Below are 144,179 nucleotides of genomic sequence, written 5' to 3' on the forward strand. Positions count from 1 at the left end.
CCATCAACTATTTTGCAATTTTTATATATCTATGGGCCATGACAAACGAAATTGCTGAAGTTACGAGTTGCTGATGGATCAGACATCTGCTTACAGGATGCAGACTGAGGCGTGAGGTCAGGATCCAGCTGCAACATTAGCGCGCGGTGGATTCCAGGGATGCGGACGGGGACGCGGACGAATGGGACCTGGACGAGGGCGTGGACAATTAATTTGCTAAAATTGTGGAGGACCTGGACACTACGCGTGTGATTGCACGAACCCGACCAGAACATGTTGCCTGTACTGTTACCAATTTGATCATGAAGCAGTAGATTGTCCCACACTAATTGCAAAGATGCATGAAAAGGGGGTGCTTCAGGCTACTCCCACTCAGAATGTCCAAATGATGAAGGCTGAACTGTGTGAAGAGGACCCTAACGTGAACATGGTACTCAGAAGTGGTGCAATTACAGGAGAAGATAAGGGGAAGCGACCTGAGGAGGATACATGGGTTCGTAAGGCCCCTACAAAGCAACCTGAGTTTGATTTGGAATGCGCGAAGGAAACATTTATGGAAGCTAAGAAGAGCTTCGCAGAGGTCTCTACTTCAGGTAGCAAGGATCAAACTGAGCCGGAAATGGATCCTTCTATGCTAACTACCTTTTTAGAGACATGCATGAAGCTACTACGAGACAATAAAGTAGTTAAGGGATTGCAAGAGTTGATAACTAGGTGTGCAGGGTTGGGTGAACCGCGCATGGTCCAGAAACTAGGCAAGCATGCTTTGCGCACCGGGCGGGTGTTACACAGTAATTTTTCACTGTCCTCACCTTAGTCCCTCTGCTGTGTCATGTATCAAATAAACATGTCTGTATCTTCCCACTTATGCAAAAAGATTAAACAGTGCTCTCTGATGCTGAACACTGACCCTTTTTCCCTAAGTTTCTACATCGTCGCTAGTAAGCCATTAAAATGTGTGACGATCCCTTGTCATGAACAGTCTCGTCGCGACACCATCGCAGGTGTACACGTGTTTCCCGTGACAGTTAGATTTTAGGGCTCGGTGCGAGGCTCCCAACGATTTATTATGACGATTGGTTTGAATGCATTGCCTCCTTGCGATGTTGTCACTGAGCCTTAGTTCATGACCTGCGACAATCCAGATTTGGTGAATTTGTTCAAGCAGTCGGACTTGTAGGTGTTTCTAGAGCTAGTTTTTGGGTCGGTTTGGGTCGCATTTCCTCCTTTGAGATGGTGGTTCCACCTCTTCTGCAACCTCCCTTGAGGATAAGCTCCCTCTCCCTCATTTCATGGAGACTCCTTCTCCTATAAAATCACTCACCACGGCTATGATCTGCTAGTTCTTTAGTTCTGGAATTACCGCTTGCTGGCTCTTTTGAGTTTGGTTTGAAGCTAAGTAGATAGCTTTGGTGTGAGTGTGGCAAGTGTGGGATTGCTAATAGTTTGATAAGAGGTTGTTGGGTATCTTAAGCTTTGTATGAGGGCTTGATAGAGAGAGAGCTATTATCCTATTGGGAGACCCATTCTTAAGAGTGAATGCTTGAAGGAACATACTGACTGGACCTTCCGAGAAGACTTGCGATGTCAAGGCATGGTTGTAATTTTCCTCTTGTTTCATTTTTAATACAAGAAGTGACAATTTCCTATATCTTGTGTATAATCTACTTGATAGCTTGTGACTCCTTGAAATTACAAGTAAATAGATCATTATTGTTCTTGGTTATGTGCTTGGTTGTTTTCCTGTGGTGTTTCAGGTTGATCGCTCATTGAGGAGAAAGAAACAGAAGCTGGAACAGCGCAATGGAAACTTCATCAACCACCAATTTGAGGTAGGCCTCCAACGATGTTTATTTAAGGGAATCGATTGTTGTTTTGTCTTTGCTATGACTAGACCCAATCTAGGGCTAAAGGGGTTGCCTCTGTCCACAGAGGGAACACTTTCCTACTTCACAAGTTGGCGACTCCGCTGGGGAGTCCTTTGTATGTTTTCTTCTTGTTTACCTTTGATTTATCTTGTGTTTTAGTGTCTCTTGGATTTTGGGTATTTGCACCTTCAATTTTTGGATTGCCTCGGTTTATCTGGGAATTCCTCTTACTGTCTGGAAGAGTAGCCTGGTGTTTGTTTGGGAGTTTTCACTTGTTTTTCCTTATTTTTAAACTTGTCGTTGGAAAAAGCTTGATAGCTGCGACGACGTCGCCCTGTCCTCTTTTTTTAAAGTTGTGCATCGCTAATCCCCTATCGTATAGTTGCGACTATTCCTGAAATTGGCCCATCACAGAAGATAGGTGTACTCCTGCAATGACGTCGCTCTGTTGCTGCCTTTACCCTTGCAACAATTGGCTTATCATCACAAGTTGCTGGTTATAGACCCGCGACGATGCCTGTGCAAGTTGTTTTTACAACTTTGCCTCCTGAAACCATCAGTCTTGTTTATCCCCTGTTGTTTTCTCTCTCCCATCAGCTTGTCTTAGTTGCTTTGGCTGAGGCTTATTGCTTGTTGGCTTCATTTGAGTGAATCTTGTCTCTTTAGCCCTGTGACCTAGCTCTTTCAAATCTTTTGAACCATTTGTTTGGGTTGCTTGTCTATCCAAGGTTCATCCACAACCGTCTTATTGATTTGCTTGAAGCTTTTGCTACTTGTTTTGCTGGTCGGTTTTTGGTGTCGATTATTGAAACAATCTCTTATGATTGATTCGGTTTCTTCACTACCAAGCATAGATTATAATTGTTTGGATTGATCAGTTTACACTTGCTTGTTTGTCTCTTTAAATTCAAACACAAGAAAAATATCAAGAGATTGCATTCATTTAGTATAGAAAGTGAAAGTACATGTGCATTTCAAATTTTCATGTTTGAGAAATTGGAAAGCGAACATTAAATCTTTCATTAGTAGTATCGATGCACTGTAGAATTGGTGTGTTGATGCATTGTGTTTCTTAACGCTTGCATTAGCTTGTCTTGGTTTTGTGTTTTCTTGGGAATGAACTCTCTACCTTTCTTTAAGTAGGTGTTCATCGAAATGAATCATGCTTTACTCATTCTAGTTGTATCCTAGGGTTTTTGATATACATGCGGTAGGGCCTGAAAACAGAAACCTAATTCAAAGTTCAACTCTAAAATTAATTGAATGAACTTAATAACGCATTGGAACTTAACGCACATTATTTAGAGGTCTAGGCTAGAGATGTGCTCCGGCGTCGTTAAGCCTAGTCACTATTGTTTTCACTTAAGGTTGGGTGATTCCTCCTTCTGTGACTCAATAGCTGCTAGTACGGACTCGTGCTCCCTATACCGTCGAGTATATATCGAGGAGACCCCACTAGGTTATCATCCTACATCCATAGGAAGCCAAGTCTGCCACCTTACGAACCGTAACGCACCGAACATAGCACTCAGGAAGACTAACTGTCGTACGAAAAGTCCTTGGTCATTTTTTCTTTCATTTGATCACCAAGTTGTATATGCAGTTTTACGATTAATTTGGTAAACCTCTTTTCTAGTTCTCTAGAGTAGTCATTCTTTTTCGACTCCTTAAAAGAAAAGGATCATCTGAGCACTTGTCCTTTCAGGCTCATTAAACCTCGAAAGAGATAGAGTCACATTTTCATCCTTTTCTCGACTCTTAAAACATGAAAAGGTCAAGTTTTGTTCCTGCGTCATAAAATTTACTGGCCACGAAATATTCCTGGTTACAATTAAGATTCTTCGTTTCTATTCGGGTGTTTTTTTCAGGCTTGTTCCCGATGGCAACATTCCCCGAGTCTACTGGCCAAGGTCTTCCCCCATATGGGAACCCTGGTTTGTTTCCTTCTTTTGGAAATTTCGATGCTCCATACACAGCAACATTGTCTTTGTCTGGGTTAACCATCGGTTTGCCCGTTTGGTTGTTTTCAACCTCGGTGCTCCCAAGTGTCATGACTCCTATTCCACTGTCTCCTTCGTCTGAATCACAACACAATGATTCCAAAGTTGACCCTGCGCCTTCTTCCCCTGTTTCCTCATCTTCCTCTCCTACTTCGCCTGGTGAAAGTTCCACATCTAGTAACCAGGAGACTAAGAAGAAGAAGAAGAAGATAAAGAAGAAGAAGAAGTACGATAAGCAAGAAGCCACCCATGCAACTATTGCTCCTAGTACATCTCAGGTCGAAACATTTTATGCTCCTCCCCGGAAGGTTAATTTTCCTTGTAAATTGTGCAAGGGTGACCATCTTCTTCGTGATTGTCCTGGCATTACTAGGATCTTATAAGTATGGTCTCATGATCTGGCTCATCCCTCATTGTCCTCTGAAGCTCATATCGATGTTCAATCCTCAATTGGAAGTGGTAAGAAGAAAGGGAAGATTCGATTCCCCTGTAGGCTATGTGAAGGTAACCATCCCCTTCACCTTTGTCCGCTCATGGATAAAGTTTCCACTGTTTTGGGAAGTCTTACAGCTTCTTCACCTCCACTTCCAGTTGGTTATCAGTTGCTCTCTTCAAACCCTCTCCTCGTTGACAAAGAGGTCGATATCGATTCTTCACTTTTCCGTCCTATTCTTCCCAAGCCTGGCTGTGTTCAGCCTATTGCTGACCAACCATTGGTCGAAAAGAGTGTCGACTTGGGTTCCCCACCCATTGTTCACTCTGCTCCGGATGAGCATCGTGATCACACTACTCATGTTCTTCTCATCTCATCAGATCCTACTGAGTCTGAGAACAACCCTCTTATCCCCGCTGATCAAGGGAGTCTCTCTTTGGTTCCTGTAGAGAAGGGGGCAATCATACGATACCCCCACCAAGTAGTTTGGTCGTTTCCTTAGACTGGAGTCATTCGACTGCATTCCGCTTGCCATCCTATGTGACTTTCTAGATTATCGTGCTCACCTATGACAGGGCTTTACCGAGAACTCTCTTGGACGAAGGTGTGTCTGTTAGTCTCATCCCTTCCACTACTTGGCAAGCTTTGGGTTCCCCACAGCTTGTGCCTATTACTCAGAATCTGTTAGCATTTGACGGAGGAACTCGTCAACCTTTCGGGATCCTTCGCAACTTCCCTGTGACTTTGGGAGGCAAAACTGTCTATATAGACACTCTGGTTGTCCAAGGTTCTTCAGATTTCAGTCTTATCCTTGGCCGTGATTACATTTATGCCATGGGGGCTCTTATCTCTTCACTTTTCCATGTGGCTTGTTTTCCGCACGATGGAAGAATGGTGACCATAGATCAACTGTCGTTCTTCAGTCACCCGGTGCCTTCTATGCCGCCACCATCCCCTATTGGTTCTTGCTCGCAAGACATCCCTTCCCCGCCACAAGTCAATTATGTGGCTACCCATTCCATCTCTGCATCTGCTGATGATCATGCAGATGGTCTCATACATCATGTATTGGGGGCATTGGAACCCGATCTGTCATTTGCACCTCATAATGTGTATTCCTCCAAAAGTGTGTTTCTTCCATTCGGTGAACACCTCTTGGTAGCCATGTTCTCATTTGGCCCATGAATAGATGTCCAAGGATAGTTCTTTTCTTGTGTCGACCTCTTTAATAAATGAAACAAGATGTCCAAGGTTAGTTCTTTTCTTGTGTCAACCTCATTAAAAAATGAAACAAGATGTCCAAGGATAGTTCTTTTCTTGTGTTAGCCTCGTTAAAAAATGAAACAAGATGTCCGAGGATGGTTTGTTCTTGTCTCCACATCGTTAAACTATGAAACAAGCTTTTTGAGGGTAGTTCTTCCCTTGTGTCAACCTCGTTAAAACAATGAAACAATTTTCCCTCTTGCTAGTCGAGCTTTTTTGGATCTCGTCTTTTCAAGCTTTATTCCATCCATCTTCTTGAATGCAATAAATCTTGGGGGGCATGTACCTCAATCGGATTTCTGTCGAGGGCATGTTAATTTCAATTCAAGCATAGTTCTCCATGGTTCAAGCTTGCGTAAAAATGAACCCTTGCGCTATTGTACCTCTTTTGGTTTGGTGCGTTAGATGATTTCTCGTTTATTGTGGTCTTTGTCTTTGATGCAAGTTTTATGAATATTAACTGATATATTGAAATTATATATTGGTGGAAATTTTCACAATCATAAATCATAGACAAGCTTTTATACATAACAAACAGAAACCATAAACCATAGATAGTATATATATATCGTGTGGTGCACCAAAGCACTAAAAAAATAAGTGTGTATGTAAAAACTAGATTTTTTGTTCATGATACATCTGAGACACATGTCTCTCAAAATAGTAGGAAAGAGAGCCTAGGTGTATACTGTGATGGGTTTTGCTCCCTATAGCAGACCACCAGCCACACTACTCGTCTCACGACTCTGTGCATCCTAGGTGTCACACCAACAGTATGTCTCTGGTATGCCCGCGGGATGTCCTCGACTCCCCTGTAATCCGGGATCCCATCGGTCAAGCCCTCGAGGTTCTGGGCGATCTCCTCCTCCGCATCACAGCCTGGGTGAGGCAGAGCCAGCTCTCTATTTTCCTCCCTCCGTGCTGTAGGAGCCAACCCATGGGTCTCTCAGGTCCCACGTCTGCCAATGACATGGACATCATGATTAAGACATATACATGTAAAAATCCAAAAACATTATAAAAAACAAAACACATAAATAGTGTGGTGTTTGACCAAGTGTGTTACCTCCCTCGTCCCACTGCTCGCTAGGTGGGAGCAGCATGTCAGGATCTCCTTGGAAGTCTGTGCCCGCATAGGGCCAATCCTCAATGATAACCTTCTATCGATCAAGCCACTCCCAGAATAATACTCCCCATGACACTAGCCGACTGCCACCTCCTCGTGGCATCACGTGTGCCCATCTAGTAATGCGAGTCTCTCGCGGTCTTGGCACATATAGGTCCATGTCTTACAGCTGAAGTGATGGTACCTACTCTAGTATGAGTGGTATGAGGATGGATCCATATCCAAACTGTTTGGTCTCTCCCCGTCAGCATTTAGTTAGTTGTCTCTTCATGTTAAGAGACAATGTGTCAGCCTAGTTGTACATGGTCGGAGTAAGACAGTCTAGAGCCAATCGCAGTTGGGTCTTCATTGCCCCATACTATGCTTGAGAGCCTACTGCTCTAGTAATCATAAACATTACTATGCGAAGGGTCATGTCCTCCATTGTCGGGATCTGAAGTTTCTCGCTAGTGGTCGATTTGTGTGCCCTTGGGCACACCCGTTGCAACATGTCAAGAGTCTCGCCGGCAGCCCGTACACCCTCCATGAGTGGTCTCTCACCGTGACGAGACAAACCTATCAAGAAATATATGTCGGTTGCTTCAAACTCAATATCCTGACCCTGAATGATGAACTTGCCCTCCGTCGGGTTCCAAGAACGGATCAGGAAGTCGAGCAAGTCTGGCTATGCTCGAAGGTGTGGTGTAAGGAAGAATTTCAGTAACCACAGTCGCGCAAGGCTCTTCGGCACTAAGGATCATTCATTGCTCATTGTTCATCAACGTCGTGGGTTCTCTCTTGCCATACAAATTCCATTGTTGCTCTCTGCATTAAGGAAAAATATAATTAGAATTGTTTTCATGGGCTAAGAACATGCAATATATGAAATTTGAAATTTTACGGCGTTGTTACGGCTGTTTTTCAAACAGCAGCGACAACTCAATTATCATAGTTCATTTTTCCCCCGATCTTCGAGACAGTACACCTGTCTCTAGCGACGACCCCGATGGTGGTGTGTGTAAAAATCCTCAATCGTCGCTAACCCATGAGGGATTTCTGCGATGACCGAGGAGCGAATTCAAAACAAAAAATTCACCAAAATCTACCTACAGAACATGAAATTGAACTTGAAAACAATCAAAATGCAGCACAAGGAGCAGTGTACTTACTTGGTGGAAGTTTTGGGCGAAGTGGTCAACCACAAGTACCAAGATCGAGCTCCAAAGATCGCACAGGTATGGACTTAAAAAATTACCAAGGGTAAAAAACTCAAAATGAAAATTGAAAATGAATTACCATGAGCCCTTATATAACTATTTTTTCCAAATTTTAGGGTTTTAAACTATAGGGCTTGGGGTTTTGCCTATGGTTTTAGGGTTTTTTAACCTAATTTTCAAATATATAGTGCATTTTTTTTGAATGGATCTTATGTTGTGATTTTTCTGGGCAGTAACAGGGATGACGGATACATTTAATGATTAATATATGCTTGGTCCATATTGTGAAATTTTCTACAACTCTTCTTTAAGCCCTCTTTCGACTTACAAAAGGTGAAAAGATTGCCAAGTTTTCCATTTTAACTCATTAAACAGAATAAAAGGCGGTCCACTTTCAACTCTTTTCTGACCGTATAAACATGAAAAGATCACTGGAATTTTGTCGTTTTGAGTTTGATATTGGTTATGAAACGACATGTATTCAATCGCTTTTTTAATTTTTCGGATCAGGACCACTAATTACGAAAAGTACTCCTTGGTCGTAATGGTCAAGCGATTCTCTCTGATATTGTTTTCTACTTTTTCGGGCTAGAGGGACACAAATTTACGAAAAGGGACCCCCCTAAAGTTTTCTTTTCTGTGTCTTTTTGAAACTCTCTAAACATGAAAAAGACTCCGAGTTTTACCTGTGTCGGACTCGTTAAACCCTGACGACACTGGACTCATCACCATGACGAGATTCGAGCTTCTTCTCCCTAGGGCTTGTTAACCTAATACTAGATTGGATTTGTCTGAAGGTCAAACTTATATCACAAGCATATGCTATCCCCTTCAAGCTTGTCCTTCAAAAAATAATTGGGGTACTCGCCAACAATGGTGGGGGAAAATTTGGAAGTCGTCACTCTTGAACATCGACACTTTTGCTTCTCGTTGGGTTGGGATATCCACTTCATCATTTGGCCTTCTGGGGTTTTGGGTTGCCATTTTTCCTCATTCCATCTGATCCATGTTGTCTCCGTCAGACCTCCGATCCCTTAGTACCAAAATTCTACTACATTCAAGAGTTGTGTCACCGATATGTTCAAGAGTATAATCCTTCTACAGTTTACGCCCTTACCTCCTCCTCTGATTCTCTGTTTCGGCATCTACCACTTGTTCCTTGTCTCGTGTTGTTGGTGGGGGAAACATTATGGCCCTCCTGCGACGGATCATCTCCTGTAGACATCATATCGTTATCAAGGAGGTTGATCTAGAGATCCCTTTCGGTACCTTGGAGCTTGCATGCCTCAATGGCAATTTCTTCGCACCTGACGACAGGTTTTCATCATTGGTCTTCGGTTGGGTGATTCCATGAGTGTTCGAATTCAACACATTTTTCATGCTTAGTGGATTGTATTAGCAGTTCCTTGAGAACCATTGACATTACTGGTGATTTCTCTCACACTTGTTAATGGTTTCCATCATTGACCGTTAATCAAGCGATTTTCTATCATGCTCGACTTGAGCACATCTATTCGCATGCTAGAATTTGTACTATGTTCGATTAGGGTTTCAAGACCCCGGACTAGGATTATATATGTTCGGGTTGTGTGGATTGGTTCATGATTACATACAGGACTCTTTGATTGGATGGCTGCGAACATACCTTTATCATTATATATGGTCTTATCAACTGGGTGGCTGCATCCATACCACATACCAAGTTTCATATGTCTTTTGGATGGCTGCGCCCATGCCTAGACTACATGTATTTCACTATCAGAGATATCAGTTGTACTTGTGCTTGCAGGTCCTTCAAGGTGGTGTTCCAGTTTGGACATGGTTTCATAAAGCATTTCACCCCTCCCACTCTCTCGGGCTTCATGCTTTAGGGGGCATCTTTTACATTGTAATTTGTCACTGTCCTCACTTCATTCCCCCTGCTGTGTCATCTATCAAATAAACATTTCCATATCTTCCCACTTATGCAAAAATATTAAACAGTGCTCTCTGATTCTGAAGACTGGCCCTTTTTCCCTAAGTTTTCGCATCGTTGCTAGTAAGCCATTAAAATGTGCGACGATCCCTTGTCATGAACAATCTTGTTGCGACACAATCGCAGGTGTAGACGTGTTTCCCGTGATGGTTGGATTTTAGGGCTCGACATGAGGCTCCCAGCTATTTATTGTGACGATTGGTCTGAATGCATTGCCTCCTTGCGATGTTGTCGTGCCTTAGTTCATGACCTACGACGATCCAAATTTGGCAAATTTGTTCAAGTAGTCAGACTTCTGGGTGTTTCTAGAGCTGGTTGTTGGGTTGGTTTGGGTCGTCTTTCCTCCTCTTGTGCAACCTCCCTTGAGGATAAGCTCCCTCTCCCTCATTTCATGGAGACTCCTTCTCCTATAAAATCACTCACCACTACTATGATCTACTAGTTCTTTAGTTCTGGAATTAGTGCTTGCTGGCTCTTTTGAGTTTGGTTTGAAGCTAAGTAGATAGCTTTGGTGTGAGTGTGGCAAGTGTGGGATTGCTAATAGTTTGATAAGAGGTTTTTGGGTATCTTAAGCTTTGCATGAGGGCTTGATATCGAGAGAGATCTATTATCCTATTGGGAGACCCATTCTTAAGAGTGAATGCTTGAAGGAACATACTGACTGGATCTTCCGAGAAGACTTGCGACGTCAAGGCATGGTTGTTTTTCCTCTTGTTTCATTTTTAATACAAGTAGTGACGATTTCCTATATCTTGTGTATAATCTACTTGATAGCTTATGACTCCTTAACTTTACAAGTAAATAGATCATTATTGTTCTCAGTTATGTGCTCGGTTGTTTTCCTGTGGTGTTTCAGGTTGATCTCTCATTGAGGAGAAAGAAACGGAAGCTGGAGGAGCGCAACAGAAACTTCATCAACCACTGGTTTGAGGTAGGCCTCCCACGATGACTATTTAACAGAATCGATTGTTGTTTTGTCTTCATTGTGACTAGACCCACTCTAGGGCTAGAGGGTTTCCTACTTCACAGCGGGAAATGCGGCTGACTGCCCAAATTGTTGACTATGAGATGGATCAGGTTGTTCTAGATTTGGGGTCAGATGCGAATGTGCTACCTAAACAAACCTGGGAGCACATGGGCAGGCCCACACTACAATGGTCTCCTATTCAATTACAGATGGAAAACCAACAGAAGATCTTGCCTATGGGGAGACTGTAAGGAGTCACAGTAGACATTGAAGGTGTGAGCACACAAATAGATTTTGAGGTAATAGAAATCGTGGATGACAACAACCCCTATCCTGCATTGTTAGGGATAGACTAGGCCACGGATATGAGTGGAATCATCAACCTAAAGAGACAAAAAATGGTATTCGACAAAAAGTCTCTTCGCGTAGTGGTTCCACTGGACCCAGCCGAAGGGGCCTGATACACTAAGCCTGTACGCGATGAGGATAGTGACGATGAATTGGATTGTATCTACTAGATCACAGCACACGATCAGGATCGGGTGAATTCGATAGTGGACGAGAGAATCTCATGGGAACCTGATAGTTCTTTCATGTCAGACTCAGATGAAGAGATTGAGCAATGGCAGAACCGATTGCATGAGGTAACAATGCTAAATTGTAATATGATGGTTAGATCACTACGCTGTGTAACGATAGAAGAAAGGGAGCTGCCCACCGATGAGGGTGCAATGAAAGAAGAGTAACCTGTAGAGCGTTGCAAAATGCCAAGTCTGGAACAAAAGCAGCATGGTGCACAAACGGTGATGTTGTGCGCAACAACTGCACAAGGGTGGAGTACATGCCAAAATACTAGGAGAAAGTGGCGTGAATGTAGAAGGCAGGCGTGCATATGGTTTGGAGGACAAAATGGGGTGAGCATCCATCAGCGGCGTAGGATGCTAGTGTATGTTGTCCAAACACCTAACTGACTAATAATCAAAAATCTAAATTAACCGTAGCGATGCATTCCGTTAGCCATTCACGACAAAGCCAACAGGAAAACAAGGGGCAGCATGAAAAGCATCCATCTGAGAAGACGACCTAATGGCAATCTGTGGATACCAGGGATTCGAAGGGCTTATAAGACCCTCAGCAAAAGGAGGGCGGCGAAGGTGATCTTATCAATGGTGAGACAAGAGGGAACCAAGAATGGGCGTGGCAGCAGCAGGCTTCACGAAATCAATGAAGAATGGGTGCGGATGAGAAGGAAAAGCGCAATGGTGGGGGAAGGAATCAACAAAATGAAAAGTTGCATCGCACAAGCGGGCCATGCTAATATGCAAATAAGGGAACCAGGCCTGGCAAGCTCTGCCTTAGTACTAGAATGAGCTACGACCTTGCTATCATGGTTGTGACCGCACCAAAGGAGGAGTGTACCATACACAACAGTGCACGAGGAGATAACAGATACAAAGGCACTTGAAAGGTGCTCGCAGCTCGGGCTAGTAGAGAAGTTGAGACCTCACACTTGGGGTGCAACCACCTGACTAGCTGTGGAAAGCACAATCTCAACACCCCAAGCAATTGAAAGAAGGCGCGGGATTATAAACAAGTCTGTGGGAGGCCGTCACAGAAAGAAGGTTCCGTGCAAGGTCATTCGGTCAACAAGATCATGACTATGTCGAAGGGGCTGCGTTGTTGTGTGGGAAGGTTGGGAGGTGACCATTAATGCCACTATTCCTGACAAGAAGTTCAAGTTACGGCAGAGAGGAGCGGGCGACGGGTCATTAAGACAGGAGTTCCAAGCTACATACGAAAAAATCTGTCGTTAAGAAGATATTAATGAACTAAAAGTGGAGGGAAGGGTTACATTCAAATTCACACGTTCCTATAAAAACCCGTGGACGACACTGGGATATTTGATATTTGAGCCAGTAAAGACCAGCAAACACCCAGCTACCAGGCATCCCATGAGTACCATGGCTAGAACCCGAGCATGGTTTGCGGAAGAGCTGTATCCGACCTAGGAAGAGGCAGATGAAGCAGCTGTGGGTCCCAAGGTTCCAAAGTCCCCACACACACTACGGCCCCGGAAGGACAAGCAGACTATGGGGCCAGTTCGGGTATCACCAAGATTCAGTAAATTATCAGTAGCTGAAAAGGGAAAAGCAGTCACCACTGAACTCGAGGAGGACGAGGAATATTTGCAAGCCCTAATCGAAGCATAGGATGAGGAAGAAGAGGATGCTTTCCAAATACCTTCACTACCACCATATATCTCTCCATGGAATGGGACGACCAAGATACCGAAGGACCTGGACACTGCGAAGAGTACGCTCCAGACCCCGCTTCTTCCAGATGAGATAAGGTTTGATGGTCTGCTGTTGGGCCAAGTACCAAGTATCAAGTTCGAAGATTGGGATCTTGTGGATAGAAAGAAGTTCCCCCAATTGGCCGAAGACAAATTACTGCCGTGGAAGTGGTTATGGGGTGTGGAGAAGGCGAGATTACTTAGTCTAAGGTGGATACCCCACTATCACCACATGACCATCACCATTTTTGTTATCCAACAGCTACTATGTTTGGTACATGATGGGTATCTCTGGTTATAGGAGCTGATTCCCATCACGACCTATTTAGTAAACTGAATTACCCACCTGCCTATTAAAGGGAATGACCCCACATGCATAGCTGGAACAAGTACTGATGTGGGTCTCGTAGAAGCAATGAAGGCTAAATATGAGTTGGAAAAGTGAAAGCACGGGTATGTAATAGAAAGCATCAAAGACCAAGGGGTACGTGTCGCCACCCAGCTACTGGCCAGTAAACTCATGAGGAAATGCTGCGGAGATGAGGTGCCAGCCCCTGTCATTGCGCTTGCGAAGCAGTGTATATAAGGGGTTCAGTTCAACTGGGCATAGTTCTATGCGACAAATTTTTGACAAATTGTAAGGAATGACAGGAGAAAGGTAAGACTTTCCATTATGCATGGTTGCTACTATCAATCCTTCTGGTTGTAGGAGAATTGCCGCAGGGTAGCCATTTTCCCAGCATTGAGAAGAACCTACCTGAAGTAGTGTGGTATAAATCACTCTGGGCTACAAAGGACACCACGAGGGTTCATGAGATCAAGATATTTTGGATATTCATGGAGGCGAGTATCTGGACATGGATCACTCACAGACCATGGTTATCCCCGACAGTATACAATATTTTGCAAAGCACTGCCGAGTTCAAAGCAGACATGCATAACCTATATATCTAGGTGTGGAAGGATCCAAAACAAACATGGGTAAAGCTTTTGTTTATGATGCAGGAGCATCTGACCCTTTTCTAATTTAAAGAGGAATCCAAGAGGAGCGATGAAGATGTGGACAGTCAAGCTAGAAAACAGGAGGAAAATCTGCTCTAAAACAAATTTAAAGAGGATTTGATGGATTTTTATCTGCGTGCATGTATTTTGAGAGATTTTTGTAACAGATTCACGCTGTTGTAAATGCTTTATAAGCATGTTTGTATGCAAGAGATGGGGCGTGCTAGTGAGAATACAATGTAGCCTGTGTGGATTTATTAGCTAAGGCTGTAACGCCTTAGATTAGTAGTCTTTTGTATATAATCAAACCTATCGTTTATGTCAATTTTCTGTCTATTGCGTTATGAGTTTTTACAGTTTAAGTTTACGGTTAAAATCCATGTGAGGGCTTATTTCTGTTGAATGAATGTGTAGTTTGAAGCGTTAAATTGAACGCTGTTTAAGTTAATCTATGATGGCTCGAGTGTGAATTGTTGGCATAATTTACATAGGACAGTATTAAAATTGATCTGCTGAGGTATGGAACCAGTAATTAATGAATGCGTTAACCCTGAACTGATCTCGTTGCTCGGATGTTAATTAACGCAGAATTCATCTGCTTGCGGAAGGATGGTTGTCACTTCAGAGTTGTTTGCTGAATAGCCAGCGTTATTAATTCCTAGACTGCGTTTATATGTGTTCAAATGTTTCATAGTTGCAGGGGAGAATAGATTGGACAGCACCGGAGTGAAGTCGACTGAATGTTTTAATAAAGGGTGTCGGCACCAAAGCATTGTCGTGGCGTGGTAATACTGCAGGCGAGTATTATGAGTACCATCGTATGGAGTGGCAGAGATTGTTGAACAGCGTTAAGAAGTGCGCTGCGTAACAGTTAGTCAAAGGCGGAGGAGCTGTGGCAAGTGGATCGGAACTGTGGTGAATGTAACCGAATCAGAAACAGTTGGAAAGTGTATGCAATCGCCAACGTATACAGAGGCACCCATATATTTTTTTTAAATCCATCTATTGTTATGTATTACCATGTGGCCGTAAGATCTTGATACTTAGCATGCATGTATGGATGGAACGAATTTAAGGAAGATCCACGTCGATAAGTAAAAGGGTTTTAAGTTTAAAATGCTTCCGTTTAGGCTTGTGGGCCATAACCCACAGGCCCAGGTTCGAGTTTTTAATGGAATTGGGATTTTGGGCTTACCCCAAGATCTCATTTTCATCAGTTCATCACAACGGACGATGAAATTTACGAGGTACTGGCAGCATGGCCTATGGAGTGGCGCGCCCTAGATGTGGCTGCATTAGAAAGGATGGTAGCACAGTAGCGAAAGATGGAAATCTAGCTATGACTCACTAAACTGGCAAAAAGGACACGTCAGGGACAAAAGGCAGCTTCGTAGCAGGAGGTGACCAAGGAAGTAATTGCCGAGGAGATCAGGGAAGATCAGGAAATGTCCTCGGAACAGGACATGCAAAGGGAAACAGAGACACAGGAATGCACAAACCTTCCCACAAAATCAACCCAATCTAAGAGGTCGCGCATCAAGGAGTCGCCACATATAGGCAAAAAGTCAAAGAAAACAAGGACTTTGGAGAAAGAGTTTCTTGACAACAGCGAACCGGCATACAATGTCACTACAGGTGCATTGGAGGAGCTGATGACAGAGTAGACAACTGTGTTGGGGGAGCTCACAGCGCAGTTGCAGGCATTACAGGTGTGACCCCCAGGAGGGATGATACCAAACCTAGTAGATGACACAGCTGCAACCGAGCAGATGGTGCACACCCACACAATGAACACTTTAATGTTGCTAGCAGGCACTTTCCTAGTAGAAACTGAAGGTGACATGTGAAGTTGGGGGTTGAATTTGGTCGCTCTTCCTAGAGAAACCCTATATCAACTACAGGATGGGGTAACCGCTGAGCTTCGTGCCAGGGAAGGCCGCACCCTCCAAATCTTAATGGAGCACAAGGCAAATCTGGAGTAGGTCAGTGTATAGCATGATGACTTGGTCGCACACAACCAAGAAATGGTAGAAGTTGTGGTAGAGCGTGAACTGTAATGAGTCAAGTCAAAGGGTTGTCTTCCCAAAAATAATGTAAGAAAATAGAAAGTGAGTCGGCCTGCACATGGTCCACAGACCATGGGAATGTATAAATAGATCAAAGATCTAAGGTTAGAGGTCAGCTTTTGTTTGGGATCTGATGTGTTATGGGTTTGTGAAAGTAATATTCGCTCTGAGTTTGTAAGTGCGGGTTGTGAAGGTTAGGAGTTAGATAGTGGCTTTGCAGTTGTGTGCGTGGAGGCCTGATAGAGTCCGCAGCTGTGTGCGTAGGGAAGCAAGAGGATTGTACTGAAACAAAGACATTAATAAAGATAAGTTGGCTCTGAAATATTGTGTTGGTTTTGGAATATTGTGGATCTATTTATATTCTCGTTTATGCATCGGTTTTATGAATTTTATGACCATCTTTGAGAATTATGATGGTGCGCATGGGTTATTACTGTTAAATGTTTGCTTAAGGACTGTAAGAAATAGATCTGAGCGATAATAAACATATATAATAATAAGAGTCTAGGAAGCACCCATTGTGTTTCTATGCAAAGCTACACAGAATAGTGTGAGTACACAGATCTAATCGCAACCTTTCCAGACCACATCAAGACATTCCAAGGGTATGAAAACCTGGTTCCAGCACGCTCCCCTACTACCTCGGATGAGACTTCAATCTGCGCTCCATGGACTGTTGCCGAAAGGGCTGGTTGTGCGGGATTTGTTTTCCTAAATCACTTCTGAACCTGGGTCAGGCCCCAACAAGCCAATAGTAAGTGGACAGTAGTGACAAATGACAATAATGAAAAGTGGCAAGACTAGGTTGGCTTGCAAAGTTTGTTCAATGAACTCACCGAGGGACCCGAGGACTGAAGCAAGTGGCAAGACAAGAGTGTTTAATGATGAGTTAATCGTGGCCACTTAGTTAAGGCATAAGAAAAACTAAGTAAGGATTATCCTTAATCCTTGACAACATAGCCTTGAGTATATGTGAAGTTCAAATACCATGAATGGCTCGGGGACTCGAGGTCGTGAGGACGTGGAACATAAGTGATCGATATGACATGGCACAAATGGCATGGATGAGTAGATGATGTGGTGTATTATTAGCTTAACACATGGTAGATGGAATCAACCCTTTTGGGTGGAAAATTGACCTCTTTTTGGGTGACATCTGGTAGCGTCATGGCATGACACATGGCAGCAAGCTACATGGCAAGTGAGGTGGTAGAACCTTAGTATTTCTGCCAGGGGACCATTTTTGTAATCTGTTTGAGTGTTAAACAAGATTAGGTTTAATTTAAACCTAATCAAGGATTAGTATTAATCCCTTATTATGCAACCCTAGCTAGTTTCCAAGGTTGGTTAAATGAATAACCTGGGGAGTAGGGGTCTGGGATGGGGAAGTTGGCAGTAGTTGACAGAAAAATACATAAGAACATAATAAAAAGGATTGCACTGCAATAAATATTTTGGTTTTGATTACCATGAAATAAGGACTATGACATGGAAACATATAGAGGGCCAAGTGGATAGAATCGGACATGGTGGTTAACTGCACAATTTTGAAGGTGTTCCCATAAGATAATGTGATAAGCTCTGAAAAGAATTTTATTTTTCAAACAAGATGTATTGCTTTGCCAATGGTAAATACCCATGTTAAATATCCATGGTTTTGGTCGGCCCCAATTTGAATTATGAATAGAACTACACACACACACATACTTAGATATGAGCTCCACTTTTAATCATGGAGGAGAATGGAGTGGCACAATGATATCTAATGCAAGGAACGTTATGGTGTGAATTGGTGAGAAGGGTGAGAAATCTAATTTGTGTATAGTTGATTTTGGATTAGCACATAGATGTAACCAGTTGAGAAATTGTAGAGCTAAGAATAAAAGATTATATTTATATTTTTTTTATGTGTTTTGAGGATTGCAGGGACTAAATTTATTTGTTGTTGATTGGGACGAGATTATTTTTTTGAACGATTTACCTTTTAGACAAATTGAAATGAAGAGTGAAGAGGATGAGTGATAAGTATTTGGACTTGTTTATAACAGATAATTATGTCTAATGTTTGTGTCCATGATTCTCTTCAATGAAGTCTTCTATCTAGATGTAATGTTGATTTTAAGATTACTACAAATCCTGGATACCTAATCTATAATATTGAGTGGATGTCAATAAAGTATGTTGTTATATTGAAGTAAGAGTAACAAAGTTTAGCTGATAAAGTTCCAAGTATGAATACAGTGTTGTTTAGGAGAGAAGAAATATTGATTTGAAGACTAAATTGAAGCTTTTGGATCTAGTGTGAAAATTTTATGAAAGGGAGGTCCACTCAAATTAGGTTGGTGCCTCTAGTAAGTTGGTTCTTCCAAAGTGATTGAGGAGGTGGGTGCCTCCATTAGGTTGTTTCCTTAGCAAGTGAGTTCTTGCATATTTCTAAGGTTGTTTCCTCAATCAGGTTGTAGCCTAAAGTAGGTTGGTGCCTACAAATTGATTAAAGGGGATTAGTGTCTCCTTTTGGTTGCTACTAGTAAACTATTGTAATAAAATAATGAAGAAGAAGTTAAGAACATTTGTGGTTTTCTCTCCCAAGGGTTTCCATGTATATGTTGTTTCATTTTGTATTGATGTGATGATTGATTATGTTAATGTATTGGTATGTTTCAGTTATGGTGAATTATTTAATCTGATTAAATTTTCCATTACACTAATTCACTTTGCCCCCGAGTGCAATCATAATTCGAACACTAATGATGGTAGACATCCATGTTACTCATACTTCACTTTTCATCATTCCTCAATCTTCATTATCCCATATTTTGATTTATTGTTCTTAGTTTCACATACTAGTTCCCTATTGGCCTTACCCCATGAGAAGATTGGGTTGGAAATAACTAAGGTTGACACAGTTATGAAAAAGGAAGAAGCATAATCCAAATGTTAAAATGCAAAAGAATGGAAATGGATGTAAATTAATCAAAAGCCAATTATAGCTTGAGATCTACCTACATTTATATAGCCACTCTTCCCTGAAAATATCCATGCATATCACACCTATCATAGGAAAATAAATTCGCAATGAAAATGAAAACCTCGATGAAGTTCTAAACTACCCATCATTAAAAGGGAATTATATCATTATTCATATATAATAAATTAATCAAGCTAGTTAAAAAATCCATATTAAAAGAAGAAAAAGACAAACATGGGGGCTTAGAAAAAATAATGTGAGGGAAGGTAACTTAAGAAGCTAAGTGATGCCTCTATAGAGGCACTCATGGACAATGATTTTACATGACCTAGTACGAGACTATGACACCTTTCATGAAGTAAACCCCAAGCCATAACACCTATCATTTGAAAGGGTTTTCCTATAAACTAATCCTCTCCTTATGATTGGAAGTAGATAATAGGGTCATGTTGTAACCATCCCATACCTAAGTATCATAACCTATAGACAATCATAAGCTAGTAAGACATTTGAAGATGATACTTATGTGAAATACTTTGATGGATTTGACATTGAATATGGTCCACCTCAATTTTCTTATGGTAATTATTATACGCTCACTTAATTATTTCATTATGTATTAGATAATTCTTCTAGGATCATCTAAGGTCTCTTGAGGGATAATGATGATGCTTCTCCATATCTTCATATATGATGTCCAACCACTTTGATGATGATACAAATTACATTGACAACAAATGTTGGACACCTTTCGAGGGACATTGAACTTGAGGGTGATTTGGAATAACTAATGCGGTCATCCTCCAACCTGAGACCTTAGGCATTAGTGCTATAGGCTAAGACGTTGCTTAGAGATTAGGTATTCTCAATAGATGACAAGATTCTCTCAAGATGGCATTGTACCTTTGATGGATGTTATTCTTCTCTTAGTGATGATTAAAGATGATGATGACTTGGTATCCCTTCAAATGGGATTACAAACCTTCCACTATACTAAGTCCATGCAAAACATGATAACATCACCTTATGATGCATTTGATGATGACATGGGATTTATAGAGATGGAATTGGGCTTGAGAGGTTTTTATTTAGTGATGAGGAGACTTGAATTTTTGGATGAGACAAACCTATTTGGTCATCCCTTGAACCTATTTATGGAGATACATGCTCTTTGGTACATTAAAGGAATTTTGAGGTCTAAAATGGGCCTCCTAAGAAAAATGTACAACCAAAATAAACTTTATAAGAACCAATAGGATTCAAGATGATGATGTCAACCATGGGGGATGATTCACCATTTTTGGAGTAAAAAAGTAAAAATAATAAAATAATAAAACTGCTTTTTCAACTCTTAGTTTAAACTTATCTCCCTAAGGTTTTACTCAAATTTCGAGTGGGAGTACTCTTTGGATGAAAAATTTAATTCTTTATCAGAGGAGTACCCATGTTGAATACTTTCGATGGACCTTGCTGAACAAAAAATAAGAAATACATGAAAAACGTGATTGCAATCATGTTTTTCATATATTTCTCGTTTTTCATGTAGCAGGGTCCGTCGAAAGTATGCAACATGGGTACTCCTTGGATGAGGAATCAAATTTTGCATCCAATGAGTGTTGCCACTGGAAACTTGAGTAAACCCATAAGGAGATAAGTTGAAAAAATAGCTTTTTCTTTTTTTCCCTCTAAAATTTGATAATGTAATCTAATCTTATTTTATTGTTTCCTCTATTATTTTATAATTTCCTTAGGAGTCCCATTTTAGACCTCAAAACTCCCCTAATTCGGATGGAATCACCTTTGGAATGCTTTATAGTCACATTTTTTTCATGTTATTGAATTATCTTAGCTATTGTTTTGGGTCCACTTGGTGACCTATCCTCCTTGTATCAAGGACTTGATACATTTCATGGACTTTTGTCTAATTTAAAGATAATTTGAGCTAGTTTCTCTCATATAAGTAAAATTTCAATTTACCTCTTGGATTCATTGTCACACCTTAAACATAACTTCTATTCATTAGTGATTTTCTCTATCTCTTTTCCATAATGGAGGACTAGTCAAGTGGCTTTCTTTGATGGATCTTGTGATGTGATATGATATCTTTTCATGAATGCTTGATGTGGTTGTTGTATGTTGCATGGTACAGTAAGTTAGTTTATTTGTCCTATCTTGGTATTAGGTTAACAAGATAAGTTTTCTTATGCTAGGTTAGTTTATTTAGAATTTGCTTCATAGTCCCTTGTTGAGATAAACCCTTCCTCCAAGTATTTGAAATCATCTGTGGCATTCATTAAATGTAAAAATCATTTGATTTTTTATATATGGTAAATTAGGGTTAAATTTTATAAAAATGTTGTATTCTATTATTTAATTACTTATTGATGGATTTCATAGGGTTAGGTCTTGTTTACAAGTGCATTAGAGATGCTAGTTAATTCTTTTATGCACTTTTCATTCATTTTCTAAGGCTAACATTGATCATTATTTCGTGTTAAATTCCTTATTAATTGATCAAATTCATTGCAATTTTGTCCTTTTTTTACTCTCTCATAATTTTTCTCTATTTCATATAATTTTTACACAATATTAATGGCCATATTCATGCTTTTTATAGGTCATCATTTTGCTACAATTTGTTGGCCTAAAACCCTAGTTTATAGCAGTTTTTGGTTTTTCTTGATTTGTTGTGTTTGGGTAACCTATTTGAGAAACTTGAGACTAACCCTAACCTTTATATTGATTCACAGGTCCTTTGAACCAAAATCTTTAACTTACTCATTCATCTACTATAAATCTAGTTTGTCTTAGCTTTATCTTGTGTATTTTTTTTGTAGGATCCTTAGGGGGGATTTAGCTTAAGATCCTTGGGATATTTGATCCCTAGACCCTACCAAGGAAGCCTCCATTGTGTTTGATTGTTTCCTTTTCTAAATAGAGGGAAATAGTCACGAGGATTACAGTGGAAACACTCACATGTGTTGCACGTTGTTTAGGTAACCTAGTGAGGCTTTGCAATTGGTGCTAGATTTTGTTGTAAAAATTACCATTAAAAATTTGATGCACATGGATAGGGGTTGCTAAAATAGTTTTCTAGACTATTACAACCTTTCTCTCTCCAATAATTCCATCCAAATTCACTCTCATATGCTATTATATGTTGTTGGGAATAAGATTCCATCCCTAGGTGACTTCTCAATTTGTTGAAATTCCAAACACATCCCCAAACATTTTTCTAATGAGAGTCCAAACATGTTCCAAGAAATTTTCACAATTTGTTGAGATTCTAAATCCATCCCTATGAGTCTTCTAAAGTTTTTGTGCATCTAAATCCATCCCAAATATTTTCCTTTGTTGTTGTGAGTATAAATCCATCTCGATGAGTATTTTGGAGTTGTTGGGAATCTTAATCCATCCCAATATGTTTTCCTTTGTTGTTATGAATATAATTCTATCCCTAAGAGTTTTGTGGAGTTGTTTGGCATATAGATTTTTTCTAGAACATATTCCATTCTTATTTTGAATATTTCTCCATTATAGGCAATTTTTGGAGTTTTTGGGTTCCTAAAATCATCGCAGATGTTTTTTTAGAATTGTTATACATCTAAATCCACCCTTGGATGTCTTTATTTTTCATTGAATGCTCAACCCATCTAATAAATGTTTTCTCTACAGTTTTCCATCTCATACGACATAGGGTGACGTTTTTTATTTCTCAAATAGTTGATTATACCCATTGATTGATGTATTTACTTATTGAGGTTTTTCCTTATGGTTAGGCATTACTACTTATCTAATTGGAAGTAAGGACTCTATTAGAGATATTTTTATTAAAATGACTATTAGTATAGGAGTTTCTACTATAGAAGATATTGGTATGGAAGATTCTAAAAAGAAAGCTATTGCTATGAAAGTTTCTACCATAGAAGATATTGCTACAAAATCTTATGCATAGAGGTTGTTGATACATATGTTACTATTATGATAATTTTATCATTAAATAAGTAGGTGAATGGGTAATAAATTCAATATTGTTACTATAATTTTTCACCAAAGAATCAACCTTACAACCATTAAAAGAATAAGAAGATACAAATCCTTGCATGGGGCAAGGAACAAAGGTTATTTCCCTTTCTACAAACACATTTCTTAATAGAAGGTTGAGAGAAATACCAAACACATGTTTTGCAAAGGATCTTTGTTGTTGAGAGTAAAAATCCATAGCTTGACAATTGATTGATCGTGACTCAACTCTCTTCTTCCTCCTTATGGTAGCATGAATCCATTCACACAATATTGTTTGATGATTCCACTAGGGTGTTCCCATCAACCCATACCTCTCTTGAGTGAAGTTTATTTCTCCATCCTTATACCTCCATTATTCCTTGGGTTATGGATTCTTCTTCCACTTCCAATAGTGTGTTTTCCTTATTTTTATGAATCCTAGAATAGACCAACTCTAGCTTAAAAGTTATCTTACCTACCTTATATTACTCAAGTGATTCTTATGAATATTATTTTTGGTAACTCTATCTAGGTATTACTCATACAAAAATGATGGCCAAACCTTAGAACCGGGGGAAGATAATCCTCCTTAGTACTATACAAACCAAGTTAACCATGGAGGATATTCACCACTTCCTCCCAAAGAGACACCTAGTCCTCCTCCTACTAGCCAAGTTAACCATACAATTTATCTCGTATTCCAACCAAGTCAATATATAACCCATTTACCCATGTATGACATGTCACAAACTCAACAATTAGATGAGGCGAATTGAGAAGATAATCCTTATAGAATTTATGGAACTTAAATACTCTCTTAGGGATCCCTTCCCTCCTTAATAGGTTTCCAAAGTTGAACATATAACCTCTTATTCTCTTCATCCCTATGTTTCTACATCAAAATGGTACGAGGAACAAGATGCTCCACTTCCTTATACAATCACTCATACAATTATTTACAAATACTTAAATGTTGGATTCTATCCTAGTTCATAAAAGTGATATAAGTGTCATAAGCACAATCATCATGCTATAGCTAAATGTCATGTCCTTCAATAATAAAATTTGTGTTCTACTTGTTCAAGTCCATGATACATGACCCCAAACCAATTTTATATCTACATGTCACTTCCCCAATTCAAGATATTTCATCTTAATGAGACACTTCTATGAAACAATGCTCCTTTTTAGCATGACACTTTTACTTCTGAATTGAAACCCAAGTATATATCTAAGATGTTTGGAGTACTTCCCCTAACCCAATACTTTGGTGATGTACTTATTTTTCACATCAATACTTCATCCTATTTCATGGGTTCTACTAACATGACCTCCTAAAACATAGATACTAGGTCCTCTCAAGGACACATTGAATATAATGGTTATTAACCATTTGGATATGTAGTGAAGTATCTTCTTCCCTTTGTGGTCCCTCAATGGCCAAGTGACCCTCTTCCTTTGAAATTTTTCCTTTATAGAAGATCCTCCCTCATCCTTTATAATAGACATAAATATATAAACTTATTAGAGGAAATTATAGCTTTAAAGGGCCCATGAAAATTTCATGGAATTTTCATGTCATAATATGTAAATCAATCAAAATACTTTAAATTTAAAAAGAGGTGCATGTAAATATTTGGGAGGGAAAAGAATAAAACTATTTTTTTAATTGTATTTTTGGCTTATTTCCTTATTGGTTTACTCAAATTAAAGTGTAGACACTCATTGGATGCGGAATTAAATTCAACACCCAAGTAGTACCCATCATGCATACTTCTGAGAGGACCCACATTGATAAAAAATGAAGATACATAAAAAGTGTGTCGAATGTATTTTTTTAATGTATCTTCCTTTTTTATCAATGTGGGTCCTCTTAGAAATATGAATGATGGGTACTCGTTGGGTGTGGAATTTAATTTTGCATTCAACAAGTGTCTACATTTAAAATTTGAGTAAACCTAGAAGGAAATAAGCCAAAAATACAATTAAAAATAGTAGTTTTAATCTCTTCCCTCCAAAATTATAGCTCTTATTTTATTATTTTAGCTATTATTTTGTTGTTTTTCATTAGGAGGCCACTTTTAGAATGAAACTTTGTCTAATTAGTATATATATAATAATAATAAAGATAATTAGTGAAGAGACACTTAAAATGAAAAGACATGTTTCTTAGTGGAACAACACTTTCATATATATATATATATATATATATATATATATATATATATATATATATATATATATATATATATATATATATATATATATATATATATATATATATATATATCTGTATATGTATATATATATACATAAATTTCTTAACATTGTTCAAGCTATTCTAGATGTTTATGATTTGAAGTAGCTCGGTTCATCACATTTTTTTTTAATTTCACACCGGATTTCTACTAAAACCAAAACTTTAAGTTTTTACAAAATTTCCATCTTTGATTTTTTCTCCTTAGTAGCCATGGTGCTTCTGTGGATTTACATGCCTGAAACTATGGATGAACTAGAAAGTTTAAGGATCCAAAAAATTGGCTTCAACATTTGGCCAGTCATGGTACAAAAACACGTAGACTAGTACAAGACAAACAATAGAAAATAATTGTAGGCTAGAAGCCTTAGACACATAGATTTGACCGATAGATTCATAATATCAAAACAAAAAACAAGATTTCCTTCAGATTATAACACTTAACAAAATATGACTAGACTCCTTAGTCCAAAATGATGACTGGAGATGAAGTAGTTGAATTGGCTTGAGGGGAGACTTGTGCTGGTGTATTGATTACCCAGGTACTTCCCGGTTCTCGTGAGATTCAATGTCTGAGTTTGAGACTATATTGTGCTCAATGTTAGACAACCGAGAAACCATGTTGTCCAAATTATATCTAATGTCTCTAAGAATGTGCTTCATGTCTTCCTGGCTAGAAAAACGTTTGTAGTTGTCAACCTGCTTGTCTCTAATGACCATACTAAGAAGGGTATCCATTTGGCGGTGATGAGTGATGGAATGTAGGAAATGTATCGTTCTCCGATGAAACTTTCCCAAGTCTAGAATACATTTTAGGATATGGCCTCCAATGTCAGAGTCTGACAAATAAGCTTTATCTCCAAATTCGTTGGCCTCGAGTTGAATATTTTCTTTGTGTATCTCCAATGGTGTCGCATCAAAGAAGTTGGTGAAAAATTCCAAACTGAATAACCACCCATGCCATTAAGAGGAGGGCTCCGAGGAACCCCATCTGCGACTTGATGCATGAAGCCTTCGAACCATGAAGAGAATGTACCTGCAAAATAGATTGGAAGAACTTCCTACAAAGAACCCACTGACTAATCTCGACTAGTAGAAACACAGTTCGTGTATGACACACGAAGACTGCCACAAGACGACGTAATGGACATTTATAACCTTGACTATGATCCAAAATTAAACAATAACACAAAAAATTACAGATATAATCATAAATATAGAGATGCAATAGAAATAACACTTAATTCCATTAATATCAAAACACTAAAATATGCTTACAAACAGAATGGAAACAAACTAGCTCAGGCAGTGGTAGCTTATCTCTGAGAAGAGATGTGGTGGCTACATGCCTCTGAACTGTGTTAAAATGAGGCTCAAGGGCCCATTTATTATTGAACAATAATGGAGAACCCTAAACAACCAAAACCCTAAACCTAGGAGATGTAATGCCAAGCATTTGTGGGCCCGTTTGGGTTAGTTGGGAAGCCAACTTCTTGAGGTCGTAACTTGGTCATATTATCTCCATTTGGCACGTGTGGTGCCTTGTTGGAAAGGTATCTCTGAGTACTACATGATTTTTCATAGGCCCTTTCCTACAACCACATGACGAGGCTCATCAATAGATATATTATATGGGTCACAATTCCATCCTCCAGCTTATTAAATTATCTTTTTCCCACATTTATCTACAAATTTCGTTATATTATGCTTAGTGTAGGAGTAAAAGATGTGTTACTATTTCTTGTGGCCTAATGTGTGTTAAATGTAGAATTGGAGAAATTTTGAGTTGATTTGAGTGCAGGAACTTGGAGTAGACAAGAAAGAGAGATTCTAGGAGATCGTCCACCTCCTTAACTCCTCCAATCAGTCGAAGATCCCCCACTCTATCTCATCAACTCAGCATCATTGACAGTCGAGCCAGTGCAAGTTAAAGAAGAGTTATATTAACCTATTATTGAGTTAGGGAGTCAAATATCCCTATTTTCTAGGGAGATGTTGGTAGCTACAAATTTGTGTAGAAAATCCTATAGATTCACAAGCTCATGCAATTTACTAAAGAACACGACAAGAATCTACTTCTACTTTCAACCAGTGAAAGCCAATAGATTGATGAAAACAATAATAGCAAGAAGAAGATAAATTAATGGCACATAACACAAGATGTATCTAGGAAAATCCACTGCTCAAAACCCCACTATCTGTATTTCATATATCAGAAATATGACTGAAGATACAAATCTTGTTCTCACTAGAACAATTCCGCACAAGTATTCTCAACTGTCTCAGCTCAAAATCAAGCTCAAGCCTATTTTTATGCTCTCCAAGCCCCTATTTCCTTGCACAATTCCTATGGTTGAATAGCCCATATTAATGGCAATCTAGTGCATCCAAAATTGTGCAATCCAAACTAGGTCTAGTTCCTCATTGCATGCATGATCTATACAACTCAGTAAATCATACAACTGATAGCACATTGTCCCTACACTCTAGTCTCAACTGGGTCTTTCTCAGAATCAACATGCATGAGTTTTTTATGAGGGAATCTTTAGTTAACTAGAGTAGCACTAGTGGATCCATTAGTGCACCAAATGATTGTTAACTCTCTATTAGTTCCACAAACAATTTGGAACTAATTTAACTTAACTTAACTCAGTAAACTGAGTTATCTAATGACAACTCACAATTAAACTCATACTGGACCCCTAAAACTTAGGGAGCACATATACATGACTTCAGAAAGACTTCCAACTCAAAATTCCTAAGATAATTAAGTTAACTTAATTAACTATTTACAAGTTGCTATGAGAATAGAATTCAATTTTAATTCTCAGTTTAATTCAAGAATAAATAAACTAGAATTTCTTCTCTCCATTTCTCAACACTCCCTCTCAACAAGAAAGGGATTATCAGCTACCTCAAACTTGTCTCTATGAAACTCGAATTTACATCTTGACAATGCCTTTTTCAAAATGTTAGTACCTTTCTCCTCTATGGGAATGTACTCTAACAACATAATCTGCCTCAATACACAATCTCTAAGATGATGATATCAGATATCAATATTCTTGGACTGATCATGAAAAACTTGATTTTTAGAGAGTTTGATACAGCTATGATTATTGCAATAAATAACAGTTGGATCCATCTCCTGAACAAGCAAACCAACCAGTATCATCCTCATCCAGATGGCCTCACGTGCTGCCTAACTCGCAGCCATGTACTTTGCCTCTGTCGAACTAAGTGCAACTGATCTATGTTTCCTGTTCTACCAAGAAATTATCGTTGACCCAATACTGAATATCCCTCGTGTGTGCTATTCCTATCGGATGGACTCCATATCAAATCTACATCTGTGAAACATTGAATATTCACTCCCTTTGTCCATATGTACCATAATCCATATTGAGAAGTGCCCTTGAGGTATCTCAACACATGCTTTTCTGCCTTCCGATACAACTTGGTAGGCCTAACCATCACTTTATTAAGTTGGTTAACCACATAGCACATATTTGGTCATGTGCTCACCAAGTACATGAGTGAACCCACAAGTTGTCTGTAAACAATAGCTTCCACTACTTCCCCTGAAGTAGCATCCTCCTTCCTTCAGTTACCTGCTAGAGGAGTCTCCATGGGTTTGCTACTCTCCATTGGAATATCATGAGTATCTCTTTGGCATACATTCCCTGAGACACAAACAACTCCCCATATCCCTTCCATACCTCCATGCCAAGAAAGTAATCCATAAGCCCCATGTCCTTCATATCAAACTCTCTTGCAAGGTCCTCCTTGCAAGGTTTGACCAGTTGATCATCACCTGTCAGTATGAGATCAACAACATAAAATACAATGATAAAAAACTTACCTTCCACCACTATGTGGTACAAGTTTTCATCTGCTTCACTCTTCATGAAGCCCAACCCGGTGAAGTAGCTATCTATCCTGGTGTACCAAGCATGGGGTGCTTCCTTCAGCCCATTCAATGCTCTCTTGAGCCGACACACATGTGACTCATGGTAAAAGGTTTCAAAACCTATAGGCTGCTCTATGTACACCTCTTCCTCAATCATTCCATTAAGGAAGATTGTCTTCATATCCATCTAATGTATCTTCCAACCCATCTGTGTTGATAGTGCCAATATAGCTCTGATTGACAAGTACCTTGCAAAAGGATCTAAGGTCTCATCATAGTTTATCCCCTCTAGCTGTGAAAAGCCACAGGCCACAAATCTATCCTTATGCTTCTCCACACTACCATCTACAACCTTCTTTACCTTGTAAAGCCAATGGGAGCTCACCACTAAATTGTCCTCTGGTGTTGGGACCACATCCCAAAAACCGTTATGAAGTATGTAGTCATACTCCTCCACCATGGCATCAACCAAAATCAGTTGCCTCACTGCTTCCTTAAAGGAAGATGGCTCTGTCACAACATAATCTCCCATAATAGCCATGTATCCAGTGTACCTCTTAGGTGACCTCCTCTGCCTGCACTGAGAAGTGGGTTCTCTGACATTCTCCTTTGAATCATCGAATAATCTGTTAGCCTCTCTGGTGCGCTTTCTTCCTCTTTGGAAGACTCTGCCTAAGTGGATGTCTTCACTCTTGGATCCTCTACGTGGTTGGTCCAGATCAATTTGAGGCTCCTCAACCTTAGGAGCTAAAATCTCCTCATCCATATGTAGCTCAATCTCCCTCTCAAGGGAAACTCGCATGGCCTTCTCCTCATTGATTCTAACATCCCTACGAACCATTGTCATCCTGCTAGTTGGAAAGTGCACCTTATAGTTGTGAGGTGTATCAATGTACCCCACAAATATCCCAAACTCTGTTGTCAGCTCAAGCTTCTTTCGTGCATCTTTGGTCACATGGAAATATACTAATGAACCAAAAATCTTGAAGTGACCAACATCTGGCCTCTTACCGGAATAAGCCTCCTCTAGTGTCTTCATCTCAAGTATCTGATGTGGGTTACGGTTCTTAACATAAACCATTGTGTTGCATTCCCTAGCCGACAAGTGTAGTGGTAGGCCGTGATCATGCAACATTTTCCTCACTACCCCTACTATGCTTTTATTCTTCCTCTCGACCACCCCATTCTACTGAGGTTTATGGGGTGTCGTCAACTCCTGTTTAATCCATTCCACTGCACAGAATTTATTAAACTCATTTGAGACATACTCACCACCGTTATCAATCCATAGAGATATAACCTTATTTCCTGACTCTTTCTCCACCAATTATTTAAACTCACAAAACTTTGTGAAAGTTTGATCCTTTTTCTGCATGAAAAATATCCAACATTTACGAGAATAGTCATCAACAAAGATAAAAAAATACCTATGTTTGGTTGTGGATGCTGTCAAGAATGGTCCACACACATCTGAATAGACTCTCTCTAGAATAGCCTCTACTCGACTTTCTCTGTCATGAAAGGAATAATTGGTGTATTTTCCCAAAGTACAACCCTTGCATGTATCAACTTACTCAAGTGTACCTTTGGGAAGACTGGTAGAGATCTGCTGCAATATCTTCAAAGCTCCATGATGCAAGTGGCCCAATTGCATGTGCCACAAATCGCCAACGTCTCGACTCTGCACCCTTTCTGCTTTTGTGCTCAAATAAACACACTTCTCTACCTCCAAGTTATAGATATTCTTCACCTGACCCGTGGTTATGTGTCGAAGTAATTCCTTTCCTTTCGAGAAGATCACCTCATAGGCTCTATCCTCAAGCATGGCAATGGATACCAAGTTCTTATTCAACCCGTGAACATGCATAGCATTCTTCAAGGTGAGTGGAGCCCCATGCTCCCTCTGAAATGTAATCGCGCCCAATCCAATAAAACTATACTTCCTGTCATCACCCATCTCGATATACATATGGAGATCTTTCTCCTCCAGGTCACTGAATACCTCTTTGTCTCCAGTCATGTGGAATGAAGCTCCACTGCCTAAGTACCATACCCTTACCATCATTGATGACACCATTCATGCAATTAGGGAAAATTCCAATTCGAATTGAGTGGCCAAAACCTCACTCGCCGCTCCTCCTGCGGACTTCTTCTTGGACTTCTTGAGTGGACAATTTGTAGAAAAATGGCCCAGGTCATGACAATGAAAGCACTTAACTTTCATCACTTCTTTATTCCTACCTCCATGATAATAATCCTATTTGGAATGGGAAGCTTTCCTTTTCCCCTTCTTCGCCTTAATCACTAAGGCACAATTCTCATCATCATCAATCTTTGATGAAGAGCCATCGCTGGTGTTCCTCCTTATCTCCTCCTGCATCAAATCCGACCACAGTCATTCCCAATCTGGTAGCTTCTCCTGACCCACAGGGGCTTCACTCAATGAACCTTTGTCCTATCATGTTTGTTCGTGACATATTAAACAATACCCTTAATTTGACTACATATTGGAAAATACCCCTAAAATTCACTTTATTTAACCCCCTACCAATATGAACCCAATACACCTTTCTAATTTAAAAAACCCCTACTTCCACTAGATATTGTACGTATCCATTTTTCTTTAACATTTTTTATACCCCTTTATATTTTTTCATTAACTTTGAACTCCATTTTTTATACCTTCCAATATAAAAACCCTTTACCCCCTGTATATCCCCCAATATATTATGTCATTTTTTCCTCAATATATATCCCCCAATATGAACCCACGTGGTATGGTATTGCTCCCCCAGTGGATCCCCCATGTCCCGACCATTGATAGAGTCCTAATAACTATGCCAACTCTTTGGGAGTCCTAGAAGAGAAAGACTCACCATATCATCCTCAGCAAACATGATTCCAGCCCTTCCCAATTTATCACCACATTGAGTTAACTTGGTCAAGTATTTTGGAATAGTCTCGCCTTTCTCCATTTTGATTTTTCGAAGTTTTTCCTTCAGTACCAATTTCCTTTGGTCATTGTTGTTCTGATACAAGTCCGTTGATGCTTTCCACATATCATACGGAGTTTCCTTTCCATGGAGACTCGAGACAATGTGGTCTCGAACTCCCTCAAGGATTCTCCGCCTTGCCTTCACCACACGCTTCTTCCATTCAGCCAAATTTTGTGCATCTCGTATTGTTGGCTTAGAAATTTCTTGATCAAAGAATTCCTTCAAGCCATTATCCTCTAGCACAACCTCCATTCTGTCCCTCTAGGCTATAAAATTTGAGTTGCCTTCCAAGGCATAGTCGAGCCACAAACCGTACAATGCCATCCACCGATCCTGAAGTATGTATTACAAATTTGAATTTCACCTATAACCCAAAACTCAAAACATCGAAATCTCCTCTAGTATATTGTTCTCAGCTCTGATACCTTGTAGAAACTCCTGTAGATTCACAATCTCATGCAATTTACTAAAGCACGGGACAAGAATCTACTTCTACTTTCAACCATCATAAGCCAAAAGATCGATGGAAACAATGATAGAAAGAAGAAGATAAATCAATGGCACATAAAACAAGATGTATCTAGGGAAATCCACTACTCAAAACCCCACTATCTGTATTGCATATATTAGAAATATGAGTGAATATAAAAAGCTTGTTCTAACCAGGGAAAATTTTAAGGATGGAAATTTATTGTGAAGTTTAGAAACCTTGGAAAATATTGTAGTGCATCATATGCAATCCATAAAATATTTGACAATATTTATGTAAAAATATTGCAATTTCTAATAATTTTATATATATATATATATATATATATATATATATATATATATATATATATATATATATATATATATATATATATATATATATATATATATATATATATATATATATATATACTATATATGTACTTTTGGAAATTTTTAAGGTGAAATAATTTTATACTATAAAATTTGTGCGAATCATTTTTAAAAAAATTGAAATGAACGAATCTTTTTTTTGGAAAAATCAAGGAAAATTAGCCCACCTGCGAATATTAGCCCCTAAAATTTTCCTTGGTTCTCACTAGAACAATTCCGCACAAGTATGCTCAACTCTCTCAGCTCACAAGCAAGCACAAGCCAAATCCCTTAGCCTCTTCTGCTTCTCTCCAAACCCCTATTTCCTTGCACAATTCCTATGGCTAAATAGCCCATATTAATGGGAATCTCATGCATCCAAAAATACACAATCCAAACAAGGTACAGTTCTTGATTGCATGCATGATCTATAGTCTTAGTAAATCATACAACTGATAGTACACTGTCCCTGCACTCTAGTCTCAACTGGGTCTTTCTCAGAATCGACATGCATGAGTTTCTGATGAGGGAATCTTGTTGGCTTGTTGGGGCCTGACCCAGGTTCAGAAGTGTTTTAGCCAAACAAATCTCGAAACTACCAGCCCTTTCAGCAACAGTCCACAGAGCGCAGACTGAGGTCTCACCCAAAGTAGTATGGGAGGGTGCTGGAACCAAGTTTCTGCACCCTAGGGAGAGTTCGTGAACCGATCTTTCGCACTTGTACTGTTTTGCGCAGCTATCCAACCTTCGCGTAGCCCTTGTACTGAGCACGAGTAGGCGCTGTCTAGATCCCTTACCCTTAGTATGTTTGATTATAGATCTGACTTAATTCAGTATTCTTTATCAATTCAATATCCATAATAAGAGCGCGCAAACATAAACCTTAAAGTGATGCATAAAACCATAACAGAAGAATAAACACACAGATCTACGAGCAGATGCACAATATTTCAAAAACACTTATCTTTTATTAATCTTTCATTCCAGTACAGTCCAATTCCACCCTGTGCACTCAGTTGCAGGGGTCCGTGCACACAGTTGCAGACTCTACCAGGCCTCTGCACGCACAGTTGTAGAGCCTACTCTTACTACTACAACCTACGACTCGGACTTCCAGACTCAGAGCGAATATCACATTCAACAACCCATATCGCTTGAGATCAAGATTAACAAAAGCTACCTTCTACACTCAGAGCCTTGCTCTATTTACACATTCCCATGGTCCACGGACCATGGGTAGGCCGACACCTTCTAGATTAAATTTCAATATTTTAGGGTGGACTACCCTTTGACTTGACTTATTACAATTCATGCTCTGTGCACTTCGCAGAGCCTTTACAATAACATTACCCAAAATTGTGGGCTTTAAGCCCCAAAGCCATTACGTGTGGGATCCGCTACCCAACAAGCTCCCAACACAATCATCATAACTTTTCCTGAGTCACTCATTGGCGTGGCGAGGCGCGCTTCCATGACTTCGCGGTCCACCATCCCTGTGAGTGACGCACTATAATCTCTTGCTCCATCCTTGCCTCCTACAATGCTTCTTCAAGCTCCTGCTCCATTGCCCCTACTAATTTGCTTAACTGATGATGCTCATTCTACTTTGCTAGGTTAACAAAAGGTGATCCCTCATAGGATTTTAGCTCTAGCTAAGATGTCAAATGCATGAACTTTTTGTGCAAGAGCAGCAAGCTTGTGATCTTTGGTCCAGTATACTCAATGTCTACTGAAGCTTGTGTTCTATTTTTGCAAGAGAGTTGTTGTTGTCTGTGAGGTCCCAATGTTCAATTTTCGTCGTGGGCATGCGGCCCAAGGACACACTTTTCAACGAAATTCTGTCTTTTATCCTAAGATTCACTATCTTGCCCTTATCTTCATAAATCGCTTACCAGATCACGGGTTTCATGGCGACATCCTAACCGGTCCTGCTATCTGTCGGGGAATTTTCAGTACATCTCCCACTGCTCACGTTGGGCTTGGCGCGGCGGCCTTGGCTGTCAAGATTATGTTGTCCCAAAGGTCCTACGTCTCTTTTGGCAATGTCGCAACCACTGGGCTTACTCTCAAAGCGTCGAAGTTCGACGGGTCCATACCTATTGGATAGCACAATAACTTAAGCCTCAAGATGTCACGGTTTATTCGGTGGATGACAAGCCATGATTTATAGACCTGTTGAAATTCAAATTCGACCGTTCCCCCCTTTTCTAGCTCATTAATGCGATACTGGCAGTAGATCATTTTAAATCCAGTTCTGACTCTGTGTCTTAATTTCCCGTCATCCTCTCCTCATTGTCTTAAATTGACCATCTTGTCATGAACAGTGACCTCAACGGTCACTTTCTATCCTTTCTGCGCAGCAGCACAGCCCCTTATGCGCGACCACGATTCCTACGATAGACTCGCCCTACGCAGAACCCTCTTTCCATGCTTCTCTCATGTGTACTCGTTTATAGTCCCGCGCCTTCTTTCAACTGTGTGGAGCGCTGAGACTGTGCTTCAGTCGGTTAGTCAGACAGCCAACCCACTCATGTAGGGCTTCAGGCAACTGCCTTTTACTCTTCCTAGGAAGGGCTCTCCATTAAGCTTGATGAGTTGGACCGCGCCTCCGTCTATGACCTCTTTCACCACATGCGGTCCCAACCAATGCATTCAGAGTTTTCCAGGGAATGTTTAGAGGTTGTTTCATACAACAATACTAAATCATTTAATTTGAATGTGCACAACTTGATATGGCAATCGTGCCAAGCTTTCTCGTGTTGTTTCTGTACCTGCTGATGGAATCCCGCCACAAACCGTTCTTCCTCAATTTCTTCCAGTTGCGCGAGCCTCTCTTCCAAGGCTTCACGGTCTGCCATGCCTGTCATGGCTGCTATTCGTAAACTGGGTACAATGTATTCCATTGGCATGACGACTTCCGTGCCATAAACTAACCTGAAAAGGTGTCTGATCTGTCAATTTCTTGCATGTGGTTCTGTATGCCCATAAGACGGTAGGTACGTGCAAGTCCCAATCATTTCGCTGCCCGTTACATACTTTGGTCAATGCAGTCTCTAGAATCTTGTTGAATGCTTCTACTATCCGATTAGCTTGCGGGTGGTACGGCGTACTTTGCTGATGATACACCTAGAACTCCTTAGTGAGTACGCTGATAGTTTCATTTAGGAAGTGCGTTCCGTGGTTACTCATTAGAATTTTCGGGCATCCAAACCGTGTCAACATGTTTTCGAACAAAAATTTCACAGCTGTAGCGGTCATGCAGTCCTTAATCATCTGTGCTTCTGCCCATCAAGTCACGTACTCTGTCGCGGTGATGATATAGCATGCACCCGTCTTCCCTTGAGGTTTGATGGGCCCCACATATCACCCATTTTTCAAATGGCTGCAATGTCATCTGTGGATTGAGTGGCATCTCATCCCTTCGCGATGGTTTCCTAGTCCGTTGACATACGTCGTAGGCCCGAGAGTACGCTTTCGAATCTTGATGTAGAGTTGGCCACCATAGTCTAGCGCAAAGAATCTTCTGTGTCCTCGCATGTCCCGCATAGTGTCCTCCTACAACCCCCCCATGTGCTTCTACGAGGATCTTCCCTCATTCAAATTCAGGTACATATATTCGTAATATCTCATTGTTTCCCATTTTTTAGAGGTGCCCTGTGATAACAAAAAAATCCGTTGCGTGTACCACCAATTCTTTCTTCTGCTAGACTGAATATCCCTGTGGCGCGGTCCCTATGGTTAAGAAATGGATTATATCTTCAAAGTGGCCATCCGTGATGCACGCTGCATAGAGCTGTGCATCAGGTAGTCCTTCATCCAAATTTGTTGGCTCCTCACCATTCTCAATTCGTGATAGGTGATCCGGTCCTGCATTTAAGCATCCCGGCTTTATGATGACCTCGAAGCCATACTCTTGAAACAGTAACAACCATCTGCATATGCGCCCCCCCAACACACGCTTCTTCACCAGGTATTTCAATGCGGAATGATCGGTATACATCTTTTAGTGCCCACCAAGCAGATAGTGGCAGTATTTCTGGAGCGCGTATACCATCGCCAGTCCCTCGCGCTCAGTAGTAGAGTAGTTCTTTTCGGCTTTGGACAATCACCGACTTGCGAATGCGATCGGGTGATCGATGCCTTCTACACATTCTTGCGTGAGTACAATGGCCAGCTTGATACACAACGCATCAAAATGTACATGAAATTTGATGTCCCATTTTGGGAAAACCAAAATGGGAGCGGATGCCATTTTTTCCTAAGAACCTCCAGACTTTTCTTACAATCATCATTGCAACAATATGTAGCATCCTTTTTCAATAACTATTCCATTGGTGCTGTGATTTGTACATAGCTTTTAATAAACTTTCTATAGCAGCCAGTGTGCCCCAACGTGGTGCGTAGTTGTTTGACACTTCGCGGCGCTTCCAGATTGAGAATGACAAAAATCTTCGCAGGGTCCACCATCAGGCCTTGTTTGCAGACCACATGGCTGAGCAAATTTCCAGATGGGATGAGGAAGGTGCACTTCATAAGATTCAACGCAATTTGGTGTCGTCAACAACTATCCAGCATCAACCGTAAGCTCTCTATATGGTTTTTAACTAACCCAAATACAGTCCAATCATCGAAATAGACCTCCAAAAAATTGTGGATGAATTCCTTGAATGAGGCCACCACTACGCGCAAAAATATTGCTGGTGCGTTCTTCAGTCCAAAGGGCATAACAGTGTACTGAAAGGAACCCCATTCGGTTGCGAAGATTGCCTTGCTCCTATCTTGCGGCGCGATCTTGATCTGATGGTACCCTGAGAATCCATCTGTGAATGAGTAAGCTTCTTGTCCACCAACATTCTCCAATACTTCATCTATAAACAGCATCGGGAATGGATCGTGAACATAGGCATCATTAAGCTTCCTGAGGTCCACGCAGATTCGAATTTCACCCTTCTATTTTTTCTCCTGCATTATCATAGGACTCACCCAGTCAGATTCTTCCGCTGGTTCAATAATTCCTGCTCCAAGCATTTTGTCCAACTCTTCGCGGACCTTTTCCTTATACTTCAGATTCAAATGGTAAGGACACTACTTAACTAGCTTCGCGTCTGGCTTCAGATTAATCTTCATCATCCCTAAGTTGCCAAGGATCCCCTTTAACTCTGTGATTTTGGTTGGGAACAAGTCTTGATACTCCCGAAGTAACTCGATGACCTTATCCACCTTGGCATCATCCCAATAGTCCCCAAGTGTTGCGTACTTCGGCTCCGCATCTGTACCATTGTTTACCTACTTTATTTTCAGCGGTGCAGTGATGTCGGGGTCCTCGATTGATGGTACTTGAACTTCATGACTCCCTTCCGTTTCTAGAATATTAATATTACGGGGGTCATCATCATCATCCTCCACTTGTACATTGTAACATTCTAGGGCATGGTTTAACTGAGGTGACCATACTGGTTGAACTATTTCCCATGGTTCTTGTGGTATTTTGAAAATGGCGGCTTTCACGGCTTGCAGCGCATTGTCAACAGTATCGCCCATGGGTCTTCAAATGAGAATGTTAACAAAAATCCCTCATGCAAGACATCCCATTCGCCCGTACCATGTCAAAGTTCTGTCTTGGTATACTAGTTCCTTGGGATGACATCCAGGGTATGATAAAATAATTGTACTCATTCAGGGTGAGGTTCTTCTCCATAGGCTTTGGTCCATTTTGTGAGGCGCGTGCATGAGTCATCACGTCCATTGTATTTCTCGGTTATTCGTAGTTCTAGTTTCCCAAACCATAGCCACATCATTCTCATACAGGCGCGCCAGTTTTCAAAGTTTCCTTGATGTGTTCCCCACCAACGTGCAGGTGTCGAACGTAGCACCCACTTCAATGCATCGAACCGTTGGTGCTCTGGTACTGCGCTCTCAAACTTGTTCAAGAATTCGTCTATCGCTGTCAATCCATCATATGTCGGTAGATCTTGGACCTGGCCTGTTAAGCAATGCAATGATTTAGTCATCATGTTGCAATTCAAAGTTGTCACTTTGTTCAACTGATTGTGCCAGCGTTCATGTTCTTCATCTGAATCCAAAGGGTAGGAACTTGTGCGCTCCCACGAGACCCTTCCATCTGTAGTCAGATTAGCCAATCCTAGTCTCACGCAGTTTTCTTGTAGATACAATCCAGCTCATCATCGCTTCCATCGCCATGCACGGGTTCAATGTAGCACTCTCCTTCAGCTGGATCCAGTGGAACTACTACGCGTAGGGACTTTTTCTCGAATATCATCTTCCGCTTTTTCAAGTTGATGACTCCATTCATATCCGTGGCCCAGTCTATTCCTAACAATGCGGGGTAAGGGTTACTGTCATCCATAATCTCTATTACCTCAAAGTCCATCTGCGTGCTCACACCTTCGATATCCACTGTTACCCCTTGCAATCTCCCATGGGAAATATCTTTTGTTGGTTCGCCATCCATAATTGAATAGGAGACCACTGTAACACAGGCCTTCCCATGCACTCCCATGTCTACTTTGGTAACACATTCACGTCCGAACCCAAGTCTAAGATTATCTGATCCATTTCATACTTTCCAATCTGTGCCATTAATATCATTTCTCTCCCAGTGTGCAGTGCATGCCTTCCTAGTTTCCGGACTACGCGCGATTCACCCGACCCTGCACACCTAGCGATCAGTGCTTGCAGTACTTTAACTACCTTATTATCGCACAATAGTTTCATGCATGTCTCTAGAAAGGTAGTAACCATAGAAGGATCCATTCCCTGCTCTGGTTTATCCTTACTACCTAAAGTAGAGGCCTCTGTGAAGCTCTTCTTAGCTTCCGTAAACATTTCCCTTGCCCGCTCCAGTCAAACTCAGGTTCCTTCGTAGGAGCCTTGCAAACCCATGTATCATCCTCGGGTTGCTTTCCTTATCTTCTCCTATGGTCGCGGCACTTCTAAGCACCATGTTCACATTGTGGTCTTCTTCACGCAGTTCAGACCTCATCATTTGGATGTTCTGAGTCGGAGTAGGTTGCAGTACCCCTTTCTTGCGCATCTGTGCGATCAATGTCAGACAATCTACCGCTTCATGATCAAACTGATAATAATACGGACAACACGTTCTAGTCAGGTTCGTACAGTCACGCGCGTAGTGCCCATGTCCTCTGCAATTATAGCATATTAACTGTCCGTGCCCTAGTCTGGGTCCCATTCCTCCTCGTCCTCATCCGCGTCCTTGGAATCCACCGTGCGCTATTGCTGCGGCTGGATCCTTACCTCATGCCTCAATTTGCATCTTGTAGGTAGGTGTTTGATCCATCAACAATTCATAACTCCGATAGTTTCACTCATCGTGGCCATTGATCTACAGAAATTACAAAATAGTTGTTGCGGAGTTTGTGTATACTTCTACAACAGGTGACAGTTGTCTGTAGTGTGCTTTCCTCCCACCTAACAGATCGTACACCAGAGCTCGAGTGCCGCACTTGGCCCTACATGTGCCTCTGGTCTCAATGGCATTGGCCCCCCTCCTGCCAAGTAGTTCACGAATATCAAAAGGTGATCCTTATCATGGCCCTGGCCCTTACATTTTATGCACCACACTTCTTCACGTGCTTCTGGTCGGGGCGCCCTATCCTGCTTTAAACTCTGCATCTCCAAGCATAGGTTTTGTAGTTGCACATGGATCTGTTGGACTCCCAACCTAGGATCCTGTATCGAGGTTTCATGCAGCCTCATCGCCATTTCCAATGCTTCTTCCTGGGTTGAAATCTTCTGTTATGATAGCACCATCCTTAGGTGTGGCGTTAAAGATGCCACAACCACGCATGGTACTGCACATCCGTCAGTGTCATATTAGCCTCACGGATCGTACTTTTTAGTCTCTGATCCAGATCCCAGGGGGTCTCACCTGGAAGCATCGTGATCTCTTTAAACCCAATGATCGCCTGTGTTTTAGATTTTGGCCAGCTAAATTCTCTGTTCAACACATTCTGAATTTTTGCTATTCCCGCATTTGGGTGATCGTTCAAGTGCTTGATATACCATGTCAGCGTGCGATCCTATAGTGTTCTTACCAATGTAGCCTTCTTAATGTCATCATCCGTGACCCCATGCGCTTCCCACACAGCTCTTACTATGAACCAAAACTAATCTGGATCTTCATTCCCTACTCCTATGAATAAAGGTAGCTTAATCGCACTCGCCATGCTGAACTGCGGGTTTGGTGGAGGTGGGGTGGTTGACGATGGAGGTGAAGTAGGTGAAGTGGGTGATGGTGTAAGGGGAGGCGATAATTACCAAATGCGCTGCCTTATCAAACTAACTGCACTCCTCGTCGAAACCTGAGCGCGCTCTTCCTCGCTCTCTCGCGGAGGTGAAATTAAAGGACTATTCCCTAGCCCTTCAATCCCTTTGTAAATCTTTCTGCTCCACGTTACTCCACTCATTAATGTATTCGCATAACCTTCTTTTCACATAGCAACATCTTAATCCAGGTATTTAGGGATTTGATGTACCTACCTCGCGGTCCCTTGAGAAAACGTCATTTTGCTTCGCTATAACTCACAGTTGTGTCTATCGCAAACTCAATGATAAACCCTCCTATTATCCAGTCGAGCCAATGGTCCGCAGCCCGCGCGATCTTATCTTCTGATGCCTCTAGTCTATGTACTAACTCATGAGCCCACACTATTGGTCAATAGAGCTTGCACCTTCTCTGGCTGTCGGCTAACCTCGCGATCCAATCATACAGCTCTGAAGAGAAGGATGCAAATAATATCTCGTGGATTTTCGTATATATGTAGCGATCCAACCACCTATTTTGAGATATCTGCAAAGTTCTATTTTCCTGTATCACAAACTCATGAAGCTTCTGATCCAACCAATCTTCAATTTCCTTCTTCGTAGGGTTCCAGTGTTCCGACATCAGACATCCCTTAGACAGATCCCAGTCCCAGAAACAGAACCATTTGCTGGCTTGTTGGGGCCTGACCCAGGTTTAGAAGTGTTTTAGCCAAACATATCCCGAAACTACCAGCCCTTTTGGCAACAGTCCATGGAGCACAGACTAAGGTCTCACCCGAGGTAGTATGGGAGGGTTCTGGAACCAGGTTTCTGCACCTTGGGGATGTCTTAATGAGGTCTGTAGAGTTCGTGAACCGATCTTTCGCACTTGTATTGTTTTGCACAGCTATCTAGCCTTCGCGTACCCCTTATACCGAGCGCTAGGAGGCGTTGTCTAGATCCCTCACCCTTAGTATCTTTTATTATAGATATGACTTAATTCAATAGTCTTTATCAATCATTCAATATTCGTAACAAGAGCACACAAACATAAACCCTAAAGATATGCATAAAACCATAACAGAAGAATAAACACACAGATCTACAAGCAGATGCACAATATTTCATAAACACTTATATTTTATTAATCTTCTGTTCTAATACAATCCCATTCCACCCTGCGCACTCAGCTTCAGGGGTCCGCGTACATAGTTGCAGACTCTACCAGGCCTCTGCGCACACAACTGTAGAGCGTACTCTTCCTACTACCACCTACGACTCGGACTTCAAAACTCAAAGCGAATATCGCATTCAACAACCTATATCACTTGAGATTAAGACTAACAAAATCTACCTTATACACTTAGAGCCTTGCTCTATTTATACATTCCCATGGTCCATGGACCATGGGTAGGCCGACATCTTCTATATTAAATTACAATATTTTAGGTCAGACTACCCTTTGACTTGACTTATTACAATTCGCGCTCTGGGCACTTCGCGGAGCCTTTACAATACCATTACCCAAAATTGTGGGCTTTAAGCCCCAAAACCGTTAGGCGGGGGATCCGCTACCCAAAAAATATTCAGTTAACTGGAGTAGCACTAGTGGATGCACTAGTGCACCAACTGACGATTAACTCTCTATTAGTTCCACAAATAATTTGGAACTGATTTAACTGAACTTAACTCAGTAAAATGAGTTATGTAATTACAAACCACAATTAAACTCATAATGGACCCCTAAAACTTAGGGAGAACATATACATGACTTCAAAAATACTTCCAACTCGAAATTCCTAAGCTAATTAAGCTTATTAAACTTAATTAACTATTTAGAAGTTGATATGAGAATAGAATTTGATTTTAATTCTCAGTTTAATTCAAGGACAAATTAAACTGGAATTTCTTATTGCCATTTCTCAACATTTTGTATAAATAAACAAGCTAAGGGACTCATTAGGATTCAAATTTTTATTTTAGCCAAGAGGCCATTGAGCTAAAGCACATTTTACTATTATTTTGATGATGTATTTGACACATTTTGAATGATAATGAGAAGTTTTGTTTTGATCTAGCACTAAGTTGATTAAGAGGGCTGAAGATCTTGGGTTAGGGCCCAACCCTAGCAAGATAAGTTCCTCTCTTGTATCTATATTCTTAGTCTAGAATGTGGAGTAATTGTTGAAGTTTATTCATGTTTCTCTTAGGCTAGAGGATTGATTAAGTTGTTTCTCATGCATGTTCCTTTATCTTAGAGGGTAAATTAGTTGTTGCAGCTCAGTAGAGTAAAGTCCATAAAAAATCCTGTGACATTGACCACTATCTCATCTTCCTCATGGGATCATGATTAGAGGACCCCACTATCACAACCCAAAAACAGAGTGTGATTTCCTGTTCATTGCATAGATCAAGTCTTAGCATTTGTTAGATAGTTGTTTATGATTTCTTGGAAATATTTATATTTTTTATTTTTCTTCTCGTGATTGTTGTAGCTTAGGAGGTAGTTCATTTCATAGATCAAGTTCTTAGCATTAGTTAGATAAGTTTTTCCAAATTCAACTCATCTTTTCCACATTGACTTCTAATAATTTACAAATGAAAAGAGAAACAGTTGTGTGTGTTATTGCAGGCTTGTTGGATCTGAAGGCAAGGAATTCTTTCACCAACCCCATTTAGGTCTTCTCCACCTTCTTTTGATGCATGCCAACCCATGTTCTAGAACTCTGTTTTTAAGTCACTGTGAGTAGCCATGTTAACCCAAATCCTACCTTCTTGATGTACTGGGCTTGGCTAAGGGTGTTTATCACATTCCCTACACGCCCCACAAACTTCATACCACCTTACAACACTTCATCTCACAATTCTTACCCTCCAAACACTCTCAGCCCACTTCCTGTATCATTTTAGGAGATCCTGTAGCAGTACAGGAATCTTGTAACAACATCTTGTAGCACACCTGTAGCAACCTGTTATGATCCTATTGTGACCTGCAATGATATCCTAGCTTAGTTTAGGAGTAGTTTGACCCCTCAGCTTTGGTTCCATGACCATAATTGCCACCTAGACCAGTCCATTAACTCCATTTCCCTTCCTGCAAGATCAGATAGCATTAGTTGTTTCATTTCTAAATTTAGCAATTAGAACTTTATCTACTCTCCAAGTGTGAACTAGATAGTTAGTACATGCATTCTTGAATTATGAAATGGTAGATTAATCTTCTATTTTCAAGAAACCATGATAGCTAGATGATTGAATGAAAGTTAACATAGTTTGCCTTTTGCAAATTAGCATAATATTTGTGTCCTTGCATAGCATTTACAAGTTGACAACTTTCATTTTCTGAGTTGAAAAAAAAATACTTTCTCTGCACTAGAACTAACCTTTACATTCTAATTTCAGTAGTTAGACTCATTTCAGTTCAGTAGAGGAATGGTCTGGAACCCTAATGATCAAGTGACCTAGTTGAGGGTGGCATGAGTAGGATGATGCATTTACTATGTATACAATGCTGCCACCTTTAAGTTTGTACGAAACCTCAGGTCAATAAATTAAACTTGGTAGTCTTTGGAGTTGCAACATTATTTTTGCAATACTAAGACTCATCACTTTTTGGCGTTATTTTTTGTGAGGTGTCTAGGTAGATGTAATTTATGCTTTTCTTTCATATTTTCATTTAGTAGATGGATGTTAGTCTTGATTTCCTTTCTGTTTTTAATTTGGTTTTGAAAACACACATAAAAAGAAATTTTATTTCATGCCTGGTAGGAGTAGAGAAACCTTTGGGAATTTCTTTCCAAATACCCCCACGCCATCAAATAGTCAACCTTCACTCTTCTTCAGTGACTATCAACATCCCTTTCTGACTACAGAGGAGTTAGAGGACCCCTTAGGTGAACAACCTAACATCTTTGAAGAGCCTATTGGGGAAGAATAAGAAGAAACCATTCCACATACCTACACCATGGCTGAAAACAAAAATGAGGGTACTTTTCCCATCAGAGAGACTAATGGAGATGTTAGGATGAAAAATATAAGTCCTTCTGCCCTTACTCACTTCCATGGCTTAACCTCAGAGGACCCTAATACCTTTCTTTTGAGTTTTCTATTGTTTGTAGAACTTATGATTATACCTCTGATGACTAGAAGTTGAAGTTCTTCCCATCCGCCCTTAAGGATGCAGCCTTGCACTGTTTCATGGGTCTACCTGGGGATATCATCACTACCCGGGCTCAAATGAAGAAATACTTCAACAAAAAGTACAAGTACTATTTTAGGTCCAAATATACCGAAGATAAAATATTTAGAATGACTCTTGGACCGTATAGTCCAAGAGCAAATGCAGTGTTATCCGGGTAGTCCAATGATGGAGTTTCCACAAAAACCTCTATTCTCTCCTTGCACTAGGAAGCGCAAGCCCCTCCGGGACCTTTGGTGTTGCTAGCTATGAAAAAAGAGGAAAGATTCCAACTCAAGTGTAAAAGGGCCAAATGCGCCCTTGATCCTAAATCACTCAAGTTAGCCCTTCTTAGAGGAATCATGGAGGATATACTGGAAACCCTAAACATGTTGTCTGGAGGAGACATTTATTAACTACCATATGAAAACATCAAAATAGTATTCAAAAACCATTCTAGGGTTGCTAGGAAGAAGGGTAGGTCTAGTCAAGCTTTGGCTAGTTCCTCTTCCTCCACCTCATCTATGAAGAATGAAATTTGGAAACATGTTGGAGGAATTTAAAATTGAAATTTTGTACACAATTTCTCTACAAATGAACACCATGGAGATCAAGAGGAGACAAGAGGAAGCATATAGAACCTTATCTATCTTTTTCCCTAAATGAACTAGAAGGCACCCCAGAAATGAATGCCCATTAAATGTTACAGAGGTATACACGATTTGTGAGGAAAACCATTCCACAGATAAATGTATTTATTTTACTTGAAATTTGTATACCAAGGGGCAGAAGGTGGAGCTGAACAACATTGTTACATCCATCAAAGGAGGCCTCAACAACCTCAGCCATACCATATGGCATGCAAGGTGCATCATATTCCTGTTACCATCCTAGCTAGAATGCACCCCTGCCCCCTTGGTATTCTTTTACTCATCCTTCATAGCCCACACCTTCTCCTTAGCCTTATGCACATTAGTATCCTCCATAACCTATCAATCGAACATTCCAATCATATGCTTTTACACATCCTCAGTTGAATAACTCATCACAAGGTTGGAGACCTCAATTCAACCAAACACTTTCTTTACTACCTCCATCTCCATCTAAACCACAACTCATTCATTCTGCTCCACCCAACCAACCTCACTTGCCTACTCAAACAAATCTGAACCCAAACAACAAGCATACACAACATGTCTATAATGGAGAGACATCTTACCCTGCCTATGATGTGGAGATTCAAGAAATCAACCTCAGGTCTGGAAGAGTGCTCCGAGATAACCAACCTCCATATCCACCTGAGTAGCTTGAAGAAAAAAAGGAAGAGAGTGTCCCTCAAGAAATTCCACCTCCTTTTCCTGAAATATTGATCCATCCTAATCAGCACAGCCCAGAAGAGACTGAACTTCTAGTAGAATTGAAAAAAATATTTGTTAAAATCCCACTCCTCCAAGCTATCAATGATGTTCCCATATACAACAAGCTTATAAAATAAAAATTATTCAAGCATACTGGGAGGAGATAGAAAGACAACCCTACTATCAATTTCATTAGTCAATTGTCTGATCTAATGCTGGGGAGGGTGATTTTCCCAAAGTGTCTAGACCGTGGAAGTCCTGTGGTAGATGTACACATTGATGGCATCATTGTCCCTCACACCTTGATTAATATTGGGTTGTCATCAATGTCATGACTAAGGAAACCATGATCAAAATAAACCTACAAGGATATTTGATAAATACCACCACAGTGTTGCAACTTATAGATAGGTCCACAGTGGCTCCTGAGGGAGTTGTTGAGGATGTAATGGTCTCTATTGATTCCTGGGAGTATCTTGTTGACTTCCTAGTTCTCCAACCCAAGACCAAATTTAGTGGATATCCTCTCATCCTTGGAATACCATGGCTAGCCACTGTTAATGCTTACATAATTTGCAGAGCAGGGAACATGCCCATTAAGAATGGGAATTTGTACAAACAGTTTGTATTTTACCATCCTACTCAACCATCCCTAGAGAATGACCTACCCTTATGGTTGGAAGAGGAGGAGGAAGATGAAGTGTATCATACCACATCCCTTTCAATTTGTACCCTAGATGCTATTATGGAAGGGGGGAAACCTGATGAAGATGATATCATTGACCAAATCCTCCAGAACCAGCCCCCCAACACCATGCCTCTTGATGCGATTGTGAAGCAATCTCAGGGTAATCCTTGGACTGAGTTATTCCTAGTGGACCCAAGTCCTGCACATGTCAAAATAGTATAATTTGGTCCATCTAAAACCTTGAATATCAACCCATCTCTCTTAACCAACCAAGAAGAGAAGTTGTGCAATATATTGAGAGAAAACTTAGATGCCCTTTCTTGGAGCTATAAACAAATGAAGGGAGTGCATCCCTTGTTGTGTTCTCATCACATCTACATCAAGGAAGGATGAAAATTTGTGTGCCAACCTCAGAGGAGAATGAACCCATCCCTCAAAGACATAGTGAAGGAAGAGTTGTAGAAGTTGTTGGACGTAGGTTTCATCTACCCCATCTCATATAGTGAGTGGGTGTCCCCTCTAGTTTTGGTCCCAAATAAGAATGGAAAATGGTCGATCTCTGTGGATTACAGAGAGATGAAAAAAGCCACTAAAAATACCATTTCAATTTACCTTTCATTGATCAAATCTTGGATGTTATTTCAGGGAAGACGTTCTTCTCTTTCCTAGATGGACTCAGTGGTTACAATCAGATCCAGATCAACCCAGAGGACCAAGATAAAACTACATTCAATTTTCCTTGGGGTATCTTTTCTTATAGGGTCCTTCCTTTCGGATTATGTAATTCCCCTGCCACTTTTCAAAGGGTAGTTCTAATCATCTTTGTTGAGCTATTCCATGACTCTATAGATATATACAAGGATTCTTTCACTCCATATGGGTGTGACTCCATGCAGGCTCTACTAATTTGGGGAAAGTCCTAAATAAGCGCATTGAAATGAACCTCCCACTTAATCCTGAGAAGTGTGAATTCTTGATTAATGTAGGGACTTTCCTTGGCCATTCAATATCTCAGGAGAGAATACAAGTGGACCCAAACAAAATTGACATCATAAAAAGGGTCTCTACTCCTCAAAAGCAGAGCTATGTTAGGAGATTCTTGGGCTTAGCTGGATATTATAGGATTTTTATCAAAGACTTAAAAAAAGTAGCCTCACCCTTGTTTGGATTGTTGGCCAAGGACTCTGAATTTTGCTAGACAAATAGTTTCCAAGAGGCCCTAAAGATCTTGAAAGACAAATTAACTACTGCACCCATACCTAGAGGCCAAAATTGGGCTCTTCCTTTTCACATCCATGTTGATGCATCTGAGAAAGTTGTAGGAGAAGCTCTAGGCTAGAAAGATGACAAGTTGCCTTATGCCATTTAATTCATTGGAAAAACTTTGTCTAAGGATGAATTGAATTACACTATGACTTAGAAGGAAGTCCTCGTTGTTATCCACACTTTCAACAAGTTGAGACACTACATCATTGGATATCAAAATTTTGTGCATAATGACCATGTAGCTATCAAGTAGTTAATTAACAAGCCTAATGTGAATGCTAGACTTATTAGATGCTTTCTTCTGCTACAACAGTTTGATTTAACTATCATTGATAAGTCAAGTAAAGAAAATGTAGTTGCATATTTTTTGTATAGACTTTCTTTGCCTTCAAGTGATGAAGGGATGGTTGATGATCAGCTACCTAATGAGAACTTATTTTCTATTTCAGTTCTCTCTCCATGGTTTGTTCACATAGCCAACTACCTAGTTGCTGCAGAGTTCCCTCCAAATTTGTCATCCAGGGAGAAGAGAAGAATTGTAAGTGTTAGGAAATTATATATTACGGAGCAATGGAACACATAAAATATTGTAGATATATAAACACAGAAAATGCATAAAACAAGAGAGACAAAGATATACGTGGTTCACCCAGTTTGGGCTACGTCCACCCCAAACAGCCAGTCCTTCCTTTCTATTATCTAGCAAAATGAAGAGACACAACCTACAGCATATCTGCTGTAATATCCTCTGTTTTCTCTCACAGTCTCACCTATCTACTTCTCGCTCAGAGAATATACATATATTACACAAACTCAATACAATGCCCTCATACAAAGAGAGGGGTTGCCTTCTAGGGCAAAAAAACCCTAAACATAAGTTCTACCGTCAGATCATATGCCTAATGAACGGCCCAGATTGACTAGACATTACTATACTTTTACAAGGCAATTTTACGTCTGTTTTTAGGTTCGGGGGCACTGCCCCCAAAACCCCCCGCCAGGGGGGGCTCACCAAAGGTCGCAGCCGCCCCCCTAGACCCCCCCCCCCCCGCAGCGAATATTTTACGGGCGGCGGTGCTGCCCCATTTTGAACTGGGGTCCAATGTGGCGATACCTTTGAATACAGAAGATAATCAGGCTCCACACCCAGCAGTAAGGAAGAGTGCCCCTTTCACTTGGATTTGGGGAAATATCTTTAAGATGGGACTAGATCAAATCTTGAGTAGATGTGTTAGGGAAGAGGAAGTCTTTGACATGCTCTCAGCCTATCACAATGGGCCTTCTAGAGGTCACTTTGATGCCAAGAGGACATCTTTCAAGGTTCTACAAACTGGGTACTACTGGGCCACTCTCCACCAATATGCAAGAAGATACACCAGTTTATGTGATCAATGCCAGAGGATGGGGAAACCTACTTCCAAGGATGAAATTCCCTTGCAACCTCAGGTTGCTTTAGATCCATTTGACAAGTGGGGCATTGATTTCATTGGGCTAATTGATCCACCATCAGGGTAGAAAAAGTATATCATTGTATCCACTGATTATTTGACAAAGTGGGCTGAGATAAAGCCTGTCAAGGTAGAAATAGAGGAGAAAGTGGCTGAGTTCTTAAGGTAGAATGTGTTCTACAAATTTGGGTACCCCAGAGAGCTAGTCACCAATCAGTGAGATCAATCCGCATCACATATGATCAAGAATTTGTTAAGGAAAAATCATAGCAAGCACAAACAATCTACCTCCTATCATCATCAGGCCAATGGACAAGTATAGGTCACCAATAGGGCATTAGAAGGCATCCTCACCAATTTTGTGAGAAAGATAAGAAAATATTGGGCAGACAGATTAGTGGAGGCCACTTGGGCCTATAATACAACTTGGAGGACAACTACCAGTTTTACCCCTTATAACTTTGTCTATGGAAAGAAATCTCTTCTCTCCATTGAGTTTGAGTACAATAATTTCAGAATGGAAAAACAACTGGATTTAGATGTTACAAAGGCACAATAGGAGAGGCTACTCCAGTTAAATGGCTTGGATGAATTTTGAATGCATGCCCTCCTACACACTGAAGTTATCCAATTGTAGAGGAAGGTCTACCATGATAGGAACATAAAGGAGAAGGTTTTTCAAGAAGGGGATTGGGCTCCTCTATATGACTCTAGGTTCAAAGACTTCAAAGGAAAATTGATGACAATGTGGTTAGGCCCATACTTGATAGAGAAATTCCATGAAAATGGAGTTGTTCAAATTAGGACCATTGATGAGGAAGGGATTCCCTTACTTGTCAATGGCTATATATTCAAAGTTTATAGAAATCCTATGTCCAAGGAAGATTTCATCGTCACCATCAACAGAGAAGTGAATGTGATTGGAAGTGTCCTAGCTTCCAAGTCACATCATTCCTAGATACTATTTTTGTTTGTGCAAAGAAAAATAGAAAAAAAATAAAAAAAATAGGCCCAAATGAAAACCTCCATGAGGCATCTGGGTCAAACCCTTGGGTTGAAAACCTCCTTGAGGCATCTCAAGAGAGAAAAAATAAAAAATAAAAAATAAAAGATCGCTGGGTAAAAACCTCCATTGGGATGCCCAGGGAAGACATGCAGGTTGAAAACCTCTCTTGAGGTAGCTTGTGTGTCCCTCAAAAAGAATACATCAATAAAAAAGAGGAATAAAACAAAGGAGAATTCCATGACAAGGATCTACAACCTATCCATTAATAATTTCTGTCATTTTGCAGGTTTTTGAGGATAGTGGCAAATTGCAGAGCTATAGAGACATCATGCTTAAGTTTCATTCGATTTTTCCCTCCATCCACTCTGTATCCTCCATCAAAACCATGTCCTCACCACTCTCACCGATCCTTGTGCCTCAAAAAACCTATTTTCAGGCCCTCTCTGGATTGCTACAAGATGTCTTGTAACTGCTACAGGAAGATCCTGTAGCACTACAAGAAATTCCCGAAATTCTACACGAAAAGGATCTGAATTGGAAAATCATCATCCATGACCTATCAAAGGTTAATTAGGGTCCTAAAACCTTGATCCACCACTAACCCATCCTCCATGCATCCCTTATTCACAAAAATCATTGTTGTTCAAAACTAACCCTAAGCTCTGTCTCATCTAAAAAAATTCGAAAAGAAAAACACAAAGGACATTCCCTCCATTTCCACAGCCCTTCACTACTCATTCAGGGCCCTGACATCAACCTTCAACCCCCTACACTCTTTCTCATCCCTCCACTGAAGCTGAAATCCCTTGAAAAATGAAGAAAAGGGGCTGCTACAAGATTTCCTGTAGCAGTCCGTGCCACTATTTCAATAAGTTTGAAACCTAGTTTTTCTTCCCATCAAGTTGAGGGGATGATACCATCATTCTGAAGCACCCTACCATTCCCAGAAGGACTCTATACCAGTAGTAGTGGTACCTGAGATGCCAGCAAAGAACCTGCACAAATGAACAACACCAGTAGTCAAATACATAGGAGCAAAAAAATCATATGTAGGAGAAACAAAAGACAACAAGGTAATTCCTTGAGTAGTAGCACAGAGATCCAACACTCTAGCATGCATCGATCAAGCAAAAGGTAGGCACATGTATGGTAACCTCTAAGCTCCTCCCTAGGTGTAAAATAATGAAAAATGTATGAATGTCTAGGTAAGGCATTTTTATAAGTTGGAGGTGGCTAGTTAACTTGACCACCCTCGTGAGTGATTGAAAAGTGATTTATCAATCGTCATGCAATGTAGGAGTGTCAAATTAGTAAAAATCAGTTAAGAGGTACTAGGTGTTGATTATGAGGGATGAGAGAATGATAACTCCCCATGGGCCAATGATTCAAATGAGGAAAATGCGTACTTCTCCCAAGTCATCACAATGCTTCGAGCTTAGCCAAAAATATCATATACCGTACCAAGGCCCAAAATCTCTTGCATATTCACTCATTTCAAGATCAACTAAGGTAAGTATGAACCTACGAATCCATCAAGAGGTTTCAAACCCCAATATGTCATTCCTACAGGAGGCAGCTACAGGAAGCTATAGGAAGCATAAAAAATTGCTACGGGAAGCCTCCAAGGGTGAAAGAACGTTGTCAAATGTTGATTTGGTCTCCAATTATCATTATAGTGGGACTTATGGTGAAACATAAGTGGGTCCTCCCATTATTTTGTCCATGATTTACATGTTGGTGCACCTTGAACTCTCTTAGTAATAACAGTCATCTTGTGGATTAATATAGTTTTTATGGCCATAAAGTAGAAGGGATATACATAATTGTCATCAAATAGAGACTCCAATCCTGTGTTCCCTTTGAATTCATATCATAACTATCACAAGAAGAAACCCTCATATACTTAATTGAAAACAGAGAAGAGGATGGGAAGTGGATTTAATAAGAGAGAGCCTACAGATACAAAGAGAATTCACCTTCATCCCCCTGTAGTAGATATTTTCAGAAGGCATTAGTGGTTAGGTTTCTTTGAACTGCTAAAGGGATATGATGATGATATCACTAATGAATTTTCCATGAGCTAAACCCTCAAGAAAGAGCTAGTGCCACCACTATGGTGAGGGGATTATCCATTACCATCAATCCTAAGCTGATTAGTAGGGTGACAACACTTCCCCTAGGGGTCCAATGGAGAAAAGAGGACAAGTCGAGTAGTGCCATTACTAACAATAGTTTCTTCACTTCCAATGAGAAACCAATTGAAGATAAAAATGGAGTCAGAAGGGAGAGCCTACCCTATCCCTGGGATGAGGTGGTCTACCATATACTGAAGTTCATCTTTTGTGAAGGAAGACTGAGTGTAGTCTATGGCTACCAATTCAGAATGCTCCATGAAATAAAATTTCAAGCAAGATTTCCCATAGCCAAAGACTCAGTGTGCCTTCTTTCCTCCTACAGTCCATCATGGACCTGATCTAAAAGGTGAAAGTGTTGGCATTATGACACAGGTTTGGCGCTATGACATAGGTGTTGTCCTTGATGGCAACTCACACAGATTACAGATCATAGTGCAGCAGGTCAGTAGCAAAGAATTGATGATCAGACTACAAAGAATGAATAAAGAAAAGTATATACGCATGTTCACTATATACCAAGTCGTGTACACATGCAGGTTCACTATATACCAAGTCGCGTAAAGACACAGGTTCGCTATATATCAAGTAGTGTATACACGCAGTTTCGCTATATACAAAGGCACGTATATCGTACACACCCACTTTCACGCAAGGAAAGGCGCGTACATGTCGGAAAACTAAGTTTTGGGTCCATGGTATTTGGACCTATGGTTTTGGACCTTGGTATTGCGTCCGATGTATTGAACCCAGGTATTGGGTCCCTAGTATTGGTTCTAAATGGTTTTGGACCATGGTATTGAGTAAGGCCTAAGACGATAAAAGGGGAAGGAGATCATTGGGCAAATGCATTCAATATCTGATGAAGAGCAAGATCTAGAATTGGGTTATGGTGCATTGCTGGATCTGAACAAAGGAGGAACCTGAGCGCTAAAAGATGGATAAGTTCTATTGATGGGTTTTACATAGTAGAGGCACATATACATACTAGTTCAATGGTTCAAAACAGTGTATACACTGGTTTGCCTTAATACAGAAGCATATGCACACAGGTTTCACATTTTGAAGTAGCGTGTATGTTTTAGCTACTGCTGTTTATTACTGCAGTGTTCTGAATTGGTTCTAGTTATTGTTACTGTATTCTGGTTACAGCTTTTTGAGAAGTGATTGGTTGATTCAGTATTGGTTTGTACAAAAAGGATTGGTTGATGCAGATATACTTGATGTTTGATTGATGTTATTCATGGATCCAGTCTGAAAAGTTATGAAACGTGGTCCGTAGAAGAAAAGAGAAGGTTGTAGCCTTTTGTAGGTCAGCACCTACGTACTAGTACCTCAGCTAGTACAAGAGCTAACGGGGTTGTAGCTCCCTTCCAGGAGAAGTTGGAGAATGAGAGAAGGTTGTAGCCTTTTGCAGGTGGCAGCCTGCGTACTGGTATAAGACTGCACCAGTACAAAAACATTGTAAAAAGAAGTTTCTAATTAAAAGAAGATAGAGACGAATTGCAGCAGGTGGTTTTCACCCACATTGGGTTTCGACCTTATATCTTGTGTTCTTATGTGTGACTGACTGTTCTGTTTACTGTTTATATGGTTTTATGCACAGATTAATGATCAACATTTGAAGAATAATTTAAATTACAAGTCTGCAGGTTATACGCTAGTTTCCTTAACTGCAGTTGCGTACATACGCGGTTTTTACTAACTGAAGTAGCATATACAAATCTAATTGTGAAATGAAAAATAATTGACCTGATAATACTGATTCACCCCCCCTCTCAGTATTATTTCCAACAATTGGTATCAGAGCAGGTCCTTCAGAAGAAGCTTGATCGCTTGAAGGAAGATCTATCATCATGAGCAACTATGAAAAAGAGGCATCGATCAGGCCACCAATTTTTGATGGGAGCAACTTCGTCTATTGGAAGGTAAGAATCACAGCCTATCTTCAATCTCTTGGTACAGAAGTTTGGGATATCGTGGAAACATGATACAAATTTCCATCAGCAACTCCTACAAATACGGTTGGTAAGAAGCAGTATGAAACAAATAGAAAGGCTGTCAATACTCTATTAGGGAGTTTATCTCAATCAGAATTCGTCAAGGTTATGCAGCTCAAAACCGCAAAAGAAATATGGGACAAGATCGTTTTGAGCTATGAAGGAGATGATCAAGTAAAACGGGCAAAACTACAAACTCTCAGAATTCAGTATGAAAATCTCAGAATGCACAATGATGAAAGTGTGGCTAACTATTTCTTATGTATCTATGAGATTGTTAATTGTATGAAAAACTTGGGTGAAGAAATAAAATAAGTTACTTTGGTTGAAAAGGTTCTAAGATCTTTGTCTTCTAAGTTTGAATCAAAAGTTTCTGCCATAGAAGAAAAGCAGAATCTACAGAGCATTACCATGTCACAGCTGCACGGAATCCTAACTGCTTTCGAAATGAGAAAAGGGGGACCATTAGACAGGAGAGAAGCCGCATTCAAAGCCTCAGGAAAAGGAGATTACAATGAGTCAGGACATATGTCAGAAGGAGAGGAAGAATCAAACTTTGTCAAGAACCTTCAATGGGGTTCTAGAAGATTCAGAGGTAAGCTACCTTTCAAATGTTTTGCTTGTGGAAGAGTCAGTCACTACGCTGCCAAGTGTCCTCAAAAAGATAAGCTTGACAAGGGTAAGGAACCAGTTAGATGGAACAGAAAATAGAATGTAATTAAGAAGAGCTATTATACACATGAAGACAGTGATGGATTTTCAAATAGTGATGAAGATGAACAATGTAATGATTATAGACTTTTGATGGCTTTTGAAGATGATGATTTCTTGGATGCTATAGATGAAGGTGGTCTTTATGAAGAAATTTCTAAACTCAAAATTTGTTTAGAAGAAAAGAATATGATTATAGATACTCTCACATTCCAACTTGCTGAAAGGGAAAAACACAATGAAAAGTTAGAATGTGAAATTGCAGGACTTAGAAAAGATATTGAGAAATCAAAAGCTCTTAATCTTAGATTTGCTAAAGGATCTAAGACTTTAGATGAGATTATCAAAGTGCGGCATTCTCCTCTAATCAAGACAAGTCTTGGATATACTAAATAAGCATCTCAAGCGCAGAAGCCATCCACCTCCAAAAGTTATCTTGATGCAGCAAGGAGAAGTGAACAGGTTGACAATCGACAACAAAGGCATAATGCAGATCACCAGGTAAATCAGGGACAATTTACTTCAAGAATGAACAGAGATCACCAAGTAAATCGGGGGCAATCTACTTCAAGGATGAACATAAGCTACAACCAACCGCAGGTAAATCATTCTCAATTTGCCTCAAGAATGGATGTCAATAGAAACTACAATCATTTGGTCGGTAGGTTTGATAATCACAGGAATTTCTTTAATGGCCAATGTTTCTCTTGTCATAAATTTGGACACAAAGTTTCTCAATGCGTTTCCTACAAGACCATCATGACTAGAGAAGCTCAAAAATAAAGGAGTATGACTGGGATCATGAAAAGGACCTACAATAACTTTTCAGCTCTTGAAAATGAAATAGAATGTTCTATTTGTAACAACTTCGGTCATGAAGATTCTGAATGTAGGAGTAGGTTTCGGCAAACAACTCAGAATGAGCAAGATTCATTGAGTCCCAAAACATGGAGAAAGAAAGAACCGTAACCAGAAAGATGTGGTATAGCCTTATATGCGGAAGGATAGGAAAATCAGTGGTACATCGATAGTGGATGCTCGAAACATATGACAGGTGATAAAGAAAAACTTCAGTCATATAGTGCCTTAGAAAAGGAAAGGAGGGTTTCATTTGGAAATGACACCCCTGCACTCATAAAAGGTAAAGGTTCTGTTCTTTTGAAATAAAAGGTCAAAGCTGGAAATGTTATGTATGTTGATGGCTTAAAGCATAATCTATTGAGTGTCAGTCAAATGTGTGATCAGGGAAATGAGGTAATATTTCGATCAAATGGATGTTTTGTTCGTGAGCTTGATACAAGAGAAAAAGTGATCAAGGGCATAAGAACTCCAAATAATTTATACATACTCAAGGGAGGACAACAACAATGCTATCTAAGCAAGAATGATGAACACTGGCTATGGCATAGAAGATTGGGGCATCTAAGATTCTCACAGATAAGGAAAGCATGCAAATATCAGGTGGTTCATGATCTCCCTAACATCATAATTGTAGACAATACAATATGAAAATCATGTCAGTTTGGCAAGCAAACCAGAACTAATTTCCCTGAGAAGGAAGGATCAACTAGTAAGCCACTTGAACTTGTACATACTGATGTATGTGGTCCATCTAGGAAAAGGTCACCTCGAGGAGAAGAATACTTCATATTGTTCATTGACGACTTTTCCAAAATGTGTTGGATAGGACTTTTGAAGCATAAAGATGAAGCTTTCAAAAATTTTAAAGCATTCAAAGCCTTGGTTGAAAATGAATTAGATCGCAGAATCAAATGCCTCAAGTCCGATTGAGGAGGGGAATTTACCTTGGATGAATTTTTCGATTTTTGTGAAGAACATGGAATAAGAAGGGAATTCTCTACTGCAAGGACTCCTCAACAAAATCGAGTAGTGGAAAGGATGAACAGAACGGTTCAACAAATGGCTCGTGCTATGATTGATGAGTCTAGAACTCCCGCAACCTTTTGAGGAAAAGTTGCATTTGCTGCAGTTACTATTCTCAACAAGACAAACGTCCGAGTGAACAACACTCAAACTCCTCATGAACTTTGGTATGGTAAGACTCCCACGGTAAAATACTTCAAAATTTTTGGAAGCAAATGTTACATCAAAAGGACTAATGAAAACCTTGGCAAGTTTGAACCTAGAGCAGATGAAGGCATTCTCTTTGGTTACTCTCCCCACAGTAAAGGATATAACTGTTACAATAAAAGACTTGGAAAAATTGTTGAAAGTATTGATGTAGTGGTTGATGAAGAAGGAAACATTCCTAAGCAGGTAAAATCTGAAGATTTCAAATATGATGAGGACTATCCTTCAACATCAAATCAGACTTATGATGAAGAAGAAACGCATGAGGCACCAGAAGAACAGATAAGGATAGAAGAAAAGACTCCATCCAGGTACGTTCATAAGAATCATCTAGAAACTCAAATTTTGGGGCCGAAAGAGGCAGGTGTACAAACAAGAAGAACTATCTCAGAAGCTTCAAGCTATCTAGCATTGCTTTCCTCCACTGAACCACGAAATGTAAGTGAAGCATGCAAAGATGAATGCTGGGTCAAGGCCATGAATGAAGAACTCGAGCAGATTGAAAAGAATAACACTTGGGAGTTGGTTCCTAGACCAAATGATAAGAATGTCATAGGGACAAAATGGATATTCAAAAACAAGCTGAATGAGAATGGAGATGTTGTTAGAAACAAGGCTAGAGTTGTTTGCAAAGGGTATGCTCAACAAGAAGGTATAGACTTTGAAGAAACTTTTGCACCAGTTGCCAAACTTGAAGCGATAAGAATGTTTCTTGCTATTTCTAGCTTTCAGAAGTTCAAAGTATATCAAATGGACGTGAAATCTGCCTTTCTGAATGGAGACTTGGAAGAAGAAGTGTATATTGAGAAACCACATGTGTTTATCCTTGGAAATGATCCAAAACTTGTATGCAAACTTAAAAAGGCTCTCTATGGCCTTAAACAGGCTCTAAGGGCTTAGTATTATTGTTTGGATAAGTACCTCCATCAACAAGGTTTTACAAAAGGATCCACAGATAGCAATCTATATATAAAAATTGACAATGATAAGTTGCTAATACTTGTTGTATATGTTGATGATATCATCTTTGGTAGAAATGAAGAAGACATGAGTCAAAACTTTGCCTTGGTGATGCAAAAATAATTTGAAATGTCCCTGCTTGGTGAGCTCACATATTTTCTTGGTTTACAAGTCCAACAAAACAAAGATGGTATTTTTCTATCACAAACCAAGTACCTCAAGCAAATCTTGAAGAAATATGGAATGGAGGATTCGAAACCAGTATGTACCCCTATGGTAACAGGATGCAACCTCAGTGCAAATGATGAATCAGCAGCAGTACATCAACCAACCTATAGATCCATGATTGGTAGTCTGCTCTATCTAACAGGTACCCGACCAGACATCATGCATGTAGTGGGAATAGTTGGAAGATTTCAAGCAAATCCAAAGGAAACTCATCTTCAGGCAGTTAAGAGAATTTTCAAGTATCTTCAAGGAACTCAAAACTATGGCTTATGGTATCCTAGAGATACATATCTCACACTTCATGCATATACAGATGCAGATTGGGCAGGAAGCATGGATGACAGAAAAAGCACTAGTGGTGGTGCATTCTTTATGGGTTCTAGATTAGTATCTTGGTTCAGCAAGAAACAAAGTTCAATTGCATTATCTACAGCTGAAGCAGAATATGTGGCTGCTGCTTCTTGCTGCACACAACTTCTTTGGATGATGCAAACATTGCAAGACATTCAAATCACTTGTACTCCACCTATCTCCATTTTTTGTGATAATACAAGTGCAATCAGTATTTCAAAGAATCCAGTCATGCATTCGAAGACCAAGCACATACCTATCAAATATCATTTTCTCCGGGAACAAGTGCTTGAACAAAAGGTAAAATTGGAGTATGTCCCCTCCAAAGAACAAGTTGCTGATATACTCACCAAACCACTGCCCAGGGAGACATTTGAATACCTCAGACAGAAGCTGGGAGTAGTTGATGCATCATCTTGCTATTGAAATTATCGATTTCAGAGAACAGTGGTTGTACGCGAGTTTAATGAAGCGTATTCGTGTATATACGCTGGTTCATGTGGGTACAGTCGCGTATATGTTGGTTTGAAGAAAAACAGTGGGAACGGACTTAGGATGAAAAGAGTCTGATATGGGTCTAACAGAGACCATCTCGAACAGGTTCAGGGGGAGCATATATGTCTAATAATGCATTGTTGGCATTATCTTAGAAGATCTCGGTTCAATTTCACAGCTATTTTTTTGTTCAGGTGGAACAGGTGCAGAAGAAGATCATGGTTGCCGGTCTGAATGATGATGGACAGATGCTGCTAATGTCAGTTGATGATCTTAGATATTTTTGTCTCTATGTCATTATTAAGGTCATGTAATGGCATATGTTGGTTTCCCCACTATGCCTGGGATGGATGATGAAATGTTCTTGCTTATCTTATGTAAACTTTTGGTGTATCCCCACTTGGTTGGGCGGATGAGTCAATATTGGTATATCCCCACTTGGTTGGGAAATGGTTGTATGTATGAGTCTTTGGTGATAGGAAGGTCATGTATGATGTATAAAGTCATGTTTCTTCTTGTAGAACATCCTTTTGTAGACCTTGCCTATTGTCAGGGGGAGCATGGACAACACAGCAGAGCAGAGATTTCAGCATGTACTCAGGGGGAGAATATCCCTTTGCCCTTGATGACAAAGGGGGAGAATGACTTTGAGGAACTTGGGGTTGCCGTCAAGTCCAAAGGGGGAGATTGTTGGCATTATGACATAGGTTTGGTGCTATGACACAGGTGTTGTCCTTGATGGCAACTCACACAAATGACAGATCATATTGCAATAGGTCAGTAGCAAAGAATTGATGATCAGACTACAAAGAATGAAGAAAGAAAAGTATATACACAAGTTCAATATATACCAAGTCGTGTACACACGCAGGTTCACTATATACCAAGTCGCGTATATACGCAGATTTGCTATATACCAAGTAGTGTATACACACAGTTTCACTATATACAAAGGCGCGTATATTGTACACACCCACTTTCAAGCAAGGAAAGGTGCGTACATGTCAGAAAACTAAGTTTTGGGTCCGTGGTATTTGGACCTATGGTTTTGGACCTTGGTATTGCGTCTGAAGTATTGAACCCATGTATTGGTTCGAAATGGTTTTGGACCATGGTATTGAGTAAGGCCTAAGACTATAAAAGTTGAAGGAGATCATTGGGCAAATGCATTGACTCAAGCATTGAATATCTGATGAAGAGCAAGATCTAGAATTGGGTTATGGTGCATTGCTAGATCTGAACCAATGAGGAACCTGAGCGCTAAAAGATGGATAAGTTCTATTAATGGGTTTGACATAGAAGAGGCGTGTATACATGTTGGTTCAATGGTTCAAAACATTGTATACACTAGTTTGCCTTAATACAGAAGCGTATGCATGCAGGTTTCACATATTGAAGTAGCGTATATGTTTTAGCTACTGTTGTTTATTGCTGTAGTGTTCTGAATTGGTTCTGGTTACTGTTACTGTATTCTGGTTACAAATTTTTGAGAAGTGATTGGTTGATTCAGTATTGGTTTGTGCAAAAAGGATTGGTTGATGCAGATATACTTGATGTTTGATTGATGTTATTCATGGATCCAGTTTGAAAAGTTATGAAACGTGGTCCCTAGAAGAAAAGAGAAGGTTGTAGCCTTCTGTAGGTCAGCACCTACGTACTAGTACCTCAGCTAGTACAAGAGCTAAGGGGGTTGTAGCTCCCTTCCAGGAGAAGCTGGAGAATGAGAGAAGGTTGTAGCCTTCTGCAGGTGGCAGCCTTCGTACTGGTATAAGACTGCACTAGTATAGAAACATTGTAAAAAGAAGTTTCTAATTAAAAAAAGATAGAGACGAATTGTAGCAGGTGGTTTTCACCCACATTGGGTTTCCACCTTATATCTTGTGTTCTTATGTGTGACTGCCTGTTCTGTTTACTGTTTATATGGTTTGATGCACAGATTAATGATCAACATTTGAAGAATAATTTAAATTACAAGTCTGCAGGTTATACGCTAGTTTCCTTAACTGCAATTGCGTACATACGCGGTTTTTACTAACTGAAGTAGCGTATACAAATTTGATTTTGAAATGAAAAATAATTGACCTGATAATACTGTTTCAGCCCCCCTCTCAGTATTACTTCCAATAGAAAGAGGGAAAGAAACAACACTTAGGCCACCATGGCGTCATCAAGCTAATAATGGAAGATTCTTTGAACAAATTAAGGGCTGCTATCTTCTGGTCCACATTCAGGGATATGGACAGAGAATACTTCCTTAACACTCAAGTCCTTGCACTTGGCGAGACCCCAGCCTCTAGTACTAAAGGAGGAAAGGTAGATGAATAAGAAGAAGAAGAGGTAGAATCAAAAGAGGAAGAAGAGGAAGAAGAGACACAGAATGTAGAGGAGGAACCAGAGAAAAAGGAAGAAGTTGAGAAAGGGAAAAATGAAGAAGAAGAGGAGAAGCAGTAAGAAGAACCAACCCCTGAGAAAATCGTTGCACCTAGAGAAGAAGAGGTATCCCCATAGAAGAAAAGATTGTCTCTTGGACCCATTGAAAAGGAGGAAATTGTTGTCCTGGATGCCTTTATCACACTAATCAAATCTAAGAAGAAAAGGCAGAGTAAAACTCCCCTCTCTCTCAAAAGAAGGAAAATCACTATGATTAAACAGGGGAAGCCTCAAACTCCCACAAAGACCCCTATTATAATTGAAGAATCACCAAGAAAAAGAGAGGAGATAGAACCCATTGAAAATAAAATTGATGAAATCACATCTCCTAAAGCCATCTCAAAGACTCCCATAACCTATGTAAGAAGGCATGTTACTATATCAAACTCCTCTAAGCAACTGAAGTCACCTACCACACTCCAACAAAAAGGAAAAGGAAAGCTACAGGAAAAAAAGATCCCGCAACAGGAAAAACATAAACAGCTACAGGAAGAGCAGAAAATGATATAGGAAGAATAGAAGGGGTATGAAGAAGGGAAAGAGGAAACACAAAGTTATAGGAGGGGGAAGCTTCTCCAAGAAAATTTGAAAAGGATCTTCTAGAGCTACACGAGCCTAGTCCGCAACCCATCCATAGCCCAATTTGAGCTCTTATTACAAGTTCATTGAAGGAGGCATAATGATACCACATAAATTTGAGTTCCCTCTCTTCTTTGAACTTGAAGCAGAAAGAGGAAGGACACATAGATGGATGCAGATTGCCAAATCCAAGAAGGTGGAAGATGTAGGCCTTATGGAAGAAAATCTCATAGAAATGGGAAATAAGTTGAGGGAGTTAAGGGATAGAGAGTACACAATGAGAACACATCTACAAGTAGAAAATAGATGGTTGAGGAAGAAATTGTAAGATAAGGAAACCCAATTGGCCACAATGGAAAGCCTCTAAATGGAGGCACTACAAGGAAGACTGCCATCCAAATCCTATGCACTTTTCCTCAAATACCAGTGGACACAATTCCAGATCAACACATTAGCACAACATGGGACCATGCCATTCCATGACTACAAGCAGTTCATTGAGTTGTGTGACAAGAGTAGCATTGAAGACACAACCAAATTAGATGAATTCTACTTACACAACCTCACATTAACTGATATGAATGTTTGGGATCCCAATGAAAAATTGGAAGACTTGCAGCTGATGGCCCTTGCATCTTGGATGGCACATGAAGAGGCCAGAGATGAGGAGTTGAGGAAAGTGTTGACCAAAGAAGAAAAAGAACCCCTCTACATCAGGGTAGAGTAGATAAGTTCCATGGCTATAGTCAACACTCACAACATCATTTCCAATGATGCTAAGCTAGCAGCTAGATATCTTTCCACCGAAGCGAAGGTTATATCCCACTTTGAGGACACTCTCAGGTTGTTAGGGATAGAGATATAACAATCATGTCATAGAAGATGGAATAATCTACCACACAGTTTCCAGATGAGGGAGTATCACTCTCCTGAAAGGTTGTGGAATGCATTGCATAGAACACCTTTGTATAAAAGGGCCATGCAAAGATTGAAGATCAACTTGATTGGACTTAAGCTTAGTCCACCTTTTCTTTTGGGTTTACAGGAAGGAAGGAATGAATAAGAGGAAAGGAAGTAGTGGGCAGACAGAGGAAAATGTAGGCTTCTATCCTCAGGAAGGCACACCATCTATAGAACCTTGGGATGTCAGAGGGGCCATCAAGGCCATTAAGGACATGGACATAGATGACTAGGTTGCTAAGAGGATGAGAAATAGTTTTGGTAGGTGGGTGATGATGAGGCTCATCAATAGGCATATTATATGGGTCACAATGGCATCCTCTAGCTTATTAAATTATCTTTTTCTCACATTTATCTACAAATTTCATTATATTATGCTTAATGTGAGAGTAAAAGATATGTTCCTATGTCTTGTGGCCTAATGTGTGTTAAATGTGGAATTGGAGCAATTTTGAGGTTATTTGAGTGCAGGAACTCGGAGTAGAAAATAAAGAGATATTCTAGGAGGTGGTCCACCTCCTTAACTCCTCCAATCATTCGAATATACCCCACTTTATCTCATAAACTCGGTGTCATTGATAGCCAAGCATACTGAGTTCATTGACAGTCAAGCCAGTGCAAGTCAAAGAAGTGTTATATTCACCTATTCTTGAGTTAGGGAGTCAAATATTCCTATTTTCTAGGGAGATTTTGGTAGCTCCACTTTTCTATAAATAGATAAGCTAAGGGACTCATTAGGATTCGAAGTTTTATTACAACCAAGAGGCGATTGAGCTAAAACACATTTTACTATTATTTTGATGATGTATTTGAAATTTTTGAATTATAATGAGAAGTTCTATTTTGATCCAACATTGAGTTGACTCAGAGGGTTCAACCTCTTGGGTTAGGGCCCATTCCTAGCAATAGAAGTTCCTCTCTTGTATCTATATTTTGCATCTAGAATGTGGAGCAATTGCTGAAATTTATTCATGTTTCTTTTAGCTTATAAGATTGATTAAGTTGTTTCTCATGCATGTTTCCTTTAGCTTAGAGGTTAAATTAGTTGTTGTAGTTCAATAGAGTAAAGTCAATAAAAAAACTTGTGACAATGACCCCTATCTCATCTCCCTCATGGGATCATGATTAGAGGACGCCACTATCACAACCCAAAAATAGAGTGTGATTTCATGTTCATTGCATAGATCAAGTTTTAGCATTAGTTAGATAGTTGTTTATGATTTATTAGAAATATTTACATTTGTTAATTTTCTTCTGATGATTTTTGTAGCTTAGGAGGTAGTTCATTTCATAGATCAAGTTCTTAGCATTAGTTAGATAAGCTTTTCCAAATTCAACTCATCTTTCCCTCACTAACTTCTAATAATTTGAAAATGAAAAGATAATCAGGTGCATGTGTTATTACAGGGATATTGGATCTGCAGGCAAGGACCCCTTTCACAAACCCCATTTAGGTCATCTCAACCTTATTTTGATGCATGGCATCCCATGTTCTATAACTCTATTTTTCAGTCACCGCGAATAGCCATCTGATCCCAAATATGGCCTTCTTGAAGTACTTGTCTTGGATACCACCTTCCAACACTTCATCTCACCATTCTTATCCTCCAAACCCTCTCAACCCACTTCTTGTAGCATTTCAAGACATCCTGTAGCAGTACAAGAATCCTGTAACAACATCCTGTAGCACACCTGTAGCAGCTTGTTTTGACTTACAATGATAGCCTAGCTAAGTTTAGGAGTGGTTTGACCCCTCAGCGTAGATTCCATGACCATAAGTGCTACCTAGAACAATCCCTTCACTCCTTTTCCAATCTTTCAAGATGAGATATCATTATTTCTTCCATTTCTGAATTTAGCATTTAGAACTTTATCTACTCTGCAAGTGTGAACTAGATAGTCAGTGCATGCATTCTTGAATTATGAAATGGTAGATTAATATTATGTTTTTAAAAAAACCTGATAGCTAGATGATTGAGTGCAATTTGGCATAGTTTCCCTTCTACAAATTAGCGTAATATTTGTGTCGTTTCATAGCATTTACAAGTTGATAGCTTTCATTTTCTGAGTTGAAAAACATTTAATTTCTCTACACTAGAACTAGCCTTTATATTTTGATTTCAATAGTTATACCCCTTTCATTTTAGTAGAGGAATGGTCTAGAAACCTAATGATCAAGTGAACCAGTTGAGGGTGGCATGAGTACGATGATGCATCTACTGTGTGTATAGAACTTCCACCTCTAAGTTTTTACGAAACCCCAGGTTGATAAAGTAAAGTTGGTAGCCTTGGGAGTTGTAGAATTGTTGTTGAAATATTGTGGTTCATCACTAGAGGCCTGTTGCGGATGTAAAAAAATGTTGTTTAGGCGGTCGAAACTGCTTCGGAACTTCAAGAGCCGAAAAACTGCTAAAAATAGTAAATGTTGAAATAAACAAGGAAACAGATGAAACTGACTGGAAGTCTAGGTGGAATAGGTGGGTGGCCACCAATATCCACCTGGATCATTCCTCCCCCCTTATGAGGAAATGGTCCCCGTTACATGCAAAGCCTCCATGACGTGAGGAAATTTCTATTGAACCCGGTCCCTGGTGAACCATTTGCCCTGGTGAAGAAGTTGGCCTGCTTTGACAACTCGATATAGTTACATCCTTTGTTGGAAAGTGTTCTTAATCTGCGTGTCCATGAGCTGATCAATTATGGGCTATTCCATATAGTCCAGGTTGAGCTCTATTGGTGTGAGTTGTTCTGCAATGTCATATGTGTCCAAAAATGGTGGAAAGTATGCCTAAAGGAAGTCTACATTGAACACTGGGTGCAGACCAAGGAACGATGGGATGCTGAGATCAAAGGCATTATAACCTAAAACCTTGGTGATGGTGTATGGCCCATATCGAAGTGAGCGAAGCTTATAGTGGGGTCCAACAAGGCACTCCTTCTGCAAATGTAATCAAACTTTGTCGCCCACCTAGAATTTGTGTGACACTTGTTGCTGATTATGGCGTTGCTTGTACTTAGCATTGGCTCTGTCCAATATATCATGGACCTATTGGTAGACATGTTGAATGTGCTCAATGAAGTTGTTATCCCTGTCAGCTTCAGACTGAATGTGATTCAAATCTTATTGAGTAGCTGCAAATGGTATTGCAACATCAATGGGACATAATGGCTGAAATCCTAGCATCACCTTAAAGGGGCTATGGTCGTTAAGTTATGGAGAGTTCTACTGTAGCTATGCCAGACATAGGGGAGGCTTTCATCCCAAGTGCATGGATGATTTGAGTTGTGCATGTGCATAATGTGCACGATCATCCTGTTCATGACCTCTATTTGGCCATCAGTTTGGGGGTGGAACACCGTGGACTTAGTAAGTTTGGTATCCAACATTGACCAGAGACTTGAACAAAATTCACTTAGGAATCGGTTGTCCCGATCTAAGATAATGGACTGTGGGATCCCAAAGTGTACCCACACTCGCTCAAATAAGGGTTTAGCAATTCCCTCTACTGTGATACTCTTCTTACAAGACGCCATGATGGCCATCTTAGATAATTTGTTGACGACCATGAAAATGCAATCATTGCCATGCTTAGTAAAAGGAAGGATTGACATGTAATACATGGAGATAGATTCTCAAGGTTGACTAGCAGTATATAGGCCTTGATTCTTAATGGTTGGTTTGGAAATGGTGTAGGTGGTGCAATATATGATGTACTTCCCAACATCCTGACGAAGTTTAAGCCAATAAAAATACTTCTGCAGTACCACCACTATTTTCTCTACTCTGAAATGTCCAACAACCCGACTATAGTGCACCTCCCAAATCATCTTGGCAAGCTCACTTGAAGGAACATAGATGTGTCCCAAGTGGCATAGAAATGCAGCTTGAAGGTGAAAAATTGGAACTTTCCTCCCTTTCAGGAGTGCCTGGCATGTGCTGCCAAATTATGGATCGCTCTAGTAAAGATGTGACCAATCTAAAGTCTTGTTCCCACAAGAATCAAGCACAGTGATCAATGCCATAACTGGTGGTCGCCTAAGGTAGTCTGCAACATTATTGGTGTTTACCTTATTGTACTTAATGTTCAAATGGAACTATTGCAGGTAGGTGGACCATTTCTGATGGTGATCATTCTACAACTTCCCTTATGTCTGTATGAACTACAGGGGTCGATGGTCTGTGAGGATGGCCATTTCCTTCCCCAGAATGTAATGCTTCCATTGATGACAGGCTTACATATTGGAATACGTTTCTTTGTTTTAAGTGGGATACTTTTAGACTATGCCTTAAAGTGTCTCATTGTGGCAAGCCACAGAATGCCCCTTCTGAGTAAGAATTGCACCAATAGCAAAGTCGAAGGCATATGTTTCAATCTCAAATGGTTGTTGCAGGTATGGTAATGTGAGCATTGGTACAAAGAAAACGTAGTGCTTCAACTCGGCAAACACCTTCTGTTGGGTTTTAGACCAATTTTTTTTTTATTTCGCTCCAGTCTTGCTGACTTGACTTAAAGGCCAAGTGATATAAGAGAACCCCAACGCAAACCTGTAGTAGAAATTGGCAAGACCCAGAAAGCTGCGAAGCTATGTTAGAGTGGTTGGGGCTGGCCAATCCTGAATGACTTGTATCTTGGCCCGGTCCACATGCACACTGTACTCATCAATGATGTACCCCAAATATTGAACTTGGGTCATGCCAAAAGTGAATTTCTCCAAATTCGCACACAACTTGTGTTGTCGCAGGGTTTTTAAGGTGGAGGTTCTCTTCCCAACTCTGGCTAAATATCAAGATGTCATCTCAATACACCACTACTACTTCATTGGTGAAGAGTCACAGGATGTCGTCCATAAATCAAATGAAGGTTGCTAGAGCATATGTCAACTCGAAAGGAATGACCAACCATTCAAAATGGCCCGCCTTGGATTTGAAGGAAATCTTTCACACATCAGAGGGTTTGATAGGCACTAGTGATAACTAGAATTCAAGTCAATATTGCTAAAATATTTGGCCCCCTTGAGATGATCTAGAAGGTCATCAATCAATGGGATTGGGTACCTATTACAGACAGTGATCGTTTTCAGCACCCAATAGTCAATACAGAGTCTCCAGGCCCCATTCTTCTTCTGTACCAATACAATTCGGCCCCCACAGGGTGATGAGCTTGACCTTATGTGCCCTTTCTGCAACAGTTCCTGAATCTTCCTCTTGATCTCATCATTCTCGAGAAAAGAGCGTCCATAGATTTGTCCATTCAGTAGCGGTGTGCCCGGGGATCAAATCGTTGGAGTGCTTGACCTGTCAATGTAGAGGTACCCTGGTGGCTGAGGTGAAAATGTCCCTCTACTCCTCCATGAACTTGTCCATATGTTGTTGCTATGCGGAGGAGCCCTCTCTAGAAGTTGTGGACACAACCTTCTTCTTTCCCTAAGGGAAAATCATAAGGAAAATAAATTTCATAGTATGGGAAATTATCTTACTACAATTGTTTGCAGTGATCAAAGAGATGGCGATAGGCGGGGCTACCCCTAGTATCCTATACAACTTATTTCCGAAAGTAATAATCACAAAGTGAGGTATAGACTCATATACAACACGTCGCTTCCACAATTATGGTTGTCCTAATAGTACATCACAAACTTCAAGAGGAGCAACATCACACAGTACCTCATCCATGAAGGGCTTGATACTATAGGGAAGGTGACATTACTAGCTGACGTAGAGATTTCCTCCTTGGTGAAGCCAACCAATGGTGTACGGATGTGGATGTGTTGTTGTCAGTAGGCCCAACTGATTCACGACCTCTACTGAAATGACGTTCTTTTAGCTCCCGCTATCAACAATGAGATGCAACTGAGAACCCTTCACCCACATCTATGAGTGGAAGAGGCATTCCCCCCTCCTCTAGATCTTCAAGATCCTTCATCTAGATCTTGGTGGTGGCCATGGTGGCACTGGGCTCTGTATCAATGTTCTACTTCCCTTTATCATTCCCCTTGTGAGGTTCTGACTCAAAGTTGGAACATGTGTCTGAATCAGAAGCCTTCAACTCGCCCACTAGTGACTGCTTGGCCCAACACTCACTTGTGTTGTGAGTGGAGCTCTTATGGAACTCACACCGCTTTCCTGTGTCCTTATTTGTCTTTGTGGTTTTTTTATTTTCTTATGGCTTTGGTGGGTTGTCTTGGGTCATCCCACCTTTCCTTTGTACTTTAATCTATGGTTTGGGGCCGCCTTTTCCTTCCTTCAAATTCGCAGATCCAAAGTCTCGCTTCTTCTGTTTAAACTTCTACTCAATCTTGATAGTGTATAAGGATGTCGTACCAAGCAAGGAGATGTCTAGGAACTCCTTCTCATCCTAGATGCACTTGTGTAGATATTCGCGATACTTGAGTACCAAATGCTGCTCATAATCATTGATACCCAACCTTGTGTGGAGGGTATGGAAAACATTTGTGAACTTTGATACATCTTGGTCCCTTCCCTACCGTAGCATGGTCCACTTTATGTATTTATCTTCATAGCTTTAGACAGGCTAATATTTTTCTTTGATGGTGTCTCGGAAAGAATACCAAGTCGGTGCGGCTGAAAATAGTGAGGATTCCTTCTCTTCCTTTTGTTCACAGTAGGTTTCCCACCAATCCTTGACCTATGGGGTGGCTTTGAGAAGTGAAAAAGTAAATTCCTAATTGGAAAATTCATTAACTAAAAAATATCCTTCCAACAAATTCAACCATTTATCTATGACATCTGCATCTATCTGGTCCTCAAAAATTGGAATTCCAAAGTTAAATTGTACCTTAAAAGGGGCGGTGCCTCCATAGTGGTTGATGGATGAAGATGTGTCACCTATGGGTAGCCATTGGAGGATCTGAGAAAATTTATCCATCATTGAGTTCCTCTGTCACTCAAGAGCTTCCTCGAGCAATATTTTGAAAGGATCTCTGACCCCCTCTTCTTTGTTCTCTTCTACCATGGGAGGTCATCCGGGTTTGCGAGGCTAGTTTTTAAAAGGTTCAACCAATTCGAGCCCTGACTCCTTACCCTGACCTCATTAGGGACATGCAAAGAAAAAAAAGAAAGAGAAGACTTCTCTAATACCACTGATGCAAACATAAATAGGAATGAAACAAAGTATAGATATAACCATAAATATAGAGATGCAGTAGAAATAACACTTCATTTCATTAATATCAAAATACTTAAATATGGTTACAAATAGAATGGAAATAAACTAGCTCGGTTGATGGTAGCTTATGTATGAGAAGAGATGTGGCGGCTACATTCCTCTGAACTGTGTTACAATGAGGCTCAGGGGACTATTTATTATTGAACAACAAGGGAAAACACAAAACAACCAAAACCCTAACCCCATGAGATGTAACACCAAGAGTCTATGGGCCCCATTGGGGTTAGTTGGGCATCCAACTTCCCGAGGTCGTAAATTGGTCATATTATCTCTGTTTAGCGCGTACGATACCTTGTTGGAAAGGTCTGTCTAAGTACTATAGGATTTTTTGCAAGCCTGTAGCGGACCTCAAAAAAATGTTGTTTAGGGGGTCAAAATTGCTCCGGAAGTTCAAGACCCAAAAAACTGGTAAAAATAGTAAATACTAAAATAAACAAGGAAATAGATGAAATCGAATGGAGGTCTAGGTGGAATAGGTGAGTGGCCACCAATATCCACCTGCATCAGACTAAAAACCTATTAGAACCAGATGGATAATCTCCCTGAGTACCAAACACCACACACTAAAACTGGACAAGGAAAAAAATCCCTGCAAGATCCAAATTTTCAAGAGACATCGAGGTAGGATGACGACAAGCTCAATGGAGGGTCCATAGCCCGAATTGTGTAAGAAAAGGACAAAAAACATTGACCCAAGGACATAATAACCACGGAAGATTGAGATAGGAGATGGCCCGATGAGCAACAAACTAGTAGTAAATTAGACCCTGCAAGCCACACTTTTAAAATCCATCCCATAGCTAAATAGGGAAACCCTAGCAGACCAGTATTCCACGCTAGTAAAATCATCCTCAACAAGAAGAACCCAAGACAAACAGTATCAGAACTTTTATACCTCAAAAATATATTGAGAGAACTATACAGACACCATGAGGAAAGACAAGACTTACAATATTTCTTTCTATCAAACAAGATTTAAATAATGTGATACAACAGAGACCTAAATTTGAAAGCAAAACAGATAGAACAATAAGTGATACCTCCTCCTCATTTCCCACGAAGCTGAAGAGGTATGCCCTTAAGAGCATAGCACTTGAGAGTGTCATTGTAAAGGGAATGAAGGGATATTCGAGGGGTGGCACTCCATACCAAAACACTTCGCGACCCTCAGGTCTTGGCCATGCAGATATAATGCACCTGAAATGTGAGGGAGGTAACATAGAAATGCTTTACAGGTCAAGTGTAAATTATACAACCACACAAACTGGCTTGGATCTTGAGAGCCATAATTTTCTCATTAATGACCATAACCTCGATGTCAAACTGAGAGGAAAACATATCCAATCCGCTGAGAGCTGGGCATGCCATCTCCAAGCTGGTAGAGAGGAGGTAGTGTATAAACATTATACCACACGCAGCAGTAGATGCACCGTGTTGTGGACATTTATGATGCATCGAATTACTAAGGTTAATACATTCATACAATAGGCAATCCTACCACACATTCAATTTATTCCACCAAATTTTATGCTCATCTCTGTTCTCGAGAGTCGCCACCTTGTTGGCCATCCAAGTTTTACACATGTCCATGATTGTCTTACCGGTCATAGATACATGGCAATGGCGTGTGTTACCAGAAGTTGTCGTCAAAAAGAGACTTTTTTCTGGGAGACACCACCATCGAGGAGGTTCATCACATTTTTTATTAGTGATAGTCTTTTGATCTTGGCCTTTGGCCACCAGACCTTTATTCAAAATTTATGATCTTCCCGTTGACAACATAAAGTTTTAGAGTTTCTCTTATCTATCAATCTTTGACCAAAAGAAACCAAAAACCACTAAACACTTGGCCATTTTCTTAAGAAACATGCCTAATAAAATTAGGCCATTAAAAGAAAATTCGAAGAAACATAGAATTAGATATCAAGAAAAGTAGAAAATGCACGCACTTAGTTATACCTCTATATGCAATTGTCATACTATCAAGATATTTACTATCATATCTTTTTTATACAATTCATCATACATTTTCGTATTGTTTCCATTTCGCATTGGTCACATATGCCTCCTCTAACGGAGAATGAAGTTTGCAGATATGTATGATTCTTGATTGTGTTACACGAACTCTTACACAAACTTGTAGAAAAACCTTCAGACAAATCCAATGAAAAATGAGCTCTTTTAATGACGTCCTACCTATAGGAACAAAGTTGCACTTCAAGATCCTAAGCGAACCTCTAGTGAATCTCAGGCGAACTTCGCACAGTCAAAATATATCACGGAGAGCTAACATAGCCATAAATGATACATAATCCTTCTTTTATTGTTTTGTTGAATAATTGGATATTACAATCATAGAGTCTTGGTTTTTCTCAAAGATTGATTGCTAAGGCATTTATTCATTATACTAGCTCAGAACAATCTAGAAATTGAAGGCTTCCTGGCATGTTGCAGACTCTACCTATGAACCAAAGAACTCAAACTGAAAGACACTTCCGTAAGAAATTCTGGCCACCTTAGGTTCTCACCAGGCTCACAGGTCTTGATGCATCGACTTCTCATGATCCAGGTGGATATTGGTGGCCACCTGCCAAGTCCACCTGGACCCCCACCATTGTCTTTCTCAGCATTTTCAGTTTCCTTAATTGTAGCACAACTTACTATTTTTAGCAGTTTTTCGGGTCCTGAACTTCCGGAGCCGTTTTGAGGCCCTAAACGACGTTTTTTGGGAAATCTACCGCAACGATTTTTCTGATTAAAATCGTCTTTTTCGTCGTAGTCCTCGGAGAGATCTTTCCAACGGGCTATCATGCACGTCAAACGGAGATAGTATGACCAATTCGCGACCCCGGGAAGTTGATGTACCAACTTACCCAAAAACGGGGCCCACAATTTGGCGTTTCATCTTCTAGGGTTAGGTTTTGGAATGTGAAGGGTTTTCTATTGTTTCTCAACAATAAATAGGCCTCCGAGCCTCATTGTAAGACAGTTCAGAGGCATGTAGCCATCACATCTCTTCTCAGAGATAAGCTACCATCGCCCTAGCTAGTTTATTTCCATTTCTGTTGTAAGCATATTTGAGTATTTTCCATTAATGACATGAAGTATTATTTCCGCTGCATCTTTGTGTATATGGTTATCTCTGTAATTTGTTGCGTTCCTGTTTAAATCCGGATCAGTGGTATCAGAGCGGTCTGCTTTTTCTCTGTTTTTCTTTGCATGTCCCCAACAAGGTCGGGATATAAGGAGTTAGGGCTTGAACTGGTTGAACCTTTGCAAGACCAGCCTCGCAAATCCCGACGGCCTCCCATGGCGGACGAGAAGAAAGACGAGGGGGCAGGAGATCCCATCAAAATCTTGCTCGAAGAAGCCCTCGAGCGACAACGGAACGCGATGATGGACAGTTTTGCCCAGATCCTTCAGCGGCTACCGAGAAGCAACGCATCGGCTTCCAGCAGCTACTCTGGAAACGCCACACCCTTTAAGGTACAAGTTAATTTTGAAATCCCCATATTCGAAGGTCAGATAGACGCAGATGCCGTAGATAAATGGTTAAATCTGCTAGAGGGTTATTTTTCTGTTCATGAATTTTCGAGTCGGGAAAAGATTGTTTTTGCTCTCCTCAAAGCAGCCCCCCACGTCAAGGACTGGTGGGAAACCTACTGCGAGCAGAAGGATGAAAGTACTGGCTCACTATTTTCAGCCGCACCCACCTGGGATTCGTTCCGGGATGCTATCAAGGAGCAGTACTACCCTGTCGGGAGCTATGAGGATGAATACATAAAGTGGACCACGCTGCGGCAGGGAAGGGACCAAGACGTGCCGGAGTTCACCAATCTTTTCCATACCCTTCGCACAAAGTTGGGTATCAAGGATTCGGAGCAACATTTGATACTCAAATACCGTGGCTGCCTGCACAAGTACATCCAGGAAGAAATACAATTCCTAAACATCCCCTCGCTCGGCGCAGCATACCGGTATGCCGTCAAGGTCGAGCAGAAGTTTAAACAAAAGAAGCGAGACTTTGGATCTGCGAATCCAAAGCAGGGGAAAGGTGCCCCTAAACCACAGAACAAAGGACAAATCCAAGGCGGGACAGCCCAAGACAACCAGCCGAAGCTGCAAGCAAAGAACAGCGCCGCGAAGCCGAGAAAGGACACTGGAAAATGGTGCGAGTTCCATAAGAGCTCCACTCACAACACAAGTGAGTGTCGGGCCAAGCAGTCACTGGTGGCTGAGCTAAAGGTTTCAGAATCAGATGCATGTTCCGACACGGAGTCAGAACCCGATAAGGGGTATGAAAAAGGGAAGCAGATCATTGATGCGGACCCCAGCGCCACTGTTGCTACCGCAAAGATCCAGAAAAATGAACCCGAAGATCCAGAGGAGGAGGAGCGTCTCTTCCACTCCCAGATGTGGGTAAAGGGCTCCCCGATACAGTTCATTGTTGATAGCGGGAGTCAAAAGAACCTCATTTCGGCAGAGGTCGTGAAGCGGTTGGGCTTACCGACCACATCACATCCACAACCATACACCATTGGGTGGCTTCACCAAGGACGAGATCTTCGCGTGAGCCAGCAGTGTCGCCTTCCATACAACATCAAGCCCTTCACGGATGAGGTATTGTGTGACATTGCTCCCCTTGAAGTTTGTGATGTATTACTAGGACAACCATACTTGTGGAAGCGACATGCTGTGTATGAATCGAGGCCCCGTGCTGTTATTATTACATTGGGAAATAAGTTGTTCAGGATACCAGAGGTAGCACCACCTGCCGCCCTCTCTTTGATTACTGCAAAACAATGCAGTAAGATCATTTCCAAAACCAGGAAATTTGTTTTCCTGATGATACGCCCTCAAGGAAAGAAGAAGACAGTGGCCGCGGCCTCCAAACGGGGCCCCTCTGCACAACAACTACAGATGGACAAGATTGTGGAGGAGTACGAGGACATCTTCACCTCCCCGGCAGGGGTTCCTCTGCACTGTCAAGTCAAGCACTCCATCGATCTGACCCCAGGTGCACCGCTACCCAATGGACCAATTTATCGGCGCTCTGTTCTGGAGAACGATGAAATCAAGAGGCAGATTCAGGAGCTCCTGCAGAAAGGTCACATCCGTCCGAGTTCATCGCCCTGTGGGAGCCCGATCGTGTTGGTACAGAAGAAGGATGGGACGTGGAGACTCTGTATTGACTATCGGGCGCTGAACAAGATCACTGTCCGTAATAGGTACCCGATCCCACGGATTGATGACCTCCTAGACCAACTAAAGGGGGCGAAATATTTCAGCAAGATCGATCTGAAGTCAGGATATCACCAGGTACCAATCGAACCCTCAGATGTGTGGAAGACTGCCTTCAAATCCAAGGAGGGCCTCTTCGAATGGTTGGTCATGCCTTTCGGATTGACGAATGCTCCTGCAACCTTTATGAGGCTAATGGATGACATCTTGCGGCCATTCACCAACTCCTTTGTAGTAGTATACTTGGATGACATTCTGATCTTCAGCCAGAGTTGGGAAGAGCACCTCCACCACATCCGACAGGTTCTCCAAACACTGCGGCAACACAAGCTATGTGCCAATTTGGAGAAATGCACTTTTGGCATGACCGAGGTTCAGTATCTGGGATACATCATTGATGAACAGGGGGTGCATGTCGATCCAGCCAAGGTCCAAGTCATTCGGGATTGGCCCTCTCCAACCACTCTAACAGAGCTACGCAGCTTTCTAGGTCTTGCCAACTTCTACCGCAGGTTTGTGTTGGGGTTTTCTCATATTTCTTGGCCCTTGAGTCAAGTCACCAAGGGCGGGGCGAAAGCAAAATTCTTTTGGTCTGAATCTCAACAGAAGGCATTCAGGGAGTTGAAGGATCGCCTCTGCACGGCACCAGTGCTCGCGTTACCAGATTTACAACAACCATTTGAGGTCGAGACAGATGCCTCTGACTATGCTATTGGGGCAGTCCTTACTCAACATGGACATCCAGTGGCATATCACAGTGAAACACTTTCAGACACAGTCCGGAAGTACCCCACTTATGATAAAGAGATGTATTCCATTGTACAGGCCTGCCGACAATGGAAGCATTACATTTTGGGGAAGGAAACGGTCATCCACACAGACCACCGACCTCTGCAGTTCATACAGACCCAAGGGAAATTGCAGAATGATCGCCATCAGAAGTGGTCTACATACCTGCAACAGTTTCACTTGAATATCAAGTACAAAAAGGGCAGCACCAATAATGTTGCAGATTGCCTCAGTCGACCACCGATCATGGCGCTAACCACCGTGCTCAACTCTTGCGGGCACGAGACTTCTGATTGGCCACTTCTCTACAAAAGCGACCCAGAATTCGGCCACACATACCAGACACTCTTGGAGGGTCGGCAGGTTGCAGATTTTCACCTCCAGGATGCCCTATTATGCCACCTCGGTCACCTTTGTGTTCCTTCAAGCGAGCGTGCCAAGATGATTTGGGAAGCACACTACAGTCGGGCTGCTGGGCATTTCGGGGTCGAGAAAACAGTGGCAGTACTGCAAAATTATTTCTATTGGCCGAATCTTCGACAGGATGTTGGGAAGTACATCCGATCATGTACTGCCTGTGCCATTGCCAAACCGACCATTAAGAAGCAAGGCCTCTATACCCCGTTGCCTACCCCTAGTCGACCTTGGGAATCCATCTCCATGGATTACATGTCAGGCCTTCCTTCCACTAAGCATGGAAATGACTGTGTTTTTGTGGTCGTCGACAGGTTCTCAAAGATGGCCATTATGATGGCCTGCAAGAAGAATATCACAGCAGAAGCCACTGCTAAACTCTTCTTTGAACGAGTGTGGGTGCACTTTGGGATCCCACAGTCTATCATCTCAGATCGGGACAGTCGGTTTCTCAGCACATTTTGGTCCAGTCTCTGGTCAATGATGGACACCAAACTCACGAAGTCCACAGCCTTCCATCCTCAAACTGATGGCCAGACAGAGGTTGTCAATAGGATGATTGTGCACATTCTGCGCATGTATAACTCAAAGCATCCACGCACATGGGACGAGAGCCTCCCCTATGTTCAGCACAGCTACAACCGAGCTCTTCACAGCTCCACTGGCCATAGCCCTTTTCAGGTGGGTTTGGGATTCCAGCCACTATGCCCCATTGATGTGGCCATGCCACTTGCAGCTACTCACATGAATTCAGCTCATGTCCAGTCCGAAACAGATAAGGCCACCAGCTTCATTGAGCGCATCCAACATATTCGCCAGCAGGTCCATGAATTCTTGAGAAATCAAATGCCAAGTACAAGCAGCGACATGATCAACATCGGGTGCCACACAAGTTTCAGGTGGGCGACAAAGTCTGGTTGCATTTGCAAAAGGAACGCCTTACTGGAGCCTATCGGAAATTGAGACCACTCCGATATGGTCCTTACACCATTACTAAGGCTATGGGAGACAATGCATTTGAGCTCAGCATTCCCCCATTCCTTGGCCTGCACCCAGTGTTCAATGTGGACCGCCTTCGGCCATACTTTCCACCATTGCTAGACACATCCGACATTGCAGAACAGCTCAAACCCACAGAATTAAATCCAGATTGCATGGAACAAGCTGCAACTGATCGGATCATGGACACACAGATCAAGAACACTCGCCAACAGAATATCCAACTGTATCGAGTTGTCAAAGCAGGCCAACTCCTTCAGCAGGGCAAGTGGCTCACCAGGGAACAAGTTCAGCAGAAGTTTCCTCATCTCATGGAGGAGCTCAACGCAATGGGGACCATTGCTTCCTAAGGGGGGAGGAATGATCCAGGTGGATATTGGTGGCCACCTGCCAAGTCCACCTGGACCCCCACCATTGTCTTTCTCAGCATTTTCAGTTTCCTTAATTGTAGCACAACTTACTATTTTTAGCAGTTTTTCGGGTCCTGAACTTCCGGAGCCGTTTTGAGGCCCTAAACGACGTTTTTTGGGAAATCTACCGCAGCGATTTTTCTGATAAAAATCGTCTTTTCCGTCGTAGTCCTCGGAGAGATCTTTCCAACGGGCTATCATGCACGTCAAACGGAGATAGTATGACCAATTCGCGACCCCGGGAAGTTGATGTACCAACTTACCCAAAAAACGGGGCCCACAATTTGGCGTTTCATCTTCTAGGGTTAGGTTTTGGAATGTGAAGGGTTTTCTATTGTTTCTCAACAATAAATAGGCCTCCGAGCCTCATTGTAAGACAGTTCAGAGGCATGTAGCCATCACATCTCTTCTCAGAGATAAGCTACCATCGCCCTAGCTAGTTTATTTCCATTTCTGTTGTAAGCATATTTGAGTATTTTCCATTAATGAAATGAAGTATTATTTCCGCTGCATCTTTGTGTATATGGTTATCTCTGTAATTTGTTGCGTTCCTGTTTAAATCCGGATCAGTGGTATCAGAGCGGTCTGCTTTTTCTCTGTTTTTCTTTGCATGTCCCCAACAAGGTCGGGATATAAGGAGTTAGGGCTTGAACTGGTTGAACCTTTGCAAGACCAGCCTCGCAAATCCCGACGGCCTCCCATGGCGGACGAGAAGAAAGACGAGGGGGCAGGAGATCCCATCAAAATCTTGCTCGAAGAAGCCCTCGAGCGACAACGGAACGCGATGATGGACAGTTTTGCCCAGATCCTTCAGCGGCTACCGAGAAGCAACGCATCGGCTTCGAGCAGCTACTCTGGAAACGCCACACCCTTTAAGGTACAAATTAATTTTGAAATCCCCATATTCGAAGGTCAGATAGACGCAGATGCCGTAGATAAATGGTTAAATCTGCTAGAGGGTTATTTTTCTGTTCATGAATTTTCGAGTCGGGAAAAGATTGTTTTTGCTCTCCTCAAAGCAGCCCCCCACGTCAAGGACTGGTGGGAAACCTACTGCGAGCAGAAGGATGAAAGTACTGGCTCACTATTTTCAGCCGCACCCACCTGGGATTCGTTCCGGGATGCTATCAAGGAGCAGTACTACCCTGTCGGGAGCTATGAGGATGAATACATAAAGTGGACCACGCTGCGGCAGGGAAGGGACCAAGACGTGCCGGAGTTCACCAATCTTTTCCATACCCTTCGCACAAAGTTGGGTATCAAGGATTCGGAGCAACATTTGATACTCAAATACCGTGGCTGCCTGCACAAGTACATCCAGGAAGAAATACAATTCCTAAACATCCCCTCGCTCGGCGCAGCATACCGGTATGCCGTCAAGGTCGAGCAGAAGTTTAAACAAAAGAAGCGAGACTTTGGATCTGCGAATCCAAAGCAGGGGAAAGGTGCCCCTAAACCACAGAACAAAGGACAAAGCCAAGGCGGGACAGCCCAAGACAACCAGCCGAAGCTGCAAGCAAAGAACAGCGCCGCGAAGCCGAGAAAGGACACTGGAAAATGGTGCGAGTTCCATAAGAGCTCCACTCACAACACAAGTGAGTGTCGGGCCAAGCAGTCACTGGTGGCTGAGCTAAAGGTTTCAGAATCAGATGCATGTTCCGACTCTGAGTCAGAACCCGATAAGGGGTATGAAAAAGGGAAGCAGATCATTGATGCGGATCCCAGCGCCACTGTTGCTACCGCAAAGATCCAGAGGAGGAGGAGCGTCTCTTCCACTCCCAGATGTGGGTAAAGGGCTCCCCGATACAGTTCATTGTTGATAGCGGGAGTCAAAAGAACCTCATTTCGGCAGAGGTCGTGAAGCGGTTGGGCTTACCGACCACAGCACATCCACAACCATACACCATTGGGTGGCTTCACCAAGGACGAGATCTTCGCGTGAGCCAGCAGTGTCGCCTTCCATACAACATCAAGCCCTTCACGGATGAGGTATTGTGTGACATTGCTCCCCTTGAAGTTTGTGATGTATTACTAGGACAACCATACTTGTGGAAGCGACATGCTGTGTATGAATCAAGGCCCCGTGCTGTTATTATTACATTGGGAAATAAGTTGTTCAGGATACCAGAGGTAGCACCACCTGCCGCCCTCTCTTTGATTACTGCAAAACAATGCAGTAAGATCATTTCCAAAACCAGGAAATTTGTTTTCCTGATGATACGCCCTCAAGGAAAGAAGAAGACAGTGGCCGCGGCCTCCAAACGGGGCCCCTCTGCACAACAACTACAGATGGACAAGATTGTGGAGGAGTACGAGGACATCTTCACCTCCCCGGCAGGGGTTCCTCTGCACTGTCAAGTCAAGCACTCCATCGATCTGACCCCAGGTGCGCCGCTACCCAATGGACCAATTTATCGGCGCTCCGTTCTGGAGAACGATGAAATCAAGAGGCAGATTCAGGAGCTCCTGCAGAAAGGTCACATCCGTCCGAGTTCATCGCCCTGTGGGAGCCCGATCGTGTTGGTACAGAAGAAGGATGGGACGTGGAGACTCTGTATTGACTATCGGGCGCTGAACAAGATCACTGTCCGTAATAGGTACCCGATCCCACGGATTGATGACCTCCTAGACCAACTAAAGGGGGCGAAATATTTCAGCAAGATCGATCTGAAGTCAGGATATCACCAGGTACCAATCGAACCCTCAGATGTGTGGAAGACTGCCTTCAAATCCAAGGAGGGCCTCTTCGAATGGTTGGTCATGCCTTTCGGATTGACGAATGCTCCTGCAACCTTTATGAGGCTAATGGATGACATCTTGCGGCCATTCACCAACTCCTTTGTAGTAGTATACTTGGATGACATTCTGATCTTCAGCCAGAGTTGGGAAGAGCACCTCCACCACATCCGACAGGTTCTCCAAACACTGCGGCAACACAAGCTATGTGCCAATTTGGAGAAATGCACTTTTGGCATGACCGAGGTTCAGTATCTGGGATACATCATTGATGAACAGGGGGTGCATGTCGATCCAGCCAAGGTCCAAGTCATTCGGGATTGGCCCTCTCCAACCACTCTAACAGAGCTCCGCAGCTTTCTAGGTCTTGCCAACTTCTACCGCAGGTTTGTGTTGGGGTTTTCTCATATTTCTTGGCCCTTGAGTCAAGTCACCAAGGGCGGGGTGAAAGCAAAATTCTTTTGGTCTGAATCTCAACAGAAGGCATTCAGGGAGTTGAAGGATCGCCTCTGCACGGCACCAGTGCTCGCGTTACCAGATTTACAACAACCATTTGAGGTCGAGACAGATGCCTCTGACTATGCTATTGGGGCAGTCCTTACTCAACATGGACATCCAGTGGCATATCACAGTGAAACACTTTCAGACACAGTCCGGAAGTACCCCACTTATGATAAAGAGATGTATTCCATTGTACAGGCCTGCCGACAATGGAAGCATTACATTTTGGGGAAGGAAACGGTCATCCACACAGACCACCGACCTCTGCAGTTCATACAGACCCAAGGGAAATTGCAGAATGATCGCCATCAGAAGTGGTCTACATACCTGCAACAGTTTCACTTGAATATCAAGTACAAAAAGGGCAGCACCAATAATGTTGCAGATTGCCTCAGTCGACCACCGATCATGGCGCTAACCACCGTGCTCAACTCTTGCGGGCACGAGACTTCTGATTGGCCACTTCTCTACAAAAGCGACCCAGAATTCGGCCACACATACCAGACACTCTTGGAGGGTCGGCAGGTTGCAGATTTTCACCTCCAGGATGCCCTATTATGCCACCTCGGTCACCTTTGTGTTCCTTCAAGCGAGCGTGCCAAGATGATTTGGGAAGCACACTACAGTCGGGCTGCTGGGCATTTCGGGGTCGAGAAAACAGTGGCAGTACTGCAAAATTATTTCTATTGGCCGAATCTTCGACAGGATGTTGGGAAGTACATCCGATCATGTACTGCCTGTGCCATTGCCAAACCGACCATTAAGAAGCAAGGCCTCTACACCCCGTTGCCTACCCCTAGTCGACCTTGGGAATCCATCTCCATGGATTACATGTCAGGCCTTCCTTCCACTAAGCATGGAAATGACTGTGTTTTTTTGGTCGTCGACAGGTTCTCAAAGATGGCCATTATGATGGCCTGCAAGAAGAATATCACAGCAGAAGCCACTGCTAAACTCTTCTTTGAACGAGTGTGGGTGCACTTTGGGATCCCACAGTCTATCATCTCAGATCGGGACAGTCGGTTTCTCAGCACATTTTGGTCCAGTCTCTGGTCAATGATGGACACCAAACTCACGAAGTCCACAGCCTTCCATCCTCAAACTGATGGCCAGACAGAGGTTGTCAATAGGATGATTGTGCACATTTTGCGCATGTATAACTCAAAGCATCCACGCACATGGGACGAGAGCCTCCCCTATGTTCAGCATAGCTACAACCGAGCTCTTCACAGCTCCACTGGCCATAGCCCTTTTCAGGTGGGTTTGGGATTCCAGCCACTATGCCCCATTGATGTGGCCATGCCACTTGCAGCTACTCACATGAATTCAGCTCATGTCCAGTCCGAAACAGATAAAGGCCACCAGCTTCATTGAGCGCATCCAACATATTCGCCAGCAGGTCCATGAAATTCTTGAGAAATCAAATGCCAAGTACAAGCAGCGACATGATCAACATCGGGTGCCACACAAGTTTCAGGTGGGCGACAAAGTCTGGTTGCATTTGCAAAAGGAACGCCTTACTGGAGCCTATCGGAAATTGAGACCACTCCGATATGGTCCTTACACCATTACTAAGGCTATGGGAGACAATGCATTTGAGCTCAGCATTCCCCCATTCCTTGGCCTGCACCCAGTGTTCAATGTGGACCGCCTTCGGCCATACTTTCCACCATTGCTAGACACATCCGACATTGCAGAACAGCTCAAACCCACAGAATTAAATCCAGATTGCATGGAACAAGCTGCAACTGATCGGATCATGGACACACAGATCAAGAACACTCGCCAACAGAATATCCAACTGTATCGAGTTGTCAAAGCAAGCCAACTCCTTCAGCAGGGCAAGTGGCTCACCAGGGAACAAGTTCAGCAGAAGTTTCCTCATCTCATGGAGGATCTCAACGCAATGGGGACCATTGCTTCCTAAGGGGGGAGGAATGATCCAGGTGGATATTGGTGGCCACCTGCCAAGTCCACCTGGACCCCCACCATTGTCTTTCTCAGCATTTTCAGTTTCCTTAATTGTAGCACAACTTACTATTTTTAGCAGTTTTTCGGGTCCTGAACTTCCGGAGCCGTTTTGAGGCCCTAAATGACGTTTTTTGGGAAATCTACCGCAGCGATTTTTCTGATAAAAATCGTCTTTTCCGTCGTAGTCCTCGGAGAGATCTTTCCAACGGGCTATCATGCACGTCAAACGGAGATAGTATGACCAATTCGCGACCCCGGGAAGTTGATGTACCAACTTACCCAAAAACGGGGCCCACAATTTGGCGTTTCATCTTCTAGGGTTAGGTTTTGGAATGTGAAGGGTTTTCTATTGTTTCTCAACAATAAATAGGCCTCCGAGCCTCATTGTAAGACAGTTCAGAGGCATGTAGCCATCACATCTCTTCTCAGAGATAAGCTACCATCGCCCTAGCTAGTTTATTTCCATTTCTGTTGTAAGCATATTTGACTATTTTCCATTAATGACATGAAGTATTATTTCCGCTGCATCTTTGTGTATATGGTTATCTCTGTAATTTGTTGCGTTCCTATTTAAATCCGGATCATCTCATACGTTTAGACTCTCTATGACTCAGACTTAAAAATTTCTCTATGATGCAAGCAGATCGTCTTCAAGACGCAGATGTAGAGCAGGGATAATTCTTGATTCTCAGGCCCTAAATTTATCTAACTCTCAATGCCTAAAATGGTTCTCATCCCCCTTATTTATAATAAGTTGGGGGAGACAAAAGGCATCCTATGGTACTATTGAGACTAACTAATGTATTTTTTGTAGATGTTATGATAAATGTGTCAAACTACACCAATCGCCACAGAAGTGCTCCGAGTAAAAGAGAATCGTCCGGTAAAGTTTTATAATAATGACTTTTGGGACACGGAACCATCTTAAAAGTATACAAAGTGGATATGTAAGGCATCCCATGATACTTTTATTTACATAGTGGAGATATTATTGGAATCCCACGTTACCAATCACACTCATCGTCAAGTGACTAGAATTTTTCATTATTTTACACAGTGGATGCTTTTACTATGAAAATCCCACAAGAAACGAATATATTTACATAATTATGTTCCCAACATATGTATTCTAGAGAATATTTGTTTGGCATATTTTCCAGTAGTGTCCCATGCTTTATAAAATATGCATCGAACTATCATGGGCTTCCCTAGTACTATTCGATGTTTTACTTTTGTCATGACTAGCCATTGGTGATGTTTAGCCATAAAATCCAAAATAATCCCATCATCTGTGAATAAATCTGGTACAATTTTACAAGGTTGGTGAAAGCATTCGATACATTCGTCACATGCTTGTTTGTAATATGATTGGAAATAAATGGGGTCCATAGTAGTCTTGTTGATGTCAAACCATGTCCACCATTATTTTAACGATTTGGTCAATGTAGTAGCTAAGTGAAAAATAATGATCCAAATTTTAAGAGAGTATAATAGGTACAATCCAGTTTGTCTCTACAAAGTAGGTTCTACCATAGCTTTTTATATCTAGATAAATCATAAACAAAATCAGGGAAAATAAATTATGGATTATGTTGACACCACAGGAGTGTATGGAATTTTGGATCTCTAGCTCTATTTATCACATAATATTTGTGGAAAATATTAAATATTTTATTTTCCTCTTCCCAAATTATGTTTATGTATTTGAAATGAAGGTTTAAGGCATCTTCTGCCAAGTTTTCCAGATGTCTAGAATGGTCAAAAACCATATCTAGATCCATTTTCTTGATTTTATATAAACCTCACGTTCTAGGACCAAATGTTGTAGATCTCTATGAGGTTGGAGATTTGCATCTAAGACCTGAGTTTTTCGAAACTGCCAAGTTGGTTTCCAAATATTCATATAATCTTTCCAATTCATGGAGTCTGGAATTTCTCTCAGAATTTCATGACTAAGAGAAGAATCCCATTCAGTTACTATAACCATTAGATGGGACTGTTCTTCAATATTTTGTCTACAGAGAAAATTAGGAATACATTTTTTACTATCCTTGATGTGTCCAATTTCAAAATCAAAGTTTTTGAAGAGGGCTTTCCATCATGCAAACTTTGACTCTCTTGGTTTCTTGATGTCTTTTGTTAACACCTTGCTCATGGCTGATGATGAGCCCCAAATTTGGTAACATTTTGGGCTCATTTGGCCTACTTACCCTTGCTCAACCCTTCATTTTTCATCCCTTATGCATCATTTTTTAGTATATTCATGTTATTTGTACGAAGGAGGGCAGTCACTATTCCTAGGTGGCTAACACATGTTTATTTCAGGTTTTTTTGACATTTAATGGAGAAAAACCACGCAGATGAAGGCTAGGAGACAACCCAGATGGGATTGCGGTTTTGTAGGAAGGTTGTCCACAGCCTTGAATGGCCTTCCTCGTGATCTCCACCCAAACTCCGAGCTCCAACCACCACCGAGCTAGAAGGCAGCCAAACGGATTGAAAGGAAACAGCAGATTACTCTTAGTTTGGACAGCCAAACCCCACTAATTTAGGAGGCCAGCTTGGCCCTTGTAATGTATAAATGATGAGGTTGTAGCCTTCGATGGGGACTTTTGAACCTTTGTTGTTTATTCTGGATTACGAGCTGATAGCTCTGTTTTTCTCTTTGTAAGCCATTTTTGGCATGTTATCAGACTTTTGACTATTATCTTTTAATGAATAAGTAGGAAGATTTGAGGTAGCTCTGAGTTCTTAAAGGAGCTTAAGCTCTCAGGGTTGGGCCCAACTTGAGAGCCTAAGGCTTCCTTCCTTTGTATTGTTACCTTTCTTTCTTTCAGCATTATATTTCTTTTCCTTTACATGCACTTGGAAACACAGTTCGCTGATTCGAATTTCTTGGTGTGGTTACATAGGTTAGTGTTATGAACAAAGTTGCTTCACTAGTTTAGATTAGAGTAGGGAGATTGAAGTTAATCAGAGCTCGAAAAAAGGGTTGATTGCACACTCACTTCCACCTCTGTTTAGAGATTGGGAGTGCAGCCCGCGCCACCCACCAAAAACACAGTTTTACATGTTCATGCAAGCTTTAACGTAATATTTCCGTTTGTAGAAGTGTCCATGAATTTAGATCTTGAGCAATAACTCTTTGTTTCAGCACCATGCACGATTTTCCCTTAAAAACGACATTGTTGTTCTTTGGTTTCTAATAAAACAGTTAGAGTAGGTTGATGACATTTCAGTTACACGCAAGACAGGGGTGATTTGTTTCATTTACACTGCACAGCACCACTCCATCGTTTCCTTATCCTTCTAAGTCGTACCTAGGCCATCTACTTATCTCCCAGTTAGATCATTTGCCTCCCAACTCTTCTATTAATCCACGTTGTTTTATCTTTTCGGCCTTCCATTCCCTCTAACCTCCTCTAGACCAACCAGTTTTACACACCCCCTCTCCATCTCATCTCTCTGTCCATAAGCCATCACAAGCTCCCCTCCTACCTCCCTATCCACCCATACAGCTCATTCACTCATCCATCACCCAAAACTCCGATTGCAGAACATCCTGTAGAAATTACTGGACTTCCTATAGAAATCCTGAACTTCCTGTAGAACCCCCTGCAGACTTCCTATAGAAGCTTGTAAACACGGTTGCCAAGCACCTCAACTTCATGAACTTCTCTGAAAGGATGCTAGGGATCCCTTAGACCCTCTCTGAGCCTTCCTGACCTCTTCCAAGCATGTCCCTCCTTGATCTATCCCTGCACAGTCAAGACCCAGTTAGAAGCACACACATAATAATTCCAACGACTTGAACAAAAATACAAAAACATGTTTTCTTTAGATCACAGTAGTCTAGACACATGCACCTCACCTTCCTAGAAGTAATGACACCTCTTTCAGTAGTTTGCGTTCCCACCTTTGCATCAGTAGGACTAGCTGATAGAATTAGGGTTTGCTAGGGTTTTCATTTCTTGTTGGCTTTCAGTTTCTTCCTGCAGTAGGTTAATTTCCTTTGAGATAGCTTTCATTCATCGGTTAAAAAGCTTCTTCTGAGAACTCATAGAAGTTGGCTTGAGCCCTAGCGGACTTGTGCCAGCTGACCAAGTGACAGCTGCGACAAGAGCTAGTACTTGTGCATACAGCACCGTCGCTTCCAAGTTTTTTACGAACTACCGGGTTGATAAAATTAGAGAAGGAAGCTCTAGGAGTTGTAGCATTATTGCTACAATACTGGAGCCCACCATCTTTTTGGCGCCGTTGCCGGGGAAGCATCAGAGTATTAGTAATTGTTTCTTTTCTTCTATTTTCCTACTCTCACCTTCTGCCAAGTAGTTTATTTCATTTCCATTCTGCAAAAGTAGCATAGACATTTCCCGCTTTCATAGATTAACATTTCAATTCCGCAATTTCATTTTTGCAAGCATAGATTAGCATTTCAATTCTGCAAGCGTAGACTAGCATTTCCATTCCTACAATTTCATTTGAGCAAAGTAGATTAGTTCTTTCCTGCTTTCATTTCAATTCTGCATTTTCATTTCAGCAAGATAGTTAGTTGTAGATCAATTTGTTTTGGTTTTTGCAGGTACCAGAAAAAAAACAAAAGCAATCAAAAGTCTTTCCATTTCATGCCTCGTAGGAATCGAGATAAAACAGGAAAATTCTTACCCAACACCCCCACTACATCACTGAGTCACCCTTCTCTCTTCTTCGGTGACAGTGATCTAGAAGAACCTATAGGTGAACCTCCTGAGATATATGAAGATCCTATAGCAGAAGAAGAATTAGAGACTATTCCATCTGAAGTTATGGCTGACAATAGAGGAGAAGATGAGAGAATAGAAGGTGCCTTCCCCATCCGAGAGACCAATGGAGACATGAAAATGAAGAAGATTAGCCCCTCCGCTTTACCTCACTTCCATGGAATGACTACTGAAGATCCTGATACCTTCCTGTTTGAGTTTGTTGTCCTTTGTCGAACCTATGACTATACTGAAGATGAGCAGAAGCTAAAACTCTTCCCCTCAACTCTTAAGGATGCAGCATTACGCTGGTTCATGGGCTTACCTGGGAACAGTATCACCACTTGGGCTCAGATGCAGCAAGCTTTCAATACCAAGTACCGGGACTACTGTAGGTCCAAGGAAACCAAGGGAGAAATCTTTCGGATGACCATGGGAAATGATGGGTCCTTAGAAGATTATGAGGAAAGGTTCCAACTTAGCTATAAACGGGCTAGGTGCACACTTGACCCTGAATCCCTCAAGTTGGTCTTGCTCTGAGGAGTCCCTGAAGACCTCTTAGATACCCTTCACATGTTAGCTGGAGGATATATTTACCAACTGCCTTATGAGGACATAAAGACTGTGTTTAGAAACCACTCTAGGGCAGCCCGGAAACGAGGTAGAGGAAACCTCCTCTCAGCTGGTATTCCTTTCTCCAAACATGAGTTTGCAAATCAAATAGAGGATCTCAAGAGTGAGGTGAGACAAACCATTGCCATGCAACTTGATACATTCAGGATCCAGTAGAAGAATGAAGAAGCTGAGAGGGCCTTGGCTATCTTCTGCCCTAGGTGTACAAGGAGACACCCTAAGAACGAATGCCCATTACATTCGATTGAAGTATGTTTCGTTTGTGAGGAGGACCATCCCACAAATCAATGTCCAACCTTACCTGGGCTTAAAGCCATGTATCAAGGGATAGAAGCCCCTGCCGAACCTCTCTATTTCCTCAACAAAAGGAGGCCACAAGGACCTAGACCTTACCAGCAGGGGATGCAAGGGGCACCCCAAGCTTATTACAGCCCCAACCAATCTACTCCTATGCCTTCCTGGGGTCCCCCTGCTCATCCTTCCTAGTCTGTGCCCCCTCCATGGTCTTATCCACCTCAGTACCATACTCAACCCACTACTCATTCATATCACTCACATGCCCAGCCACAGCCTCAGTGGAATGCACCTCAATCGGGGTGGAGGCCCCAGTACAACACTCCTCCCGCCATTTTGCCTCCACCACCAGTTCAACCTCAACCATTACCTCCTGCTCCTCCAAGGCAACCTCAAATGCCTGCTCAACCGAACCCGAAACCCAACAACAGACAGGCCCAGCAGGTATACACTGGGGAAACATCATGCCCCACCTATGCTGTGGAGATCCAGGAGATCAATCTGCGATCTGGAAAGACTCTTCCGGATCGCCAACCTCCTCCCCCAGAGGACGAGGAAGACAAACAGGAAAGTGAACCAAAGGCTATTCCACCCTTTCCTGAGAGACTAACCACCACCACACAACCCAACCCGGAGGAGGATGAGCTTCTGGGAGAGCTCAAGCAGTTGTGTGTGAAAATACCACTTCTCCAAGCCATCAAGGATGTGCCAATATACAACAAACTGGTTAAGGAAAAGTGTTTCAGACACCCAGGCAGGCGAAAGAGGGATGCTTCAACCATCAATGTCATAGGACAACTGTCTGACCTCATGTTGGGACAAGTCATATGCCCAAAGTACCTAGATCCTGGGAGTCCTGTAGTAGATGTCCACATCAATGGCACCATCATACCTCACACCTTGATTGATCTGGGGGCTGCCATTAATGTGATGACCAGGGATACCATGCTCAAACTCAACCTTCAGGGTTCCTTGAGGAAGACCTCGACAGTCCTACAACTAGCAGATCGCTCCACCGTGACTCCCGAAGGGATTGTGGAGGATGTCTTGGTCTCTGTTGACTCTTGGGAATATCCTGCAGATTTCTTGGTGCTGCAACCAAAGGCAAAGCTCACTGGATATCCTCTTATTTTGGGAAGGCCTTGGTTAGCCACTGCAGATGCTTACATAAGTTGCCGTGCAGGAAACATGACCATAAAAAATGGTCCTATGTCCAAGCAACTAGTCCTATACCCTCCTGCCCAACCCTCATTAGAGCATGACTTACCACTTTGGCTGGAGGAAGGAGAAGAGGATGAGGTGTACTCAGCACCTTTGTGCACCCTAGACACCACTAGAAGAGACCCCCCAACCGAGGATGATTTGATTGAGACCTTGATCCAGAATCCACCTCCCAGTGCACTGACCTTAGAGAAATTGGTGGAGGATGCCCAAGCCAGCACCTTAGTGGACCTTTGTGCGACCAACCCTGTCACTCCCAGAGTCAAGAATGTGGAGTTCGGCCCTGAGAGGACGTTAAAGATCAGCTCCTCCCTATCTCCTTCTCAGGAAAAGGAGCTGTGTAGTCTGTTGGCCAGTCATCTAGATGCTTTTGCTTGGAGCTATAAGGAGATGAAAGGAGTCCATCCTTCGGTCTGTACCCATCACATTTACATCAAGGAAGATTGTAAACCGGTTAGGCAACCCCAGAGGAGGATGAATCCAGCCCTTAAGGACATTGTCAAGGAAGAATTGCAAAAACTGTTGGATGCCGGATTCATTTACCCCATCTCAGATAGCGAATGGGTGTCCCCTCTAGTGTTGGTTCCCAAGAAAAATGGGAAGTGGAGAATCTGTGTGGACTACCGAGAACTGAACAAAGCTACCAAAAAAGACCATTTCCCTCTACCTTTCATAGATCAAGTGTTGGATGGACTGGCAGGAAAGAAGTTTTTCTCTTTCCTGGATGGGTTTCGCGGGTACAACCAAATCCAAATCAGCCCGAAAGACCAAGATAAGACCACCTTCACTTATCCTTGGGGTACCTTTTCCTACCGAGTTCTTCCCTTTGGTCTGTGAAATGCTCCTGCTACCTTCCAGAGAGCCGTCTTGAGCATCTTTTCTGAACTGGTCCATGATGCGGTGGAAATCTATATGGATGACTTCACCCCTTATGGGTCCAACTTCCAGGAAGCATTGTCCAATCTGGGAAAAGTCCTAACCAAATGCATTGAGATGAACCTGTCCCTTAGTCCTGAAAAATGTGAATTCTTGATGACTGAAGGGACCGTGCTAGGCCATACCATTTCTTGCCAAGGGTTACAAGTGGATCCTAATGAAATTGCTCTCATCAAGAAGGTTCCACCTCCCCAAAAGGTAAGGGATGTACGGAGTTTCTTAGGATTAGCAGGGTATTACAGGAGATTCATTAAAGACTTCAGCAAGCTAGCCTCACCATTGTTTGGCTTGTTGGAAAAAGATGTGGAGTTTAAATGGACTGACGATTGTCAGAGGGCTTTGAATGAATTAAAGGACAAGTTGGTGTCTGCCCCAATCTTGAGAGGTCCAAACTGGGCCCTACCTTTCCACATCCACACTGATGCCTCGAACAAAGCCATAGGGGCAGCCTTAGGACAAGTTGAACAAAAACTTCCATATGCCATTTACTTTGTTAGCAAAAACTTATCCAAAGCTGAACTGAATTACACTGTAACCGAGAAAGAATTTTTGGCCATGGTCCATGCACTGAACAAGTTCCGACATTATATCACTGGTTATCAAACATTTTTACATACTGATCATGCTGAAATTAGATATTTAATGAATAAACCATATGTGAATGCTCGTATTATTAGATGGTTACTTTTGTTGCAGCAGTTTGATTTGACCATTGTTGACAAACCAGGTAAAGAAAATGTTGTTGCTGACTTTTTATCTAGATTGGACTTGTCTGCAGATGAGGATGGAACAGTGGATGACCAGATGCCCGATGAACACCTGTTTGCTATCTCAGTACTCTCTCCATGGTTTGCTGATATAGCAAACTACCTTGTTTCAGCACAGTTCCCTCTGCACCTATCCTCAAGAGAGAAGAGCAGAATCATCAGAAAAAGTGCCTCATTCACTTGGATCAAGGGCAACCTGTTCAAGCTTGGCCCTGATCAGATCTTAAGGCGTTGTGTAAGGGAGGAGGAAGTCTTTGATATCCTCCTCACTTGCCATGATGGGCCTTGTGGAGGACATTTTGCAGCAAAGAGGACTACCTTCAAAATCCTGCAGACAGGCTACTATTGGCCCACTCTTCATCAAGATGTTAAAAGGTATATCAGCCAATGTGACCGATGCCAAAGAATGGGGAAACTGACTCAAAGGGATGAGATGCCTCTCCAACCTCAAGTGACTCTTGAGCCATTTGAGAAGTGGGGTATGGACTTTGTGGGTCCAATCAACCCTCCTTCGAGGCAAAGGTCTTACATCATTGTGTGCACTGACTACCTGACCAAGTGGGCAGAAACTAAGGCAATCAAAGCAGCAACAGAAGAAAAGGTGGCTGAGTTCTTAAGAGAGAACATCTTCTACAAATTTGGCTACCCAAGAGAGCTAGTCACCGATCAAGGAAGCCAGTTCACATCCAACTTAATTGAAGACCTACTAGCTCATCATAAAATCAAGCATAGGACTTCCACCCCCTATCATCCATAGGAAAATGGGCAAGTGGAAGTCAGCAACAGAGCATTGGAGGGGATTTTGACTAAGGTGGTGAGCAGCAGTAGGAAATATTGGGCAGATCGCCTGGTTGAGGCCACATGGGCTTACAACACCACTTGGAAGACCACAACCGGCTTCACACCTTATGAGCTGGTCTATGGGAAGAGAGCTTTGCTGTCAACTGAATTTGAATACAACACCTTGAAGTTGGCAGCTCAGCTGGACCTAGATCTCAGCCATGCCCAACAAGAAAGGTTATTGCAGCTGAATGGACTGGACAAGCACCGAATGCAGGCCCTCCTTCACTCAGAAGTGGTCCAACTTTAGAGAAAGGTGTGGCATGACCAACACCTCAATGACAAGCAATTCCAGCTAGGAGATTGGGCGTTGTTGTATGACTCCAGGCACAAAGATTTCAAGGGGAAGCTGAGAACCAGATGGCTGGGACCATATGCAATGGAAAAATGTCATGACAATGGATCTGTTCTTATTCGGACCATTGATGAGGAGTCCATCCCCATGCTTGTCGATGGGCATCGACTGAAGATCTATAGGAAACCTCTCTGAAGACAGGAGTTCATCAAAACTGTGGAGAAAATCGGTGTTGGTCATAGAGAAGGGTTCTGCCTCTGCTTTGGGCATACCCTGAAAGATCTAAAAAAATAAAATAAATAAATAAATATCCTTGGGTGAAAACCTTTCTGAGGCTCCCAAGGCAGGTGGTAGGGGTGAAAACCTCATTGAGGCACCCCTATTGTCTTTCAAAAAAAAAAAGATTTGAAGAAGATCCTTGAGTGAAAACCTCTCTGAGGTGCTTAAGGTAGATGACAAGGGTGAAAACCTCATTGAGGCGCCCCTGCTATCTTTCAAAAAAAAAAGAAAAGAAAGAAAAAAGAAAAAACAATAAGCAAAAAAGACAGGGACAACAAGTTTATAATGTGGCAATGCATGTAGGTTGCAGGTATTCTATGAAGGAGAGGAGGTCTCTCAACTCAAAGTCAAGGATACTTATCATGCTGCCAGGAGACCTCACCAGCACCTCCTCCAAGAATACTCATCTTCTCCAAGGTATGGGCACGATTTCATCACAGCTTAGTCTTCTACAGGAAGGTGCAGAATTTCTACAGGAACTTCTGTATTTCTACAGGAAACTTCCTGTAGAAGTTCGGGACGGCCCAAAATTCATTATGTGGGGAGATCTAACGACCAAGGTTCGACACAGAGGCATGTAAGCTACTATTTCCTCCATCACACACTACTGTCACCTTCTGCTACCACCCCAGTTGACATGCAATAAAAGTACCTGCACCATCAAAACAAATCATTGAGTTATCAAGAGGAAGCGATGTTTAAATGAAAAGATGCTGAGGTGCCATGCAATACCCATCATAGCTATCCAAGGGCCCTGTGAGCGTGATCGTGATGCCGCTGTCTTCATCGTTCAACATGCACCCGAGGAGGAAAAACTGCTACAGGACATCCTGCAAGAGTCCCGTAGCAGTTAAGCCAACTAGAGTGTACACCATTCCATCGCCTGCAACATGCAAGGATAACGCATGCACATGCAGCCGAATCATAAGATTCATCGTCAGCGGCCTGTGAAGAGGAACCTCCGGGCCTGTGCAATCAAGCAGCAACAAACAAATCTAGTCATCGTCGTCCAAAAGCCTGAAGAATCATGTCGCGGCCGCACAGGTAAGTGCCTCGCCCTTTCTTCCGTCGAATTGCATGAATTTTACTTTGAAATGTTTGCAAGTGTGAAGTGAATGGGTTGAGCGGTCGTATGGCCATTCGACTGGCCACGTCGACCAGTCAGATGGTCTAGTCGGATGTGTAAATGGTGGTCGTGGCAAAAGGAACGGGCAGTGCACACGTGAGAGCCATCCAGTCGGGGAGAAGCGCGTTTTAACAGAAATGACGGCGGCGGATCTGCGGGGAATGATGCGGCAGTAAGGGAACTTGCAGAAGAATGATTGAGTGACGTCGTCCAACGGTCCGGCAGGGACAGCTCACCCCCACGCCACGGATTCTGCCGGATTCAAATCTAATCGGCTAGATCGCCACCCCACGCATTTATCATCAGCCGTTTGGAAGTCGAGTGAGCATCCGCATTCCTCTGAAGCTCGAAACTCCAAGCCTTCGGCCATTCGAACGTCTGATAGCAGCACAGAAGGCGCAGACCCACTGCAGTATCCTCCAGAATTCGTGCGCTGCTTCTACAGGAAAGCTGCTTCTACAGGAAATTGGGTTCCTCACGTCAAAAGGTGGCGGATTAAAAAGGTAAGCCTGAACCTTCCATGCAATTGGTTTCGAGGGTGGCAGAGTCGACGTTCTACAGTCTGGTCATAAAAAATTGCAAGTATTGTCTGTCATTTGCATGAATTGTCGTCCTACAGGATGTGAGTTATAATTAAGCCGTGTTAAGGCTCATCGGGAGATAAGTTTTCGTGAATTGTATGCGTGGCAGAGGCGTAATTCTACACTCTGTCCCAGTAGGCCAATTTTCTTCTGCACTCGCCACCTCCAGCTAACGCAGCAGTTTTTCACCATGCCGGGTGGGTTCATCAGAAGGGAACCAACCTACTCAACAAAGCTAAGAGAGAATCCTGAGGTGGTGGAGCTGTTCACGCAAGCGCAATGGATTTCGTTCTGTGAAAAATTGCAGGGCTATGACGATGAGGTGGCAGAGGAGTTCTTGCAAGCTCTGAAGCCGAAATCCAAAACATTGGCCACCGTCAACTTAAGGGGTTTGAGTCTCAGACTCACCCCACAATTCATCAGCCAAGTTACTGAGCTCCCAATGGGATTACCATGGGATAAAGAAGAGAGGAAATTAGGCCAGAAGGCTAAGAAGGAATTCTCCCCCCCAGAGGAGGAATTCTCAGAAGATAAAAACAGGGTTCATAGAACCAGCTTACTGCCACCTTGGAGTGAAGTTAGCCTCCAGATTATGAAGTACATCACCTGCGAAGGTCGGTTTAGCATTGTATATGGGTACCATTTTCGGTTACTCACGGAATTAAGGCATCAGATGGACCTACCTGTAGAAAACAAACTAAGTATCCCCTACTTTCTACTACAGTCTATGATTGAATGTGCCACCAAGTTGAAAGAAGGCACACCAGACCAGGTAGCCCACCATGGAGTCATTAAACTCCTCGTGGAGGATGCGCTCCACACATACAAGGTTCCTCTCTCATGGGAAGCCTTCAGAAATTTGACCAAGGATGGTGATATAAAGATGTTGACCGAAGAGCTCGGTTCATCCAGCAGTGAGGAGAAGGAGTCAGTGCCCGCAGGGAAGAAAGAAAAAGGCCAGAAGACCACGACCACGGAGCAGAAGAAAGAGCAAAAGAAGAAACAAGAGAAAAAGGGTGCCAAAGAGAAGGATGACACACCCATGTTGACGGCCAGAGAGAAAAGATTACAAAGCAGAGTGGACAAGGCTGAGCAGGTCCACATCAGCAAAGGCACCTCGACAGCAACCGCAACCAAGTAAAAAAGTAAAACACATTCAGCAAAACAAACTAAAGTGGTGCCACCTGTTCCTACAGGAAAACCGAAACCGGCTTCTACAGGAAGCCCGAAATTAGCTGAAAAAGGGCCTTCTACAGGAAGCCCTGAGAAAAGAAAATCAAAGGAAAAGAAGGCTGACGTTCTTGCAAGGGAGGCAACAGCTGTGCTGGCCACCCTCAGTACACCTCCTAAGCCCAAGGAAAAGAGAAAGAGGGAGGCCCCTCTATATTTTAAAGCTAGAAGAAGTGTGAGAATAAAGACGGGCAAGCCACAGCCTCCGTCCAGCAGCCCAATCACTATCGAAGATGCCCCTACTTTGCCCAAGGAGAGGTCCCCCTCAAAGATATCAGTCACCTATGAGAGGGGGAGCCCAAAAACAACCACTTGGAAAGAAAGGTTAGACCAATTGGCTTCAAAGGCCCGGCTACAGGATGCTGAAGCTGCTCTACAGGAAACCTTAGCCCGGCTTAAGGAAACAGAGAGAATGGAAGGGGAAGCACCCTCATCACCACCGAGGGAGGGCGAAGTAGAGCCACCAAGAGAAGAAGAAAAAGAGCATATCCCGGAGCCTAGCCCTCAGCCAAGTCTGAGCTCATACTATAACTTCTTGGAAGCTGGCAAAATTATACCACAAAAATTCACTGTGCCACTGTTCTTTGCATTGGAGGAAGAGAGAGTACGTACACACACGTGGATGAAAATATCCAAATCAAAAGGTGTGGCGGACATAGGTCCCTTGGAGGAGAAACTCAAGGAGTCCAGAAGTGAATTAGCCATGGCTAAACACGTGGAAAATTGCCAACGGGTGTTCCTACAAGAAGAAAACGAAAAGCTTAGACTGCAGCTACAGGAGCTGAGGAGAGGAATAGGCACATCCTCTGGGGACACCACAGCAGAACAGCAAGGCAAAAAGGAACTACAAACCGGTCTTGGGGAGCCAACCTTGCATCTACAGGAAGCAGAACAGCAAGCACAAATTGAGGTGCAAGCTCTCAGACAACAGCTGCAGCAGAAAGAGGCACAATTGGCATGCATGGCCAGTTGGGCCATGGATGCTATACAATGCAGACATCTGGCCAAATCCTATGGCCTGTACCTGAAATACCAATGGCTGCAATTTCAAATCAATACCTTGGCGCAAAGGGGTATCTCTCAGCTCCAAGACCCGCAACAATTCACTGAATTATGCAGTACCAGCTCATCAGAGGATAAGGCCAAATTAGTGGAGTTCTACCTCCATAATTTGGCCCTGCCTAATGTAATTTCATGGGATCCCAATACGGCCTTAGGAGATATGCAATTAATGGCATTTGCCTCATGGTTGAACCATGAGGACAAAAGAGCAGCAGAAGCCAAAGCGGTCATGAACCGAGAGCTAAATGAGCCATTGCTAATTAGAGCAGAACCAGGGGATCCAGTTGCACTAATCTCGGCACACCAACACTTGTCCACCGACCCTCAAGCTTCACTGAGATATATGTATCAGCAGGCCCAGGCCATAGCGCATTTTGAGGACATGGAGAGACTGTTAGGAGACAACTTTGTCCAAGCTTGCACCCGCCGATGGAATACATTGGCCCACAGTCTGAAAATCAGAGAGTATCATACCCCAACTCGGATGAGGGAAGCTCTAGTATGGGTGGCCCTCTATAAGAAATCCATGCAAAACCTCCAGGCCAGCTGGATTGGCCTCAAGCTAAGCCCACCACTGCTGCTAGGATTGATGGAAGGCAGCACAGAGAAAGATGATAATGAACAGTGGGAAGAGGTGAACAGAAAGGCTGGGTTCCATATCAGTAAGGAGGACACTACTACGGAGGCTTGGGATGTAAGGGTGGCAGTAAAGGCAATGAAGAATGAGGAGCTGGATTAGTTTCTCAAGGATGAGCAAATATTTTAGCTGGGGGGTGATGATGAGCCCCAAATTTGGTAACATTTTGGGCTCATTTGGCCTACTTACCCTTGCTCAACCCTTCATTTTTCATCACTTATGCATCATTTTTTAGTATATTCATGTTATTTGTACGAAGGAGGGCAGTCACTATTCCTAGGTGGCTAACACATGTTTATTTCAGGTTTTTTTGACATTTAATGGAGCAAAACCATGCAGATGAAGGCTAGGAGACAGCCAAGATGGGATTGCGGTTTTGTAGGAAGGTTGTCCACAGCCTTGAATGGCCTTCCTCGTGATCTCCACCCAAACTCCGAGCTCCAACCACCACTGAGCTAGAAGGCAGCCAAACAGATTGAAAGGAAACAATAGATTACTCTTAGTTTGGACAGCCAAACCCCACTAATTTAGGAGGCCAGCTTGGCCCTTGTAATGTATAAATGATGAGGCTGTAGCCTTCGATGGGGACTTTTGAACCTTTGTTGTTTATTCTGGATTACGAGCTGATAGCTCTGTTTTGCTCTTTGTAAGCCATTTTTGGCATGTTATCAGACTTTTGACTATTATCTTTTAATGAATAAGCAGGCAGATTTGAGGCAGCTCTGAGTTCTTAAAGGAGCTTAAGCTCTCAGGGTTGGGCCCAACTGGAGAGCCTAAGGCTTCCTTCCTTTGTATTGTTACCTTTCTTTCTTTCAGCATTATATTTCTTTTCCTTTACATGCACTTGGAAACATAGTTTGCTGATTCGAATTTCTTGGTGTGGTTACATAGGTTAGTGTTATGAACAAAGTTGCTTCACTAGTTTAGATTAGAGTAGGGAGATTGAAGTTAATCAGAGCTCCAAAAAAGGGTTGATTGCACACTCACTTCCACCTCTGTTTAGAGATTGGGAGTGCAGCCCGTGCCACCCATCAAAAACACAGTTTTACATGTTCATGCAAGCTTTAACGTAATATTTCTGTTTGTAGAAGTGTCCATGCATTTAGATCTTGAGCAATAACTCTTTGTTTCAGCACCATGCACGATTTTCCCTTAAAAACGACATTGTTGTTCTTTGGTTTCTAATAAAACAGTTAGAGTAGGTTGATGAAATTTCGGTTACATGCAAGACAGGGGTGATTTGTTTCATTTACACTGCGCAACACCACTCCATCGTTTCCTTATCCTTCTAAGCCGTACCTAGGCCATCTACTTATCTCCCAGTTAGATCATTTGCCTCCCAACTCTTCTATTAATCCACGTTGTTTTATCTTTTCGGCCTTCCATTCCCTCTAACCTCCTCTAGACCAACCAGTTTTACACACCCCCTCTCCATCTCATCTCTCTGTCCATAAGCCATCACAAGCTCCCCTCCTACCTCCCTATCCACCCATACAGCTCATTCACTCATCCATCACCCAAAACTCCGATTGCAGAACATCCTATAGAAATTACGGGACTTCCTATAGAAATCCTGAACTTCCTGTAGAACCCCCTGCAGACTTCCTATAGAAGCTTGTAAACACGGTTGCCAAGCACCTCAACTTCATGAACTTCTCTGAAAGGATGCTAGGGATCCCTTAGACCCTCTCTGAGCCTTCCTGACCTCTTCCAAGCATGTCCCTCCTTGATCTATCCCTGCACAGTCAAGACCCAGTTAGAAGCACACACATAATAATTCCAACGACTTGAACAAAAATAAAAAAACATGTTTTCTTTAGATCACAGTAGTCTAAACACATGCACCTCACCTTCCTAAAAGTAATGACACCTCTTTCATTAGTTTGCATTCCCACCTTTGCATCAGTAGGACTAGCTGATAGAATTAGGGTTTGCTGGGGTTTTCATTTCTTGTTGGCTTTCAGTTTCTTCCTGCAGTAGGTTAATTTCCTTTGAGATAGCTTTCATTCATCGGTTAAAAAGCTTCTTCTGAGAACTCATAGAAGTTGGCTTGAGCCCTAGCGGACTTGTGCCAGCTGACCAAGTGACAGCTGCGACAAGAGCTAGTACTTGTGCATACAGCACCGTCGCTTCCAAGTTTGTTACGAACTACCAGGTTGATAAAATTAGAGAAGGAAGCTCGAGGAGTTGTAGCATTATTGCTACAATACTGGAGCCCACCAGCTGAAGCATCAGTTCTGAGAAGAAATATTTTGTTTATTAAGTGTATATCAAATTTATCAATGCAATTCCAGACTGCTTTCACTTCCTTTTCAATGGTTGAGTAGTTTTTCTCTGCAAGATTCCAAACACCTAAAGAAAATTGGATAATTTTCTCTTGATATTGTTTGAGTTTTTTGAGAACTACACCCCAACCTATATAACTAGCATTTGATTCAACAATTTTATACATATTTTCATCTGAAACATACAATATGGGAAGCATTCTTACCTTTTCTTTAATCTTTTTGATAGCAGTTGCATATGTTGTGGTCCAAGGCTTTGGATTATTCTATAGTCTCTGGTTCAAAAAATTTATGTCTTGTGCACAATCCTTATAAAAAATACAAACGTAGTTCACACAACCCAAGAACCTCTGCAAATGAGTCTCAAATTTTATTTCATTTGGGAATTTGTCTGAAAATGCAACATCATTTTTTTGGAGAGAAATATGGTCCCTTTATATGAAATGTCCAAGGAATCTGACCTTGGTTTGAAAAATATCCATCTTTTTCTTGCTTAGGACTAGTCCATTATCCTTGACTATATACATGAATTTATATACTTTCTTAAAATGCTCATTTATGGACTTGGAAAAGATTAAGACATCATCAATATACACAATTAACCAATTAAAATATGGCCTAAAAACTTGTTCCATGACTTTTTGGAACTTAGAAGGAGCGTGCTTGGGTCCAAAAGGAATAACATTCCATTCATAATGCCCGAAGGGGACATTGAATATTGTTTTGAACCAATCTTCTTCCTTGATTGATACTTTCCAAAAACCCAACTTCATGTCGAATTTTGAAAATATCTTTTCTCCTGTAATTTTGGCTCTTAGATTTCCTTTGTGGGGAATGGGATAAGTATTGTCAATCATAACATTATTAAGTGGTCTATAGCTTATTACCAATCTACGTACTCACAAAATTTGTTCAGAGAGCTTATTCATATAGAATCTGTAACAGTTCCAAGGACTGTTAAATTCTCTTCTTAGCCATCTTTTCAAAAAATCTTGTATTTCTCTTTGGAAAAGATTTCTATATTCTTCATTCATTGCGACGGCTATGCTCCTACAGGGTTTTCCTGTATATTCAATTTTGTCAGGTAGTTCTACAAAATACTAATTTTTGTGCCAAAAAGCATTGGGTTCTTCCGCACAACATCCTGCCTCTAATTGTTTCCTCAAATATTATATTTTTCTTATGAATCTAGCTTTTCTCAATCCTTCATGAATATTAAGATGGTATTTCAATTCTTTGATCTCTTCCAGATGCTTTTCAAACTGACCCAATTCTTGCATGGCCTCGACCATAGTTCAAATCCTTGGAGTTGAGACAAAAGGTAGTGTGATGGCTTGTAAATACCCTTTTTTATTTTGGACAAAGATATAACATCTATATTGGCCATCATCTAATATTGTTGAACCATGGGGTTCAATGACTGCTAAGAATGGATTTCCCAAAATACATTCTATTGGGATGATTCCTACTGAAAATTTAATATTTATGCAGTAATTTTCTAGAAAAATGGTGGCTTTAGGAACTTCATAGTGAAAGTTGTATTATTGTGTTCATATCCCTATGACTTATCTTCTTGCCTTTAGCCCAATGTTTAGCAGGAATTGATTTTTTATTTAATACATTTATGCATGCCCCTGTGTGCAATAGAGTCTTTAGAGTAAATACTTCACCTTGAATTTTAAATTTGATCATAACATGATATTGTTGGTGTTGGACTGCCATAATTTTCATATTGTTTAGCCTTGAGAAGCCATCTGATTTAACCTCATAAATTTCTATATTTGAATTCTTTCTTGAAGAGGGTTTTTGTTCTGATACCCAATTATGTTCTTGGATATTATCTTCTTTTTCTTTATTCATTTTTCCCTTTTCTAATCCGGCAACTTGCACTTTAATTTCATTGATTTCCTTTCTCATATTTTTTATCTCTTTACTAACTTCATTGATTGTAAGAACTCTTTGTTTATCTTGCTGATGGTTTCTTTGAAATGACTTATTATTCCTCTCATATGAAGCATCAACAAGGAGGGCTCTTGAGGCAGTACCTTTGCTTGTAGGGGTTGACATAGAACCTTGGTTATTAAGCATGGTCTTGAAGAATGTTTCCATCAACTTTTCTTTCATCTCTCCTTCAGGAAGAATTTTGGTTCCTGCTAAGGCCTTGGCTTCTTCATTGTCAAAAATATGAGCCATACATATTTTTAATTTATGTTGTAAGACAGGCTCTTCCTCATAACTATATTCAGAATCTGGCTCTGAGCTACTGCAATGACAATTTTCTGAATCTGTGCATCTACATTAGTGATCCGAATTGGATCCATGAAAACTAGCAAAGTGCTATGACTGTATCAAATCAGGACAGACTTCAAAATTTATGAACAAAGAGCTATCAGGAAGACCTCTGGATAGTGGCAGTTTGTAGCCAGCAAGGAATGACGAGGACCTTGGCCAAAGCGCACTGACCAAGGCCCATGGAGACTGCGTAAGATGCAAACTAGCAGTTAGGAAGTCCAGATCAGAAAACGGAGGCCATTTCTAATGCGCAATTGCGCTAATTGCGCATCGCAAGGCAAAACCCCTCGGGAAGGAAAGGCCTCGAGTGCTTGGTTGCATGGGAACCCGGGAAACCGTAGGGAAAGTGCTAAAGCGAAAGGCGGGACCAGCGCTCCAAAACCATCGAATATCGGAGGCATATTGGGCAGTAAGCAAATTTGGGCAGAGAACGAGTGATTCCATACATTGCACGACACATGTCCGGCAGATGAGAGAGAAAATCGCCTCTCATCGTGGACTAACAGTCGAGCAAGTAAACTACGCGATAAGAGCGAACACCATAGGATCTGGGGGCTCCAAATCTGACGACGAAGATTGCGCCCGATGAGAAACCGGATTTGACGAGGGAATTAAGCCGCGACATATAAAAGTTTGAAGTCTGATTTGACCGCTGAGTTGGCGGATGAATCATCACACAGCATAACCAAAAATACTGAACCGTTGAGGAAGAGCTGGCGCAGTTCATGAGAGGACAAGTGGCCACTTCCCTGTGAGACATTGGCGATGACGTAGAGGCAGAGAACTCCAAGTGAACAGCAGCAGGCGATCCGAAAAGGCAGAAGAGGAAGTGAACAATCGAGGACAGATTGGCTTTAAGCCATAAACAGACACAGAATGGAACAAGGAAGAACCAGAGAAGGGATCTGTGAAAAAAAGCGAGAAAGAAACAGTAAAGCAAGAAGCAGAAAACAAAGAGCCAAGCTAACCTAAGGCAGCATCGAGCAGGAAGAAGGCTTGAGAAGTTCAAGCAATTCCCTGTAAGGATATCTGTTGGGAATTGAGCACCACATTAGACTCATCCCATTAAAGACCAGAGAGGTTGAGACTTGGTAAGGAAAGGGGTCTGTGCACTCTAGTGGCTTGGGGGATCCAAGAACCACCCTACCAAGCATTATCTTTTTTAGGAGACTCAACTTGAGCTCCTCATTGTAAATCTCTGCTTTAAAGACATAATAAAAGAAGGCCACCACTGAAAGCTATACCAGAGATGTAGCCCTGGAGAATAGGGTGAACTCCTTATCAATGTGTTGTGTTATTGTATTTGATTATTGTCTTTCTCTTGCTGTTTTCCATTTTCCAGTGTCTTTGTATTTTGCAATTTGATCGACCCGTTGCCTAAGATAACATAGACACACACCAACACATGAGTCTATAATACCTTCGTTTATTAATTATTTAACTGAGATCACTCACGAGTGATTTTCAGATCAAGTGGTATCAGAGCTCTAAGTTGTTAAGGTTAGACAAGATTGTGTTGGTTTAGTTGTTAAATGCTAACTAGATCAAAGCTCAAATTAGGAGAAGGAGAGTTGGTCAAAACTAATCCTGAAATTGGGAGAGTCTATCCTCAGAAGACAATGTCAGAGGAAGGTTCTATGGGGCTAGACCCTCAATTCATAGATATTTTCCTAGCCATAAATTCCATGGTAGAAGAAATGTATAGGGACTTTAGAAAACACAAGGATGAAGATTCATCAGGCTTCAAACAAGACAAAGGAGAAGATGAGTCCCACTTCCATGACCACTCAAAAGGCAAAGGGAAAGAAGAAAGCTTTCTCACACCTCCTAATAGCCATGAACACAAAAATAAAGCATCTTTGATTAAACTAGATGTTAAATTTGATTTACCTATATATGATGGAGAGTTGAATGCAAAAAAGCTGGACAATTGGATTAGACAAATTGATGTTTATTGCATAGTGCAGAATATCGATTCAGACAAGAGAAATATTCAGCTGGCAAGTCTATGCCTTGGAGGCACTGCCTTGGTTTGATGGGAAGGTAGGACCCAAGCTGACTTGAAGAGACATGGTAAGACTATCTCTATCTGGAGTGAATTTGTTTTTGCAATCAAAAATCAGTTCTATCCATTGGCCTACATGTAGCAAGCCATGATGAGTTGGCAAACTCTTCGATAGTTGAAATGGCAAAGTGTACAAGGATACACTCAAGAATTTAGAAAGAGAGCATTGATTCTAGGAATCTCATTAGACTCACCTGAGACTCTGTTGAAGTACATTGGTGGTCTACACAACTACATGAGGCACACCATCCTCATGTTTAATCCCACTAGTATAGATGAGGTATCTGTACAAGCTACTCATCTAGAAGCTAGAGGAAAGAATGGAAGTCCAGAAGTTGGGGGATCATCCCAACCCACTGCAAGCAAGAATAAGGAGAAAAGAAAGTAGAAATGGAAAGCAAGGAAGGCTAACACTGCACAGAAAAGAAAGGCTTCATGCACTCACTATAAAAAGGATGGGCATGATGATGAGCATTGTTGGATTCTGCATCCAGAGCTGAGACCTAAGAAGTTCGAGGGCAAGAAGAAGAAGACTGTTGCAGCTATTCAGAAAGATTTGGGGTCAGACTCAGGAGATGAAACAACCATTGCAGCCACAGGTATAAGAGGTAAGAATTCTGAAGCATCTACTAGTAATTCTTCACAATCTATTATTGATGAAGAAAATGAGAGAAAAATACATGAGCTTTTCCATATTCGAGTTATTTCCAAACATCAAAAGATTGATACTTTGTTTGATAGTGGCTCACAAGTAAATTTAATTTCTGAAGCAATTGTAAAGAAGTTGGGATTAGTAACTACACCTCACAAGAAACCATACCCATTAGGATGGTTAAATGATAAAGCACAACTACAAGTGACTAGGCAATCCAAACTCAAGTTTTCTTTTGGGTTAGAATTTGTAGATGAGGTTGAGTTAGACATAATTCCTCTAGATATATGTGGAATTGTTTTAGGAAGTCCCTACTTGTATGATAGAAAAGCTATTTTCTATAGCACTGAGAAAAAGTATCTACTTGTTAAAGATGGAATCGAATACTTTGTAAGAACTCATAAGCTCAAGAATAATTATACTCTCATAAACTCAGGGCAGATGAAGCGAATGATAAATTCATGCAAACAATTCTTACTGATGGTTGTAAAGGAATAAAAACCTGATAAAACCAATGTATTTGAGGGTTGTAATGCTAAACAACAAGCTGTTAGAAAAGGTTGTTTCAGAGTATGATATCTTGTTTCAAGAACCTAAAGGTCTGCCACCCAAAAAGGAAATATTGCATGATATTATTTTCCAGCAAGATGCTCCATTGCCTAACATTAGAATGTACAGGTTGTTCGCTTTAGAGAATGCAGAAATCAAGAAGCAGGTGCAGGAGTTGCTCGAGAAAGGGTTCATCAGACCTAGCACATCACCATGTGGGTCACCAATCGTTTTGGTGAGAAAGAAAGATGGCCCGTGGAGAATGTGCATTGATTACCGAGCACTGAATAATACAATAAAAAACTGTTATCCCCTTCCTCACATAGATGATCTTTTAGATCAATTGAAAGAAGTTGTTTATTTCTCCAAGCTAGACTTGCATAGTGGATACCATCAGGTCAGAGTTGTAAAACAAGATGCATGGAAGACTACTTTCAAAACAAAATAGGGATTGTATGAGTGGCTAGTTATGCCTTTTGGCTTAACTAATTCTCCTGCTACTTTCATGAGATTAATGAATGATGTACTCAGACCTTTTCTTGATGATTTTGTTATTGTGTATCTGGATGACATTCTGATATTTAGCAAAACGTGGGAAGAACACTTAAAGCATGTTAAGCAGACACTAGATGTTTTGAAAAGAGAAAAACTTTATGTTAAACTCTCAAAATGTGAATTTGGCAAAACATCTCTGAATTATTTGGGTCATATAGTAGGGGTGGTGAATTCAAGATAGATCCCTCTAAGGTGGCAGTCATTGTAAACTGGCCTAAACCCAAATCTGCTACAAAAGTTAGAAGCTTCTTAAGAGCAACAAAATATTGGAGAAAGTTCATTTCTAACTTTTCTTAATTGTAGCTCCCTTACATGCTTTAACAGGATTGAACAATGTGTTTCAGTGGGGAGGCAAACAGCAGAAAGCCTTCGACACCTTGAAAGAAAAGATTAGTATAGCACCTATACTAGCACTGCCTAATCTTCAAAGACCATTTGAGATCCAAACGTATACCAGTGACTATGCCATGGGAGCAGTGTTGACACAGCACGGTAAACCCATATGTTATCATTCTGAGACATTTAATTCTGCAGTAGTTAACTACCCTACATATAATGAAGAATTGTATGCCTTAGTACAAAGTGTGAGAAAGTGGAAACATTACTTAATGGGCAAAGAGACAATAATACATATTGATCATCAACCACTTCAATATCTACACTCCCAAACTAATTTGCAGCAATCAAGACACTATAGATGGATGGGTTTTCTACAACAGTTTCATTTAGTCATTAGATATAAGAAGGGCATACATAATAAAGTTGCAGATATGTTATCTAGACCCATTATAAATGCATCTACTATACTTAAGCATAATTCTATGTTACATGAGAGTTACATTGAACAATATGCTCAAGATATAGACATTAAGGATGTATATGCAACTTTAAGTCAAGGCAAACGAGTAGAAGAATTGGATTATCATGTAAAGGACCAACTCTTATATCATTGTGGGAAGCTCTGCATTCCACAAACGGAAAGAGTAAAGATAATTCGAGAAGCACACACTTCTCTAATATCAGGTCACTTTGGGGTAAGTAAAACAGTTGCACAACTGCAAATATTTTGTTATTGGCCAAAAATGAACGAGACGGTTTCTAGATATGTAAGAGGGTGTACTATGTGTGCTAAAAGAAAGCCCAACAATAGAAAACTAGGTTTGTACACTCCATTACCAGTTCCTTCTCAACCTTGGGAAAGTGTTTCCATGGATTTTGTTGGAGGACTGCCTAAATCTAGGAAAGGTCATGATTATCTATATGTTTTTGTGGATAGGTTCATAAAAATGTCTATTTTGATACCTTGTAATAAGAAAATTACAGTTGAACAAACTGCAAAACTGTTTTTTGAACATGTATGGGTTCATTTTGGATTACCCACTTCCATTGTATCTGATCGAGACACCCAATTTGTGGGGAAGTTTTGGTCAAGTCGGTGGGAACTGATGGACACCAAACTGAAGAAAAGCACAGCTTTTCATCCACAAACTAATGGCCAGACAGAAGTAGTCAACAGGACAGTGATCCAGTTGCTCAGGGGATATTGCAGCAAACATCCTAAGCTTTGGGATGAACATTTATGTTACATGCAGCATGCTTACAACAGAGCAAAACATTCTTCTACACAGAGATCTCCTTTTGAGACCTATTTTGGTTTCACACCAAGGTCTCCTTTGGATTTTGTCTTTGGTAAAGACACCACAGTTGAGGGACATAGTGATGTGGACAAGGCAACTAGGTTCATTGAACAGATCCAAGAGATCCACCAGGCAGTACAGGAATAGCTGGAAAAGAGCCAAGCCAAATAAAAGGCAAGGCATGACAAGCATCGGATGGAGCATGGTTTCCAGGTTGGTGCATAAGTCTGGCTGTATATCACCAAGGACAGGATGCAAGGTGAAGGTAAAAATCTAAAGCCTATCAGGTATGGACCTTTCAAGATCCTTGAGAAAATTGGTGAGAATTATTTTCGCCTTGATCTACCAGCTTACATGCACATCTACTCAGTCGTAAATGCAGATTGCTTAAGGTTGTTTGAGCCTTCACTAATTGAAGATCCCGAAGAGCAGAGTCAATTGTCTTCTATTGATGACCTGCTACCTGAATATCTTAATGAATTACAGGAAGACACAGTTTTGGGCAAGAAGGTGAGGACGACACGCAGGGAAGATGTTGAGTACCTCAGAATCGGGCTCAAGGGTTCAAAGCCGAGCAGTGCAAAGTGGATAGAGATTGGACAAGTGAGACAATTTTACCCTCACTTAGTCGATGCTTGAAAACCAACTTTTGGTGGTCCAAAATCTTTTTCAGTGGGAAGGTCGTGATCCAAATTGGATCCATGAAAACTAGCAAAGTGTTATGACTATATCAAATCAGGACAGGCTTCAAAATTTATGAATAAAGAGCTATCAGGAAGACCTCTAGACAGTGGCAATTTGTAGCCAGCAAGAAACAATGAGGACCTCGGCCAAAGCGCTCTGACTGAGGCCCATGGAGACCATGCAGGACACAAACTGGCAGTCAAGAAGTCTGGATCGGAAAATGGAGGCCATTTCTAATGCGCGATTGGGAAAAACCCCTCAAGAAGGAAAGGCCCCAAGTGCTCGCTCGCATGGGAAGCTAGGAAACTATAGGGAAAGTGATAAAGTGAAACGCGGGACCCGCACTCCAAAACCGACAGAATATCGGAGGCATATTGGGCGGTAAGCAGATTTGGGTAGAGAACGAGCGATTCCATACATTGCACAACACGTATCCAGCAGATGAGAGAGAAAGCCACCTCTCATCGCAGGCTAACAATCGAGCAAGTCAACCGTGCTATAAGAGTGAACACCATAGGATCTGGGGGCTCCAAATATGACGACGGAGATTGCACTTGATGAGAAACTGGATTTGACAGGGGAATTAAGCCGCGGCATATAAAAGTCTGAAGTCCGATTTGACTGCTGAGTTGGTGGATGAATCATCACACAGCGTAACCGAAAATACTGAACCATTGAGGAAGAGCCGGTGTAGTTTGTGAGAGGACAAGTGGCCATTTCCCTGTGAGACGTTGGCAATGACACAAAGGCAGGGAACTCCAAGCGAACAGCAACAAGCAATCCTAAAAGGCAGAAGAGGAAGCAAACAGTCGAGGATAGATTGGCTTTAAGCCATAAATAGACACAGAACAGAACAAAGAAGAACCAGAGAAGGGAACAGTGAAAAAAAAGCGAGAAAGAGATAGTAAAGCAAGAAGCAGAAAATCGAGAGCCGAGCTGACCTAAGGCAGCATCAAGCAGACAGAAGGCTTGAGAAGTTCAAGTAATTCCTTGTGAGGATATCTGTCGGGAATTGAGCACCACATCAGACTCATCCCATTAAAGACCAGAGATGTCAAGACTTGGTAAGGAAAGGGGTATGTGCACTCTAGTGGCTTGGGGGATCCAAGAACCACCCTACCAAGCATTATCTGTTTCAAGAGACTCAAGTTGAGCTCCTCATTGTAAATCTCTACTTTAAAGACATAATAAAATAAGGCCACCACTAAAAGCTGGACCAGAGACGTAGCCCTGGAGAATAGGGTGAACTCCTTATTAATGTGTTATGTTCTTGTATTTTCTTATTGTGTTTATCTTACTGTTTTCCATTTTCCAATGTCTATGTATTTTGCAATCTGATCGATCCGTTGCCTAAGATAACATAGACACACACCAACACATGAGTCTGTAATACCTTTGTTTATTAATTATTTAACTAAGATCACTCACAAGTGATTTTCAGATCAATTAGTCAAGAAGAAAAATTGCATCATGATCATCTGTGGATTCTGAATCAGAAATATTGAAACTGGAAGTTTTTGTAGAGTCACAATAATTTTGTCCCAAAACATGTACTTCTTCTTTGATGTGAATTATAGGATAATTTATAGTTTCATGGAATTTAGACCCACATTTGTAACATTGAATTTGGACTAGTGGTTTCCTTTCTTCTCTTCTTTGCATATCCTATTGGTATTTCAGAGCAATTTGCTGTGATTTTTTTCCCTCTATGTAATTTTGATTCTTCTCCTTGTGGGAAATTATCTGAAGTATTCCCCTTTTTTCCATATAACCAATACGTGAGTCTATTCAAAGACTCTTTCTTATGTGTCCTAAGATGAATACCTTGAGGACCATAATAGTGGCATCTGGAAATCCTTTTGTAATATCCTTTTGGTTTTCTTGATCTTTGGGGCTTGGTATAATAGTTCATTTTTCTTTTTGAAATTTTTGTTATGGCTTTTTTCATTATTTTCCTATGTACAACTGGATCATCTATTGATAGACCATATTTATTACAAATAGATCTGCTATCAGGCAACTTAGACAGTTTTTGTATGGATTTTTTCACTTCCATGCTTGTACAAAGTCCTACCAAATCTTTAGTTATGAGGCTGTATATTTCTTCCCAAGTATAAGATTCATGTGGATTTTCAAAAATTTCTTGAATCTTCAAGTAATCTACAAAATTGGAAGAAAAAGCGGCAAGATATTCTTGTTTCCACAAAATATTTTTTTCTATCTTGTACTTCATAAATTCTCCGGACCCAATACCTATGAAAATGTTCATATTGGGACATCTTTTTGCATTTGAGATACATCGGTACCAAGGAGTGCTTATCCGAAATCTATGTCTATGCAACACACCAGTTATCATGAATGAATGATGTTAGAGAACCTATCATGTTATTTTGTGGATTCCCATCTTCATTATGTACAATGTCTCCTACTTCCTCTTTAACTGTTTCTTCTGCCATTTTGTCTACAAGTACTGGAGACGATTATGCTTCCCACCATCTCTGAAGGGTACCAGTAAAATATTGAATCAATGTCTTATAGGCTTCTACTTCACTTTGTCCCCTCATGCACATCAATTGTATTATGTGAACATTTGATCAATCATTTGCCTTATTTGACATGAGCTTAAGTTGTCAATGTTCCATTCTTTATGGGCATTAGTGAAAAATGTGTGGGACTCAAGCAACTTTCCTTAACCGCTCAAATCAGGGGCAGAATACTGGGAGTATTGGCTAGGTAGAGGTTTATAAACCGACAAAAGATGAGAATCATATGAAGATTATGCTTTTTCTACTTTTTATTTTGAGAACAAACTGGGAAATTTATCTACAAACTTTTGGATAGAATGTATTGGCACATGATGGCTAAATAATAGTGAAGAAGGGATCGCTTTGTATTTATTTGTCAGAGACGTTTTTTCAAATTGTGAGGAAAGGTCTTCAATTTTTGCATGGGTTAAAACAAATCCCTTATGAACTCCACTTTCTATTTCTCCAAATTGACTATCTATTTTTGATAATAATGTCTTTGCTTCTTTGTAACTTTCTCGAACAAAGCCTTCTATAGTAGAAACAAAAAACTAAAGCTCATCCATGATTTTATTTACACTATTTATAGAAACTTGCAAAGAGTATACTTGTTCCTTTTGTGCATTGGTTGATGGTGAATGTACTACTAATCCTTTCAGGGCAGTATTAGTCCAATTTATTTGCTCACCAGACTTTTGTATTCTTCCATCAATCCCTAAAAAGGAGTCATCTATTAGGACTAAAGGTACCACTCTAGAAACCTTTCTTGTGTCTTCATAGATGATTCATTTATATGGAGGAAAAGTAGAAGAGGATCCAATATTTGTGCCATCACTGGCTTTCCACTGATGTCTTGAAGAGGAGGAGGAGTATTCTACAGATATCATCTATACATCCATATTTTCTTCTTGCTTCTTCCATTCATAGAAAGAAATACATGAATCTGTTTGATCCATATATTCTTTCCATCTTAATGAGATATTTGTCTTCTCTTCTCGGGATGTGGTCATATTGGATATTTTGGTGTCTATATGAGTGAATAAATCCCAATTTAACATTCTTTTCACCCATTTTGTGTCCATTTTTTGGTTTGGACAACCTTCCATAATAGTAAAGAATTTATACATATCTAGCTTGGATGGCTTTTTGCAGTCATTTGAAACAAGGTTTTGAAACTGACAGGATGTAATGCGATCATCCATTTGTTCTAGATATTCAAGTCCATATTTGGGCATGTCAGGTCGCCTCATTGTGTTAAACATTTATGTCAACCTTGGGTCCTCATTTTCAAGAGATGAAAGTTCATGGATTACTAAGACAATGTCATGATGGAATGAGATGTCATTGCATTTGGGATTTGGACAAGAATTTTTCAACATGGTTGATGATGCTTCACCCATTCTTGGATTGTGGTTCTCATGAATGCCAATATGTACAAGAGACTTTAAATCAACCAATGATTGACAAGAAGAATGTTTGACAACTAACTTAGAAAAATTTAAAACTTGAGCAAGCTCAAACAACTCGATATAAACACAATTTGTACAACGAATAATAAGTACAAATTTTCTTACTATACAACACATGTAATTAAATTTTGATTGATGCAATTAATTATTGTTTTATATTCATATAATTAATTATGATCTATAAACCATTATATAATACCATACATAACCATTCTTTAATTCCATAGAAAAGTTCCTTACACAATCGTTCTTCACCACCATAAATAATTGCTTAACAAAGAAAATCATGTAAAAGAATCTACTTAAGGACTAGGTCATGTGAGTACAAATTATAGAGGAATTTGAGCTAATTTGGATTGTAGTGATATTGTTGATATTGTTGTCAAAAGTCACAACCAAAAAGAATTACGATTTTACATAACTATTATATTAGCTATATAGAAATATTATATTAACTAAGATACTATAAGGATTATACTACCTAGGTAGTATAAAGTAACAATGATATATCTATAAGATGTTTTAAGGGAAAAAAAATGTATGTGTTTAGATAAAAGAGAAGGTATTAAAAATGAAATTTAAAAGAAACGTTATAGAGGTATGTATGTGATACTAAAAGAATCAAAACTATCAATTAAGTTCCATACCTCATGTTGGTATCTTACCAGGTGTGGCGAATTGCAGTGTATCATCTTCCTTACTTGGTCCACAATTATCTGTGAGTCACCAAAAACTCTAAGATTTTTTTACCTTCGTACAATGGCTTTTTTCAGGCCCTGCAGCAAGCCTTTGTATTCTGTCGCGTTGTTGGTGCACGCGAACTCCAACCGGCTAGCCATCAGATGTTGGTTGCCTTGCGGGTCAATGAGAATTCTCCCAGCACCTGCGCCTTCAAGGTAGCTAGAGCCATCAAAATAGAGTGTCCAAAATATAGAGTCTAATGTTACATCAATTGAACTACTTCCTACGAAATTAGTTCTATCATCTACTATATTACAGGGCAGCTCATCAATTGGACTATAGGGGAGAGCTTCCAACTGTGTGTTTATTGCAGTTTCTTCAATCGTCTCTGCATGGAATTCTCCAAAACAGGTTTCTGTGGCACAAACATTGAAACTATAATTCCCAAGGATAGAGTTGGTAAACATTACAGGTTCATTGGGGCCATTTAATTCCGTCACCACATACTTCATGTATCTTTCCCGATCAACTCTCAGCATATCACCCTTCCCCTTATGAGGCAACAAGAGATGGGACCAATCAATTGAGAAATATCCATTGAGTTTTGCTGACTAGTGCCTCTAAGCAGCATTCCATAAGCCTCGGGTATGTCAACTACCACTATGTCAATGTCTTGTGAGTATTGTGGTTTGGTAGCCATCCTAATCAACACATCTTTCAATTCCCCAATTACCTTCACATTCGTTTTGTCCAATTGCATAATTCGAGTTCCAGTTTTCTCGGGTATCGCATGAAGTCTTTTAGCAACAGCGTAAGGCATAACAATGGACGAGGCACCAGTATCTACCAAGAAATTATGTACGTTCATGTTGAAGATTTCAAATGTGATAAGGAAAGATGGAGTCATGGATTTTGATTTCCTTCCTATCATGGCCGCACTGACCTTTTGGGGGGTTCGATTCATTTTTTACAGAGTGACTTTCCATAGCTGATGGTGTTTGGGCAGTACTGGAGCTACTGATAGGTCTGGACACCGAATTCTTGGTTTGGCTGCTTGGGATGGTGGGATATTTGCAATTTCGTTCATTCATAGCTTTCAACAGCAAATCTCTTTGCTGCGTTAACTTCAACAAATCGAAGTATGTGATATTAGCCCTAGATTTCTTAAGGTCATCCACAATGTTGTAATCAATGTTATAAATAGGGTAGGGTAGAGTAAATGTACTGGTTTTGTTGTTCTTAGGTGGGAGTTTACCATTTTGAGTCGCCTTCGTTGCAGTCGGAGATGTATTCTCTTTCTCTGGATAGTTTGCAACTGGAGTGTCCTTGGACCCACCACTAGGTTTACCCTTCTCAACATGAACTTTGGGAGCGGATGCCTTCACAAGGCAAACATATTTCTTTGTTTGGTCTACAGGCTTTATCACGCCCGCAAGTGGCCCTTTACTTCGTGTGTGGATTTCAGCCGTGCTATCTTCTTCGTCATCATCATTCTCATTTGTATATAAATCCCATAGTACATTGATTTGATATTCTTCATCCAAGGGCTCTTCTACTTGGTATTCTTCCTCATTTTCTTGTTCTGCCTCCAGCTCCACTATAGGTTCTTCTTTGTTAAGGAGAGATCCGATAAGAGCCAGCTCTTCCATATTTAGATTCCCTTCATTGGGTGAAGCAGGCAACGCAAGTTGACCATGACCACCTTCTGTCTTCTTACGATAGAAAGGCTTGAAGGGTTTTCTATTGTAATACTCTCCTCCACTCTCTCCAAAATTCCTTTTCATATCGATGACTATGTTTGTCAATTTCTTAATGATTTGATGCAAACCTTCCACATATGTGGTGTCTCTTTCTTTGCCCTCAGCCACTTTGTTATCACTCACATTATTCTTCTTGGATGAATGAGAGGCTTTGTTTCCTTCGGCCATATGATGACATGTTGTGAGACTGATCATTTCATTCTCGAATTTTATTGCTTCATCTATAGCACCTTGTAAGGTTTGTGCATTACTTCTCTTAACCCACATCGCAGTAGGGATAGGGAGAGCAGTGATGTAGAATTCCATGAGCACCTCATCAGTAGGTCTAGCGTTGGTCGGGATTCTGTTGAACAAAGTGTTGAACCGAATATTAAAATCCTTGACCTTTTCTTTGGCTTCCATTTTTAAATGGGATAGTTAAAACTAAGGCCGGAGGTGTTTTGTCATCGCCAAAATTGTCTAAGAAGGCTTGCTAAAAGGCACCCCATGAGGTGATTGATCCTATTCTCAAGCTAAAGTACCATGTGGAGGCTGCACCAATCAGAGTAAAAAGGAACAAGCGACATACCACATCCTCATCAGCTATCCCCAACATGCGCACAGCTAGGAAGAAAGAGTGAATATTGTTATCAACAGTGTCTCCCCGCCCAGGGTCAAATTTAGGCAATACTATTTCTGTGTTCTTGGGTAAGGGATGCTGCTACCCAGGTACCGCTATGGCATCCTGTGCAAGCCAAGGAGGGAGTGCTCCCGGAGGAGGTGGGGGTTGATTCCGGCCTGGAGGAGGTGGTAGAGGTGGATTCCCACCTCGAGGGGGAACATTAGCCATATTATGGATATGGATGTTCTGGTTGAAGGTTTCACCCGGGTGCTCTTCGTTAAGATTTTCGAAATTAGGCCAGGGATTTCCTTTAGAAGGGGGATCCTTAGGAATTTCCTCTCAAGGAGAATCGATACTTTGCAAAGACTCTAGCACAATATCTTCAAGAAAAGGGGCTAAAGATGTCTCTTCGTTTATGTGATAGACCCTTGGATTTCTTTTAGCTGTCGGAGGTAAAGACTGAATGATAGGGAGCTGTGATGGGGAACGAGTGTAAGCATGAGTAAGTACTCTGACTCGTTGTTCCTGAGTGACAGGGTACTCCCACAGTCTCTCTTCCTTGGGTGACCCAAACACAGGACTTAGATTTCCTTCTTTTGCTTCTTCAAAATGAGGCTTTTCCAAATGGGAGGAGGGATCTTTTCGACCTTTACGATCCATGCATTAATCTTTTTGAATCCATGCGTGACATTTATAGATGAAATCATAAAAGGTTGTGGACGGCGGTTCAGGCCCTCCTTCTAGCGCCAATTTGTTGACGTGGCGAATTTTCGCTATACCAACAAGGGGAACTAACCCAATCACAAACCCCAATTAGATCTACTTTCATTTGGGGTGGCTAGCTCCAATGGGTTTTAAAGGATCTCGTAAACTGTTAAAGGTGTTGAGAGATTGCTTCCTCAAGGAAGACTTCAATTAAATCAACAAAAGAAACAACTAACCTATATGTATCAAGTCCTATCTACACTACTTCTCACTACTTAAGCTAGTCCTAACTATCCTAATCTATCCTGCAAGAGCATAACAAAAAGAGGTTGAACATCATATATAGATTCCAAGTCCAAATGAATCAATTACTGGTTCACATAAGAACAAGGTTGTATTAAATCCTAATCGCAATCCAATTACTTATACAGGAACCCACATTCCTTTCCATACAAATAACACTTACAACTGATGTTTAACAAAGTTCTGAATGAGCAACCTTTCATGAGTTAAGCATACTATTGAATTATATTTGAATAACCAGGAATAACCATGAACTGTATGTTCTCAATGTGCACAAAGAAAAACACATTTATCTTTATGCCAGCAACAACATTTTGATTCTAAACACATGAAAGTAGAGGAAAATAAATTTGAAACAAAAGGCTCATTCTTGACCCCAACAATCTTCTTTATTCACAATAAATCAAAAGTTGTTCTACCCAAAAAAAGTCCTCCCCTATCTCCGGAGGTAATACTTATGCCGAAGGAAGTGACCCTAGGTCTTCCTTTAACTTTTCACCTCCCCTTTTCTTTTCAATATACAAATCAGAATATACAGAGATAGAACAGTCGGTGTAACCCCTAACACGTAGAAGGCATATCTTCTCGGGCGCTTCATTTCCTAGGGAAATGAATAGATGTTGATTAAAAGAGGGTGATTGTGTGTCATCTCTTCATGATGAAACCCAGGAAAACTTCGGTTTCGGAATACACAGGAAAACATGTGGAAACCCGACCGAGAATGCCTAAGGCCAGATATTTAAACAGAACACACCTGCATATATGAACTCTCCGGATCCGCTCATGCGTCTTTTACTCCTCGCCTGCAGAGGTAATTAACATTAGTTTTATGATTATGAAACTTATGGTAGAAACGCTTAAGAACAAATATTATTCTCATTAAAACTTTACAAAATGATGAAGCAAATTGAAATCAAAAGTAGGGAGTGTGAAAGAATCGACCCTAGTTTAGCCAAGGTTGTGATGCGATCGAGTCTCAATCGCACATCGCAACGGGCAATCACACGCAATATCACCCTTATCAGATTTTCCTTCAAAATTTCCAACCCCAACGTTTTATCGAAATACCGGACCATAAGGCCGGACTTCAAATAATATACCCCCAAATCTATAATCATCATCAGATCCGCTAATCGCATCGCGCCTCATGTTTAAGCTTTGGGCACTACCGATTACGCTTTGCGATGTGCCGGACCCGAAATATATATGTGCTACGGTTAATAATCCCATCGGGTCTACCATATAAGACTTTCCTTTGAAAACCCGGACCCTAACACTTTATCGAAATACATGGGACTACACGGGAAAACCCATAGCTGGACCATAAGGCCGGACTTCAAATATTATTCACTCGGGCGTATAATTATCATCGACCCCGCCATATGGTATCACACCCTATGTATAAGCGCTGGACTTTGCTGACTGCAATTTGCGATTGTGGGAGGCGGACCCGAAATATATATGTGTCGTAGTTATTAATCCCATCGGGTCCGCCATATAATCTTTTCCTTTGAAAACCCGGACCCTAACACTTTAACGAAATATATGGGAAAGTACGGGAAAACCTGCGGCCGGACCATAAGGCCGGACTTCAAATATTATGTGCAGTGGTTAATACTGTTGGCGGGTCCACCGTATCGCATCGCAATGTTTCAATGGCGAGTGAATGGACCTTGGGTTTCATTGAAGCGCGATCACGATATGCGATGGGCTCCGGACCCGAAATATATATATTGTGGTTAATGATCCCGGCGGGTCCGGTAGATCATGCTGTGCTTTATATACAAGCCTTGGACCCCGCCGATTGCGATATGCGATGGGCTCCGGACCCAAAATAAATATGTGTTATGGTTAATAATGCCGTCGGGTCTGGTGTATAGTGGTGCACATTATGTATTAGTGTTGATTGCGATAAGCGAAAAGGGTGAGTTATGCATGTTTGTAGAGTATTTCTATTATCAAAGCATTGATATAGAAATAAGGATGCGATGGGAGGTTTTGAGGGTTGAAAAGTCCCAATGAAGGATATGAATGAAGGGCTAGAAAGGGTTATAGATGAATGATGTGGCAGAGATTTATTAAGGGGGACTTAACCGTTAGGATTTGAAGATTTGACTCGGCAAAGAGTTAAAATCCCTGGGATAAAACAGATCATTCAGAGAATTATCATTCGGAGAAGTGAAATATCAAACTTCTAGGGGACCCATTCAAAATTGCTACTAGGGCAGGTTTTAATAGGGTGTTGGTTGTGGCCACAACAAGTCGAAAATGCCAAGGGCTTGAAGAAGTGAGCCCTCTTGTGCATTGCAAGTCTAGTCCTAGGTAGACTAGTTTTGTGCAAGAACTAGTTCTTTTATATTTTCTCAATTCTTTTCCAAATGAAATCTTTTGAGGTTGAAAGGTGTTCAATGATTCTTCTATTTCTCTCCTACCAATCTGTCATACAATAAAGCCTAGAAGCAATTCCCAGTCCTTGTTGATGATTGTATGAGAAAACGTTGTGCTTTGCTAGCTTGCTATTATGAGATCTATGTTATTGCTCAATTGATTTGATTGTAAAAATATTAGTAGCTTCGCAAAAAAGACTAGAGAAAAACAACAATTGAGTAAAAAATTAGCATCTTTTAAATTAATTTTTTTATATATGAGCAGAGACCCAATACTTAAAATCCCTTCTTTGTAAATGGTCCCAACTTAAAAAATTTCCTTAAGTTAATAGCCATAGAAATAAAAAAACCTTATAGAATTGGCATAAATATAAACACTATAAACTTCTAAAGATATACTTAGCAATAGATTTCAGGTTATATTTATCAGTATGTTTGTGCCCTCAACACAACTTGTTAAACTCATAGAAACTTTCAAACTCTAAATTTAAACTCGCAAATACTTCCAAACCTTAAACTTCTAAAGATACACTTAAAATCCCTTTCTTTGTAAATGGTCCCAACCTAAAATTTTTCCATAAGTTAGTAGTCATAGAAATCAAAAAACCTTATAGAATTGGTATAAATATAAAAATTGTAAACTTCTAAAAATATACTTAGCAATAGATTTAGGGTTATATTTACTAGTATGTTTATACCCTCAACACAACTGGTTAAACTCACCAAAAAAAACCTTCAAACTTTAAATTTAAACTCACACATACTTCCAAACCTTAAACTTCTAAACACAATGGGTTAAACTCACACAAACTTTCAAACTTTAAATTTGAACTCGCAAATACTTCCAAACCTTAAACTTCTAAAGATATACTTAGCAATAGATACTCACACATACTTCCAAAACTTAATATTTACATCGTATAAATATTATTAAACTCATACAAACTTTCAAATTTTAAATTTAAACGGGCACATACTTCCAAAACCTTAAAATTTACATCCTATAAAGATTAAATTGTAAAATATTACTCTATTCTAAATAAAGATGATGATAAATACAGTCATGTACATTCATCTTTCCTCAATTTTCTCATTTTTGCTAGTATTGTTGCAGGGATGGATTTCATGGCTGAGTAATATTTAAAACATCACTATAGATTTTAATTCTAATCCATAAAATGCTTAAATATCCGTAAAAGAGGTTCATTTTTCTTTCTTTTAAACTATGATTTATAAACTCACTCATTCATTTTTTTTAAAATCATGTTACCTGCAAGTGGAAGCGGTTTCCTGTTGCTGGCATTAGTAACTTTCCGTTTCCAAAATACAACCAACCCAAGCAAGACCACCACAACAACCGCACCACCGATGCTCAATCCTAACACTTTGGGGAGACGTTTTCCTGCAGCTAACAATAATTGGCATCACAAAACTGAATTAGCAAGTGCTTTGGAGATTTTCCCAAAAGGTAATATAAATATGTATGACAATATTACCTTGTGTTGGCCTTGATGCTGGTATAGAAGGACCACTTTTATTTCCACTTCCATTTAGGGCTGAGAGCAGAGGCACACCATCATCGTAAAACTTGTAGCTGTCATAACGAATTACGCAGTTATCGAAGTAGGCTAGTCCTTGGCTAGTACCAGCTGGACAGGAGCCCAAATAATTGTACATATTGTTTAGGCACTGATTACACCCACTCATATTAAGTTCTGTCCAACATTCAGCCAGAGAATAAACCCCATAATCACTTAGTGTACTGTAACCTACCATACTGGACACAGCTTTCTCGATAAGCCTGCTCAAAAGAGAGGCAGTTTTCCAATCCTTGACACCCCTTGCCTCTGTGCCATTTATTGTAATGTTATCGCACAATGCAAATATCGCGTGTGATGAATAGGATGCATTTGATTCAGAAGAGAACCTGTGCGTGGCATATCTCAAAACGCATCCACTGAGAAGAACGCTTCCGTAACTGAGACTTCCATTACAATCTACAGCTAAATGCTCTATAGCTTTTGAAACGCATCCCCGACAAGCAGAGGCATTCAGATCTCCCCTGCACTGAGTAAAACCGAACATCTTATCTCCATTCTCTCCATAACTTGATTCACTGTAGCCCCTCTTGTTAACATTGTCAAGCACTGAATTGATAACCACCTTCAAGTTCCTTTGCAGAGCACTTCCATTCCTGATACTATCGTTACTGCAACGGTGTGCCTGGTAAACTGTAGGACTATCGGACGGAGGTAATGAGTGTATGAAATCGAAAGTTAATGGTAATATTAGTAGAAAGAGCATTAAGGAGACAGAGAATTTGGGTTTCGCAGTCAAAACGAAGTGAATCATTTCCGCTGTGTAATTACAGACCATGTTGGAGGAAGTGGCCATTCTGTAATTGGAATCAATCTGCGGAAAACTTGAAAGATTGTCGGAGCCGCTTTTCTTTTATGAAGATGGGTCCGGTCGAAAGGGAAGAGAAGATTGGAGTACCGTGTTGAAACGGTTACGGTTTCTTTTACGAAGAAGGGCAAGGCTCGGCAGGCCCATGGGCTCTTTGCTGGTTCGATCAAACCATTTTCGAGGAGATCGGGTTCAAATGGAAGAAAAGATTAGACTGCCGTGTTGAAGCGGTTAACCCTAGATGAGAGTTTCTTGAAGATTCGATGTGGATAAGATATTGGGACATGTTTGAAAAGAATATTTCAATGTGAGGTTGACAATTTTTGTTGAGTTGTAATTCATAACTTTGAATGATCAAAGAACGCGGTTTCTTTCAGTCCTGATGGAGCTAGGTGAGGTTGATCTTTTTTGTAAAGAATATTTCAATGTGAGGTTGACAATTTTTGTTCATTTGTAATTCATAACTTTGAATGATCAAAGAACGCGGTTTCTTTCAGTCCTGATGGAGCTAGGTGAGGTTGATCTTTTTTGTTGATAATTTTGAAGGATCAAATAACGTTCCCTTCAATCCTTATGGACCTAGGTTTAACGTAGTGTAAGTTAAGAATGGGTGAAGCTTATTTATTTATAAGCAAATATAAATATAATAATTGGGTTGATAATTTTTGTTCATGTGTGGTAGATGTTTTTGAATGATGAAAGAACGTTCCTTTCAATCCTTATGGCCGTAGGTTTACCGTACTGTAAGTTAAGACTGGTTTAAATATATTTATTTATAAGTAAATATAAATATAATAAATGGGATTTTTTAAAATCTTTATTTATAAAAGTAAAAAATGAGAACAAATATAAATTTGTTGAAAATATAATAATAATATGTTTTTATAAAAAAATATAAGTAAAATAGTTTAGTTATATAAATTAATGGTTGGTAAATGTTAATAAATATATATTTATGATAGGGATGAAAATACTTATTTATGATATATATAGTTAATAGGCATGCTATTTTAGAATAGGGATGCCTCAATTTTAATTGACAATATTTATTATAATTAAAAACAAAAATAAATATGAAGATGTGGTAAAAATATTCCACTTTCACTACTAGACATAAATACAATATCTATATTTTCATACGAAGTAACATAATTTTATACCAACATTAAACAGACATAAGATAATTAAAAATAAAGATAAAAAATATTATATTTTCACTTTTGAGAATGATGATGCATAATTACTCTGCTTTCTATAAATGTTTGACTAATATTTATGTTAACTAATTTATTTCAATATCAATTTAGAGATAAAAAAACTATATATATCCCAAGGGATAGAGCGAGGTTATTTGTACCAGGATAGTTCCACATGTATATAAGTCAATACAACAATATGTATCAAGATATTATAACTCAACATGTCACTAGCAGGGTTTTGAGCCAAAGATAACAATAATCCGCTAAACCACCCAAGATAACCCCAATTATATATATATATATATATATATATATATATATATATAAAGAAAAGAAGTAATTGAAACTAAAAACAATTATTTAGTTTATAATAAGAAGGAGAGGTGTAATTCAATAAAATGAATATTTGACATAATAATAATAATAATAATATAGGTTATAAATAAAATATTTGAATGTTATCTGTATATTATATATGGTTAAAAAAGAAAACGGATATTGTATAAAGAAACTCAAAAAATAACCTCTTAATAGGCAGATTTTATAGCCAAATATGAGAGTTGTGTATTTCCTTCATTTCCAAACTTTGAGTTGACACATGTTCTTTTTAAAGTTAAAATAAAATATTCTCTAAATGAAAACACAATGTCGACCATAATAAAAAAAAATGAAAATCATAATTGATTAGTTTTAATTAAAAGCATAAAAGACAATAATCTCACTCTTATCCTCTTATATGAGTTCATTGTTGATATTACAACCAAGTATAAAGGATATGTAATAAGAATATTTCACTCTCATTGTCTGCCATAAATAAAATATTTTGATGTTTACGTTGAGTAACATAATTTTATATCAACTTTATATGGAGACTAATATAGATTGATCTTACTATGATTTTATGAAGGGCCAAAAGGGATTAAATCTCTTGAAGTGCAAATCTATTTTAGGGTCTAAAACTTTTTAGACAATGCACACCTCAAGATATTTGATCCTTCTTTTCTCTTGGTAAAACTATCGATAAAATAGATATACTCTTTCTCTCGTTATGAAATTGCACTTTTGAACAATCAAATAGATACAACTCATTGAAACCCATAATGAACAATTGTATTATTTAAATTATACATATCTTATACTCAAAATGCCAAAAAAATCTTTATTGAATATTAAACAAAATTATCCCAAAAAATATACATGAAAAAAAATGGCTAAATTGTAACCTAACACTAATAATTGGCTTCACGAATCTATATATTTAGCTACAAATACCATTCCTAACCTTTAATCTATAAATTTCCCTATAACATAAATAGTTTTGAATCCTTTTATTTCTTTCTGGTATTTTTTATTGACAAAGTTCACAGCGAAGTTTACATAAATGTGTATATCATTAAGAGGTTGGAACAAAGGAATCTTAAGACACGTTCCTAAGTTGTCACAAAAAAAATCAAGTGTGGTGTTGAAATGGGTCTTTCTATACATAGTCTTTGGATAGGAGGTTTGAGATTCAGGATTGAAAGTAAAGTATTGCACATTAGGTATTAATGGCCTACAATTTTTTGGGATGCCAAGAAATACGTCAAACGTTGTGGCAAATGTTAGAGAATGGGCCGACTTATACATAATTACAATATGTCACTCCAGCCTCATATTTTGGTGGATCCATTCGAAAAGTGGATCTTTAATTTGGTAGAGCCAATCAATTCCCCATAAAAGTAGAAGGTGTAAGTTCTACTGTTCACAAACTATATAACAAAGTGGGTTGAACTAAAGACTCTTCATAAAGATACAAAAAAAAAAACAATGGTTAATTTCCTATACTCTTCTTTTCTTTTTTATTATTATTTATGGAGTCCTTAAGCAGTCATTACCCATCAAGGACATTGTTCACTTCTCAACTCATCTACTAGCTTATTTTCTCTAGAAATAAAAATACAATTTTCTTTTCTAATTATTTTATCATAACTTATTTTCTCTAGAAATAAAAATACACTTTTTTTTTCCTAATTATTTTATTAAAATAGCTATTTTATTAAAATATGTAATAAATAATTAAGATAATTTGATTTACCAAATAAATTTTAATTTAGTACAAAATCTTTTTATTTACATGGAGTATGGTTAAAAAATAAAATAATTTATTTATGTAAAACATATAATCATCTTAAAAATATAATGAATATAATATAATTATTAAATCCCTAATGGGGTGATGAACGAAGAGACCGGGGATCATGAGGTGGCATTTAATGATCTCCCACATGATGACTAAATGTAGAGGCGTTTTAGAGGAGTTAGTTTGGGCAGGTGGAATAAGAAGTTTTATGAACAAATTGTGGTTATTTGTGTTGTCTGGTTCGTTGTGGTTTATGATAGTTGGTGTCAAAGAATGAGAAGACCAATGTTGGTGGGGATTTTCATGCATGGAGTGCAAGGTGGCTATCTATCACAACCCTACCTTGCCGTTCGTTCTATGAGTTCAAAGACGAGTAATAATTAAGATGTTAATGGATTTAATTATGCCAAAGAGGTGGTGTGAGCAGTAATCATTTGGGACCCTGGTTAATTTTGGGTAGTCCTGGTTGTGGGCGAGCTTCTAAAATTGGGGTAAGTGCTTCATCATGTTGGGTGAGCCGCATCTATGTCAATTTCTGATGATTCTTCACTCTCTGGGGTTCACGTAAAAATTTCTTGCATCATTCCTCATTTTTTTCTACTTTGGTATGGTTGTGTCTCTATAGTGGTGTATAGAGTATGGTGGGGATTGGTTCGGGTGGTGGAAAAGGTTGGTGGCTGTTTAATTGTGGTTGTACCCTCAACTTCGGTAGCCCCTTTTATCTGGTAGGGCAGTGATGTGGTGGGTTTGTAGTTCATGGAGGCAATGGGATTTCAATTTCGGAAGTAAGGGCAGAGAGTCTCATGCAGGTGGGAGGCGTCGATAGTAGTCCAGGCTTGTGGCGTTGATGGTGGTGGTTTGGATTTGTCGAGAGGGGTTGTTGGCTCAACTCAACTTTGTGGCCGAAAGGTGGTCAAACTTGAATTAAGGGGTATCCCATGGTTTGGAAGTCCTTCATTGGAGTTGGCTCGTAGTTGGCGAGGAGTACTGGGACTTCCATAATTTCATCCATCTTGATAGTGGGACAAGTGGTTTGGGCTTGTTGAGGGGGTTGTGTTCGGGGCGAGTAGGAGCATAATGCAATTCCAACATGGAAGAGCTCGGAGAGGCATTGGTCCTTGCAGTCATGGCATAGCACATCGAGTGGAGTTGTAATATTATCGAGTAGAGGTGGAGAAGCAACATGTTATCTCACTTGGGTGAGTGGAATTACTTCCACCCTTTGATTCCTCAGAAGCATAGATAAACTAGGTTACAACATTGGTGGAGAAGTTGGCCCATGACCATCATGATGATTGCAATGAGGCCATTTCTTTTATGAACGACCTCTGACACAATCAATGGCATATGATGGATTGCTTGGTTTCCCTTCGTTGAGAAAAAAGAGGCTTCATGATTGGTTGTATTGCTTGAAGGCCAAATGGACCACATGGACACACATGTTCATGAGGTCTTTCGCCTTCCACATGGCAATGGTCCAGACAACCCAACTCTACGCAATATTGACCACTAAGGATGACTATAGGTTGCATTTTGATACTTGGGCTCTTTTGGTTAATTTGAGAAAACTATGTATGGTCCTCTAGCTTCTTTTTGTTTTTATCAGTATCGTTTTGTCATTACCACCTGGCCAACAAGTCTGATAGAAATGCAGCCGATGGAGTTTTGAAACTACACTCCTCATAATGTAACTATTTTATGAATTTATAGAATATTTAAACTTACTGTATATATGAATGTGAAGATATTGAGAAAAAAACACATACATAAAGATGTATTTTTATATTTTATATTTTATATTTTTATTTTCTTATAATAAAAATAAAACATTAAAATAATTAGAAAATAAATGAATGTAATATATATATATATATATATATATATATATATATATATATATATATATAGATAGATAGATATATATTTTATATTAAAAATAATAACATTAAATAATTAAAAAAATAAAGTGAATTAATAATTTAAATATGTTAAAATTTATTTCGGTAAATAATCCATAATATTAGAGAGAGAAAATTAATATTTTTATTAACTATACAGATATTATATATTATGTTAAATTGTGTTAAATTAATTATATTATGGATCACGAGGCGTAAAATAGATGGTGACAGGATGAGTTGTACAACTAAGTCACTCCGTGATGTGAAGGTCATAGGTTCAAAACTCCATGGGCACAAATCTAGCCGTGTTGGAGGCTGGTGTGATCCTCGAGTTATTTTGATGGCTTAGATGCCCTTGGGTTGCGATTTCTCAAGTCAAAGGTCAAACCCATATATATCAACTAAGACAACTTGACAAGCAAAAAAAAGTTTAATTATATTATAATTTACTTAATCACGGCTTTATCAAGTATTAAATATTTTGAGGCGCAAACTTCTTTTAGAGTGCAAAAATTTAAAAAGATTTCTATCTCAAGGGATTTGAGATTCCCTATTAGCTGTTGATATAGCCATGGTTAAGATAAATGTATATTGACTCTCCTTCTATCTTTATGTATGTCTTCATTGTTTAAATTACATCTTTGAATATATATATATATATATATATATATATATATATATATATATATATATATATATATATATATATATATATCACCTAGAAAATTGCCTTGGGCACATAGATTATGTAAACTACACATAGCTTAAACTTGCAAGTCCACAAAATATTTCCTAGATGTGAGACAAAATTATCCAAAAAATATATGTAAGAAACAACCAAAATGTAGAATAAGAGGACTACTTGAAATGTTCTACTTATGAGAATTTAATTTTTTTTAAATTTTTATATAATATATACATACTTAAATCTTATGGGTATATACATACTTAAGTCTTATTATTCTATATTTCGGTTTTTAGGTATAATTTTTGGGATAATTCTTTTTATATTCCAACAAATTTTTATTGGAATTGCAAGTTTAAGCTATCTATAGTCAAGACAATCCAAGTGACCAAGTCATTTTTCACGGAGTTGTATCTATTTATTCATAAATGCAATTATATATATATATATATATATATATATATATATATATATAGAGAGAGAGAGAGAGAGAGAGAGAGAGAGAGAGAGAGAGGTGCAAATATTTTTTAAAGTTTTTGGCTTTAAGATAGGATTTCAACTCAAGAGATTTGATCCCTACTAGAATTTCATAGATTCATGGTTAAGATGCCAGATTGGTGGGTAAAACAATTCAAATAGTCTCACTATTTATATTTTGGCTTGAAATGGCTTGAAATTCAAGTTTGTTGGAATTATAAGTTTAAACTATGTAGTCTACACAATTGAAGTGCCCAAGGATATTTTCAAAGCATAAAATTCATTTATATATTAAGAAATGAAATTTAAGCAATGAATTATTAAACATGGTGGTGTATGTGCACGTGTGTAACTAGTATAGTTCCATCTTAACCACTATCTATGAGGCATCAAGAGAGATCACTCTTTGGAGGTGCTGACATTTTTTCAAGTTTTACACTTCAAAAGAGGTTTGCATCTCAAAAGATTGATCCTTTGGGCGTTGGCTAGGACGAAGGTTAAGGTGTATCTTTTAATCATCAATAATTATTAGATAGATTTAGGGGTTTTATTTCTTTAGAATATTCTAAAATATTCTTAGTAGTATTCACAAATCAATGGTTGAAATTTATCTCCAAATTAGTTATGCTTTTTTGTCTTTTTAATTAAATTGATTAAATAACACCGCCATATAAATTAAATGGTTGGTAAATGTTGATAAGCATCAATCCATAATAAATATCAAAACACTAACTTCATGATACATCTCACATTTCCCAAGATTAAAAAGGATAAAACAAGTTAACTAAATTATAACTTTATTTTAAATTATTATTATTATTATTATTATTATTATTATTATTAATTAATTAAAAAAAAATCATAAATTAGGCATACGTAGTTTTCAAAGAGCATCTAACAAGATTATTTAGCGTAGAGATTCACCACTATTTTATAACAGAGATTGAAAAAATAAAAAAAATGCTATATGAATAACCTTCAAATGAAATAAGTTATGATTTTTTGTGCATACCGTATCAATAAGCTAGGGCATTGACCCATGATATTGTAACAAAGCCTACTCATAGATTAAGAATTTTTATGGTAAAGTGAGGGTAAATCTCTATAGCTAGAAATCTTGTTAGATATTTTTTAAAAATGCTTATAAGATTAGGTTATATATTAATTCCTTTTATAACTAATAATAATATTAGCCATTTAAAATAAAGTCATAATTTAATTAATTTAAGTCTATCAATATTTACTAACATTTAATTTATATTAATACAATAATATATAAGTTAAACATAACTATATTTAATAACTTATAACATAAATTTTAATTATATTAATTAGATTTATCTAGTGTAGTTGAGAGAAATGATTAAAATTCTCTGACATTCTTATGAATAACATATTGAAATTTAATTTAATGATTTAGAAACACATTTATTAATATAATTAAGAATAATAAAAATACAACAATTCATATAAATATAAATACAACTAGATTTTATATATAAAATAATTCCAGTTTTAATATATAAAATAATTTTTAGTATTATATCATTGATAATATAACATGGACATCCTACCATATAATGTATTCATAACATAATTATCAGATTGTTTTAATATATCAATGGATGGGTTAGAAATTAAATTTAGTACAATGTATTATATAGGTTTAGAGTGATTCGATTATAATTAATATATTGTGCATTAGTTATAATTATATAATTAATAATTTAATTAAAATAATTAAAATCTATAATATTTAAAATTTAATATAATATATTATGGTAATATATTTATTATTGGTTAATTGGGGTCATTTACGAAGGTTGAATAGAAGGTTTATTATTTTTATATAATTGCAATGACTACGTATTTATAAATGTTGTATTGCTCATAAATATTGCTCTATTGACTTTTAGCTTTTGAACTAGAAAAAGTCTGATATAGATAGATAGATAATTTATTAATCGATTAAGAATTATTTTATAATTGAATAGGCTAGATGTTATTAAGTAATAATATTACATTAAATAATAATAATATTAAGGTAATTAAGATTTGATATATGTGTATGTAAGGGCATTAATTAAAAAAGAGACATTATTCATATGTAATTATGCTATTTATTTTAGAATAGGGTTTGTAATGTTTTAATTTGATTATTAATAATTATTAAGTGGATGGATGATAGGTATTTAAGCTTTAAATAATGTTTTAAAATATTCTTAACATATATAGTGTTTATCAATTGTTTAATTTATATAATTATACTAATTATTAGTCATGTATGGCAGTGACTATAGTATTGACTCTGCATTTTTTTTCTGTGTTTTTTCCAATTTTAACCAGAGTTTCATGTAAACTTTGAATATTTCTATTTTCTGTAAATTCAAAATTAATTTTGCAATTTTAAACAAAGTTTCATGAAAACATTGAATATTTCTATTTTCTGTAAATTCAAAATTAATTTTGCAATTTTATGGAAATTTTATTTCTAATTTTCAGTTGGTTGAACCCTCTAATGGACATAATTCCTTTTCAATTGGTTGAGTGAGCTCTAATGGACATAATTCCCTTGGTGGAAGGCCTTTTATTTTCCATCTTTATGCCTGACAAGTAATTTGATTAAAAAAAAAAAAAAAAAACTATTTTTTTTCAGTGGCTATTATTCCTACCCATACTCTAACATTGACATTATTATGCCCTTACCAATATTACTGTCGATGGAAACAAAACATTGATACATTGTCGGCTAAAAATTATAGCACATTTGCAATAATGTCTTACCAATTTAAATGAATTTAAAAAAATTAAATATCTTTCCAAACAGTTATGTGTTTTGTTGTCATAGACAATGTTTTGTGATAATATTTCTTGTGCGAAGTTTTTCTTGTAGGAAACATTCAATGTGCAGAAAGCTTCGCACAAGCAAAGATCCACACACCGCAAAGTGGCCTTGTTATGGCTTATCACATCTTAAGTTTCGGGTTTGATAAGCAATGTTTAAAAATTCCCTAAAATTCCCCTGTTAACTGTCCATGGCATGTCGTAAAAAATTCCCCTGTTAACTGTCCATGGCACGTCGTAAAAGTTTGGGGTTACATATGCAATGTTTAAAAATTCCCTAAAATTCCCCTGTTAATTCTCCATGGCATGTCGTAATATTTAATTTCGTGGTAACAATATATAACCAGTACGCGACACCATAAAACACAGATAAATTTCCGTGCAAGCTAGAAATTCTAGTATCAAATGTTGGGTAATTTGTTTCTACCGGGCTAAATAATTTCTAGTTATGTCCAAGCTCAGGAGAGTAAATGTATAAAGGAAGCAATGACAAATGTTCACTGTATCTCACCAATCAAATCTCTGTTTTCTAAGACCTTCCTCAACTCTTGGTGCAGTTGATCATACCTATCAACAGAACCAGAGCCATGTAATTCTTCATGATGTTATGAGGACGAAGTATGCTAGGCTGTGACTCCACCTAACTTGCGTTGGGATGCGTCTTCTAGCGCTTTATTTTCCTTCTGAACCCCTGTTGTGTATGCTACGACTTCTTTTGCCTTACTATAGACATCTAGGGATTCTCTCAGATTATCTGGTGATCCTTTTGTGCAATGTCGATGGAAAGAAAACAACTCAAACTCAGAGAAGAAGCAGATTAATAACAGGTTACTTCTTGTTAAATCTCCAGGACACTGTTCAAATCTAATCTGCTACAGAAAAACCGTCACTTATCACTGTTCTTGTATATTATTTTGACCAGCTTTATCATCAATACAAACTGGGAAAATAAATCATGCACATCAGTAGCCCATCGATACTCTATATTGGAAAACTATTGGAATCAATTTTCCACACAGTGATATAAAAGAATCATTGAGTTATCCATATCCTCCATTCCGGCGTTACCTTTCTTCATTCGAACTAAACTAATGAAAGAATTATTTGTTGGGCAGTTGTTTCAGCATTAGAAGCATTAAGCTTCTCTTTTAGAACAGTTTAGTTCATTGAAAATAAAGTAACGAGGATTAGAATTAGCATTAAGCTCTTCGAATATAATTAGAATTCAATAGAATTTAAAATATGTGTAAAAATAAATAAATAATATGATGAAGTTAAAAAATAATATAAGAGGTATTTCATTTTTTTAAACTAATATAAATATCCTTATTAATGTGGTTAATATAGAATGATAAACTTATATAAAGCACATCTATAATCACATTAATAAATGTGGTTGATATATATCAACAAATATATACCAACTAAATTAATAATTACAAATTATATCTTATTAAAATATAATATTTTTTTATTATTTTTATGTAAACAAATAATAACGAGCATAATTATATATTTATGATTATTATATTAAAATTATATTATAATTGACATATAACATAATAAAAGTATTTAGTTATTTATTTATCTTTCAGCATTATGTATGGTCTATATATATATGTATATAATTAAACAAAAATATGATACAATATTATTTATAAATAGTATAAACTATATAGTAACAATTATATATATATCAAAACTAAAAACTCAATATTATTACAATGAATTAAGTCTATGATTATTATAAACTCATGGGATTAGTAAATCTTAATATTTAATTAATTTTATAAATTTTTATATATTATTATACATATTAGGAATTAATATTATAAATCCAAAAGATTAATACTATAAACCTAGGGGAATAATATAACCCTAGAATTTATAATATAAACTCAAGGGATTATAAACCTTACGATTAATAAACCAAAGTTATGGACACCACCTCCACATGCACCAGCCTGCATCAGGCGGTGAGATCAATCAATGCAACAGTAATGGGAGGAGCCTCCCGAGGCGTGACAGAGAATGTTAAGGTCAGGGGAGGTCCTGGGGAGGCGACAACTTCACTGGTTTATCTGCTCTTCTCGCTCGCCTCCGGTCTCGCATCGAACTTCAGGTCACCTGAAGAGATACGGGGTCCTCTGTCGCTTGGCTCGGCCCTCTCAACGAAGCAAAATCTTCCCCTCTCAGTGTTTCTATTCGGTGTTCTATACTGTTGTATTCATTTCAATATCTCAGTAACTCATCTCTTTTTCTGGTCGTTGGTTTTGGATACAAGCAGGGATTTCTCTGAACCAGGTTTGGCTCACCAGGAGGACGGGTTCAAGCTCAGCAAAGGCGGTTCACCTAGAAGGCAAAGCTGCTGGCAACAGGTGGTTAGTGCTCGGGTGCTGCATTTCTGGATCTCGGCTGTTCTTATTTTCAAGATGCCTCGTCTGAGACCAAGGATGGGCTGCCGCAGAGGCCAGCCGAGGCGCGCACCAACTGAATCGTCTTCCAGTGAATTGTCAGGGGCACGTCACCCTTTAACGCACAGTAGAAGAGGGAGAACCTGCGCCACTAGCTCTCGCCCCGGGCCTGTCCCAACCTCTGGTTCCGCCATCTTTACCTTTGATAGTGCACTGAATAGACCTAGGATCACTGCCTATTTCACGGTGGTTTTTCAGGAAGAAAGCCAAGCCAAAGATGCAAGGACTCAGCCAGGGGGTTCGAGGGAAATCTCGGCTCCCTCATCTTCCCTCCAGATGAATGTTGACAATGCTCCTCGGCAGGCGGAAAATCAATAGACATGCAGAGCTTAGGATGCGATGATGGTTGATCCAAGTCCCTCTGCTCGGAACGTGGCTAAAGCAGAGGATTTGCCAGATATTGGTTGTTGTCGTATTATAGAAGAGCCCCCTGATGATTAGCTCGTTCACCCAAGCCTCTTCTTCTGGTAGTCTGCCCTCTCCACTGGGCATGATTGCAAGGCCAATAGTTTCTGGAATCTTTGGTGTTTCTCAGTTTTTTGGAGATTTTTGCACTGTCATATGTATCTCAGATTGGACCCCTGCGTGGGTCATAAAATTAGACAGTTTTCGCATATGTTTTTTTGGACAGTTCTGTCTCCTACTGGAGCAGAGTTCTTGACCTCGGTCATGATGTAAATTTACCTTTACTCTGTTAATAGAAATAGTCTTATGTAGAAAAAAAAATATAAACTCAAGGGATTATAAACGTTAGGATTAATAAACCAAAGACATTAATACTAAAAACCCAAGAGATTAATATCATAAACCCTTCGGATTAATAAACCCAATGGATTAATATTATAATCTGAAGGTATTAATAAACCCAAGGTACTAATAAACTAAATGGATTAACATTATAAACCCAATGGATCATTAATATTAGAAACCAAGGGGATTAATATTATAAACCCACGACATTAATATTGAAAACCCAACTGATTAATATTATAAAACCAAGGGATTATTAGTATTATAGACCAAGGGATTAATATTATAAACCCTTGGGATTTATATTATAAACCCAAAGGATTAATATTATAAACCCAATGGATTAACAAACCCAAGAGGTTGTTAATGTTATAAATCCATGGAAATAATATTATAAACACTTCGGACTATTATTTTAAACTTAGGGGATTAATAAACATAAGGGATTATAAATAATATAATCCAAATAAATTATTATTAATAAACCTAAGGTATTAATAAACCTAAAATATTAGTAATATAAACCCAAGGGATTAACATTATAAACCCAAGCGATTACATTATAAACCCTTGGAATTAATATGATAAACCATATAGATTATTAATATTAGAAACCAAGGGATTAATCTTATAAACCCACGACATTAATATTGAAAACCCAAGTGATTAATATTATAAAACCTTGGGATTAATATTATAAAATATTGAGATTAATATTATAAAGCCAAGGGATTGATACTATAAACCGAAGGGATCAATAAACCCAAGCGAATAATATTATAAAATAAATGGATTATTAATAGTATATACCAATGGATTAATATTATAAACCGAATGGATGAATAAACCCAAGGGGTTATTAATGTTATAAATGCAAGGAATTAATATTATGAACACTTGGGATTGATATTTTAAATCGAGGGGATTAATGAACACAAGGGATTATTAATATTATAAGCCAAAGGGATTAATGAACTGAAGGGGTTAATATTATAAACCAAAGGGATTAATATTACAAACCCAATGCATTAATATTGAAAACCTAAGCGATTATTATTGCAAAACTAAGATATTAATATTGTAATCCCTTGGGATTAATATTATAAAAGAAAGACATTAATAAACCGAAGGGATTAATATTAAATCCTAGGATTAATATTATAAACCCTAGGACTAATATATCAAGCCTATGATTATAAATCTGAATATATTATTATACATATTAGGAATTAATATTATAAACCCAAGAGATTGTTGATATTATAAACCCAAGGGATTATAAACCCTAGGATTAAAAATAATATCATAAACACCAATATTAGAAATCTACTATTATAAACCACAATATTAAACCCGAATTTTACAATGTCACAATGTGACCTTGAATAAATTACAATGTAATGTAACATTGCGACAATTATTGTCAGATAGATTATCACATTAAGATAATGTTAGTCACAGTTAACACATTATGGTAGCATTCGAAAATCGTGATATTAAACCCTAATATTAAAGTGAATATTATAAACCTTAACATCATAAAGCACAATATAAACCCTTGGATTATTATTATAAATCCATGGGATTATTAATATTATAAACCCAAGGCATTAATATTTTTTTTTTATCTGTTAGACTAACCTAAGTACCCACGGGGGATTTGAACCGGTGACCTATCGCAAGGAGTGCCTTAACAACGCACCCATTCACCGTCAATCCAAAGCCCCGTAGGCACCCAAGGCATTAATATTGAAAAGCCTAGTGATTAATATTATAAAACCTTGAGATTAATATTATAAAGCATTGTGATTAATATTATAAATCCAAGGGATTAATATTATACACTCAAGGGATTACATTATAAACCCAATAGATTATTAATATTATAAACCAAGGGGATTAATATTATAAACCCAAGACATTAATATTGAAAACCCAAGTGATTAATATTATAAAATCTTGGGATTAATATTATAAAGTATTAGAATTAATATTATAAATCTAAGGGATTAATATCATAAACCAAAGCCCAATCAATAAAACTAAGATATTAATATTATAAACCCAACGGATAGATATTATAAACCCAATGGATTAACAAACCCACGGGATTAATATTATAAACCTAAGGGATTAATATTATAATGCCTTGAGATTAATATTGTAAACCCTAAGACTAATATATCAAACCTAAGATTATAAATTCTAATATATTATTATACATATTATGAATTAATATTATAAACCCAAGAGATTATGAACCCTAGGAATAATATTATAAAACCTATGATTATAAAACCCAATGTGAAATTGTATACTTAACCCTAATATATAGTAAACCCTAGGGATTTATAGTCCCTAACCACAACCACATTGATAATAGTGGTTGTGCTTAGGGATTATAAAACACAATATTAATGTGGTCGTACTTAGGGATTATAAAACACAATATTAAACCCTAATATTAAATGAAATATTATAAACCTACTATTATAGACCCTAATATTAAACTCCAGTTTTGTAATGTCACAATGTAAAGTTGAATATATTACAATGTAATGTAACAGTGTGACAATCATTATCAAATTCTTTATCACATTGAGACAATGTTTGTCACAATGTGACACTGAACACATTTCTATAGCATTCCAACATCATGATATTAAACCCTAACATTGAATTGAATAATATAAACTTTAATATCATAAAGCCTAGTACTATAAACCCTAAGGTTATAAGCTCTAAGATTAATATATTAAACCCTAGGATTATAAACCCTAAAATTAGTATTATAAAGTCTTCAAATCAAAGTAATAAGCAAAACTGACTAATTTATTAATAATACCTTAACCATGGTTGACAATGGTTCACCATGGTTGACAATGGTTCACCATGGTTGAGCATAGAAACCTTGATTAACCATTATTCACCTTATGGTTGACGAAACATGATCACGATTGACCATGATTGACCTAGGTTGTCCATGGTTGAACATGACTAACCATGGTTGATGATACTTGACCATGCTAACTCAATTCAACTCTAATTGATAATGGTTGACCATGGTGACCATAGTTAACTATGCTCAATCGTAGGTTACTATGGTTAACTATGCTCAAGTTAACCATAGCCAATCATGGTGATGATAGTTGATCATGCTTAATCGTAGATTATGCTTGACCTTGAGTATGGTTGAACATATATATATATATATATATATATATATATATATATATATATATAATATGTCATAATTAAATGGTAATAAAAAATAATATTAAGTATTAATATATAAATTACATTAAGTATTGTATTCATAAACTAATTATTAATAAATTAATATTTTAGTTAATATATTAATGTATTAATTAATATTTCTATTAAACCCTAATATTAAACCCTAGTTTTGTAATGTCACAATCTTACGTTAAAAAAATTGCAATGTAATGTAACATTGCGACAATCATTGTGAGATTTATTATCACATTGAGACAATGTTTGTAATAATGCTACATTTAACACATTACTGTAGCATTCCAACATCATGATATGAAACCCTAATATTAAATTGAATATTATAAACATTAACATCGTAAAGCCCAATATAACCCCTTGGGATTAATATTATAAATCCATGGGATTATTAATATTATAACCCTAGGAGATTAATATTATAAACCCAAGACATTAATGTTCAAAACCCAAGTGATTAATATTATAAAGCCTTGAGGTTAATATTATAAAGCATTGGGGTTAATACTTTAAACCCAAGGGATTAATATTGTAAATCCAAGGGATTATCATTATAAACCCAAGGGATTATATTATAAACCCAAGACATTACATATTAAGTATTGTATTAATAAACTATTTTTTAATAAATTAATGTTTTGTTAATATAGTAATGTAGTAATTAATATTTCTATTAAACCCTAATATTAAACCCCAGTTTTGCAATGTTGCAATGTGACGTTGAATAAATTGCAATGTAATGTAACATTGCGACCATCATTGTGAGATTGATAATCACATCGAAACAATTTTTGTCACAATGTGACATTGAACACATTACTGTATCATTCCCACATCATGATATCACACCCTAATATTAAATTAGATATTATAAACTTTAACATCATAAAGCCCAAAATAAACCCTTTGGGATTAATATAATAAATCCATGGGATTATTAATATTACAAACCAAGGAGATCAATATTATAAACTCAAGGCATTAATATTGAAAACGCAAGTGATTAATATTATAAAATCTTGAGATTAATATTATAAACCCAAAAGGTATTAATAAATCCAAGGGATTAGCATTAGAAACCCAAGGGATTACATTATAAACCCAACACATTATTAATATCATAAACCAAGGGGATTAATATTATACACCCAAGACATTAATATTGAAAACTCAAGTGATTAATATTATAAACCTAAGGGATTAATATTATAAACCGAAGGGATCAATAAAACTAAAAGATTAATATTATAGACCCAAGCGATTGATATTATAAACCCAATGGATTAACAAACCCAAGGGATTAATATTAAAGCCTAGGATTAATATTGTAAACCCTAAGACTAATATATCAAACCTAAGATTATAAATTCTAATATATTATTGATGATGATGATGATAGTGGTAACGTCCACTTAGACCAAATTGGTCTATCGAACATATAATTTTCTTAATTTTTAATTGTCTAGCTCCTCGTCTTTCTTGGTGAGATTGGTGTTGTAGCTTTCTTTTTTTCTATACGGTCTTCCAACTTCCTTTATCTTGCATCTCCTTCATCTCTTCTGGTTCTTGGGACATTGGTGTCTTAGCTTCGCGATCTATTGTGTTCGTCCTTTTGAAGATAATCGGAGAAGAAGTTTGGTCTACGAGATTTGCTTTGCTGTTAAATGAAGATTTATTTTGTGCGGTATTCGAATCCTCATAACTGTTGATGCTTGAGGGGTCATCGAGTTTACTTTTTTGTTGTTGGGTGGGGCTTTCTCCCTGCTTGTCTTGAGAGTTGTTTCTTTCTTGCCCAATTTCTTGTGATTCAAAGTTTTCTCTAGAGTATTCTTCTTTGATGACAGTGTAGTGTTCTTTTTGTGCTCCTTCCGACCATGTAGATCTCTGGTGGTTTTTTCTAGCAGAATTTTTCTCCGAGGCTTTTGGGCAATTTTTGGCTAGATGGCCTGTCTCAAAGCAGAATCGATATCTGAAGAGAACACTTTCATAATCGAGTTTCTGGTTCCACACATAGTCTTTATTTGTTAGGTTTATTTCAGCTGGGAATTCGGCGTTGAAGTCCATTTCCACATAGATGCGTGCATAGGTGGTTCTGGCATATTCCTCTATTTCTGGGCACCTACAGTAAAATTTCCCAATTGCATTTCCAATGGCTTTTAGCGAGGAGAGATTCCAAAGATGCAAGGGTAGGCTTGGCAATCTCACCCAAACTGGTGCTGAGGTTATGACTGCTATTGAGGGATTAAATGATGGGTTCCATGGCTTCATGAATAGGCCTGAGTTTTCACAAAACCAAGGGCCAAAATCTAGAATACATTGTCTGCTTTCAGGATTTTCAAAATCTACTATAGAGAAGCCCCTAGCACAGGGGTAGATATTAATTTCATCAGAAATGACAGGTTTCCATACCTCGGAGATCCAATTGTGGAGAGTTGTTAGCCGCAGCCAAAAACCATTGGACCGGCAGATTAGGGCACTTTCAAAAAACTTCAAAGCCTCATCGAGTGAGGGTTGGACTACCTGGATAGTGGGAGCTAGGGCTTCACTGACGATTTGGGCAGGAGGTTGCCCTCCAGAAGTGGATGGAACTGAGACAACAGTACACATTATGAATTAATATTATAAATCCAAGAGTTTATAAGCTCTAGAATTAATATTAGTAAACCCTAAGGATTTACAATCCCTAAGCACAACCACATTGATAAATGTGGTTGTGCTTAGGGATTATAAAACATAATATTAATGTGGATGTACTTAGGGAAACCCTAATATTAAATGAAATATTATAAACCTCAATATTATAAATCGAATATTAAACCATAATATTATAAAACCAATATTAAACACAATATTATAAACCCCAATATATTATAAACCTACTATTATTAACCCTAATATTAAACTGTAGATTTGTAATGTCACAACGTGACGTTGAATAAATTACAATGTAATGTAACATTGTGACAATCATTATCAGATTATCACATTGAGACCATGTTTGTCATAATGCGATAGTGAACACATTTCTATAGCATTCCAACATCATGATATTAAACCCTATTATTGAATTTAATATTATAAACTTTAATATCATAAATCCTAGTAATATAAACCCTAAGGTTATAAGCTCTAAGATTAATATATTAAACCCTAGGATTATAAACCCTAAGATTAGTATCATATGGCCTTGGAATCAAAGTAATAAACACAAGTGACTAATTTACTAATAATACCTTATCCATGGTTGACAATGGTTCACCATGGTGTACCATAGAGACCTTGATTGACCATTATTGACCTTATCACTAACCAAAGATGATCATGATTGACCATGATTGACCTAGGTTGTTCATGGTTGAACATTACTAACCATGGTTGACGATAGTCGACCGTGCTTACTTAAGTCAACTATAGTTGACAATGGTTGACCATGGTGACCATAGTTAACTATGCTCAATCATAGGTGACTATGATTAACTATGCTCAAATTAACCATAGACAATCACAATAAGAATACTTGATCATGGTTAGATTATGCTTGACCTTTTATATATATATATATATATATATATATATTTTATTAATCTCATAATTAAATATTAATAAAAAATAATATTAAATATTAATATGTAACTTACATATTAAGTATTGTATTAATAAATTAATGTTTTAGTTAATATAGTAATGTATTAATTAAAATATTATATATAACATTTTCTTAATAATTATTAATGATATTAAAAATATTATTATTATGTTTTTAATATTATTTAGATTAATATTATTATTAATTAATTATTATAATCATAATAATAATAATTTTATTTTATTAATAATAATATGTTATTAATAACATTAATTACTAGTAATAACATTATTTTTATCAAATACTATTTTTATTATTTAAATGTTAAAACAATAATATTAATAGTAATAGTGTTAATAACATTAATCAAATCTAATATAATAAATGAATTTTTATATATAATAATATAATAATATTTAGTTGTCATATAAATATTATTAAGGTAATTTATATTATTAAAATTAATAATAAACTATCCATTTCATTAAATATAACATCGTTATTAATAATATTATTAATGGTATTACTATAAATATTAAAATTTAAAATTATTTATAGTTTTAATATTATAAATGTTATTATTATTAATAACATTAATATTAATATTAATAATAACATTAATATAAATGTTAATATTAATAATATATGTTTGAAAACAGAGTAATAATATTTATAACGTTATTATTATTAATATTAAAATTTAAAATTAATTATAATATATATTGTAATGTAAAGTATTAAAAAATAAAACATAGTTTAATGAGATGAATTTGGTGAAATTTTGATATCGGGTTGAATTCATATAGTATTATATTAATTTAAGAATTTCAAATAGTAATTTTTAATTAAATTCTAGATAATAATGATTAGAATTTTTTATTTAAACACAAAATATAAAAAAAAAATTAAAATATCTCTAAAATTATCTCATAAAAATATAACTCAATATTTTTTATTTACTTTTTACATTTTGACATCATTTACTTTTTACATTTTGACTTCATTTTGTATGCCCTAAAACATGGCTATGTTAAGTGATACCTCATAGCTGACATGGTAAAGTAAAAAAAAATAAAAATATTTAAATGAGGATGAAGTGAAAAATGGACTATTTTATAACAATGTTATGATGGACTATTTGTGAGAGAAAGGATCCACTTTCATATACCTATTAAATGATAGGTTGATTCTCTCCCACATTATCCAAAGACAACTTTTTTTTACAAGAAACCGCACAAAAATCATATATATGAATACGAGGATGAAATCGTTTATTATTATTGAATATGAATAAAAATAAAGAATAAGCTAATAAAAAAATTAGACACTTTCCTTTAATTCTTTTAAGGAAGATTGTGTGGATAGTATATTTTTTTGATTTAAATTTGTAAGTTTTATAAGAAAGTATAGGTTAATAATTATAATTTAATTTTAAAGTGAAGTGAAGTTGATAAATTGGTGTATGAGATTTTTATTTTTATTTTTAGGACAATGGATCAGAGTCTTTAGTGTTTTTATGTCTATTTGACTACTAATATTTACTAAAATAGACCTGTAATTTTTTAACCATATTCCCATCTCACATTGCAAAAACATTCAATTAAAATTGAAAGACATATTAAATCTAATATACCATTTACAAAACATATTACATACAATATTACATTTGATCCATACCACTTATTTGTAATGATTTTAAAAAACAAAAGAAATGTATTCAGTGACCTACAAAATTATTGATATTGTTAATCACCAAATTCCCTACTAAAATAGAAATTGGAATTTGAATTACAATAATCTAGCTTCACAACTACCATATTGAATAATGAGAATTAACAATATCAAACCATCGAAACTAACAAATTTATTTGCAATGCTCAAGAAATAATTACTGAGATAATCCAAAACTATTGATTCCCTCCCACCTATCCAAAAATGGCTTCCTTAGCCATTGTGGATTGAATTCGAATGTGTAGAGGATAAGCTCTTAACTAGTCTGTTGCAGTGAAATTACTCACAATTGTAAGCAACCTGTTGGAGGAGTTAATGGAGATGTGTAGGGGTATCTAGGAAGAACTGCACAAGACCCCTCTATTTTAATATTATCTATTGAAAAA

General features: G+C 39.3%; 1 protein-coding gene across 2 annotated transcripts; it reads right to left on the bottom strand.

Moving 5' to 3' along the window:
- Positions 1-121,417: 121,417 nt before the first annotated feature.
- On the bottom strand, positions 121,418-123,012 carry LOC149206400 (cysteine-rich repeat secretory protein 38-like). 2 transcript variants are annotated; one of them, XM_089393710.1, is made up of 2 exons: positions 121,866-123,012; positions 121,418-121,777 (listed from the first exon to the last, which is right to left on the bottom strand). In XM_089393710.1, the coding sequence occupies exons 1-2, from the start codon at positions 122,761-122,763 to the stop codon at positions 121,608-121,610; spliced, it is 1,068 nt and encodes a 355-aa protein (XP_089249836.1). In that variant the 5' UTR covers positions 122,764-123,012; the 3' UTR covers positions 121,418-121,607. The 2 variants fall into 2 exon arrangements, with proteins under 2 accessions (XP_089249836.1, XP_089249837.1); XM_089393711.1 differs by having other exon boundaries at positions 121,427-121,771; positions 121,866-123,010.
- Between the last annotated feature and the right edge of the window lie 21,167 nt (positions 123,013-144,179).

Source organism: Pinus tabuliformis, chromosome 1_2 (genome assembly GCF_031772625.1).
Source record: "Pinus tabuliformis cultivar Carrire ecotype Pingquan chromosome 1_2, CPIR1, whole genome shotgun sequence".
In the NCBI taxonomy this organism is placed as follows: Eukaryota; Viridiplantae; Streptophyta; class Pinopsida; order Pinales; family Pinaceae; genus Pinus; species Pinus tabuliformis.

What these genes read in the sequence shown, in the direction of transcription:
- LOC149206400 (XM_089393710.1), bottom strand. Translation starts at nt 122,763, where the DNA reads ATGGCCACTTCCTCCAACATGGTCTGTAATTACACAGCGGAAATGATT. An exon ending in AGCATCAAGGCCAACACAAG is followed by an intron (nt 121,778 to 121,865) that starts GTAATATTGTCA and finishes AATTATTGTTAG; the next exon opens with CTGCAGGAAAACGTCTCCCC.